The 144,179-nt window shown below is 44.3% G+C and overlaps 4 protein-coding genes across 6 annotated transcripts; 2 read left to right on the forward strand and 2 right to left on the reverse strand.

Annotated features, from left to right (window-relative positions):
* Nucleotides 1-8,940: 8,940 nt before the first annotated feature.
* On the forward strand, nt 8,941-66,346 carry NXF1 (nuclear RNA export factor 1). Of its 2 annotated transcripts, XM_040328980.1 has the most exons (22): nt 8,943-9,036; nt 30,121-30,159; nt 33,235-33,433; nt 34,714-34,843; nt 38,229-38,312; nt 38,428-38,532; nt 38,687-38,770; nt 41,738-41,807; nt 41,893-41,981; nt 42,738-42,845; nt 46,229-46,338; nt 49,375-49,411; nt 49,914-49,982; nt 50,076-50,131; nt 52,976-53,086; nt 53,181-53,248; nt 53,344-53,459; nt 57,053-57,092; nt 57,977-58,052; nt 61,261-61,443; nt 65,038-65,098; nt 65,176-66,346. In XM_040328980.1, exons 1-22 carry the CDS (start codon nt 9,009-9,011, stop codon nt 65,212-65,214), a joined length of 1,902 nt encoding a protein of 633 aa, XP_040184914.1. In that variant the 5' UTR covers nt 8,943-9,008; the 3' UTR covers nt 65,215-66,346. The 2 variants fall into 2 exon arrangements, with proteins under 2 accessions (XP_040184915.1, XP_040184914.1); XM_040328981.1 differs by lacking the exon at nt 30,121-30,159 and having other exon boundaries at nt 8,941-9,036.
* Nucleotides 66,347-78,600: 12,254 nt separating this feature from the next.
* Nucleotides 78,601-86,449, forward strand: TMEM223 (transmembrane protein 223). Its single transcript, XM_040328982.1, has 2 exons — nt 78,601-78,987; nt 86,084-86,449. The coding sequence occupies exons 1-2, from the start codon at nt 78,672-78,674 to the stop codon at nt 86,374-86,376; spliced, it is 609 nt and encodes a 202-aa protein (XP_040184916.1). The 5' UTR covers nt 78,601-78,671; the 3' UTR covers nt 86,377-86,449.
* A 6,198-nt stretch (nt 86,450-92,647) lies between these two features.
* TAF6L (TATA-box binding protein associated factor 6 like) lies at nt 92,648-126,951 on the reverse strand. Of its 2 annotated transcripts, none has more exons than XM_040328984.1 (11): nt 126,840-126,951; nt 123,991-124,144; nt 120,696-120,782; nt 115,939-116,089; nt 115,793-115,843; nt 115,624-115,718; nt 113,236-113,310; nt 111,047-111,264; nt 107,755-107,887; nt 107,537-107,665; nt 92,648-93,681 (listed from the first exon to the last, which is right to left on the reverse strand). In XM_040328984.1, the coding sequence occupies exons 2-11, from the start codon at nt 124,135-124,137 to the stop codon at nt 93,046-93,048; spliced, it is 1,722 nt and encodes a 573-aa protein (XP_040184918.1). In that variant the 5' UTR covers nt 124,138-124,144; nt 126,840-126,951; the 3' UTR covers nt 92,648-93,045. The 2 variants fall into 2 exon arrangements, with proteins under 2 accessions (XP_040184918.1, XP_040184917.1); XM_040328983.1 differs by lacking the exon at nt 126,840-126,951 and adding an exon at nt 126,615-126,778.
* Nucleotides 126,952-131,236: 4,285 nt separating this feature from the next.
* LOC120916933 (mRNA decay activator protein ZFP36L2-A-like) lies at nt 131,237-138,308 on the reverse strand. Its single transcript, XM_040327856.1, has 2 exons — nt 138,206-138,308; nt 131,237-132,211 (listed from the first exon to the last, which is right to left on the reverse strand). The coding sequence occupies exons 1-2, from the start codon at nt 138,227-138,229 to the stop codon at nt 131,435-131,437; spliced, it is 801 nt and encodes a 266-aa protein (XP_040183790.1). The 5' UTR covers nt 138,230-138,308; the 3' UTR covers nt 131,237-131,434.
* Nucleotides 138,309-144,179: the final 5,871 nt, after the last annotated feature.

Below are 144,179 nucleotides of genomic sequence, written 5' to 3' on the forward strand. Positions count from 1 at the left end.
AAAAGTAACAATGTGATAGTGTGGCGAGCAATCTGACACTACCTTAAGGGCAGTAGATGCGATCAGAGAATCGTACTAAAAAATACTGTCCACCAAATGCAGCCGTGTTCACCAAATGCAGCCCGTGTTCACCAAATGCAGCCCGTGTTCACCAAATGCAGCCCGTGTTCACCAAATGCAGCCCGTGTTCACCTAATGCAGACCGTGTTCACCTAATGCAGACCGTGTTCACCAAATGCAGACCGTGTTCACCAAATGCAGCCCGTGTTCACCAAATGCAGCCCGTGTTCACCTAATGCAGCCCGTGTTCACCTAATGCAGCCCGTGTTCACCTAATGCAGCCCGTGTTCACCTAATGCAGCCCATGTTCACCATGCAGCCTGTGGACAGATTTACAATGAGCATGTTGTGGAGATGGAGAGAGAGTAGGAAACTTTCCAGCTAGGTGATCAGAGCACAGCGCGGGGAACACAGGATAAGAGTTTTCATTTTACTTGCCGTGTTCCCACCGCACAACGTCATATTCAGCCCCGCCCCCTGGCCGGGGAACTTTGATTGACAGATCGGTGGGGAACACGGCAATTAAAATGAAAACTGTTATCCTGTGTTCCCTGCGCTGCGCTCTAAACATCCGGGCGGCTCTCTCTCTCTTCCCCCTCCGCGGTCACTGGGAGAAGGACTCCCATTACACATAGGCTGCCGGCGGTGCTCGCCCCCCGGCTCCCAGGCAGCCCTTCCTCGCCAGACCTCAAAATCCACTCGCAAAATGCGAGCAGGCGAGTGTATTTTTTGAGGGCTCTACTAGGGTACACTGGTGTGCAGTCATGTTGGAACAGGAAGGGGCCATCCCCAAACTGTTCCCACAAAGCTGGGGGCATGAAATTGTCCAAAATGTCTTGGTATGCTGACGCATTAAGAGTTACCTTTACTGAAACTTAGACCCCCTTCACATTGGGGCGCTTTTCAATCGTTTTAGTGCTAAACATAGCGCCTATAAATTGCCTCTCAAGCCACCCCAGTGTGAAAGCCTGAGTGCTTTCACACTGAGGCAGTACGCTTGCAGAACAGGAAAAAAAGTTCTGCAAGCAGCATCTTTGGGGTGGTGCGGGAGCGGTGTATACACCGCTCCTCCACTGCCTATGCCCATTGAAATGAATAAGACTGCGAATTGAGTGATCATATGTCTTCTGATTGCTCAGCTCTCAGTCTGCTGAGAGCTGACGGTCACTGCTCTCTGCTCGCTAGAGTTCCAGAGCCAGAGTACCTGTCCCTGTCTGCAGTGTAGCAGAGTGGCATATTTGCCACTATTACTTCCTCCCTGTCACTGGTTGGTTCACAGCCAACAGCCTCCTAACAACCAATGATGCTACAGCGGGCGGTATTTGATCACCTCTGCGGTTTTTATTTTTTGCGCTATAAACAAAAAAAGAGCGACAATTTTGAAAAAAAAAGCAATATTTTTTACTTTTTGCTATAATAAATATCCCCCAAAAATATATATATATAAAAAGTAAGTTCTTTCACAGTTTAGGCCGATATGTATTCTTCTACATATTTTTGGTAAAAAAAAAAAAAAAAAATCGCAATAAGTGTATATTGATTGGTTCGCGCAAAAGTTATAGCATCTACAAAATAAGGGATAGATTTATGGCATTTTTATTATTATTATTTTTTTTACTAGTAATGGCGGCAACTGCTACATTATGGCAGACACATTGAACACTTTGACACTATTTTGGGATCATTGTCATTTATTCAGCAATCAGAGCTACAAATAGCCACTGATTACTGTATAAATGACACTGGCAGGGAAGGGGTTAAACACTGGGGGGGCGATCAAAGGGTTAAGTGTGTCCCAGGGATGTGTTCTAACTGTAGGGGGGGATGGTCTCACTACAACATCCCGATGACAGGGAGCAGTAGATCCCTGTCATGTTGCTAGTCAGAACAGGGAAATGCCTTTACATAGGCATCTCCCTGTTCTGCCTCTCCATGTAACGATCGCGAACATCGAGTTTGCGGGACCCACGCACGCAATTTGTGTCAAGCGCCTTCTAGTTGGCAAATTCAAAGGGACGTACAGGTACACCCATTTGCCTGCCCGTGCCATTCTGCCAACGTACATCGGTGTGCGGCGGTGGGCAAGTGGTTAAAAGAAAATGACAGAAACAAGAGGGGTTTGCGAGAATGAGCATCTCACAGTTGTTAGAAATAGCCACAAAAGTGTTTGTTACCCGGGATTTAGAGACAAAACGGGAAGAGGATCAGAGAATAAAAAAAGAAAGTAGATTTACTGACATAAAAAATCCAGGGAAACTGAAATTGGGGAGCAATCAACGTGCATATTGCAAAGATAAGGGACACTGTAAGCAGGTTTGCCCCCATAGAAGACCTAGGAGACAGGGACCGAACCCTATGAGAAAGGAATCACGGGAGGGTAAGTCCAGAACGGGCGCTTTGAGAGAACATAATAAAGGGTAAAAAACTGCGCTTTTTGTAATTGAAAAATATATATAATTAATTAAAATATTAATTTGAACCCCTCTAAAGCAGCAATATTGTGGGTTAAACACAGTAGAAATAGAAAGAAAAAATTTGAGAGAACAGACAGGATGATGTAGACTTTGTGGGACTGGCAGGCTCTGTGTACCCAGATGAGGACCAGAACTGAGACCGACCAGGCTCCATCTCACTAGGTCCCTGGGAGCCTTTGGTCACCGCTACAATAGGGTGCCATAAGACTGAACTTATGGTGGACACGGGAGCTCAATATTCAGTGATGAGCCACAGGAAATAAAGTTAAAGTGGATGTAAACCCACTCTCATCCTTTCTAAACTACTGCCATAGTGCTGATCTATAAGGATATACTGTAGATGTCTCCTGCATGTATCCTTACCTTTCAAATGTCTCCCCTCTGTCTATTATAAGAACTGAAAAACTGCAGATTCTGTGAGTGGATCTGTTGTCTGGAGCTCGGTGGGTGGAGTCGTGATGTCAGTAGTCTCCCCACCCACCTCTACACTCCCCTTACACTAAATTCTGTGTGGCGCCTGTGTACTTTTCGTATTAAATTTAGTGGGGGAATGAGAGAGTTATGTTGCTCTCATTCTTTGATTTGTCAAATTTGGCTGTCGCCAAATCTGGATTGTCCTGTGGGTCAGTCTGTACTCCAGAGATGCAGTCTCATCTCTGGGCGGCAGGTGGCACCAGAGGTGTCCAGGCGGAGACGCTTCTTCCCAGCAGCCAATTGGAGGAGTTTTCCCTCGCGGGGCATGCTGGGGAGGGGTATTTCTGTAGCGGAGGCCGTTGTTTGGGGTTTTTCCGCTGGTTCCTGGTTCCAGGTGTGGCACCCACCTTTAGGGTGTGCGCATATCACGGGTCCCACCACTATGACCTACCAGGCCGGGGTCGCGTGCTACGCGGAGTTCCTGACTCTGGGCTCTCATAGTGATGCTGCCAGGGGACCCCAGTGACTGGGTTCCCACTTCTATTGAGAAGATCCCAAGCTGGGTGCTGTTCGGTGGGGGATCGCCGGATCGGTCTGAGGAGAACCCGGAGGCAGGTGATCCAACAGGGCTTGAACAAAACCATCGGGATCTGGGCACCGGACACTGACAGGTTGCATTCAGACTGTCAGTCGGTGACCCCAAAAGACATACTGGGAGGATTCGCTCTACCACTTAAACTTTCAAGCACTAGGCCTGTGGCAGAGATCTCATCTCAACATCCTAACTAAATTAGAGCCAAGTCTGTGGCAGAGACTTGTTCCTCCCAGGGGTTCTGAGAGGCGCTCTGGCTGCCAGGCCTGTGAGAGAGGTCTGTCCAGGGGCACGTTACCCACTCCGGCTGGAGTGGCGACGAGGCGAATACAAATTCACAGAAGGCAGGACTGCTTTCTCTATCCATAGCCTGATACTGCAAAGTTATTCTTCCTTCACCAAACTATCCTGTCTACCTCAAGTTGACATGTTGGTCGTGTTTGACCAGAGAAAATAAACCATTGAAAATGTCAACCAACGGTCTGGACATTCTATTACTGCTCTCATCACCACCATCATCACCATCACCACCAAAATAATGCCTGTCTGAAGCTAGTGGATGGAATATGTAAATAACCTGTCACTCACAGCAAGGGGGCAGAATGGACTAAGGTTTTTCTCTGTAAGTCCGTTTTAGTTCACTGAACAATAAAAGAGGATTGCTCAGAGCTGGATTAACTCTGTGTGGCAAGACTGGGCACAGATGGTAGGAAATCTTATACTGTACGTTGTGACATAAAAAAATAAATAAAAAAAATTGGGGTTTACATCCACTTTAAAAGACCTTTTCTGACAAAAAGACTTTGTAACATGCCAGACTGTCCTATTCCCATGCTGGGCAGAGACTTACTTGCTAAACTTAGGGCACATATAAACTTCCAATCTGACAGACAGGCTGTCCTACAACTGCCCCATCCCTATGAGACCCCTATTATGGTCCTCAACATGCCAAAGGGAGGAGGAATGGAGAGTGTCTACTCTGACAGAGGACCCACTCCCGCCCTCTGCAGGACTACAACATATTCGGGGAGTATGGGCGAAGGACAATCCGACAGGGCTAGCCAGGCACATCCCACCAATCCTTATTGAGTTAAAACCAGGAGTCACCCCAGTCAGCCTGAAGCAGTACCCAGTCCCCCACAAAGCTCTAGTGGGAATCCAAAAGTACTTGAACAAATTCCTGCACTATGGTATCCTGAAGCCCTGCTAGTCACCCTGGAATACTCCCCTGCACCCAGTGCAGAAACCTGAAAACTACCGTCCTGTTCAAGACCTAAGAGCTGTCAATCAGGCTGCGGTCACCATCCACCCAGTGGTCCCGAACTCGTACAACCTATTGGGACTAATACCTGGGGGAGCCATCCATTTCACAGTCCTAGATCTGAAAGATGCCTTTTTCTGCCTCAGGGTGGCAGAACAAGCCCAGCGCATTTTTGTCTTTCAATGGGAAGACCCAGACACCAGGGAAAAGGGACAACTGACATGGACACGCTTAGCCCAGGGGTTGTAAAACTCCCCCACCTTATTTGGAGCAGCCTTAACCCAAGACCTAAGGATCTTCAGGTCAGACCCTGAGGCCGTGTACACATGGTCGTTCCAAGCCGATGAGAATGGTCCGACGGGCCATTTCCATCGGTTCACTGCTGAAGTGGCCTGATGTGCGTACACACCATTGTTCCAAAAACCGATCGGGTCAGAACGCGGTGACGTCAAACACACAAAGTGCTGAATAAAACGAAGTTCAATGCTTCCAAGCATGCGTCGACTTGATTCTGAGCATGCGTGGGTTTTGAACCGATGCTTTCTGTACTAACCATCGGTTTGGACCGATCGGGCAGCGGGCCATCGGTTCGATTTTAAAGCATGTTTCAAAATTTTGGACCGAAGGACAACAGACCGATGGGCTATACACACGGTCGGTTTTGACAGATGAAACTGAACCTTGGTCCATTCTCATGGGTTTTGTCCGACCGTGTGTACGCGGCCTGAGAGTATGGTCCTTCTTCAGTACATGGATGACTATTTGATTGCAGCCAAAGACCAAGGAGAGTGCCTCCAAGCCACAAATGAATTGCTACAGTTACTGTGGGAGGCAGGCTATGTTCCTGGAGTCTGCGCCGCTCTCCCAGCCTTTTCGCGGCCGCACAGCAGGGCAGTTTGGGGAGCCTGTGGCCACCCAACTGTGTTGTTCCTGGAGCCCGCGGCCACCCACTCAGTTCACGGCATGGCCGGGGTGCGGAGACTAGAGGTCAGCTGACTGGTGAGGAACGTGAAGTGGGAGGGGCTGGAGGAGACTCTATATCCTGATTTTGGCATAGGTGTCACTGCTGCGAGACACCACAAAGTCGGAGACACAATGAGTAACACTACCTGTGATTATAGCCATTGCCATTAAAAGTCCCCACTGCAGTTCTCAGGTCAGCAGATGACCTTGATCAAGAGTACCTAAGTCGGCTGATCAGAACTCCCTCCCAGCACTGCCACTGATTACCACCCCCCCTCCTCCCCCCTTCTAAATCTAAAGTCTCTAACTCACAAGCATATACTACTAGGGCCAATTTAGAGAGTGTCTAGTGAAGCATGCTGGTTTATCCTTGCTGCTCCACTAGAGGCTCCTTTTTAGCGCTGGTGTTACTTGCTTCCTTATAGAAGTCTGCAATGAAGGAGCATATTTTCTGTACATCACGGGACACAGAGCACCAGTAATTACTACATGGGTTATGGGCCACCTTCAGGTGATGGACACTGGCATAATCAAAGACTGAAAGTCCCCCTCTATATAACCCCTACCACATGGGGAGTACCTCAGTTTTTTCGCCAGTGTCTAAGGTGTTGGTCACGGTTAAGATTATGCTCCATAATGGACTCTAGCCAGGGTCTGGGAGCTATAAAATTGGATCCATTCAAAAAGCCAAAACAAGGCAAAAGTGGATGGTACCCGAGCCTTGATACGGAAGAACGAGGTTATGTCTGTAACGCTTCTCTTAGGAGAGCTGGGTCCTGGGATCCAGCACCTTGGTCACATTACTATACCACAGGTTACTCTGGCAGGACGCTATACAGGTCCAAGGCAGTGGACCCTAAACATTTAAAGGGGACCCCGTCCTTGAAGGTCTGGCATGACTCCAACCCGCCGTGATGGGTGAAGATTGTGTTACTATGCTAAGTAGTACCCTGCGGCAGGAATGGTAGGGGTACAGGGGTCACCTGGCTGGAGGGTCACAAGACATCCCAGGTGACATTGCAGGAGATGCGGACACCCAAAGGCAGTATACGGCTCTTACCATCCAGAGCGGCGCCTTCAGCACCTCCAACAGCAGCGGCGGCTTTTTCCCGCTGGTCAAGAAGTGTGGTAGTACCGCCCACGCATCACACTGCATCTCTGATAACTGACTTCAGTTCCGATAGATGACGTCAGTTCCTTTATCCGCCATTTGCGTTCCACGCTGGTTACGTGGAACCGTCGGTGACAGAAGAATCTCGGGTCATCCCGCTGGGAGATCGAGGGCAGGAGAATCGAGATCGCGATTCTCTCCATGATTAATCATGCAGCTTTAATTACTTGTCCAGTTGACAATGTTCAAGTGTTTAGGGATCCAGCAGATAAAAGTCTGGAGTCATTGCTTAAAGCCTCGTTTGCTATGGCCGGTGCGGTAGCACTAGGGTGCCCACGTGTCAATTCATTGCGGGACAATACAGTGTCCTGGAATTAAATATTGGACACAGCCAGTGCAGCCACCCTATTGACTACATTTGCAGAATTGGTTTCTAGGACCAGCTTTGCCTGGCGTCTAGCAACCAGTGACGTCACAGACTGTCAGAAAGTGAAGCTGGGAGCGAGTTCTGGACTGCTGTCTCCACCCACCTCGGCACTTCTTTCTTTCTCATGTGTCCGGTGGCATGCAGCAGAAAGTCAGGACAGTGTCTCCCAAGTCTCTGACCAGCCAACCTACTGTGTGTCAGCCTGCCCAACTTCTTCTACTGCTTGGGTGGCAGGCGATGGGTCTGGTTACCAGCGATGGCAGTGCGAGGAAGCAGGACTGGCAGAGGCTGTCAGGCTGATCCCAGAGGAGCACAAAGTATCCATACTTCAGTCCTGGAAGTCCTCCTCCCTGCACTTCACTGCAAAGAGCACTGGGCCATATTCTCAAACAAGTTACGCCGGTGTATCTACTGATACACCGGCGTAAATCGAATTTCCCGCCGGCGTATCATTGTTTTGTATTCACAAAACAAGATACGCCGGATTTAGGCTAGGATCCGACTAGTGTAAGTCACTTACACTGTCGGATCCTAAATGCAATTCGCCGCCGGCCGCTAGATGGCATTTACGTTCAGGTCTCATTTGTTTATGCAAATGAGCCTGATACGCCGATTCCCGAACGAAATCGCGTCGCGTAACAGTCGCTTACGTAAGGTTACCCCTGCTATATGAGGGGTAACCTTACGCCAGTCCCACGTATGCCATGTTAAGTATGGCGTCGGGTCCGCGTTGTCTTTTCCCGTCGGGTACGTCGTTTGACCAAGTCGTTCTTGAATACGACTTTACGTCAATGACGCACACGTCGGCGTCATTGACGTTTTCCGTCGAGAACTGGAGCATGCGCACTGGGCTATTTTAAGCCCGGCGCATGCGCAGTTCGAACGGCACGGGGGCGCGCTTAATTTAAATACAAGCCGCCCCCTTGGAATTACGCGGGGATACGCCGGGCCAATTACACTACGCCGCCCCAAACTACGGAGCAAGTGTTTGGGGAATACAGCACTTGCTCCTTTAAGTTGGGGCGGCGGAGTGTAAATGGCTTACGCGACGCCGCCGCAGAAACTACAAGAATCTGGCCCACTATCTTAGTGCTTCTGGAGTGTCTCTTACATCCTTCAGGGTGTCCCATTAAAACCTCCAGGGTGGCTCCAGAGTGCCCCTTCCTTTTTTCCACAGTGCCCCCTTACATCCCTCAGCATGAATGAACAGTAGTACTAAGGGGGCACTGTGGAGGAGAATGTAAGGGGCACTCCAGAGGATGTAAGGAGGCTCTGGCTAAGTTAGTACCACCAGAGTGCCCCCTTACATCCATACAGTAGTACTAAGGGGCACCCCGGAGGCGCCAATGGTGCACTCTGGAAGGAGGATGTAAGGAGTGCCTGGAAACAATTTCACTCAATAAAAATCATGACAACAATGTGCCCGCATTTAGGAGACCACGCTAGACAGCTTATTGGAAAATCCCCAATAACAAGAAAAGGCCACAGAAATCCCCGTACTCTAAGCACCGGAAAGGACACACAAGCTCTCCATTGCGGACATGCAGTGAGCCGCCTCTTCCCCTCTAGTGTTCGGCCTCTTGTCCTTGGCCGTGCGTCACTGGTGGCGGGAAGCCGTATGGTTGCCTCGGTGATTTGTGTGGAAAGGTTTGGGCGGGCTCTCCCTTCAGGAAGTGACGTAGAGATCGTATTCCATCGAGGTAGAGATGGCGGAAGGTGGCCGGAGTTATATCGGTGAGTGATTTGTTTAGTACGAATTACCGGAGATGGAGCTCAGCGGTGATTGGAGTCGGTGACTTCAGCTCACCGGACGTCTTGTAATATATTATGTGTGTGTAGGGCGGGGCGGTATATAGGGCTGGAGGCCTTCTGGGATTTGTAGTGTGGTCACACCGCTATAGATGATAGAAAGCTCGCCCTTTCTTCCTGCTCTCCAGACAACCCGCCTCTGATGATTATATATAAAAATAAACTCCATATCCCAGCTTGCCTCCGTCTTTTACTACTTGTATAAAAAACTCAATGAATTTTTCGTTTCGTTTTCACCAAACCGGTCCATCCAGGACTCGCTGTGACAATGAGACCTGTTACTGGCCTTCTTATGTCAGCCATCAAATGGCCGGGGTCCTATCTGATCACATGGGCAGCCCTATGGCAACTGCAGATCCAATAGAAAGAAGCCAAGATGGCCGCTCTCTTGGCTGTAAGGATAAGAGGGGTTAGTTCTGTTTTAAAGCTGTAATAAACCCTAAAATGTATTTTATTTTGAAGAGGGACGCCGGTTGTTTCTGAAAGTTAAAAAAAAAAATCAGCAGCTACAAATACTTGTAGTTGCTGACTTTTAACCAATAAAGTATAACAAACTTTTTTTAGTTTTGGATAAAGTGCAGATGGATTAGAACCCCTGCCAGTTTTTTTTTGTGTGCAGTTTATGATGGCAGGACGATGAGGCTCTCGCTCTGAGCGGATGTCATATGACGTCTTTGCCTTCCCGAGCTCCTGGGGGGCATGCGCCCGCTGCGTCACTGGGGAACCGATGGGCGTGCCCGGCGGCCACGATGTCCGCAAGGCACCCGCGATTGCTCAGTAACAGAGCAGGACCGTGGATCTGTGTGTGTGAACACACAATCCACATCCTGTCAGGGAGAGGAAACCGATGGGGTGTCCCTTGTGCATAGGGACACCGATCGGTCACCTCCAACAGTCAGTCCCCTCCCCCCACAGTAAAAATCACTCCCTACGGAACACATTTAGGTTCAATAAGTTTTTATTGTCAGTTTTTGGACAGACATAACAGAATCAACCGGGTCAGGGACCCAACAGAGGGTGACCCTATCGATAAAGGTAGAAACACAAAAATAATAAACTACGGAACACATTTAACCCCTTGATCGCCCCCTAGTGTAACCCCTTCCCTGCCAGTCATATTTATACAGTAATCAATGCATTTTTATAGCAAGGATCGCTGTATAAATATGAATGGTCCCAAAAGTGTCCAATGTGTCCACCGCAAGATCGCAGTCACGATAAAAATCGCAGATCGCTGCCATTACAAGTAAAGCATTTTTTTTAGAAAAACGCTATAAATCTATCTCTTATTTTGTAGCCGCTATAACTTTTGTGCAAACCAATCAATATACGCTTATTGCGATTTTATTTATTTTTTATTTTATTTTTTACCAAAAATATGTAGAAGAATACATATCGGCCTAAACTGAGGGGAAAAAAATGGATATTTATTATAGCAAAAAGTAAAACATATTGTGTTTTTTCAAATTTGTCCCTCTTTATAGCGCAAGAAATAAAAATGTATTTGGTTACAGTGTTGCATAACCGCGCAATTGTCATTCAAAGTGTCACAGCGCTGAAAAATGGCTTGGGCAGGAAGTGCCCTGTATTGAGGTGGTTAAAGAGATCGAACCCCCCCCCCCAAAAAAATAAAATAAAAATTCTGTTCCTTTAACCACTTGCCGAGCAGCTCACGGCTTGGTGAGTATGTCGGAAAAGGTTTTGTAATAAATGGCTGTGTAGCCCTCCGGGCCAGGACTTTTGCCATTTTTCAGCAATTTAATCACCTAAGCGATTTCCACAGGGGTTATTGGCGTTTCAAGAAGTGTCGCGTCGATATCCGTCATGCTTGGAAGCCCACTTTTGGTCAGATAGTCTTGTATGATTTGCGTCCTACCCCCGAGCATACCCTTGGGTCTGTGTTGGGGTGGTAGGTCATATAGCTTAGTGTAATACTCATGAAAATGAGCAGCTATTGCTTCCGTGGTCACATCTATCGTTCCGTTAGCCCTTCTAATTCCTGCAATGTCGTTGGCATAAGTGTGTTCTTTTAAGGCTCTGGCTAAAAGCTTGCCTGACTTATTGCCTGACTCGTAATTCCTTCCTAGCTTCTAACAAGTCCCCCGCTGATTGAACTGAGAGCGAGTGTTTATGCAGAGACTCTAAGGAGTAAATTTGTGTTGTCAATTTTCTAATTTCTTTCTCTCTATCTTTTTTGCGTTTAGAGCCCGTTCTGATCAGTTCACCCCTAATTGTACACTTGTGCGCCTCCCAAATCATAAGGGGGTCTACGTCAGGAGTGGTGTTATGGCTAAAGAATTCCTGTAGGGAGGCGGTGATAGAGGGCAGAAGATCTGGGTCGGTCAGAAGAGACGCATTAAGTCTCCATGTCGGCTGTTTAGGGGGTGCGGTCAAAAGATTTAAGCCTAGCGAAATAGGCGCGTGGTCCGAGATCGATTGGATCCTGATGTGAGCTGCCTTCACTGAGGATAGGTTCCTCTGAGAAATAAAGATGTAATCCAGTCTGGCGTATCTGGCGTGGGGGACAGAATAATGAGTGAAGTCACGTCCCTCTGGGTTGAGGAAGTGTCAATAAGGTGTAAAGTTTGGAGGGCAGACTTTATTTTTTTGAGTATTCAATAGGTAATTCATGATCTGCCATTTTGAGGTGTCTGTCAGGGGGGTGAGCAGGAGGTTGAAATCCCCACCTAGTATGAGGCAGCCAGTGGAAAACCCCTGGAGTTCCGCGGTAAGTTGACTACAGAACGTGGCATGAGCTTTATTTGGGAAATATACTTTTGCTAGCGTCACTGGGGTAGTCCCATATTTCCCTTTCAGAAACAGGAATCTTCCACCAGGGTCGCTTTTTTGTTCTATGAGCTGAAAAGGTGCATCTTTACTCACCAAAATGAAAACCCCCTTTGACTTGGCGTCATTGTTGGTGGCATGAAAGGCCTTTGTTAAGTACGAGTCAGTCAGTTTAGGTGTGTGTGGAGTCCTAAAGTGTGTCTCCTGTAGGAACACAAAATGGGGCCTACCCTTTTTAAGTTTGCGTAATAGTGTAGAGCGTCGTTCTGGGATGTTCAGACCCCTGATGTTATGCGAAATCACCGACGGTGCATGTCCTAGCGAGGAGTAAGCCATCGGTGCGGTACAGGAGGAGATGTCTCAGAGGGTCATCTGCAACAGTGAAATCGGACAGATGCAAATTGGTACAAAAGAAATAAATAATGCCAAACGTCTTTCATCAATCCCCTACCCCCAGTTCAGGGATCTGTGACAGAAAAGGGAGAGGCCAAGGAAAAGGGGGGGAAAAAGAGTAGGGAGACAAGACACTAGATCAGAAAGTGAGATACAGGTGAAAGGAGGATCTATAACAATACAGAGGAGGATAATGTAAAGTAGAGGTACATCCCCTGAGCGGGGCCTGCCCACCCAAGAGTGAGCACCTCCTTCGTAAGTAGTATCCCCCATGTCCTAAATCAGGAGCACTGGGTCACTTTGTGCGGTTGTAGGGAGGCACCAGACTACACGGTGGCAGTCCACCTATGTTACAATCCAAATATGGATGGAAACTAAGAAAAATACGTCTAGGGAAATAAAGGGCTGTTGTACACACAGCCATACATAGAAAAGCGCTAAACTGTGAGTCTGAGGTCCACATAAAGAACAGAGTAAGCAGTACTACTAACGTGACTAACATGGACTCTCAGACTGGCAATAATGTACACCCGACCTGGGTAGTGAAAAATTGCAATAATAAATAAAAAAATAAATAAACAAAATAGAAAAAATAAAAACAAAACGGTACCAAAGAAAAATTGGTAAGACGGTAGAAGGAAAGAAGGTGCAAAAAAAAGACACCACTAGTATGAGGGTAAGTCTGCGTCCACTTCCAAATCTGAATGTTGGGCGGGCTGAGTATCCGATTGTGAAATTTACCAACTGAGGGCCATCTCTGCAAAGGTATTCAGTCAGTCAGGCCACAAACATGCAGTGAAAATAACAAAAAAGAAAAAACCTTGTGTGGGTGAAACCGCCATATCGCCCCAGGGTGGTGGAAGAAGAAAATTAGCTGTGCATGTCCTCAAATAGATTCGTAGATTGAACGCAGGTAATCATTGTCTAAGTGCATCTTGTGGTAAATAACGGAAAATAGGAGATCATGAGGGGGTTAGTCCTCATCTAGTTCTTCATCAGGCCCAACTTGGCGTCCCCATCTTGGAGCATCCCACGCGACTCTGCTTTCTTTGCTTGTTGTTCTCTGGTGTGGAATAAGGGGACCTGAGGAGGTTTTTGTCCAAAGCTGGTTGGAGAAACTCGGCATACCAGTCAGGGAGATCTGTCTGACCCAGGTCCAGTGCAGAGCAAAATTCTGGCAGTTCAGCAGGTGTGCGAAGGACATGTTGCTGGCCATTGAAAGAGACTGCCAACGCAAACGGGAAATGCCAGGAGTATCTTATATCTTTGTCCCTTAACTTCTCCAGCAGGGGACGTAGTGCGCGTCTATTTTTCAGTTATTTGGGAGAAATCCTGGAACAGCATTGTTTTTCCCGTTGAACACAATGTGGTAATTTCTCCTTGATTTACGCATAATTTCATCTTTCAGAGCAAAGCTCTGAAAGCAGCAGATTATGTCCCAGGGCGGTGCTGTGTCAGGGCCTTTTGGTCTCAGGGCTCTATGTGCCCTCGCAAAGTCTATGGCCATGTCCTCTTGTCTCTCTAGCAGGCTATTAAAGACTCTCTGCAGCGCCGATGCAATCTGATCATGGCCCACTGATTCTGGGATCCCTCTTACACGGACATTGCACCTTCTCCCTCTATTGTCCAAATCCTTTATGTGTCTGTTCATTTCTATGAGGTGTTGAGCCTGTGCAAATGAGTTATTTTCTAGTTTGTGGATGGCCTTGTCCCTCTGCTTCCCCGCCGCTTCTGCAGAAGCCATCTTCTCATTCATCACTAACAGGTTGGTCTTCAGGTCAGTGATCGCTGCCGAGAAGGTAGATTTGATGTCCACCGCGATCACTGACATGTCAGCGTAAGTCAGGGGGAGATCAGATCTCTTCTTACCCCTACCTGTGTCCTCCGGAGTCGACTGGGAGTCCTCACTGAACTCCTCCTCGTGGTGCGACGGCACCATCTTGGATTTTAGGCCGCCGTTCTGGGACACAGGCTTGCTTTTTAAAAAGCTCTGAGATGTTCCTCGCTGGGTGTAGAGCCGATCCGCGGCGTGTACGAGGGTGAGGGGTGCTATAACGTTTTTTCCGGGCATCTGAGTGCCGTAGGTCGGGTGGAAAGCTTTGTACGGCTGTGTGTGTCAGCGGAGCTCCCTCAGTGTGCTGCCGTCCTCATCGCATGCTGAGCCACACCCCAAATACACTTTTTTTTTTTTTTTTAATTAAAAAATAAAACAGTAAAGTTATCCCAATTTTTTTTTTATATTGTGAAAGATAATGTTATGCTAAGTAAATTGATACCCAACATGTCACGCTTCAAAATTGCGTCCGCTCGTGGAATGCCGACAAACTTTTACCCTTTAAAATCTCCATAGGCGACGTTTAAAAAATTCTTCAGGTTGCATGTTTTGAGTAACAGAGGAGGTCTAGAGCTAGAATTATTGCTCTCGCTCTAACCATCGCGGCGATACCTCACATGTGTGGTTTGAATACCGTTTACATATGCGTGCGCTACTCAGGTATGCGTTCGCTTCTGCGCACAAGCTCGTCGGGACGGGGCGCGTTTTCTGGCTCCTAACTTTAGCTGGCTCCTAGATTCCAAGCAAATTTGTCAAACCCTGGAGTAACCACTTGAAGACTAAACCTTTTTCTGAAACTTGTTGCTTACAAGTTAAAATCTGTATTTTTAACTAGAAAGTTACTTGGAACCCCAAACGTTTTATATAATTTTGTAGCAGAGACCCTAGAAATTTTATGTCACACTATATTTGCGCAACAGTCTTTCAAATGCATTTTTTGGGGGAAAAATACACTTCAATGGATTGAGAAGAGAAAAAAAACTAAACGGTACAGTTAGCCCATTTTTTTTTGTATAATGTGAAAGATGTCACTCCGCAAGAATTGTGATCTTTATTCTAAACAAAAAAAATCATGGTTCTCATTTTATCTAGAATAGTGAAGCTCTAATAGCATGTCCTGTTTTCATGCTCTTCGTAGATCGGGAAAGAAGAGCGGAGAGGGATCACGTGATTGCACGGTAGCGCTGCACGATTCTGGCTAAAATGAGAATCGCGATTTATTTTTTTCCGATATGGCGAAAAATAACCTGACAGTGGTTATAACCCTCCCTTGCTCTATACAAACGGGAAAGAAAAGGTTTTGCCCGTAGTTCTACTTCAACCACTTAAGGACCGGAAAGGATTTGCCCCCTTAATGACCAGTCTATTTTTTGTGATACGGCACTGCGTTGCTTTAACTGAAAATATTGTTTTGCTATATTAAATATCCCCCAAAAAATAAAGTATATCTTCATCAGATCAGTTTAGGCCAATATGTATTCTTCTACATATTTTTTGGTGAAAAAATCTCAATATGCGTATATTGAGTAGTTTGCGCAAATGTTATAGCATCTACAAAATATCTAGATGTATGGCTCTTTTCTTTATCGTACATCACGGGACACAGAGCGGCATTCATTACTATATGGGTTATATGGAGTACCTTCAGGTGTAGACACTGGCAATCTCAAACAGGAAATGCCCCTCCCTATATAACCCCCTCCCATAGGAGGAGTACCTCAGTTTTTCCGCCAGTGTCTTAGGTGTTAGTCATGGTTTAGCTTGCCTCCACATCCTTGGGATTAGGTGAGCTAACCGGTTCTGTCCAAAAAAGCCTCAGCGCTAAAGTGGTCAGTAACCGGACCCCAAACCCTTGGGGTATAGCCCATAATGCTTTTCTTTTTAGAGAGCTGGACCCTGGGCCCAGAACTTAGAAACCTTTGGGTGCCTAATGTTTCTGTTGCCAGAGTGCTATATGGGCCCAGGACAGTGGATCCTTCATAGGAACCCAGGGCCTGAAGGTCTAGACATCCCCACCGAGATGGGGGAAGATTGGGCCTCTTGCTTGGCAAAGTCCTGCGGCATGGAGCAGGTAAGTGAGGGGAAAACTTGCGGAACTTGGTTCTTAGCAGGTTTTTTCTGGGGGGTCACAGGGGACATGCCTAAAGTTATGCACTGCATCTGGCAAACTAGTCACATATCATAAAGATAGGATGGCTCTATATGTATTATTCCCCATAAGATGTGACCTCCCTTGTAGTGTTGGAAAAGCATTGAGTGGGGCCTGTGTGATATAAAAGTATATGTGTGTGTCAGAGAGCTGTGCTTACCTGCAAGCCTCCAGGCGATGCTCCATTCAGTCTTCCTCCTCACGGCCTGCAAAGCAGGCAAAACGCCGACCTCTGGAGCAGAGAGGTCCCTTCCTCCCAACCCCACCCCCCCCCCCCCCTGTCGGGAGGGGCATTTCCTGTTTGAGATTGCTGGGGGGGAAGGGCGGGTCAGTGGCTTAAGGAAGGGGCGGCCCTTCCTTGTTTGTTCCATATAGCTCATTCAATACTTTGGAACTGAGGAGGAAAGACCAGAACGGCAAGCACGGGGCGCCGAGGACACACAGTGGCCAGAAAGAATATTGCAGTCTTCAGAAAGACTGTTTTCAAGCCTAGAAATAGGCTGTTTCTTTTCCATCTCATAGTTTTTCTTGCAATACTACTCAGGGGGACAGAATGTTTTTTCTTTCCTAGATTTGAAAAAAAAAAAAAAAAAAAAAAAAAAGTGTCATCTAGGGGAGAGGAAGCATTTTTTATCCCCCAAACAGGTGTTTGGGCATTTAACTATTTATAAGTCCCAGGTACCAATAAGTAGCAGGTGTACCTCGGTATTGTACCATGGCATCAAAAAACAAGGGTACAAGAGGTGGGGATTCCCCCAGAGAGTCTGAGGTCTCGGACAATGCTATGCCGCTGCTTTCCCCACAGGGAGCCTTGGGGCCATCGGGATCTGGGGCTGGAGCTGACGCGGGTCAGTCCAACCCTAAGATGGTCACGGAGGAGGTATTACTCACCTCTTTAAAAGAGATGCAGAAAAGCATGGGTAAAATGATAGCCGCAGCTATGCGGGGCAGTAAGCGGAATAGATCTCCGTCGCCCGAGCGCGGACCCTCAGAAGAGGAGGTCCTTTCCTCAGGGGAATTGGACGACCTCTTGGACAAGGACCAAGTAGGTTCAGGGATCGAAGATCCGGATACAGAGGAGTCTGGGGCAGTCTCCCTGAGGGAGAGCTGGTGGATTCAAGGATTGTCGGACTTGGTCCATAGGGCATTCAACTTGCCAGTACCAGATCTCCAGGTATCGACGGTTTCAGCTTTGGGCTCACTGAGGGCGCCTCAAAGCAATGCTGTGTTTCCGATCCATCCTCTATTAGAGGGAGTTTTGTTCCAAGATTGGAACAAGCCAGATAAGATCTTCTTACCACCTAAGAAGTTCTCTGTCCTATATCCTATGGAAGAAAAATTTTCCAAAAGATGGGCTACTCCTGCAGTGGACGCAGCCATCTCATGTGTTAACAAATCGTTAACATGCCCTGTAGAAAACATACAGGTGTTCAAGGATCCAGTTGATAAGCGCTTGGAAGCACTACTTAAGAACTCCTTCACTACTGCAGGGGCAGTAGTACAGCCAGCTGTGGCTGCGATTGGGGTCGCTCAAGCATTATCGGATCAATTTAAGCAGATGCTTAAACTTATTCCTGCCCAGCAGGCAGAAGAATTTTCGGATGTCCCTAAGGCCATATGTTTTACGGTAGACGCAATCAAGGATTCTATCCAGCAAGCGTCACGTTTATCGTTATCCCTTATCCATATGAGAAGACTCTTATGGTTAAAAAGCTGGGAGGCTGAGCCCCCATGCAAGAAGCTCCTGGTAGGGTTCCCCTTCCATGGAGGACGACTCTTCGGAGAAGACCTAGATAAATACATTCAGACCATTTCAAACGGCAAGAGTACTCTCTTGCCAACTAAGAAGAAGGTTCAGGGGCCTGCGTTTAAACGACAGTATTCCCCTGGGCAGGGGCCCTCTAATGCCAAGCAGTATCGACGGCCTCCTGCAAAAGCAAACTTCGGCTTCAACAGCAAATCACAAGGACAGGCTGTTACAGGCAAAAGGCAGTGGTTTCGCAAACCAGCAAAACCAGCCCCCAAGCCAACCTTATGAAGGGGCGCCCCCACCCACGAAGGTGGGGGGAAGGCTGCGACTCTTTTCAGAGATTTGGGAAGCCAGCATTCCCGACGAGTGGGTACGGTCTTCCGTGGCCACAGGCTACAAATTAGATTTCCTAAGGTTTCCTCCTCCTCATTTCCAGGAGTCGAGGATTCCAAACGATCCGCCTCGGATTCCGGCCAGTCCTGGAACAGGGGCTGGGTTTCTACTCCAACCTATTCACCATCCCCAATGGAGATGTCAGGCCAATTTTGGACCTAAAGATGGTAAATGCATATCTAAAGATCCGCTCATTTCGGATGGAATCCGTGCGTTCAGCAGCTGCCACACTCCAGAAGGACGACTTCATGGCGTCCATAGACATAAAGGATGCCTACCTTCATGTTCCAATTTATCAGCCACATCAAAGATATCTACGCTTCATGGTGGCTTCGCGTCACTTCCAATTCGTGGCGCTTCCCTTCGGGTTGGCTACGGCCCCCCGGGTGTTCACGAAGGTCCTAGCTCCGATCCTAGCCAAGCTAAGGATCCAAGGGGTCACGATCCTAGCATACCTGGACGACCTCCTAGTCATAGACCACTCGTCTCCCGGCTTGGAGCGAGCAGTGGCCCTCACGGTCCAATACCTCGAGAGGTTCGGCTGGGTCCTAAATCGAGAAAAGTCAGCTTTCCTGCCCACAAGGCAGTTGGAATATCTCGGCATGAGATTAGACACAGAACAACAAGGAGTGTTCCTACCTCTGAGGAAGGTAAAAGCCATCAAGGAATTAATCCTACTGGTTCTAAGCAAGAAAGAACCGACTATTCGCCTATGTATGAGGTTACTAGGCAAGATGGTGGCCACGTTCGAGGCGGTACCATACGCCCAGAGCCACACTCGCATCCTACAGGCAGCCATCCTGTCAGCATGGAGCAGAAGGCCACAGGCCTTGGATATCCCGTTGCCGCTCTTATCAAGAGTCCGACAAAGTCTGTGTTGGTGGTTAGACCCTCAGAATCTACTGAAGGGGAAGTCTTTCAGCCCAGTGGCTTGGAAGATAGTGACCACAGACGCCAGCCTGACGGGCTGGGGAGCAATTTTGGATGGTTGCACTCGCCAAGGTACTTGGGCAAAGCCAGAGAAGCAGTTGCCCATCAACATCTTGGAGCTCAGAGCTGCTCGACTAGCCCTCAGGGCTTGGACGTCAAAATTGCAGGGGTTCCCGGTGAGAATTCAATCAGACAATGCCACGGCCGTGGCATACATAAATCACCAAGGGGGAACCAGGAGTCAAGCCGCTCAGAGAGAGGTGAGCTTGATTCTCCTATGGGCAGAGGCGCATGTGCCCTGCATATCGGCAATATTCATTCCAGGAGTGGACAACTTTCAGGCGGACTTCTTAAGCCGCCAGACTCTATGGCCGGGGGAATGGTCTCTGCATCCACAAGTCTTTCAAGCACTCTGCCAAAGATGGGGAGTGCCGGACGTGGATATCATGGCATCGAGACTCAACAAGAAACTAGACAGGTTCATATCCCGCTCAAGGGATCCGATGGCCTGCGGAACCGATGCGTTGGTTTGCCCTTGGCATCAGTTCAAACTTCTTTATGCGTTTCCCCCGCTCCAGTTACTACCCCGCCTGCTGCGCAGGATCCGGGTGGAACACATACCAGTCATCCTGGTAGCTCCAGCATGGCCCAGAAGGGCATGGTACTCACTCATCCTAAAGATGGTAGTGGGAGACCCTTGGACTCTTCCTCTACGGCCAGACCTGCTATCGCAAGGTCCGATCCTCCACCCTGCCTTACGGCATCTAAATTTGACGGCCTGGAAGCTGAATCCCTGATTCTCAGGGGTAGAGGTCTGTCTCAGAAAGTAGTCTCTACCCTAATCAGAGCCAGGAAACCGGTCTCTAGGGTGATTTATTACAGGGTCTGGAAGGCCTATGTAGGCTGGTGTGAGTCCAAGCGATGGCTTTTCTCGCAAATTTACCATCGATAGAGTATTAAGTTTTCTCCAGCTAGGAGTGGATAAAGGATTGGCATTAAGCACAATCAAAGGACAGATTTCTGCTCTGTCAGTGTGGTTTCAGCGGCCGCTGGCCACCCACTCGCTGGTTAAGACCTTCCTTCAAGGGGTCTTACGTATTAGACCTCCAGTTAAATCCCCGCTTTGTCCGTGGGATTTAAATCTTGTTCTGTCAAGTTTACAGAAACAACCGTTTGAGCCGTTGGCTGAAATTCCTTTGGTTCTACTGACAAGGAAGTTAGTATTTTTGGTTGCCATAGTTTCCGCAAGAAGAGTTTCGGAGCTAGCGGCCTTATCCTGTAAGGAACCATATCTTATTTTTCATAAGGACAGGGTCGTTCTCCGCCCTCATCCTTCCTTCCTACCGAAGGTCATATCCAGTTTTCATTTGAACCAGGATTTGGTATTACCATCCTTCTTCCCTAAACCTACTTCCAGAAAGGAAGGGTTGCTGCATACCTTGGATATTGTCAGGGCCATGAAGGCCTATCTTAAAGCTACAAAGAAGATCCGGAAAACAGATGTGCTGTTCATTCTACCGGATGGGCCCAAGAAGGGGCAGGCAGCTGCAAAGTCCACCATTTCTAGGTGGATTAAGCAATTAATCACTCAGGCCTACGGCTTGAAAGGGTTGCCTCCTCCAGTATCATTAAAGGCTCATTCTACTAGAGCCATGGGCGCCTCCTGGGCAGCACACCACCAGATCTCTATGGCTCAAGTTTGCAAGGCGGCAACCTGGTCTTCTGTCCACACGTTTACAAAATTCTACAAGTTGGACGTAAGAAGGAATACTGATACTGCCTTCGGGCAGGCAGTGCTGCAGGCTGCAGTTTGAGACCCTCGGATTCCGGGGGCTCCTCTTTTTTGAGTTAAATTTAAAATTTAAAATTATTTTTCTCAACTAAGTTGGATTTATTATGATTTGAGTATATCTCTAAATTAAATCCTTTTGTCTTGGAGATGTTCTCCCTCCCCTCATTGTAAGCATTGCTTTGGGACATCCCATATAGTAATGAATGCCGCTCTGTGTCCCGTGATGTACGATAAAGAAAAAGAGATTTTTAATACAGCTTACCTGTAAAATCTTTTTCTTGGAGTACATCACGGGACACAGAGCTCCCACCCCTCTTTTTTGAGGACCATTTTGGGAGGCATACTGCTTGCTACAAAACTGAGGTACTCCTCCTATGGGAGGGGGTTATATAGGGAGGGGCATTTCCTGTTTGAGATTGCCAGTGTCTACACCTGAAGGTACTCCATATAACCCATATAGTAATGAATGCCGCTCTGTGTCCCGTGATGTACTCCAAGAAAAAGATTTTACAGGTAAGCTGTATTAAAAATCTCTTTTTTTTTTCTTCTTCTTACTAGTAATGGCGGCGATGAAGTTTTTTTTATTTTAGCGAAACTGTGATAATGCGGCGGACAGATCGGATACTTTTGACACCAGTAACATTTATGCAGCGATCAGTGCTTAAAATAGCCATCGATTACTGTATAAATGTCACTGGCAGGCAAGGGGTTAATACTAGGGGGCGATCAAGGGGTTAAGTGTTCCCTAGGGAGGTGTTTCTAACTGTGGGGGGGGGGGTGTAGTGACTGGAGGAGACAGATCGCTGTTCCTAATGACTAGGAAAAGCACATCTGTTTCCTCCCCTGACAGAACGGGGATCTGTCTGTTTACATTGACAGATCCCCGTTCTCTCTCAAGCGATTGCGGGTGGCAGGCGGACATCGCGGCCACACGCATTGGCTCCGGTGGAATAATGGAAGTTCCCTAGTGGTTTTAAAGTGTCCGACGTTGATTCGCCCAGGAGAGCCAACCTGCTGCAGTAGAACTGTGTTACGCTTTAAAATTGTGCACGCCTGTGCAGCAGCGACAAACTTACTTTAATTTTACTATCCATAGGTGATGCTTTAAAAACTTGCTAGAATTACTGCCCATGATCTGATGTTCGCGGTGATGGCTCACATATGTGGGATGTTCGAAAGTGTGCGGGACCGACACACATGAATTTCGCAGAATTTTTTTGCACTGTTGCTTTAACTTGCATTTTTTGTTCACTTTTATTGATGTTGCAAGGAATATAAACATCCTTCTGACAGCAATAGACATGTGATAGGTACTCTTTATGAAGAGATCTGGGGTCTATAAGACCCCAAATCCCTCCTCTGGAAAGCATTCAAAACACCAAGATCTTTGTCTTTGAATGCGTTAGATTTTTATTTATTTTTTTTCTTTTATAAATGGTACCGTTGACAGCCGGGTAAACCGGAAGTGGTGTCATGTCAGGAAAAGGAACCTTCTAAAGGCTTTACACGCACTTCAACTCTTGCATTCTGCTGGGGGAGTGTTCCCAAGAGCCTAATATTGACAGGAGGGGAAATTATATTTTGTTTAATTTTTGGAGTGAAGGTTGAAAGCTGAACTATAATTTTATATTTTGCCTTCCCTGACAGTTCTAATCCTATTATAAATGTGTCAATTCAATTTTTAAATGAATCTTTTCGGTTTTTCATTTCATACCGAAAGATTGTGGGGCGGGGCACTGTAACTTTTTGACACTGTACCTTGAATTTTTTTTTTTTTATTGAACTTTATTGCTATCACAAGGGGTGACAGGTCCTCTTTATGGAAATATTGGTTAGACCTCAGATCTTTGATCAAACCGAGAACAAAATCCTTGTTCCTTCTGGTTTCTGATGTCTGAGTGGGAGGAATAATGGAAGTTCCTCTCTCTTGGTCTAGGAAATCGAATGCATCGTTACTGGGCTTCCCAGTGGTGCAGAAGAGCCTGGTAAAAGTGGTGGCGTGTGGGGAGGTGACCCCCCTTGGGCCACCTGTAAAAGCGATTGTGCTGCTGTATAGCCACTTGGATCACTTTTACTTTGTAGGAAATCATCGGCTCTAAAGAATATCTCAATCATTGCTGTAGTGATGACCGAGAATACCGATCCCATTTGAGGATGTATATATGCAGGCGGAAAGAGGTTAGCTATGAAGCAGCTGGGGGGGGGGGTGGTAAAACGAAGGTTTAGATATGCCTTAGAGCAGGGGTGTCAAACTCAATTTCATTGTGGGCCGCATCAGCCTTATGATTGCCCTCAAAAGGGCCAGTTGTATCTGTAAGATTAGGTGTCCAGCGCATCCCCTCCCCTTACATTAGATGTCAAGAGCCACCCCACCATCAGAAGTTGAGTCCCCCACTCTCCCTTACAACACAGTGCATCCCCCTTTCCTTATGCTGCTGCTGGGAAGAAGCTGGATGCATTGCTTGAAAGCAGAAAGTTAGGGACCAGAGTAGGACCAGAAGAGGGCTGGAGCTCTCCTGCAGCTGCAGGAAAGGTGCGAGGGGCACATGAAATGGTCTGGAGGGCCGAATTCGGCCCGCGGGCCTTGTGTTCGACACCTGTGCCTTAGAGCAATGTTCCAGATCAAATTCCTTTAAAAAAATTAAAGGAGAAGTACAGCCAAAGCTTTTTGGCTGTACTTCTCTTGTGTACCACAGGAGTGCAGTTAGGGCTCTTTCACTCCGTTCAGGTCCGCCTGCCAGTTTTTTAGGCGGACCTGAACGGGCGCTCCGTGCTCCTCTATGGAGCAACGGATGTCAGCGGTGACATGCCGCTGACATCCGACCCGCTCCGATCCGCCAAAGTGTGACGGAGGAAAAACCTACTTTTCCATCCGTCTGGTGGACCGGATCAGGTGAACACGGACAGACGGTCTGTGTTCATCCGATCCCCCCCCATAGGGGAGAGCGGAGAAAAGACAGGGCGGTCCCTGCACAGTGTGCGGGGACCGCCCTGTCATCCGCCGGCTCAGTGGGGATCAACGGAGCGATCCCGGGTGAGCAAGCGGAGGTTCACGGGGCGGATCATTACTGATCCGCCCCGTGTGAAAGGGGCCTTAGATCTGTACTCTTGTGACCCATTTTCAGCAGAGAGTGGGCTGAAATCTGCTCTCTGCTGATGTCGGTCTGTCCAGGCTCAGGGATCATCACGACTATAGAGTCGGGATCCACCCAGATCCCTGGACCGGCACCTGACTCAGCCTCTTAGCAAGCAGTGTTGGAGGCGCCAGGGACAGATGCAGCATCGGACCAATGCTGCATCTATCTAGGTAGGTATGATGCATAAAAAAATAAAACATACATCCCTAAGCGTTGCCTTTGAAGCGCCTCTGCAGCGTTGCAGGAACTCCACTGTTGCCAAGTGTGTAATGGTTCCAAAGAGGGGCAGCATTACGAATAGCAAGTGTCTAGGAAACCATTTTGGAAGTATACACATTGCCCTGTAGAATGCGATGGTTCACTGCTTCTGCTGTGGCTATGCTTGACTTTCTGTAAGTTTGAAATTGGTATAAGACTGCTCTGGGCTCCTGGAGTCAGGAGGCAGCTATGGTCTATGGATACTGGATGGAGCCAACATATTTATTCAAAGTGACACACACTTATTTATTGACTTGTTTTTTTATTTTAATATATTAAAGCAGGATTTGCATGTTAATGCGCATTGGGTTTTCAACACACCGGAATGAGCATAAAACTTGGACATACTTTGTTTTTAGCACCACCATGCAGCACATGCACAGTACAGTAATGGGTTACAGTGCACTGAAACATGGATGTGTTGATTAGATATGTTGGGGCACACCAACGCACACAACATATAGGGTTAATCTTGCACATCCAACACCACCTCTGCAAGTAAAACACTTGCTTTGAAATGGACATATTCCAATTTTATTGCACTACTGAATTTAGCCATTCAGGGAAAATGCAAAACATGAAATGTAGCAGATACGAATATATTTTTATTCTTCCATTTGTTGGCAAATTCAGGCGGTGTATTCAAATTATCATGAAAAGTCACCAGCAAAAAAAGCTTGGTGCTATCCGATCACAAAGTCAATGTTTGAAATAAACACCACCATAATTAAAGTCTGTTTAGATCCAAGTCTTCTGGTCTGAAGAAAGAAATGATTTATTTGGCTACAGCTATAATAGGAAGATGTGCATTCTAGTGTGTTTTACTGCATTTCTTACATTTTGTGTACTGTGATGCGGTGACATTCATGTGAATTTTGTCTTTTATGCTACATTGGCAGTCCATTGCCTTCTGTGAGAGTATGAGACCTCATGGGGCTGACTATTGTCAGCATGAAAAGCAAATGGAGTATAAGACCCCTTTCACACTGGGGCGTTTTTCAGGCGCTTTGGCATTAATAACAGCTCCCTCAATGGGAAGGGGGCTTTAGGAGTGGTGTATGCACTAAAGCGCTACAAAGAAGCTGCTTGCAGGACTTTTTTTGTCGCCCTGCCAGCACAGCGCCTAAGTGTGAAAGCACTCAGGCTCACATTGGAATTGCAGATGCAGCTTCTTTCAGGTGGTTTACAGGCGCTTTTTTTAACTCTAAAGACTCTTTCACACTGGGGCATTTTTCAGGCGCTTTAGTGGGAAAGCACTCAGGCTTTCACATTGGGATTACAGATGCAGCTTCTTTCCGGTGCTTTTTTTTAAACACTAAAGCGCCTGAAAACACCCCAGTGTGAAAGGGGTCTAAGTGTGTTTAGCTGTGAAAGAATTTCAATGTGATGTTCAGTTGTGTGTCAATGCTGCCCATACTACCATTGCCTTTGTGACAAGAAGGTGCCATTGGTTGGATCTTGTGATTAAACAATGGCAGCGTGCCGTTCCTCGTGTGTATAAGCCGATGTGTCTCTTATATTTCCATAAAGCCCTTTATATAACACAGCCTACTTATACAGATAAACCTTAGCTGCTGAGTCAGTCCAATGCACTCCAATCTGACTGGTTCTGCCTGATCCACACCTGTAACATTCATGCCACTATTTAAATAATACAAAATCCAAGTGATTCATAAAGCAGTTATGTATTTTCCCAGGTTCTTTCATTAGAAATAATTAGTACTTGTAGGGAAGTCTGTTAATGGCAATGTGCTAAAGCTGCTTAGAATTGGGAGAAAAAATCATGAGTTGAAGACCTAGGTTATTATGCTGCTTTCCGTGTTCACGTTAATATTATTCCTAGGCGATTTCCATAGGTTGCAGACAACCCATGGGTTCTCTCAGAAGAAACATATGACTTGTACTGTAGTTGTTTTAGCAACCGATTCGGTGTCTCGGGTCTCCTGTGTATTTCACCTGACTTCATCTCCAAAGCTTTCATCTATTTCAGCTGCTCAGTGTCATAGAAATATGAGAAAGTAACCAAAGACAAGCTGAGGCTTGTTTATATAATACAGGCATACCCCACTTTTAAGTACACTAAAGCTAGAAAGCACAAAATCAGTCTCACTTCTGCATAGAAACCAATGAGCTTCTAACCCCAGCTTGTTCAATTAAGCTTTAGTAATAAAACATGGCAGCTCATTGGTTTTTATGCAGAAGTGAGCCTGAGTTTGCACTTTCCAGCTTTAGTAAATAAACCCCCATTGAAGTGGGGTATGCCTGTATTGATCATGATACAGTAGTGAAGGCAGTCAAAAAGTGATTAGTTTATCTACCAACTCCAGAGAAAATGTTTTTTCGTTTTCTTGTTGCCCATAACAATTTAACCACTTCTGGCAAATGGACGTGCCTATATGTCCTTTGGTTTTAGTGGCTCTACCAACTGGTATCGTGGCACCAGCTGCAGCCATGGACTTGGTGTCCCCCCCCCCCCCCTTTTTTTTGCCAGACATTTTTTTTTTCTAAACAGAAAAAGCTTTTTATTAGACAATTCAGCATTACATCTCAATCAGTTTACAGAACACAATAATACAAAGTACATATTCAGAACGTCCCTAAGTGCGCAGGAAATCCCGCCCATATACCAGCAAGGAGTATATCTCGAACATCCACTATAGCATAAAAAGTCAATCACATCACCACCCCCAACAGTTCCCACAGCACATAAAGCCAGACATTTTAAAGGGGTTGTAAAGGTTAGTTTTTTATTTTCTAAATGGGTTCCTTAAAGCTAGTGCATTGTTGGTTCACTTACCTTTTCCTTTTTCATTTTTTTTTCTTTGTCTGAATTTCTCACTTCCTGTTCCTCCTCAGTAAGCTGTTCTAGCTGACTAACCCCCAGCCAGAAAGGCTCGGACGGTGGGGGCAAGCTTACTGAGGAGGAACAGGAAGTGAGAAATTCAAAGGGGAAAAAAAACATTTAAAGGGGGAATCGAAGGAAAAGGTAAGTGAACCAACAATGCACTAGCTTAAAGGTACCTATTTAAAAAATTATAAAACAAACCTTTTACAACCCCTTTAATTCATCAGATTACTTTTTACAGGGGCCTGCCGCCTTTCCTGTGCCTTCCGGAGAGCCCAGGACTGGTGTGAGCTGTCAGGTCAGCACACCATAGAGATGGAGAAAGTTGTGAGCAGTCAGGTCGGCCAGCCAAAGAGGTGGAGGAACTTCTGTTTCCTGATCATCTCCATGGTGTGTGAAACCAGGAGCGTCCAGGTTTTTGTCGCTTCTGGTTTTGGATGGTTGTTTACAAGCCGTTATCTGCTTGTAAAGCATCTGATCGAAGCAATCTATTTGATCAGATGCTTTTGAGGGCAGAGGAGAGATCTAATAGACCCCAGATCTCACAGTAAATAGTATCTGTAACTTCCCAAGCTATCACAAGGCTTGTTATGGTGATAAAATTGAAATTAAAGAGACCATTTTTTTTTTTTTTTTTTAATTAAAATGATAACATTAAAAATGCCCTCTGTGCTCACACACAAATGTGAATACATGTTTAAATTCTGCACACATATGTAAATGGTGATCACACCACATGTGTGAGGAATCGCCACAAATGTCAGAGCGAGAGCAATCATTTTAGAACTGGCACAAAAAAGAGGGAAAAAAAATTATCCCGAAGAAAGTAGGTATAAAGTCACCCTATACCAGTAGTTCTTAACCTTGGAGGTACTGAACCCCACCAGTTTCAAATGCGCAATCACGAACCCTTCTTAATTGGAAAAATAAAATATGATTTTTTCAAATTCAAAACATAGGTATATATTTATACATAGGTGCACAAAATGAACAAAACCATGATTAAAACATGATTTTCACACAAAAACAAAAACATAATAATAAATATTTACTGCAAATCAGTGTGACTTCTGCTGTTGTCTTTCAGAGACCAGTTCAGAAATGCGCAGCTTTACCTTGGCAAGTGCCACTCTCATGTCATGTACAGTATGCTGTTTCTTTTTTTTTTGCAGCACACTGGCGGCAATTGATGGGGCAAACTGGCAGCACACAGGCTGCGTGTGATGGGCACAGAGGCTGCGTGTGATGGGCACAGAGGCTGCGTGTGATGGGCACAGTGAGGCTGATGTGTGTGTATATATATATATATATATATATATATATATATATATATATATATATATATATATATATATATATATATATATATATATATATATATTTTTTTTTGCTAGTCGGAGAAGGCTCATTTAAAATAACACAATTTTTTTTTTCATCTGCCATTTTATATTAAAGTGCTGGTCACCTCACCTCAGTCAGCCTCCTCCCCTCCCCCCCAATCCAGCCATTTAATTATATGCTCTTAACAGGTTCTACTTACTTTTAAACAAGTTCAGTAGTCTTTTTTTAGCACACTGTCTGCTAGGTTAAAATTCCACTAGTCAGGCAGGCTCCTCGAGACTAGTCCTTGCCTCTTTAGCTCGTCACAGACAGCGCCGACACACAGCTCTCTGCGCAGCGCTCCGAGTCCCCCCCTTCCGGCCGTGAGTGGAGTGACGTCACGCCGCTGGAAGGGACCAAGAGACTCCTTCATAGGGGGAGTAAACAGGCTGCAGCAGACAGGACAGGAAAGGGAGCCAGGAGCGGACAGTCCCGGATGCAGGAGTGCACTCGGCACACAACTTGTACAGTGCCGCTGGCGGCTGCGACCGTGGCAGAGCTTCATCTGCGGCTGCGCCCCCCCCTCCTATACGAAATGGTATCGCCCAGGGCACCCGTCCGCCACGGCCCTGTGTGACCTCCGCCAAACCCTTGAGACTCACTCACCGAACCCCTGGAGTTCGATCGAACCCAGGTTAAGAACCACTGCCCTATACAGTTTGCTATTGTAAATTGTAACTTTTATTGGACTTATTTAAAAAATATCAACACAAATATGTGCCGCCATAATAACAACATTATTGTTATTTAAAATTGCAACAACCACACAGGGCCCAGTCTAACATTGCAAATATCAGAGTAAGACCTGGTTCACACTGGGGCGACACGACAGGCGGCTCAGCCGCCTGACGTGTCGTGTCCCATTCAATGCAATGGAACCGTTCTAATAGGAGCGACGCAAGTTGCTCCGACTCAGAAAATGGGTCCTGTACGACTTCGGGGGCGACTCGGGGCGACCTGCATTGACTTCTATACATAAGTCGTTTTGCAAATCGCCCCCGAAGTCGTGCCGCTGCTGTGTGAACCGACTCTGAGAGATCATTCTCGCTGCAGACGTCCTGTTTAACTCTGAACTGATTACCTGTAAAGACTTTTTAACGTGTCACCTTTTGGATATTTTTAGATGCCATTGTTTGTCACCATTCCACAGGCGTGTGCAATTTTAAAGTGAGACACGTTCAGTATCTATTTACTTGGCATATAGTCTTTTATATTTTACCAAAACACTGGGTATAATATTGTATTTGTCTGCACCAAAATTCATTAAAGTGTATTCTTTCCCTGAAAATCTGCCTTTGACAAACCGCTGTTCAAATATCGTGTGGCGCAATAAATTACAACAACCACCATTTATTTTCCAGCACCTCTGATGTCAGAAAATATATGTTTGAGGTTTTCAGGTAATTATCTAGTTAGAAAAAAAAAAAATGCAAAAGTTTACATGTGTATGTGAGAATTGTTAGAATTGGGTTTGGCAGCAATTTGGTTAACTGGATTCTCACGTCTGTGCCTTAGTACTATGATAGAATAGAAGCGTGAATTCTTATTTCCAAGATGGCTAAAGCTTATAAAACATGGAGCAAATTTCGAAAGATTTCTTGATGAACTGGCCACAAGTGCCAGAGGGAAGGCATACTGAATTGTCGGTGTTGGCAGCCAACTGGAGTAGTCTGGTCGTATGTTCTGATGTATGTGTGATAGAGCTGGACCGATAAAAGTGAAAATTGGTTCCAATGGATCTGCCGGAAAATGATTTTTCCTTTTGAGGAAGGAAGTCTAGTATGGGTGGACACTGTTCTAGTCCTAGGCAGCTACCTCTCTAAAAAGGGAAAAAATAAGTGCTCCCCAGACAGTAAATCTGTGGATGTATATGGAGACGCGCCTGTTATGTTTTATAACTTGATGATAACAAAATGTTCTTTAGCAAGGAATATACAGTGAGGGGAAAAAATTATTTGAGCCCTAAAAATTCCATAAATCTATCCCATAGTTTGTAGATTAACTTTTGCGCAAACCAATCAATATATACGCTTATTGTTTGTTTTAATTTTTTTTTTTTTTTTAAACAAAAATATGTAGCAAAATACATATTGGCCTAAACCAGTGTTTCTCAACTCCAGTCCTCAAGGCACTTCAACAGGTCATGTTTTCAGGATTCTCCTCAGATAAAACGGCTGTGGTAATTACTAAGGCAGTGAAACTGATCAAATCGAAGATTGAAAACATGACCTGTTGGGGCGACTTGAGGACTGGAGTTGAGAAACACTGGCCTAAACTGATGAAGAAATTTAATTTTTTTTATTTTTATCGGGAGTGGCCTTAATAAAATACTTTAAAATCCTGTGTACTGTGTTTTATTTTTGACACTTTTTATTTATTTTTTTAGGTGAATGGGTAGGGGTACCCCATACTCATTCACATGGGGTGGGAGGGCCCAAGATCTGGCGCCCCCCTTTTTAAAGGGGGCTTCCAGATTCCGATAAGCCCCCCCTCCGACAACCACCGACCAGGGTTGTCTGGAAGAGGTCCTTGCCCCATCAACATGGGGACAAGGTGCTTTGGGGTTGGGGGCGCATCCAGTGTGGGTTCCCGCATCGCACCTCAATCGCTGGTGGTTCACACTGCCCCTTGCAAACCGCTGGGAGTGTCAATACAAAGTTGAGAACACCCCCAGATCGGTTCACAGATCGCAGTGCGAACTGTGAATTCGGACAGGAATCGGGTCGCATGTGGTGCAGACAAAAATAAAGGGTCCTGCAAAAATTTGGTTTAAATGCGATGCAAATTCAGCCATACAATATGTATGGCTGAATTTGCATAGCATTTGATCTGCACAGCAATGTGGTGCGAATCGAATGCGATGTCTAACAGTGAATCGGCACTAAAAGTCTGTATGAAATAATAAAAGCGTCCTGGTTCAAAAATGATGTGCAAGTACAAAAATAAGCCCTCCTCTCAGCCTGACCGAAAGATCAGGACTGATGGCCAGTCTCATTTCTTGAGGCCCTAAAATGCTAGGACAGTATAAATACCCCCAAATGACCCCTTTTTGGAAAGTAGACAGTCCAGGGTATTTAGTAGGAAGAATAGCATTTATACATTTTTTTATTTTTGAAGTTGTAAGATTTTTTGGAAAATTCATATATATTTTTTTTTTATGTATTTCTTCTGTCACCAGTGCAGTAGGTGTACGTTAGGCTCGTACACAGCAATTTGGGGGGGGGGGGCTGCCCGTTGGCCAGCAGGGGAACCAATAAATGGGCCTGGCAGACTTGATGTCTGTCGGCCACTCGCGATCGTTCCCTGCAGTGACAGAGTTGGGATCTGCCTGTGTTAAACAAGGCTAATCTCAGTTCTGACAGGGGAGATCACACAGATCCTGCTATGCAGGAACACTGATCTGTGTGTTGTCCCAGTAAGCCCCTTCCCCATACAGTGAGGGAATACAGTTAACCCTTTGATTGCCCCTGATGTTAACCCCTTTCCTGCTAATACAATAACCGTGCATATTTTTTAGCACCGATTGCTGTAGTAATGTTACTGGTTCCCAAAAAGTGTAAAAAATGTGGGGTGGGTTAGTGAATAAATAGAAGAATGTAGAAGATAACGTTTACCTTCAACAGAATGAGTGTGCATAGTAGTGTCACAAGAAACGGGGTTTCTTAGGATACCTTTTAGTAAGTATATCCCCAAAGGAGAATCTTGAGGTGTAGGGAAGTGGGGGTACAGTGACTCCCTTCGTTGAGCACACCGCATTAAACAGATTGGTTAAAAAAACAAAAATGTGCTGATAGCACTTGGCCACGCTGGGTAATTACAGTAAGGAGTCCAGTTGGTGCTGACAGGTCTTGATTACGACTATGGCTGACTTGTGATATGAAATTTAGGTAAGTGAGATACACCTTGCCCAGTTGGCTGTTGGCAGTGACTTTAGACTTGTGCAGTCTTCCGGCCCAGTGTGGTCAGGTATTAATCACCAGAATGTCAAGAGATGAATTTGTTAGAACTTGTGGTAATATGCTATTCTAAGGAATCAACTATTTTTGAAGCTCCCAGTTGTCTTTGTTGTCAGTGGTGCTTTCAGCGTGTGCCTTGTTGGCATTGGATGGGTGGTTGTGTATCTGGTCCAGCAATAAGTACTGTGCAGTGCCCGGAAACTCAATGTTGATGCTTTAAAGTATAAGCGCCATTAAGATGATAATTAGTAAGATGTGATTAGAACAGCAACAGCTATTTGATACAGGAACAGTAGTCTGGAATAGATCTGGGTTGTGGATCAAGTGAGCAGTCAAACACGGACTTATCTAAATGTTGGTATAGGGTGCCGGTTCACACTTGTGCGGGAACCCTGCGAATCCACTGCGGGTTCCCACATCGCACCCGACTCGCGCAGCAGTTTACACTGTCATATTTATGGATGTTTGGTACTTCTTTTGTTTTCTTGCTCTTATTGATTTTTGATTTTAATCTTTTAGACCATGATGACCGGGTTGGTGGAAGCTTTTTCCAAAAGAAGCGGAAAGGGCGTGGCCCATTTCGGGGAAAAATGTATAGTGAAGCAGGCCCGAGAAACCGAAATCGTGGTGGTTACCCACCTAACCCTCGTTCCCGACTAGATGTGGAAGATGGAGATGTGCCAATGAGTGATATACCTGACCCAGTCCGTTCGCGGTTGTGAGTACCTCCTACTTTTTATAGCTAGGATTAGTCATTCAATAGTTCCGCTACTGGAATTCGTTACATGTTCTACTAGGGGTGCCACGGATCAAAAAACTCACGGATCGGATCGATCCTCGGATCAGGAGTCACGGATCGGATCATTTTCGGGTCAGCAAAAAAAAAAAAAAAAAGACAAATCGTGTTACACCCACCAGAGTTTTATATTTCATAGTTATTTTCAACACAAAATGGAGCTTATATGCTTAAATACAGTATATGTAAATCCGACGGACTGTTTACATGTTACATTTTAAAAGCCGCAGCAAACCTGCTGACCTTACATGCTTGCTAATGTGACAGAACACCTCTGATTTTCACATTTAACTAAATGTTAAATGTGAAAATCAGAGGTGTTCTGTCACATTAGCAAGCATGCAAAGTTTGCTGTTGCTTTTAAAACTAAACAGTCCGTTGGATTTCTAAATACTGTATTTAAGCACATAAGCTCAGTTTTGTATTGAAAATGACTATGAAATATATGATCTGACACACACAGCAGGGCTCTTCCTCCACCTGTCAGTGATTATTGTGGGGTATGATGGTGTCCCCATAGTGTGTGTGTGATGACAGGGAACACGGTGTGGAGGGGAGGGATGTGTCAGGCTCATACAATGTATTCACTATTCACTACCGTATGTGTTCTGCTCTCTGATGGTCTCCTCGTCCAGTGCTGGGGATGCCGAAGAACATCCTCCCCCGTCCAGGAATACAATCACAAACACTCGGCCTCCCCCCCGGGCTCCGCAGCACATCTCCTTTTCCCTTCACACACAGCTCCGGCCAAAACACACACACACGCTGCCTTGCTTGTAACGCGCCCGCTGATTGGTTTGGAGGCAGGGCAGCTCTGGGTCATCGCTTCTGTTAAGCATCCTGATTGGCCGAGTGCTAGTGTTTCGTTTCCCGCCTCCTTTCCTGTCAGTCAGTGTACTGCAGTGAGAGGAGGCTGAGGGAGCTCACAATCTACGGATCATACGGATCACATGTGTGCCGATCCGAAAAGGTTGATCCGTGCGGATCACGGATCAATGACGATCCGTTGCACCCCTATGTTCTACCCTAAATATGAGTGGTACATGTAATATGTTCTAAAGGTGACCTTATTTCTTTTTATTTCACAAAATAAGTGCTATATAAAGTGTAACATAAATGTTGGCACTGGGATTTCTACAGTATCTATACAGGGTTAGATTCTGTTCTGTTTTCCAATTTGTTTGTTCTTATCCCATCTCTAGTAATCCTTATAACCGTGGAGGCAGGAGAAGAGACAACAGGGGTGCTTTTCATGGAAATCCTGCTAGGGATAATTCGCATCATGCTAGAACTGATGTTAGAAATGACCGAGACAGCTGGTTCAAGATTACGGTAAGAGCAGCATAAGAGTGTTCTTTCGTCTGTCTGTGTGTCTCTCTCTAGAACCGGATTGGTGTGGGGGTGTTGTGTGTCCCCCCCCCCCCCACAATCTGTTTTTATTACGGTTACATTGTAAAGAAAAGGGAGTGTTGTACGGCCTCAAATTAACAACATGATTTATTAGTAATCTGTGATAAGCCCTGCATAATGTTAGTAAGTGTCAGCGACTTATCCATTCGCCTTTTGTTCTCGCTCTCAGCCACCATAGGGAGGTCCTCTAAATAATCCTGATGAAATAGAGGGGTAAAGGGTGTTGTAAAGTTTTTTTACAGTGGTCATTGGGAGCTGGGAAATCTTCTTCTTTTTTTATTTAAGGTATGCGGCTTACACAAAGTGTAAAAAAAAAAATCGCAATAAGCATTTGGTTTGCGCAAAATTTATAGCATCTACCAAATAGGGGATAGTTTTATTGCATTTTTATTAATAATCCTTTTTTCTAGTAATGGCGGCGATCAGCGTTTTTTTTTTTTTATATCGTGACTGCGACATTATGGCGGACACATCGGACACTTTTGACACTATTTTGTGATCATTGTCATTTTTACAGCGAACGGTGCTATAAAAATGCACTGGTTACTGTAAAAATGACAATGGCAGTGAAGGGGTTAACCAGGAGGGGGCGCTATAGGGTTAAGTGTGCCCTAAGGGAGTGATTATTACTGTGGGGGGCGTGGCTGTGTGTGTGATGTCACTGATCGCCGTTTCCTATGACAGGGAACAGACGATCAGTGACAGCCACACTAGGAAGCACCGGGAGAGGTTTGTTTACACTTACCTCTCCCCGTTCTTCCTCTCTGTGACCCGATCGTGGGACACCGGCGGCGATCGGGTCCGCCTATCCTGCGGGGAAGGTCACTGAGCTGAGGACTGGGTCGCAAGCATTAAAGGGGATTTACATGTACGCCCTTGTGCCCAGCCGTGCCATTCTGCAGACGTATATCTGCGTGCAGCGGTCCTCAAGCGGTTACGTTTTACTGGGTTAACCTCCCTGGCGGTATGATTCTTTCAGAAAAAACATGCTAAAAGCGGTACCATTATTTGCAAGGAAATTTGGCGTTTTATATTGTAGGTCTGTAATTTTTAGAAATAACTCACTTAAATCTGACCAAATAAGATTCTAATAGGCATCCCGTGTATTACATTTTTTTAAAAACAAAATTATAAATTATAATATAATAAATAATTATAAATAATTATAACAAATAATAATATAATTATAATAAAAATTATTCAATAATGTAATCAAATCAAAATCACTGAAATTTGCTCAGTTGCAGAATTGTCGCTGTCATTACTTTTATTTTTTTATGACGAATTTCCCCACAAATCGCTATCGCACAATTCTGCAAGTGATTATAATTTATTATCGCTGTTTTTTAGCTGATCTAAAACTATTTTTGACATAAAGGGACACTTTTGGTTGCTATGGACAATCTACAGTTTGCAGGGAGAAAAAAAGGTTTTTATTATATAAAATGACATGCAGGACACTGGGCAGACCACTAGGGACAGGGGGGGTGTGTTTTTTTTACATACAGTACTGTAATCTATAAGATTACAGTATACTGTGTGTATAGTGTTTGTTTACGTTTTTGAATTTGGCGCCGTTCTCCGTCCCCGTGCGTCGTAACGTCGCAGGGAACGGAGATCGGCGTCACACGGAGGCACTATGTGAATCGAGCGAGGTCCCGCTCGCTCACACAGCGCGGTGGCATCGCTGGATCCAGGGACAAGGTAAGTAAAAAGTGCCTGTGGATCTAGCGAGGCAAGCCCGTGACTGACACGGGGTTACCGATAGTAGCAAGAAAATCTAACCCCGTGTCAGTCTCGGGAAGACCGCCAGGGAGGTTAATCTGCAGGCCTCTGAAGTGAGCTTTAGGTGCTTCAAGTTGTTATCCGATTATCTTCAGGTCTGTTGACACTAGTTTTTCCGTTGGCCTGTTTGCTATGTTGATGCCTTCATTAAATGCTTTGGACGTTCCATGGTCTATATCTAGCGCTGTACTGTACAATTAAGATGATGATTTTGGCTGGCCTCTAAATTCCATATCTCAGGGTACAGGACACGGTTGTTTCTGTCCTCTGTAGCTCCTAATTGTTTGCTACTAAACTGGAGTCCTAAAAGGGTTGTGGGGTTATATTAGGGTGCACTGGGGGCATTTCCAGAAAAGCTTTTGTCAGTGTCCAATCACCTGACGGTAATGGCATATAACCCATGGTCTATGTCTGCAAGTCCTGAACTGTATTCCAAGATATAGAATTTACAGGTTGGTTATAATTCACTTTTGTTTCCTGTCTATTTAAGGACTCAAGTCCCACACATTTGTTTATGATCATGGTCTTGGTACTGCTTTGTTACAGAACTGAGGCATTCTGTTTAGTAGGAGTACACCCTGGGCTAATATACATTTTTATTTTGTTTGCCAGTGTAATATACTTCCATAGGTGGCAATATAACTTGAAGGTTTAAGACTTATTGTGCCCCTAATGGACTATGAAAAAGATTTTACACGGAGTACAAAATCGTGTTTTGGATATAGTGGGGAAAGGTAGTAACCCTTGTCGGATGTGTATTTCCATTTCTGCACTGGGGAGGTTCACCCTTCCTGTTTTTACCACTGCTACCAGGGCCTGGTGAAAAAAACTGTAACATTTTCAAGGGGTTGTAAAGGGGGGGGGGGGGGGGAAGGTTTCCCTAAATGGCTTCCTTTACCTTAGTGCAGTCCTCCTTTTACCTTACCTCATCCTTCCATTTTGCTTTTAAATGTCCTTATTTCTTCTGAGAAATGCTCACTTCCTGTTCTTCTGTCTGTAACTCACCACCGTAATGCAAGGCTTTCTTCCTGGTGTGGAGAAAGCCTCTTGAGGGGGAAGGGGGCGAGCAGGAGTGTCAGGACGCCCACTAACACACAGCTCCTTTCTCCATCTGCAAACTAGAGTGTCCTGACTTGCCTGCTCGCCCCCTCCCCCCTCAAGAGGCTTTCTCCACACCAGGGAGAAAGCCTTGCATTACGATGTGTAGTTGCAGACACAAGAACAGGAAGTGAGCATTTCTCAGAAGAAATAACAACATTTAAAAGCAAAATCGAAGAATGAGGTAAGTGAAGGAGGACTGCACTAAGGTAAAGGAAGCTATTTAGGAAAAAAAAATTGGGGGGAAATTCTAAAATAGGAACACTTTTTTTTTAAAAAATTTCTCTCCAAGACTTGGTCTTAAAGACTTTGGAGGGGGTGTGCCTTTGGAGTCCATTCAGTTTTAAGTGCTTTTAGTTATGGTTGGCCATAGATCACTTTACATCAATGTTTATTCTTCTGTTTCTTGTCTTTCTCTGAATAGATTCCATATGGTAAAAAATATGAGAAGGATTGGTTGATCGGCCTTTTGCAAAGTGGCTGTTCGCTTCCTTTTTCTCCTATAGGGGTGAGTTAAAATAAGGACACTACCTAAAGCATTTCTTTGTATGCTTATTCCACTTTTATGGTATTTTCTCTCTTAAAAATCGAATTGCCTATTTATCATGTGTTTTCATACATAGTACCATCTTGACCATTCTCGGGCCCACTTCTATGTGGAAGATGCAGCTGTTGCAAAAGCTCTGAGACAGATCTCAAGGACTTTCTCTGACAGAGAGAACTTCAAGGTATGCAACCCTTGGCTAAACAGATTTAATCCCTGCTGGTTATGACGACCCATATTATGTTTGGTACATACTTTGCACACATTTCTATATATTTTGGAAGAAACTAGGAATATCTGTAATATCTGTGTTTTGCATTTTACTCTCTGCTCTTCAGATTACTATAATTACACAACCATCTCCACCGCCTCCTCAATTAAAAGACATGCAAATGACTGAAGAGGAAATCGCACATTTTAAGGTATTTATAGTAGACTATAATAATTTTTGGTTAATGCTTTTATTATATTAAATGGTATAAATACAACGTTTTGTGCAAAAATGCTGAGTTTGATACCTATTACCTGGAATAATTATTAGCCTCATTTTAATCGGCCCCGGAAGGATTTACCCACCTTCTGACCAGGCCACTTTTTTGCTATACAGCACTACGTCGCTTTAACTGACAATTGCGACACTGTACCCAAACAAAATTGGATGTCCCCCACCCCACAAATATAGCTTTCTTTTGGTGGTATTTGATCACATCTGCCTTATGGCATTTTTTGTGTGTGTTGTTTTTTTTTACTAGTAATAGTGGCGATCAGTGATTTTTAGCGGGACTGCGGCAGACAGATCGGACACCTAACTGACCTTTTTTGACACTTTTGGGAACCAGTGATATTACGGTAATTGGTGCTAAAAATATGCACTCTTTTACTAATGACACTGTTAAGGAAGGGGTTAACATCAGGGGCAATCAAGGAGTTAACTGTTCCCTCACTGTATTCTAACTGTATGGGCGAAGGGCTCACTGGGACAACACACAGATCCGTCTTCCTGCATAGCAGAAAGACAGGATCTGTATAATCTCCCCTGTCAGAACAGAGATTTGCCTTGTTTACACAGACAGATCCCCGTTCTGTCACTGCGGGAAACAATCGCAGGTGGCCAGCGTACAGCCGAGCTACGGCGATTCGCAGGGTCGTGCCACCGTCCCGCTGTATAATGGCAGTGGCTGATCGGCAAGCGGTTGAAAGTGTTTTTACATATTTCATGAGGTTTTTGTGGGACAGAGGCAGTGTTGACATGGTTGCTGTGTAAGGCTCTGACTCACTATTGCTACCTGGAAGTCGCGCGATTTTGCCGCAATTTTGATGTGACTGGAAACCATGCCTGTGTATTCTTGAGGTCTATGGATGTGGGGCCAAAGTAGTGCAGGGACTACTTTGAAGTCGCACAGATATGAACGGTACTCATCGGAAATCATGGGGAGCGACTTTTCAGTCCCATGTCGCATAAGTCTCACTAGTGGAAACCGAGCCTAAAGGCTTATCACACATGTTGCTTATGAAGAAAGAAGCAATGCTTGTTTATGCATCTATATGCATAAACAAGCTTGATGTGTTTTTGAAGCGTTGAATGAGCATCAGGAATGGCTGTTGGATGCCCATGAAAAGTGTGGTTTTGTAGTAGGAAGTGCTTGACCACTTAAGGACAGAGCCTCGTTTTGAGATTTGGTGTTCACAAGTTTAAAATCGGTTTTGTTTTGTTTTTTTGTTTGTATTTTTGCTAGAAAATTTGCTAGTACCCCCAAACATTAAATATTTTTTTTTCAACACCATAGAGAATAAAATGGTGGTCGTTGCAATGCTTTCTGTCACACCGTGTTTGCGTAGCAGTCTTGCCAGTGCACTTTTTTTTGGAAAAAATACACTTTTTTGAATAAAAAAATAAGACCACAGTAAAGTTGGCCCAATTTTTTTTTTTTTTTTACATTGTGAAAGATAATGTTATGCTGAGTAAATTGATACCCAACATGTCATGCTTTAAAATTGCACCCGCTTGTGGAATGGTGACAAACTTTGATTCTTGAAAATCTCCATTCTCATTTAAAAATGTCTACAGTTTACCAGTTTTTAGTTAAAGGAGGTCTAGGGCTAGAATTATTGCTTCTGCTCTAATCGCTGCGATACCTCACGTGTGGTTCAAACAGCCTTTTTATATGGGGGTGCTTCTCGCGTATGTGTTTACTCCTGTGTGCGAGAATGGCGGGACGGTGCACTTTAAAAAAAAAAAAATGTTTTTCTTTTAAAAATTTGGGCCATTTTTGTTCCCATTATAAGGAAAGTAAACATCCCTTGTAATAGAAAAAAAGCATGACAGGACCTCCTATATGAGATCTGGGGTCAAAAAGACCTCAGACCTCATATTTACACTAAAATGCAATAAACAAACAACAAAAAAAAAGTAAGAGCATTAGGTGGAAGTTGACGTGTGACATCGCTTCCGCCAGTCAATGCTTTGGAGCCAAGTGGGGGCCATCTTCCCCCTCACTTGGCAGCCAGCCAAGCAGGAGAGGACCAAAACATCTCTGCCCTACAGACGGCTCCAGTAAGCGGCGGAGACCACCGGAGCACGGCGGGAGGGAGGTGGGCCTCTCCCGCCCCTAATTTAAAAGTGATCTCTCAGCAAATCCGCTACAGATACCCCTTTTATCTGAAAGCGGACCGCCGGCTGAAGAAGAGGATGCCAGGGTTATGGCAGCTAGCCATATGACAGGTGCACTTTTATATATAATATAAAAAAAAATCTTAATTTTTTTGGTTACTGTCTTTGTTTTGTTTAAATAGGCGCCATTGACAACTGAGTAAACTGGAAGTGCCGACCTCTCCATGTTTTACATAGGAGACACGATCAAAGCCGTTGTTGTCTACGTTTGGGACTCCAAACAGCCAGCGGACGTCTGGGATAGCGGCAGGAGCGCGGATGTCTCTTCCCGCTCTTTATATTGGCCAAGCGGCTCATTGGCCACATCGGTTATCTTGAGATAGCTGACCGCTAGCACTTAAATGGTACCAGGGTGATGCCTGCAACTGCGGGCATCACCCCGTTATAACCACTTCAAGCACATGTGATGTGATTTTGTGTGAAGTGGTTAAGTGTGTAAGAGTGGGGATGGATGCACTGTGACCTGGTTGAGGGGGTGGCCAGGGTTATACACTATGACAGGGAGCTGGTAAGGATCTTGAAAAGTGAATTGAAACGGTTTCTGCTGGAACCTCTGTACATGTGGCTGTTTTGTCGGTGTTTGTTTACTGGCAGATTCCTTTAACTACCATAGGACACGGATAAAACACTTTCTTTAATTTAGTTTACCTCTTCCTTTGATATCCCTGTTTAATTGACTTTGCCTCTAAGGAACAATGTTTCTGTTTTTTACCAACAGTGCTGTATGCAAAAGCGATATGATGGTGCCCAGCAAGCCCTAGACATGAGTTCAGTGCGTTCTGATCCAGGTACACATTCGGTATTTTACATGCATTGTTCTAATAAGCTGTACCCTGGTAAAATATTTCACTAATACTGCTTGTGTCTCTTTAGATCTGGTGGAAAACAAAGTAGACATCATTCTAAACAGGAAGTCCTGTGTGCAGAGTATGTTGCAGATTATTGAAGAGAATGTGCCCGAGGTGAGTTTTCTCACTTGTTTTATAAAAGATGATAAATTAGAAGAGGTTAGAATTGAGTCTTGCTGCCAAACCTTTGATACCTTAAGGCAGGTGTGGCCAACCAGTGGCCCGGGGGCCACATGTGGCCCGCGACCTTCTGCTCTGGAATGGCGGGTTGGCAAGCAAAGATCGCAGGTTGCCGACCCGCCATACCACAGCATCAGTGTTATGATAGGAAGCTGGTGGTAGAGTAAGAAAGCCTCATAAGCCGATGCTTCCTCTACAGCGCCGGCTTTTGCCACAGGCGGAGTCTATGGCAAAATTCTGCTAACCCGCAGGATACAGCTGCACTCGCGGTATGGGTAAACCGCAACACATCAGTGTGAATGCAGTCTTAGGCCCTTTTCACAAGATCAGCCCTGGCCAAATGGGACCATCAATTCACCTCTACAGCGCGACAGATGTCTGTTTACGCCCACCTACTTCCAATCCGAAAAACATTTGTCCCCTTCCATCTGGGCTGATAGGAGGCCCCGCGACTGGTTACCAAGTTGCTTAAGTGGCCCTCGCTCTTCAAAAGTTTGAGCACCCCTGCCTTAAGGTAATAAGTGGTGTTTATTTAGATAAAAAAAAATAATGGTTTTTGAATCCTACTGTTTGTGAAGCTTGTTTAGTGTTCTTTTTTTGCATAAAAGTGCACTTTAGCTTCAAAATCCATCTTCTGTTTGTGTGCTGCACCCATTTGCATTGTCACTTTTTTCCCCCCCATCCTTTTAGCTTTTGTCTTTGGATCTCAGTAACAACAAACTCTACAGACTGGAACACATGTCAGAAATTCACTTAAAAGCCCCGAATCTGAAGATCCTGAATCTTTCTCGTAATGTGGTGAGTCTTTTTATTGAGCTTCCATTACCCTACTCAATCTTCATACTTGTTTTTTCCTTACTCCTGACATTTTTATGTAAAACAGTGTTTTTGTTTTTTATTTTACACGCTGTACAATTACATTTTTTTGAGTTCATTAAGGGACACAGTTTTATTAATTAGGCAGCCTAGCTTTTCCTGCCCCCAACAGAAGAAATGAACACTAGGCACATCTAAAACCTGAGGCCTGCCCTCTACAGGCTTTAACCTTACTCGCCTCACACCTTGCCAATTTTAGCAAGCTGTCCAAAGCGCACAATGGAATATGAGGGATGAGAGCTGTGTCATCCCTCAATGGTCTTTGGGAAAAGGATTTTATGTTAAGTTTAAAAATCATATTTACTCTACTGGTCATTTAGATACACCGTTTGATGAAAATTAAGCAACCTAGGGACATCCAAAAGCAGTCCAAACAATCAACATAGATGAACCAGCCCAGCAAGAAAAAAAAGGCTAATAGACAGAACCTTTTGAATTCAACTAGCATCTGTTAACACCAGATACATGAATCTAGTAAAACTCAGAAAACGCATGAGTTAAAGACCAGGTTGCAGCATTACAAATTTGTAACATCAAATGGTGCTGTCTACAGGACAATGCTGATATCTCAAATGTTTCTGGCCAAAGGATGACCACAAAGAAAGCTACCGTACAGGATGGCAACGTAAAAAACATGTTGCAAATGGGTCTATATGGGTATCTTTACAACACTGACTGTACAAAATTTAAATCTCAAGGTTTGAGTAGATGCCTAACAGAGAAAGCAAGGACAACCCCATGAATAAAGTATGAATCGGTGAGATATCAAGTCGGAGAACACTGGGGGGAAAAAAAGATAGGGCAGACAAATTACCTTTTGAAGGTATTAAGGACAAGTGATGTTCTACCCCAAGCTAAAGGAGAAAAAGAATATGGCCCACGGAAAAGGCATATGGGGAAACGCTCACACCAGTGAAAATACATCTTTCATGTTTGGTGATGAATCCTAGGGGAAATGGGTTTATGATCTTTGTGCATGGTAAGGATACTGAATCTCTAATTTTCCAGTCTCTCAGAACCTGGATTTCAACAGCCAGTCTGTCAAACCAGCAAATGAGAAGCAAGGTGAAGCAAGATCGGTCCTCGACGCAGCAGATCTTGACTGATCTATTAACCTGGCAATACATTATGCAATTTCTTATTCAATTTCCTTTAGATCTACCTTCAACCATGTAGTGCAAGGGCTTGCCTAATTTGCTTACAAATCAAGTTTTTAGGTTTGCCCTCATATGGTTTTGGTAAATCTAAAGGAACATTGTACAATAAAACTGTATAATGTATGGCCAACTGTATAATGTGAGTCCATGGAACATAGTAAAACAGATTAATAAGGTCGGTGTGCTACACTTTCCTTAGCTAATCTGGAGTTGTGAGAATGGCTGGAATGTCCTTTTCCTCAATCCTTGTAATTAGACATAGTAGTAGCTTTAGAGGAGGAAAAGGGTAGACCAGGGTATGCTGAGCCCATCGTCCCACCAGTGCATCTGCTGGGTCTTGCTTTCTGGAGACAAATATGTTCAGCTTCTTGGTGAGCTAAGAAGCTAGCAAGTCCACATCCAGTGTTTTCCAGCACGGACTTATGTCCCTGAACACCTCCAGATGATGAGACTATTCCCTAGGTCCAGAAATTGTCTGCAAGGAAAATCCTCCTGACCGTTCTCTATTCTGGGAATGTGCACTGCAAATTGTTGGAACATGAAACTCCACCTAAGACCTGGCGGGAAAGACTATACCCACAGTGCTAGCATTTGCTTGAAGTTGCAGAGGTAGGTGGACGTTGCAATTAAAGTTGCTGAACCAGACCCTGCAACTTTTCCTGGAAGGTATTGGCCTAAAAGGTATCAAGGAGAAGTCGCAAGTAATTTAAGCGTTGTGACAAACAGATGACTTCAGTGTTCAGGAGCCACCCAAGGTTCTCTAAGGTCCTAATTCTGATTGACACATTAGGGTTCATGGCCAGGGAGCACCCAGTGACAGAAAAACTTCTGGAACTAGGAAGACCCAGAATTTGTGCAAAGACCTTTTAAAAAAAAAAAAAAAGCCACAGACACAAAGCCAAAGGGTAGAGATCACAAACTGATAGTGGTTGTCTCCAACAGCAAAGCTAAGAAATACTTGATGTCATGGAAAGAGAATTGTAAATGTGCATACCTGGTGCAAATAGAAGCCTCAGAAGTGAAGGAGGGCAATAAATTGAGTAGATTCCATTTGAAATGGAGTAGTTACTACGCATTGAGGGCCTTGAAGTCAAAGATGGCATGAATACTTTCTTTAGGTTTTGAAACTGTAAATGAGTTTGAATAACGTAACAAAACCTGCTGTATGGAAAAAATTAAGCTGGAGTTCTACTATAAGTATAAGTGGGGAAGCTGGAGTTTACATACCGCACAACAAAACCAATGTAATCAATGCATAATTACCCATACAAAGAAGTATACACAAGGTGCTTTTACAGAGAGACATATGACTTCTGGAAATCAGTCTTTGTTTTAACTTTTTAAAGGGTGGTTACGTGCATATACAAAAATATTTATATCTAAAAGCAATCCTATATGGATAAAATCTCAGTTCTGCTAGTTAAGCTAAATACAATCTGAACTGTTTTCAAGCCGCCGCAGTCTCTCATAAAGTGAGTAACTGCTTCCATGCAAGGATTATACGGTGGTATATGAATATTAGTCTGCTAGAATTTCTCTGTGCAGACAAAACTGATTCCTGGCCTCTAAAGATGGCCATAGATAGATTGAAATTCATCTGCTTAAGCAGGGAGACTGGTGATCGCATGTGATTTGCACTTCAGTGATCCAATTCCTGTGCGAACTGTCAGTTTGCACTGCGATATGCAAACTGAAATGGGGGTGTCATTAACATTGTATTGTCACTCAGCAGTGCGCATATGGCAGTGTACACTGCCTTGGGAGTCGGGGTGTATTGCAAGAACCCGCAGTGGATTCGCATTGTTCCCACATCACACCTATGTCAACCAGGACGGTGTAACCAGATGTTTTGTGATATTGTGTGTGGATATACCTTTTTTGACACAAGTTGTTTGACTTCTGTCGAACGGGAGTGTTGGCAATCTTTTGTCACTCAGCAGCTGCTAATCGGTGTATTCTGACAGCGGAGAGTCCCCGCTGTCAAAATGCTGACAGTCCCTACTCACTGAAGACCAAGAACTAAGCATTCCAATACAGGCGAGTATGTGTGTTTATTTTTTTTAATCCTACTTCTATTAAATGAGATTTTAGCATAGATGAATATAATGTAGTTGTAATAATTTATACCTACTGTTCATTTTTGTTTAGCTAAGAACGGATAAGGATCTGGATAGGATTAAAGGTCTGAAGCTCGAAATGCTGTGGTTAGATGGAAACCCACTTTGCGACAGTTTCCGAGAACAGAGTTTATATATCAGGTCAGTCTGTTAGTTTCTTACCTTTGACACAATATGTGTCGGAAAGAGGTTGTGCTGAAGCCTTGACCGTTATCCGAGCTGCCTGGCTTTTCCTTGATCAGGGTTGGTTTTCTTAATGCATTAAAGCAGCCTTTGAAACTGACTTCCAAATGTTTCTTCAATAAAAACTTGAATCTTGAGCTCCACAGAAGTGAATTGGGGGTTACAGCTGTGAGTTTTACACTCAACTGGCGAGCGTTATGGGATAAGAGCAAGTCATTTGTGTTTTTCAACTTGTCGGTGAGTTTGGAGTCCATGTATATAATGTTATCCAATGCTTTTTTTTTTTTTCTGATTTGGCTCTTCCCATTGAGTCATTTAAAAATTGTTTGGCAAAAAGATTTTAATTTAGTAGAGATTATTCACCATGCATAGAAAAATGTAAATGGTTAAAGTACATTTCTAATCCCTTTCTGAAAACCAGCTACTTTATTTTACCCCATCTCAGAAATGGGAATAGTGAGATTATGTCTCAAGAAGCAAAAAAAAATTATAAATAACAAATATTTGGGGCAGTTCTACATTTTTATGAATAGAAGGTTAACATCCTGTAAACTATAAAAAGTGTTGGGGTAATGTAAAAAAAGGTGACAGAAAATATATGGGGTAAAAGAACAAGAGATGGGCAGAAATTGGGTATTAGTCTCATTGTGTTGCGAGGGATAGCCGTAATTTTACTTCTGTACTGTGTAAAATATAATGGTATTTTACGTAAACTGTTGTCTTTTAATCCAGGTAGTATTGTCGCATTTTAGTATAATTTTATATACTCATTTGACTTTTGGTTTATTGCACCATACCAAATTACCTGACCCGTAAGTTAGTGTGTGTGTTTTTTTTTTTTTGTTTGGGTGGGACATTCTCATGTGACTTTCACTCTTAACACTAGTGTTGCATACACATGCATTAAATACATAACCTATAGAGGCCTGGCTCTGATATTGTCTGCAGTTATGTTGGGCATGCTGCAGTGTGAGATACCCTGCACTTCTCCTTTTGAAGCGGAGTGTTGTCTGGTGAGATCCATGCAGAGAACACTTATTGGAAAGTATAATTTAAGTGCTATTTTTGCACCACATCCTGTAGCCTGTTCTCGAGAACTGGTGTTTTTATTTTGATAGAATTCTCACCCTGCCTTGTTGTAGTTCCAGCTATAATTTTATAGCAATGTTTATAAAATTACGTGTGGCATGTACAGTTAAAACGGCTTCAGCTCCATCTTCTTCTTTGTTTTGCATTGTTTTTTTTGTTTTTTGCTTTCAGGCACACACGCAACATTAATGTCTACCAAATAAGCTGTTTCACTTGATTTTCTTTTCTTTTTTTTTTTCTTCCCTTTGCTGCACAACAGCACCATTTTATTTCCACATCCATCTTTGCTTTTTTTCCACCCTCTTCATGTGGTACAGTCCTTTCAAGTCCACAGGTTAACCACTACCCATTGTTCTATCTCAGATCTTCTCCTTGGGCTTCAGGTTTAATAACCTGCCTTTGTTATACCTCCTTTTATCTCAGCCAGGAAAAAAATTTGCATGTTCAAAACTCTTGTCTCTGTGAAAGCCTCTTCATTCAACCCTCATGAACTCACTAATGCCTCCTTACAATGTGGTTGTCTGGTCTATGACGGGTAAGATTCCCCATGCGGGAGCAACCTAAGGCAGACCTGATAACAGCCACGAGAAGATCACTGAAGGAGGTTGGTTGCTGCATTGCGCCCAAAGAATGCACCTTTACCCTTTGTCAGTCTCACAAATGACTTGTACCCTCCTTGCCAGGGAGGTGGGCTTGGCATTCCACAAACCATCAAGGATAAGGAAAAAAAAGAAACACCAGCAGTTGTGCCTTGTGCACAGTCGATGGGGCTCCCTCGGATAGGAGTTGCTGCAAAAAAGGGTTGATTCTGCACATAACCCCAACTGTGCTTGGAGGGGTGATCCTGCACATAACCCCAGCTGTGCTTTGAGATAGGAGGGCCTAACGTGGAGAAGATGGAGACTGGATTAACTGGAGGTTGTAAAAATCAGATTTTCCTGTGTTGACAGAGGCTGTGCTTATGCTTCTCACATTACACCATTCCTCTTTTTACTAAAGCCTTCACTCTCTGCCATTCATTTAAATCACTCATTACCCATCCATCCATACATCCATACCACAGATATCTTTCCATTGTCTCTCTAGTATCCTTTACTCATTACCATCTTTGCAACTTATTACATTTGTAAAGAAGTTCCCTGAATCATGTATATGTATTGCATTCAGTAAACATTTGCTGATTAGACCTGGTTTATATTAATCATTGGGAAATTTCTGTATTGGAGGTTTCTGCCTCTAGAGCTGAAAATGCCACTGTATTCTACATTTACTCCAATTTATGTATGCAGATATAATATGCCACACTAATTTGTTATCTCTAAACCATATCTGCAGTGGTACATAGGAGTATTCTCTTTAAAACAATTTTTGATCATTTGATTTTCTAATTTTGTACCAGCCCCTAGTAATGTTCCTGCATGGTTCTCATTACATGACCCAGCTTTGGAGAAATGTTGCATACATGTTCCTCTCGATAAAAGTATTGAAGGAAAATCTATATCCATTGACACTGGTTGATGTAACTGGTGTAAGCATTTACCTTTTATGACTGCTGTCTTTACGTTCCCCATGATGATGTCACAACCTTTTATTCAGATCTGTGGAGTTGGGGTATTTGCTGAAAGATGGGTAGTGACAGTATAGAGGCACAGATTTAATATGGTATAGGAAGTCTTTATTCACCAGTGTCCCTTATCAGCAAAGTCCTGTCAGACTGCGGGGCTGCACTACTCTCTTCTCACAACAGAGAGCAGTGTGTGTCTCCCCTCTACTAGGGTATGGTATGATAGAGGTTTGGTCATGGTGCTCAAAGTGCGGGTTGGGGGTCTTTGTGTGCTGCTACTAACCTTTTCTGTTTGTTTCTTTGGCTGTCAACGTCTGGATTTTACCTGCTGTGGATGACAGTGCTATGAGAGAACGCTTTCCAAAACTACTGCGACTGGTGAGACACTAATTATTTGGTGTTTTTTTATAATAGGTTTTCCATGACAGAATATCATCTTATCCTATTCATGTAGTACAGGGCACAGGGTTTATATTCATAGACCCGGGGTTAAAGGCTGGTACCTTCAGGTGATTGGACACTTCCAAAACTTTGAGGACACAATGTTCAGATTTTAACAATATGCAGCCCTTGGTTTAGTAATTGGAGAAGAGGGGGCTGCACAAGGTCTGGGTCTAGCTTGCTTGCTGTACTGAGGCAAACTATTAGCTGAGGAACACCAAGGGTATCTACAATTATTTTTCTGCAGAGGTTGAATATCGGTTTCGACGTTACACAGACCCCTTGTCCTCTTTAAATATGCTGAGGGATGCATTTAAAGCGGTGTACCCCTGTATAGTGCATAAAGGTTTATTCTTTCACAGAGAATATACATTTTAGTGAGTAAGGCTTCATTTTGAGCACATTTTAACCTTGTGTCTTTCTTTTCCCATCATCACAGGATGGACACGAACTTCCTCCACCAATAACATTTGATGTAGAAACCCCCACCACACTTCCTCCATGTAAGGTGAGATATTGGTTGACTTTACTAAGCATTGAACATTTCTTCTTTTTTTTTTTGTTGTTGTTGTTCACCATTCATGTTGTTCTTCTCATTTAGGGCAGCTACCTGTCTACAGATAACATTAAAGCAATAGTTTTGCGATTTCTTCAACAGTAAGTAAAACTTGGTGATAATGAACATACAGTTTAATTTACATTGTCCCTTCTATTTCTGTATATGGATGATGGCACTGTAATTATTGTAATAATAATTAAAAAAAAATCCAAGTACCTTTTCTTGATATACAGCTGCCACATGATCCCCTGCTGCTGGTCACATGTTCCAAATAACACACTACAGCCTTTGGAATACAGAGTAAAATAAATAATATAAAAAAAAAAAAAGCTCTTAAATTGTCATACGCATATATATTTGAAATCAAATCTTTATTTTTTTGGCAATAACATTGTGTGGGCAGATTTCTGCCAGTCCGTGTCACACCTCTTCCAGCCTGTGTCTCAGAATAAGAGGGAAGTGAAGCCTCCCATCAATCCATATGTAATAGCCCCCCCCTCCGATGTGTTTTAAGCTGGTTAGTTGGCATGAAAGAGGGAGTGGGCTTTCATTTTACCACTGGTTATACGCCCACATGTGACTGTTTAGTCATATGGGCTGCTCAGGTGGGATAGGGAGAAAATGCTCAGCAGAGAGACTCGCTACACCTGCAAAATCCCTAGCTGAGTTAGGGACACAACAGAAAGGTGTAGATAGAGCAGCAGGATCAACCATTTTTTTTTTCTTCAGAATATAGACAACAAATCTCATAGTGACCATTTTTTTATGTTTTTTTTTTTTTTTTTTTTTTTTTTTTTTCCCAATGTTTTTTGGTAAGGGGTTAAGTCTTTCTCCTGTCTTCCCCAGGAGAAGTAGGGCCAAAATATCTTTGCCCTATAACTATTACTTTGAAGCAATACTAAACGGAGAAGTGTTAATTGCCATAAATCATAGATGATATGCCACCATATTTTTATTTTATTTTTTAATCCTCTTAAATACACTATTCTTGCAGCATTGTTGTGTGTTGTGGGATTGGTAGCCTGCATGCAAGTTTTGGTTTTCCATTGTGATTCTTGGCACAGTGTGAGCGAGGTGATTTCAGGACATGATTCCACTACAGCCCTTATATTTACGCAATCCTGATCAATCTACCTCCTCTGGACCACTGTTCATTATTTCATGCTTTTTTTTTTTTTAGCTACCTCCTCGGATAACACTAAGGACTGGTGCTGAATTGATCCAATTGTGTGCCTATTGCAGGATTTCAGGTTTTTCAGTCCAGGACCCATTTCATACATCCCTTGCAGCAATTCAGCCAAGCACTGACTTTTTGTATATGTACAGTAAAACTTTGGATTGCAAGCATAATTTGTTTTTTCCGGAAACATGCTTGTAATCCAAAGCACTCTTTATTTTTTAATCAAAGCAAATTTCCCCATAAGAAATAATGGAACCTCATATGATTAGTTCCACAACCATTTATTCAGAAGTCCTTCAGTTTATAGTCCATATAAAAAGTGTATAGCAACGTGATTGGTTGTGTAACCATAAAATGTCCATCCACAAGGGGATTAGATGCACAATCTTGCAGGAGCTACACTGTTGGGAAGTAGAATATCATTTCACCATGAACTGGACACGACCAGGTGCTCCTCGCAAGATTTCTGGCAGAAGTCAAAATAATTATCAGAAGAGTTGCCCAAGAGCCAAGGACCACTTGAGGAGAGCTTTAGAAAGACCTGGAATTAGCAGGTACAATTGTTTCAAAGAAAACAATAAGTAATGCACTCAACCTCCATAAACTGTACACACGCTCACCACGCAAGACTCCATTGCTGAAGAAAAACCGCGTTGAAGATCATTTAAATTTTGCTGCACAACATTTAGACAAGCCTGTGGAATACTGGGAGAATATAGTCTGGTCAGATGAGACCAAAATTTAACTCTGGATATCATAATACACACCATGTTTGGAGGTCAAATGGCACTGCATATCACCCTAAAAACACCCCCATGATGTGATGTTTGGAGGTGGTAACATCGAGGTGTGGGGCTGTTTTTCAGCATATGGTACTGGCAAACTTCACGTCTTTGGAGGGATGAATGGAAATATGTACCAAGACAGTCTTGATAAAAATCTGCTGTCACCTACCAGGATAACATTTCAGCAAGACGATCCCAAACAGAAAGCCAAGAAAACTCTCAATTGGTTCCAAAGAAAGGAAAATAAAGCTGCTAGAATGGCCCAGCCAAACACCTGACTTGAATCCAATAGAACATTTCTGGAAAGAACGAAAGATCAGAGTTCATAGAAGAGGCCCATGGAACCTTCAAGATTTAAAGACTGTGTGGAAGAATGGGCCAAATCACACCTGAGTGCATGCGACTAATTTCTCCATACAGGAGGCTTCTTGAAGCTGTCATTACCAACAAAGCATTTTGTAGAAATAATTAAATACATTTCAGTTAGTCACAAAGTAGTGAAGTCCCTGGCCTCCTTTCACTATTCACAGGATTTAAATAACTTGGTTGTACAAATAAATAATATAGTGTTGCCACTAAAATTATCATGAAATTATATGCTGCATTTCAGTTAGTGTTTTAATACTTTTTCACACTGTCATTCCATGTTATTTCATTTCTGAACGTATTTGTTTTGGTTACCAACATGTGGCGAAAATTTAATGTCAGTAGCACCTTTAAGAAATCTATTTACCTAGGAAAATGGTGACCTATTCAATACTTATTTTACCCGCTGTATCTCCAAAAGTTTTTGTCCTATTAAAGATCTTTGTTGCCTACATTTGCTAATGTATAAAGCCATACCACCACATTAAAATGCCTTTCCAAAGTGTGGTCCTGCTCTTAAACACTTTACACTTGTGTCTGCTTTTTATTCTTTTTTTTTTTCCTCTTTGCCCGACTATGGTATGAATAGTGTTTTTTATTTACTTCTGCAGATATTATGCCATCTATGATGGTGAAGATCGACAAGGCCTGCTAAATGTTTATCATGATGAAGCTTGCTGCTCTCTTAGCATTGCAAATGTAACCGGACAGAACCCTGCCAGGTGTGTAGCACTCTTTCTAAACTCTAGGAAGAACTAATGGGCGCACACACACACCAAGTTTCATATCTTTAATATGATGTTTGTATTGCCACAGGAGCAGTCTGGGAGATTACTTTGCTAACAGCAGGAATTTAAAGAGACTACGAGAACCCCGAGATCTCGGTAAGTGTTTTCTCACTTGGAAGCAAACTTTTGATATTTTGCTTATGAGATTTTCTCTTTCTGATTTATTTATTCTGAGATGTTCTCTTTCTCAGCACTTCGTAATAAACTTCTCAAGCACAAACGTCTCAATGTTGTTAGCTTCTTGAATGAACTTCCACGGACGCAGCATGATCTGAACTCCTTTGTTGTGGACGTCACTACTGAGACTGTGAGTGTATAAACTTTACTAATCTAATGCTGAATCTGAGGTTTTCCACATTCACTAAAATCACATTTATTCTTTCTAAAGTGTTCTGTATATTTTGGCAAAGGGTGTTTTTTGAACTTTGCATGTATTGCATTTATTTATATAAAATGTATGTTACCTTTTAACATTTCACTTTCCTGATGTCTGTTACCATGTACTTGTATGAAAAATGTATCCTGTTCTCTTTGCATTGCTTCATTTGCGGGAAATACCTGGTAATCCTGTCAGTCCCCCTGCTTTCCTATTTCAAACAGGCACGGAAGCACAGCGTGGTCAGTTTGCTTCTTTGCATTTTTCTTGGGAGCACAACCCTACCTGTACTCCCTTGGTCAGACTTGTGCTGACTTGCCCCCAGCAAAGGAAGTATAATAAACCCCCTGATGTCTCATTAAAGAAAATCTAAAATTGGTGCCCTATCAATATCAAATGAGGTACTATTAAGTAAAATAAAAGTAATATCCCGCCCCCAATTACATGCATATACAGTATGTATGTAAACGCATGCACCTTCATACATAAACACTTAACCACCCTAGTACTGCACCATAGTCGGAAGACGGCTACAGCATGGCCCTTTTGTTCTGGGAGGGTGTCCATGGACATCCTCCCAAAACACATCTGCGCGCCCCATTGGACGCACTCTGTGACTGCTCATCTCTTTTGGACACAGCCAATCCTAGATTGAGGTAAAGGGCCAATAGCAGCAGCCCTTTACCTTTTGTGATCAGCTGTGTCCAATCACAGCTGATCACATATAAAAAAACTTGACGGCTATCGCCATTCCTCACGCTCTGTCACTGTGTGAGGAAAGGAGAGCGGATAGTCGGCATGGCACATTTCCATTGATAATCGAAACACTGATCATCAGTGCAGAAGAAAAGTTACCTTTTTGCTAAATTTTATACCAGACGGTAAGAAAACGTGTTTTTTTTTTTTTTTTTTTTTTTACACATTTTCGGTCTTTTTTAATTCGTTTAGCAATAAATAAAAAAACAGTGGTGATTGAATACTACCAAATGAAAGCACTGTTTTTTTTTAAATAATTATAAAAAATGTAAAAGTGCGACTGCGCTGAAAGATCAAAATTGTCCTGAGCAGGAAGGGGGTGAAAGTGCCCAGTGTTGAAGTGGATAAATACAGTTTGGTATAGCTGGGCGCACTGGAATAGGACCAATAATTCTTGGGCCATTATTCATAGTTAACTCTGAACTGATGACCTGTTAAAAGCCTTTGCGCCACAATCTGCAGAATTTTTTTGAGTATGTTGACGAAAAAAAAAAAAGATCTATCACTAATCATCAAACATATAAACAGAAGTAGAAATTTGCATATGAATCAATTGAGTGAAATGGTTTCAATCTACCCTTCAGTAAATCATACGGGAAAAGATGCCACGCAACCCACAAACCTTCACTATAAATTAATAATAGTCTTGGACTATTCCCCCAAATTATCAGTGTGTACCACCGAATTATCCATGTATCCCAATATCTCAGTGCACCAATATTTTCTACCACTGATCACCAGTGCTACTTATGCAAACGCATCGCATGAACCTTTTATGCTCACCTCCAGACTAGATCCTGATGGCTCGTCAAGGGTCAAATGCGCTTTTGCCCCCTTTCTGAGCTTCACAGGATAGCTCCAAATTCACTTCACCACAGATGACTCCCACTGTTCCACCGATCCTCCACACACATAAGCGTTATTTCATTCATGAAAAAAATAATAGGGACTGATGGTGCTCTTCGTACAGTAAAAACATTAATTCAGTATTTAAAATGACACTCAAGTGTAATGTACAGTGCATATCAAACACGGGCAGCTCTTTTACCCCCTCCATTGCTGACATCAAGATGGTCCCCGACTGACCCCACTTCTTGCCTAATATGCGTTACGCCCAATCAGCAGGCTTCCTCAGTAGGAATATTGCATTTGGATGAGTTGGAATTTTTTTTTTCAATCCCCATAAGTGCTATATGGAAACGGTTGGTCAATTCTGAAGCAAAAATTTTTTTTTTTTTTTTTTTTTTTTTTCAAATGTTGAAAATATTAAGCACTAAAAATCAAAGTGTGTATGGCTAGCATACAATTGCCTCCTTAAAGTGGAGGTTCACCCAAAAACCTTTTTTTTTTTTAACATTAGATTGAGGCTCGTTTTTGTCAAGGGGAATCGGGTGTTTTTTTTACAATCGAAGCAGTACTTACCGTTTTAGAGATGCATCTTCTCCGCCGCTTCCGGGTATGGGCTGCGGGACTGGGCGTTCCTACTTGATTGGCAGGCTTCCGACAGGCTTCCGACGGTCGCATACATCGCGTCCCAATTTTCCGAAAAGTAGCCGAACGCCGGTGCGCAGGCGCCGTATAGAGCCGCACCGACGTTCGGCTTCTTTCGGCTACTCGTGACGGATGTATGCGACCGTCGGAAACCTGTCAATCAAATAGGAACGCCCAGTCCCGAAGACCATACCCGGAAGCGACGGAGAAGATCGCTCTCTAAAACGGTAAGTACTGCTTCGATTTTAAAAAAAATCTACCAGATTCCCCTTGACAAAATGAGCATCAATCTAATGTTAAAAAAAAAAAAATTCGGGTGAACTCCCGCGTTAAGCATTCTGTTGAGTCACTATAAATGGAATGCCAAAAAATCTATTTTTAACATTAGATTGGGCCTAATTACGGGAAGCAGAATCGGGTGTTTTGTTTAAAATCAATGCAGTACTTACCGTTTTAGAGATAGATGTTCTCCGTGGCTTCCGGTTATGGGCTGCGGGACTGGGCGTTCCTATTTGATTGACAGCCTTCCGACCGCATACAGCGCGTCGCCAGTTTCCGAAAGTAGCCGAACGTCGGTGCGCAGGCGCTGTATAGATCCGCACCGACAATCGGCACCTCGTGACGCGCTGTATGTGACCGTCGGAAGGCTGTCAATCAAATAGGAACGCCCAGTCCCGAAGACCATACCCGGAAGCGGCGGAGAACATCAATCTCTAAAACGGCAAGTACTGCATTGATTTAAAAAAAAAAAAACGCCCGATTCTGCTTCCCGTAATTGGCCTCATTCAAATGTTAAAAAAATGTTTTCGGGTGAACCCCCGCTTTAAGAGAGCAGTGCACCACAACCCTCAATATATGCATTGTGGTGCGATGCATTGGGCTGTACTGTAAATAAATGATATTTACGAGTGGCAATGCACCGCACAAAGAGCAGGCGTGTTGCTTTTTTTGTGGTCACGCACAGTGTGTGTTGCCACAAAAAAAGCGTGTTAATGGGGCCCTCAGACTTTACATGACTTTTGCCCATCCAATAGCCTCAGCAATACCACAGTCTGTCTTGGTGATTTTCTTTAGCATCCAAGAGCATGTTATGTCTGGTAACATCTCCTTCTGGATTTACCTTAAAATATATAATGTGATTGGCTTATTTAAGTAGTACTTTGCACTATAGTCAATTAATTTTGCATACTTAAACCTCAAACCCCAGTCAAGTGTTAAATGTTCCTGTGATGCTGCCATTTTTATTCTCACAGAGATATATTTTTTTTATTTTGCAGAACACCTTACTTTGCTTTGTGGTTAATGGAGTGTTTAAAGGTGAGTGTTAATACTGTAAATGACTATTAACAGTATATTTAAACAATCTCCTTTTCTAAAGAATGCTGTCATTTTCGTTTCTGTGGCTCACTGTCTGTCATAATAGGTCATAGATTTATATGGGAAGAATTTGCAATCTATAATATAATGTGATGCAGAATCTATTGTATTCATGTGAAAAATACAGCCACAAGTGCTTTTGTGTCTGGTTTCTGTTCCCATCTGATAAAAGACAACCCTACCAGGCCACTTCACCTACTGCTGCTGCTTTTGCAGGTCCCTCATACATTTTCTCGCCCTGTGCCTTTCTGCAGCCCCCATAAACTGCCTCCAGCTTCACTAATGCCAGCCTAACCTCAGTCTACCTCCCACTATTCCAATGCCATCCTCTCAAAAGCTGCAAAGAGATGTCTTGAGGTATAGCCCAGTGATATCCCATCACTTGCTGCTATCCAGCTGAATTGGGCTGACACTGCCAGGTTGTTCGGAGGTTTGGCCAAGACTCCCCACCACACATTCATATCATATATACAATACATATTCATACTGACTGTGTCTGGATCACAACATTGTTGTTTTACACAGATTAGAACCCTGAATCTGGGCCCTGTACTGTAACCAGTCAATACAAATGTAGTAGTAACTAGTGAATGTTTCTTCACCCCCCATTCCCCCAAAACAATGGAGACATTGTTATATGGAGAGTTTAGTGCTTGCTTTCTGCCTATTACTTTTTCTTTTAACCTTGGGTTTCAGTTCTCCTTGGGTTTTGTGACATGACCTGAAGTTCATTTTTACATAGAGAGTAATAGCCATGTCTATATACAGATCACTACAATAATGATTGCTAATAGTGAGTTGATCGTCCCCCCTTTTTTTTCCAGTTGAGGGGCAATCCAATGATCCTGTGCGTGCTTTCTCTCGGGTATTCATAGCAGTGCCAGGAAATGAAACGGCAGGGTAAGAATGACTCAACGGCATATTATACACAAAGCGATTAGCCAGTCTTATTTTTACTGTATTTTATAATTTGTAAATTCCTTTTCAGTAGTTCATTGAAGAACACTGCTCTTGCTCCTCAAGTGGTTTTCTTTATGCATGGTCAACCTGTTGCCACTGTGAATGTTCTTTGTAAGGTTGCCTTTCATTTCTAGGGTCTTCTCAATGGTTGTTACTCGTGAGCTTGTACTGCATCTGCAGGGAAGGTAAAAGACAAATGAAGCTGTGCACTATTGCTTTGCATATTGTCCAACTTCTCCAAAGTGGCAGCAATATCTTTATATGAGTCCTGTGTCTCCCAATGAACTACTGGAGAAAAAGAATTTACACCGGACACAGAAAAATAGCAATTTATGTATTTCACTCAGATTTTTGAGGAAACAACTCTATTTGCTGCTGCTATCTGGCCCAGATGTCCTCCAGTTTGGTTAAAGTACTATGTTTGGGCTCTGCTAGACTGGATGTTGGTAGGGCTAGCCTGAAAATGACGTTTGAACACTGGGCTTGGCATAAGGCGCTTTTTAGACTCTTCTGGTAATGAGTTGGGGCCCTTTCATACTGAGTAGTATTTCAAGCACTTTTGCATTAAACGCAGCTGAAAAGCTCAAGAAAAGGCTTCCCTTTAAAATCCATTAATGTTTTCACACTGGGGCGGTGCGCTCCGGTTGCGGTGAAAAAAATCCAGCTTGGAGAATTTTTGGCGAGCTATTTAAACCACACGGAAAATGCTCCTCTCCATTGAAATGGAACCGCATCAAAAACGCCCCCTATAAGCAGTTTTGGTGCAGTTTTTTGAAAAAAGCACTAAAACCAGCGCTCATGGTTCTGACACATATAAACTCAATTCCATGAAATGTAAAATAAGTCCATTTATTGGTCACAATAGCATACACTGAATCCGACCATGAGTGGGTAATAGTCCAAATAGTGAATACAGTTGAAGATAAAAAATAAATATAAAAGCAGCAATGTACAGCAAGCAATGTCCAGGGAACACAATGGGTTTAGGTCTCAGGACTCAGAGAGCCGCTCCTATGATCAAGGAGATGCACAGTACCTTGGGGCTTTTAGCTGTCAGCCATCGATGGTGAAGGAGAGGGAGCTGGAACTCTCAAACGTAGGCAGCGCTGGCCGGGACTGTAGCGCAGCTATGGGCTTCTGTTCCCAAATGTAGGACAGTCTATGCCAGTCTAGCCAAGGCTGTAGCGCGGCTGAGATGGAGAGGGACACCCGCTGTCTCCGATCCTCTATGGCGGGTGACGTCACACGTCTGTGATGCTGGCTGCCGTTGGAGGATACAGGCAGCGCTATGGGCGGACAGTGCCGAGGTGCAAAGCCTACACTCGAAACATAGGTGCACTGCTGCGCTCTGGTGGAAAGGAATGGAAGTACCATCCAATTGTTAGTCCTTAAAACACAAGCTGGCAAAATTGCGGAATAAAATCCTCATGGACCGGATCAAAGTATGAAATCTAAAATAGATGAAGGGAAGGGGGGGGATCTCTCGACAACGCGTTTCGGGCAAAGTACAATCCATTGCAGTTTTTTGAGTCGCATGTCCTTTGAGCGTATTTGCAGCACATTTTCTTTTTTCAATCAACGCATAGGCGTTTTTACTGAGCGATTTGAAGCAAACCAGTGTGAAAGTGCCCCTAGAACGCTTTCTGGGTCCAGAGCCACTGCCTTTTGTTAAGACTTGCTCTGTGAGTAGGCTGATTGGGCTGATTATTAGGAGATACCTCATTTGTTTGGATTGCTGGACGCCTGTAAAATATAAATAAAAATAAATTCCTCAAAACTTGTCAGTTCAGACTACAGAATAGGTTAATGCTGTGGAACTTTCCACTATTTCCAGCTCTTCAGCATCAAAGGTATCTATTGCGGCTGCTCATGTAATTGCCAATAAATATGGAATTCTGATCTTTGCGGCTTGCAACCACCTGCAGCCATGTGACCCACACAGTGTATTTGGTTTCATGAGCTCCTGAAGACTTTCCTTGTATCCTAAACCGTATGCTTAATAGCCACACAGTCCCATTTGTCTGATTATAAACAAGAAGGTGTCAGTCCTGCTTTTCCAGGTTCCCCCAGCTCACACTCTACTAATAGCTCCAGTGCTGCTTACAACATGCCTATGTGCCCACTGATGGGACACATGTCTAGAATCATTTGGCCACCTGATCCTGGACTCTCTCCAATTTCCAGAGTCTTCCCTGGCTTTGTGTCTGAGGAGTCTTGGTCTAATGCTATGACAAGAGACCGTGTCCACTCTTATTGATATGGTGCACGCCACTCTTAAGCTAGGAGAAAGATCAGTCTGTTCCTTCTGCATTTTAAGCTTCCAGGTTTGGAGTTTTAAACCCCATAAGACTGCAAAGACTTTCCCATTGTTTTAAGTTTTTCCTCTACAGAAATTGGAAATACATTGCTCTTCGGCATGTGTAAGCTCTGATTTTACTTTGCCAAACTCTGACTGCTTGGTTGAGCTCCATTAAAAGAGATTTTGGGACTACTGCGATGATCCCCTGGTTAATAGAACCTTTAGAGCAAATAATTGTAACTTTAAAGGAGTTGTAAAGGAAAAAAATGTTTTGCCTAAAATTAATGTCTGCAAGGTAGACAGAATAGTGTAATAAGAGAGAGAAAAGCGGAGAAATGCTGGCAACAAAACCACTTTGACAGTTCCAAACCACTGACTGCACACTGTGCAGCTAAACGCGCACCTATAGGATGCTGAATAGTAGAGTGGGACAGAGAATCATGAGGTGTGGGATGGGACATATGGACAGGGAGAGACATGCTGCTGTTGACATTGCTTGCTTTAGGGATAGCAAGGTACTCCTGCTAGACAAAAGGCAGAGGTGACTGGCCTTTACCTTTTTGGTGCCAGAATGCTACAGGGGCAACATATGTATCCCAGACTTTCCAGATGCGGATATGCAAACTCGCAAAACAATAGGTTTGCGGTGCTCTTTGCTAAATCACAGGTTTTATCCTCAACCAAGGTCTTCAGTTGTTGACGTTCTTCTGTCTAATGCCTTCAGATCTAAGATTTGAGCAGTGAGCACCTGGAAAATGTTTTTGTTGTGAATATTATGCTTTGTGGCGTCTTTTCACTACCTACGTATGTAATGTTGATTTTTAACCCAAATGTACCCTTCTATTCTAGGCTTCTTTTGGTAAATGATCAACAATTCATAAGGAATGCAAGTACAGATGAGATACGCAAAGCCTTTGCCACACCAGCTCCAACTCCATCAAGTAGCCCTGTGCCTGTGGTAGCCCCTGTACCTCAGGACATGGTGCTGGCATTCAGTCAACATTCTGGCATGAATCTTGAGTGGTCTCAGAAGTAAGTAATTCAGGCGGATGTGGACGTTTTTGGTTTCTTTGCATGCTTATCTGAAACTATACACTCATGTTCCCTCTGCAGGGTAAAAAAAAAGTCACTTGTATGTTGTGTTCCGGTTTTTATTTTTCCTTTTTTTTTTTTTTTTTTTTTTTAAACCTTTGACTGGCCAGGTCCATACGCTGTACGGACCTGCATTTCAGTGTTCAGACCCTGCTGAACAAACTGATGGCTCTGACCAGTGGCTGATAATGGGGGGGGGGGGGTGTAGACTCCATTTAGAAGCCTGATTCACAAAGCCAAGAAATGTTATTTCTTTACTCTCAACTTTCAGCCTCTAAAAGGCCAAACCCAAGCCAGGGGCCCCCCGTCGGGCATAAGCCTTGGACCCCTAAGACCCCTTTCACACTGAGGCAGTTTTCAGGCGTTTTAGCGCTAGAAATGGCACTTGAAAACTGCCGCCTGAGTGCTTTCACACTGGGGCAGTGCACCTGCGAGATGCTAGAAAGTCCTGCACGCAGCATCTTTGGGGTGGTTTGGGAGTTCTGTATACAGCGCTGCCCATTGCAATAAATGGGCAGTGCTTCAGAAGCGCTGCAACAGTTTTTTTAACCCATTCTTTGGCGTTAAAAGCTCCCCACTAATGGCTGAAAGGCGCTGCTAAAACAAGCAGTGCTTTACCGCTAACACACAGGGGGGGCCCCATTGTGAAAGGGCTGTAAATCTTCTAGTCTTACAGTTGAGTCCATTCCAGCATAAAGCACATCCCAAGGGGGATGTCTGCTGGCCTTTGCAGATTTCAGGGCAAAGAGCATCTTGGATGCCTAGGCAAGAGAAACGGTTTCCAGGGCCCCAAGCTAAATTCTGCCGTCTGCCCCTTTCCTGTTGCATGTTATACATCCTGCCTGTTCTGCACAGACTATCAGACCTCCATGCTGCCCTGGCAGATCTTTGGACTCAAGGAGTTATCACCATCGTTTAATGACGGAAAGGTTCCAGGGCTTTTATTTATTTACCTTTTCACAGTTCTCAAACCAAAATAGGGGGAACATTAAAACCTGTGATTGCGAGTAACTTGGCCTGTGAGTGTTTTGCAAGACTAGCAATTTGTTTTGTTTTTTTATTATAAAAGATTAGAGGTGCCTCTAAGTGTAGCAATATGGTTACATTTAATGAAGGTACAACATTTAACAACTTGCAAGGTTGATGATTAAAAGAGACACATCCAAGTATGCAGGCATCCGGGGTAAAGCTGTCCACATAAACCGTCCTCTGTATCGCCACTGACCTCATCCCTTCCACGCTGCACTTCGAGACTCGCTTTCAGATCTCTACTGCAGGATAGTCTTTTCTGTCATGATTGCAGACTGACAGCGGTGAGAACTGTCAGTGCAGAGGATGGTGTATGTGGACAGCTGTACCCCAGATGCCTGCATACTTAGATGTGCCTGTTTTAATCATCAACCATGTGAGTTTCTAAATGTTGTACCTTTATTAAATGTAATCATATTGCTACACCTATTATCGTTTATAAAAAAAAAAAAAAAAGTGCCTTTCTTCCCTTTTATACTCTGTGGCTCCTGCTGGATTTTGCTTCTAATCCCCTTGTGGAGGCTGCCATTTGTGGATGGACATTTCATATACAACCTATCGCATTGCTATAAGCTTTGTATATGGACTATAAACTGAAGGACTTATGTATAAATGGTTGTGGAACATATCATCTGAGTTTTTCTTTTATTTCTTATGGGGAAATTCGCTTTGATATACGAGTGCTTTGGATTACAAGCATGTTTCCGTAACGAATTGGGCTTGTAATCTGAGGTTTTACTGTATTTTGTAAACTTTATTGTATCTAAAAACTTTAATGTCTTCATTTGGGTCCAATAAAATTTGCATAGAAATCCTCATGTTTGTCATAGGCTCCCTCCACCAAAAGACTTTCCAGCCCCTTTTCAGCACACTACATTTGTCCTTGGCACTACCAGTTTTTGTTGCTCTATTTTGTCTGTCTTCTGCACCCAGAGTGTTCACCAAGGAAGAGACCAAGTTTTCTTTCCTTGCTGCCATCACCTCTGTGGCATGTGTCTGAACTAGCAGCGTTGGCTTGTAAAGAAGGCTCTGAGCCAACCTCCTTCCATCCTTTCATCTCAATCAAGACATTGTCCCTCTGCCTCTCTATCTTGCTCCAATACATCAGAAGATTTCCCTTCACTGTATGGATGTAGCTTGTGCTGTGGGGGTTTATCTTGCAGTCACCACTTTAATTCGACAGATCAGCCTTTGCTGTTATTCCTGATGGTCCCTGTAAAGGGTAATTATTTATTGGTGACAGATCATTGTTCATGCATGTAGTCTTGTAGGATGTAGTTCCACAGTTTCCAGTTAAAGCTCAATCTATTGGATCTGTGCACCTCCTTTAGGCTTTTTCCCGCATCTGGCACCTGTTTTCCTTTGGAATGTTATGCCATGTGTGGATGTTCAGGCCTAATCTGGTGCTAGCTTTGGGCTCAAGGTCCTTCAGACAGCTCTTTGAGCTGAAAGTAGCCCCCAGTTAGCTTTTGTTATGTTTTCCTGTTAGCATGTTGTTACTGTTGCTCGCTCTTCAGTTGGACCGCTTTTGGGGGCATTCCAGTTGTCTCAGAATCCTGTGTCCCTTATCAAACAATAGAAAATGGTACATACTGTAAAATCAGTTTCTTGGCATTCCCAGTGGAATGCAGATGGCAAAAAAACGTTTTTGGTGTATATAAAATATATCTATTAGGGCTCATTTACACTTGCTTTGGCTTCAACACACATTAAAGCACCTACCGCTTCAACATGCTTTTATGATGTGCTTCAATAAATATTCAGTGGTGCTTCGATGAAGTGTTGGTGATGCTTCCGTGATACTCTTTTGAAGCTTTACAGATGTCCTGTGTGTCTGTGGAAATCTCATACCTACAATTTCTCCAAAGCAAAGCTAAAGCTGAATTAAAGCCTCTCAAAAGCCCCAGATGCTTTAAAGGAGTTGTAAAGGTTTATTTTCTAAATAGGTTCCGTTAAGCTAGTGCATTGTTGGTTCACTTACCTTTTTGCTTCGATTTCCCTTCTAAGTGGTTTTTTTTTCTTTGTCTGAATTTCTCACTTCCTGTTCCTCCTCAGTAAGCTTGCCCCCTATCACCCGAGCCGTTCTGGCTGGGGGTCAGTCAGAACAGCTTACTGAGAAGGAACAAGAAGTAAGAAATTCAGACAAAGAAAATAAACATTTAGAAGGGAAATGGAAGGAAAAGGTAAGTGAACCAACAATGCACTGGCTTAAAGAAAAGTATTTATAAAATAAAAAACTAACCTTTACAACCCCTTTAAGAAAGCTTTGTCATATACTTCTGTAGAGGCTTTGAGGCACAACTAAAGGCAACATGGGGTGTAATTTTCATGCAAAGCAAACGCAAGGTGTAAACGTGACTGAGTGAACCATTTTATTTAGTGACGGGGACTTTGGCATTCAGAGCTTTAACAAAGCCTTGTTTTTGAAACATGTGTAAATGTGTAAATTGGCCCTTACAATTTCCTTAAAGTAAAAGTCTACTTACCCATATTTTCTTTTTCTAGGTGTCTTGTGGACAATGGATGGGACTGGGAACAGTCTGTACAGATTTTTATGAGGCTAAAGGTAAAAACTTGTATAGTTGTTTGAATCCAGCCCTGACAGTCTTTTACACCGTTAACCTGCAATTCGATGTTTTACAGGCCGAGGGAAAGATTCCAGAAATCGCCTTTATCAAGTGATTTTGCCATCGTACACGTATCTAGTGGGCTGATAAGAGCATATTGGCTACAGACTGAAATTGGTGGACATAAGGACCTGATCACTTCCCTCTGCACTGAGCTAAAACCTATTCCATTTTTAATACAGAATGCTTCCCACTACTGAAGAGTCTGCTTGTGGTTTTATGTCGTGTGTGTGTGTTATATATAGGTATGTGTGTATAAATACATACTCTCATATATACTGTATACCTGGATGTTCTGTCATCATGCTATGCATTCTGTTATTTATTTACAGTGTGTCTAAATAAGGTTTACAATTCTAGATTTGGATTCTCACTTACACTAGTCTCTGACAAAGTCTCATTTTATTTTTACGTTATTTTGTCAGAATGATTATTTTTTTTTTCTCTTGTTTTTTTTATATTGATTGCAATTGGAAGTTGGCAAAATGTCATCTGCCATCTGGATTTTAGGACAGCTAGGCATAGGAAGATAGAAGGCATAAAATGACAGTAAAAGTTCCTGTTGTAGCCAAGCATTTCAGCTTGAACTTGTGTGTAAAAAAACTGTATATAATATATAGGATTCTTTTTCTGAATTTCAGTGTACATAAATGTATCTCTGTTGAAATATAAAAGTATTTTTATGGGTCCTGCCAAATAGCAAAGCATCAAGAAAACGGATTCCTGCAGCTTCCTGCTGTGTGTATTTTTTATTTTTTTTTGTCATAATGTGTATAAAGAGAAATAGGCTGTGGGAATCAACGTTGTGAAAGGGTTCCTACAAGCTTGACCATACATGGATCGTAATTCGGGCGGTTCAGCAGGGACTGACCGAATTTCAATCTATGTACAGGCAGAGCGGTTGTACAGAAGTAGATCTACCGCCCTGATTGTTTCTCCCCAATCGATCAGTGTCGCTGGTGGGGGAAGTCTCCCCGCTGTCAGAATACAAAGGCACATCGGGATTCCCCCATCCACTTTGAATGTGTGGAGGGGGAATCAAGTTTTTCGGGGGTCTTTTTTTTTATTGTGCAACTCGCTGGTTGAACTAAAAATAAACTGATGTATGGGCTGCTTTAAACTTGTACATTCCTTTGCAGAGCGTTACTGCACTCACTTTGATGTGCCAACGCGTGGCAACGGAAGACAACAACAACAAAAAAAAAGTCCCTGCAGCAGTTTGTAATGCAGCCTGTCATAATGCAAGGCTTATGTGTTCTGGTGCGTTGCAGGCTGCTGTACTTGTGCGTTGGGTTGCTCTTCTAAATGCATCGTATTGTTCATTGTGGTAAACATTTGCATTTTACCATCCGTTACTGCAATGCATAAGTGTAAAGCAAGCCGGAATACACTTTACTTTTTTGATTGATGTATCTAAATGTGTGTGTGTGTATGGCTGTCTTTTGTGAGATATAGTGTGTGTGTATGTGTGTGTGTGTGTGTGTGTGTGTATACACACACACACACACACACGTATCTACTTGGCCAGTGACACTAGGTACAGTGCAAGAATAAGCTGGCATTCTATCATCTACAAATACAGTGGAACCTTGGTTTACAAGTAACACTGTTAACGAGCATTTTGAAAGACGAGCAACTTTTTTTTTTTTTTTTAAACTCTGACTCGGTTTGCGGAGTGTTGTCTCGCAAAACAAAAATAATTCAAGCTAATGGGCTGTGCAGTACCGCATTTGGCCAGAGGTGCAGGGGCGCCTGAGCCGTTCGGTAAAATTATTCCGAGGTCAGCCTAGCTGTCCCCGATCATTTTCAAGGCTCTCCGGCACCCCCCAACCTCTGACCACATGCGGTATTGCATGCCATTGAAGTCCATGCGGAACAAATTATTTTCATTTCCATTGACTTCTATGGGGAAAATTGCCCCAGGAACGGATTATGCTTGTAATCCAAGGTTCCACTGTATAGATTTTTCATCTGGTCATTTGGGCTTATTTTAACTATTTGAATATAAATTAATCTTTGTGAGGAAGATTTGAAAGGATGGGTCTGATGTATATAAACTGGAGCAGTTGTCCATAGATCAATCAATGTCCTCCAGTCTGTATGAATTTACAGTTGCCATGTTATTGCACTAGACCTAGTCCTACTGGTAGTCTTTTCAATACAGTATTTGTATTCTGGTCTACTTTTTATTACATGCACGTGAGCTAGTTTTATTAGACCACCCCCAATTCTCTGGTTACATTTTTAGTTTCGTTTTTTTTTTTTTTGTTACTCCGTTCATAATGGGTGATTTTATTTCCAAAGTGTGTGTGTGTGTGTGTGTGTGTGTGTGTGTGAGAATATGGGGAGAACTTTTTGGTTGTGTAATGCCGGCCATAGACGGTTCAAATCTCGGTACATTTAGCCTGCCTATACATGGTTCAAATCTCAGCTGGTTTCTGCTGAACCGACAAAATTGATCAATCAACTTGGGTACAACCAGCCCACCAGATTTTATATGCGATCCTCGCTAGCAGCTGGTATAGCCGCTAGCATTAATCGCTGTCTTCTCACGGCGGGGGCGGCTTCTCCTGCCCCACCGCCGGGAGAAGACAATGGCTCTACCCTGTAGACACTGTGTGTGTTGATGGGGGAATGGAGAAATTTGCACCGTGTATGGCCTGCCTAAGAAAGAAAGCTTGGCAATTGTATTATATGGGTTTTTTTTTTGCGTGTGGATGTTGGCATAGATTGTGTGAGAAGTTGACTTGTGTTAACTTTTTGATCATGGTTAATGTTGAAAGGATGGTTGTGTGTGTTGGGTCTGGGGGTTTTGGGTGGTTATATTTTCATCAAACATGAGTTTTTCTAATTTAAGCCTTTTCCCTCATTCAATTTCATTTTTCATAAAAAAAAAAAAAAAAAAAAGGGACCCATCAAGTTATAGACACCTCCTCCTGAAAATACAATTCCTCTGGTAGTCCTTTTGGCCTCAATACTTTGAGCCACTACCCGAAATGGTGCAGATTAGGAATTGTGACTTTCTTATCTGAATACTTATGCTGGTTCAGTGACTCGGAAAGTTTGGAAATCAGAGACAAAAAGGCAACTTGTATTTTCAGGAGGAGGTTTCCTTTAGGATGGGTTAATTAATAATAATTCAAGAATACATGCAGGGGAACCACCACGGATTATGTGAGCTGGCAAGGTCGGAGGTTATTGCCTTAGGAATTGAGTGATTGGTTGTAGAACATAGAATGGGGCAGGTATTGGAGTTGATGTGAGTGTGTGTTGCATTGGTGTGCATTTGGGACACCTGTTTTTGGGGGGGGGGGGGGGGGGAGTGTTGCGTGTATGATGCCGATAGGAAATTGATCTTATGGGGGTAATACTGTGCTCCAAGAATGGGTAGAATGTAGATTTGGTTGATGTTGGTGTATTTAAAAAGCTAATGATTTTGTCTGTTATGTATTGCTAAGCAGTGAGAACATAAAATATTGCAGGGTAATTTCTTAGTAGCATGCATACAAGTAGACAAAAGATACAGAAAGGTATTTCATTCCACAGCGGTGTGCCTCATTTTATAAAGCCCGTGTCATGTCATGAGCTTACTACCCTGACTGATTTGTGTTAGGAGGGATGCATAGATGTTTGTGTACTTCTCCGATACAAAGGGGTTTTAGGTATGCCTTGACAAATTTACCACCTGCAGATTATCCTTTCAGCACTACAGCCTAATTGTTTATGTATAAAGTTAAAGAAAATGCTATTTTCTACAGCAGTGTGTGACTGTCAGTCCTGACTTCACCATATTTCTCTGACTTGCTTTGTAATTATTTTGATTGTATCTGGAAAGTTATACTGTATGAAGTAAATGAAACTAGTTCACTGTGAATTGATAAATAAAAAAATGTGCTTTTGTTTTTTTTATAAAACTTTGTATATTTTATTTCATACATTTTTATCCTTGATTATACTACAGTGCAGTAAAAGCTTTAAAGTTATATTAACAAATCGTGAATATACCATTCACTCTAAAGCAGTGTTTTCACATTAAGAGTTGATACTTTGTGGTAATTGCAGTCTATTATGTTGGTTTATAGAAAATAGCGAGTAGAGAATGTCTAGAGTCATGCGACTTCACACTAAGGGCCAGATCCACAGCCAGCCGCCGTAACTTATCTTTTCCCATTTAAGTTACACTGCCGGAAAATTTCTACTTTAGTGCCCGATCCACAAAACACTTACCTAGAAATTTTCGGGTGTGTAACTTAAATTCCGCCGGCGCAAGGCGTTCCTATTCAAATGGGGGCAAGTCCCATTTAAATTAGGCGCGCTCCCGCGCCGGACGTACTGCGCATGCTCGTGACATCATTTTCCCGACGGGCATAGCGAGGTTTTACGTTACGCCGAGTTTTGTGAATCGCGCTGGGTAAAAAAAGTTGCGTCGGGGAAAAAAAAAAGATACGGGGGGGGGGGGGGGAATAAATAAATAACAGCGTCGCGGGTAAGAAGGGTCTACTTTTACAAGGTGTAAACAGTTTACACTTTGTAAAAGCAGCCCTAAAGTTAAGCAGGCAAACTAATACTTACGGAGAAAAAACGAAGCAGAAAAGCTTTGTGGATCTCCGTAAGTGCTAATTTGCATACCCGAAGCGGCATTTCGACTCGAAATGCCCCCAGCGGCGGATGCGGTACTGCATCCTAAGATCCGGCAGTGTAAGTCTCTTACACATGCCGGATCTTCTGTCTATCTCTTGGAAACTGATTCTGTGGATCAGTTCCAAAGATAGAAACAGGGATACGACGGCGTATCAGTAGATACGCCGGCGTATCCCTTTTGAGCATGGGTGCTCAACCTGTGGCTCTCCAGCTGTTGCGGAACTACAATTCCCATGAGGCATTGCAAGCCGCTGACAGGTACAAGCATGTCTCCCAAAGGCTGAGGCATTATGGGAATTGTAGTTTTGCAACAGCTGGAGAGCCGCAGGTTGAGCACCCATGCTTTTGAGGATCTGGCCCTTTATTCCTGAGCAAAGTTATGCCTGTTAGACTGAAATGGGGGGTAACTAGATGCGCAAACCACACTATTGGATACTAAATAATGGATGGACTACAGCAGCAGCCACAACGATTGGGTGTTCACACACTTATAACAGTAATTAAAAGGTAATGTGTTGGGGCGCTCGCTAATTAAGAATAATAATTAGTAAATGAATAATCTAAAATCCCAAAATGAAAAATCCCATGCAATTTCCGTGCGCTAAGTGCATGACAAAATACAACATCAAAAATGTGCAGCAATAAGGTGCATGATAGGTAATAAGTGATAATCAGGTGCATCCATACATTGAAAATAAATTCAAGCAAACGGCACTGCATGTGCAAAATAAGTCTAATGTAAACAATAAAAATAAATATATTCATGCAATTGTGCAAAAACGCATGAAAAGTGCAAAATTCCAAAATTCATGATCAAAATCCAAACATGCAAAAAAAATGTAAAAAGTAAAGTCCACAACGTTTTCCAAGTGTGCAGTGCTCAGAACTAGCTCAGAAGGTGCTTCACTCCCCACGTGCCCAGTCTCACCAGCCTCTTACCTCTAAGAGGCTTAAAGTAAGCCTTATGTAAAATCCCAAATGGCAGCTCCTCTTTCCAGCAGCAGCGTTTCAGATCACCTTCACTCCACAAAAGGCAGCGCTTAGCCAGTGTACAAGCCCCTCTTCATTTGAATCAATGACTCCCCATAAGGCACATATGGAAGGAATAACGCTCCACAATAGTGTAAAAACGTCAGCATAATTTTAATATAAATATAGTAAACACTCACATTTCAGTTAGGGATCTTAAACATCAGACATCAAACACAGTCATTTCTCCACTCCCGGCCGAGAGCGAAGACAACGTCACCAACAGCTTGCATTCCTTATGCCTGTTAGACCCCTTTCACACTGGAGCGGTTTGTAGGCCCATTGAAATCAATGCGGGCGGTTTTAACCCTTTCACGGCCGGTAGCGGGGGGTAAAATCCCCCCCACTAGCGGCCGTGAAAGGGTTAAAATCCCCCCCCATAGCAGTGCGAAATTGCCGGTAAAGCACTGCTGACGTTGCTCCCGCCCCGGTGTGAATGAGGCCTTAGTGTTACTAAACCCAGGACTGTGGCTACATTCACTATATCTGGTCTCCCACAGAACATCAGCAGTTAGAGAAGTCTTGTGACCTCTATCCGTGTGTGGTTAAAGCTTGTAGGAGGAGTTTGCATTCTGCTCTGGCTGTCCTATAAGGCTTCAGGATCCCTGACCTTCTGGACAAGTGCTGATTGGCCCTGTACTGATCACATGCACCTCTCCCAAAGAAAAAACTAACAATACACACCAAACTGAACATGTGCAGCTTGTCCCCTAGCCTCTGTTCTATCAGGAGATGGCTTGGGGATAGTGGAAGAAGGGGAGGAACAGAGACGATGGGAGCAAACACAATGCAGAGGATTAACTCCTTGGGTATCACATTGAGTATAACAAGCATGCTTTACTGTAGGGATATGCAATTAGCGGACCTCCAGCTGTTACAAAACTACAAGTCCCATCATGCCTCTGCCTCTGGGTGTCATGCTTGTGGCTGTCAGAGTCTTGCTATACCTCATGGGACTTGTAGTTCTGCAACAGCTGGAGGTCCGCTAATTGCATATCCCTGCAGTACTGCATATACAGACTGATTTTAATGATGTGGGTTTAGTAACACTTTAAAGACTAAAGTTAATACATGGCTCTACTGCTCTCCCCAACCTGTGAGCTTCACTCCATTCTAAAGAAATGCTCTGCTGATGTGTCTTCCAAAACTGACGCTTTTATGATGTCCTGTTGTGCTTTTGGCCTGCAATATTGGCCAAAGATTACCTTGTATCGGAGCACATGGGATACCACGTTAGTAGGGTTTTCACATTTTCATGAGCAGCCTATGCTGCCTAAATTTGTTTGTGCTCAGTTTGCATATCTAAAGTTTTTTCAGAAAACATGATCTTGAGTGACGTCGGCAGCGCTAGTAAACACCCACATTTTCATGTATGTAAATTGATTGTGTATGGCTTCTTCGCAACAAATGTATGACAACAAGCACTGCTTTAACCACTTCAGGAAAAATACAAGTTTTTTTTAAAGAAACGGCATGCATATACAGTATTGGAGATTGTTTCCCTTATTTTTGCATTATTCCTACACCTGTCTTATTACAACAACTAGGCTCAAATATTTACTGGAAAATCGAACTTTAAAAGTGTGGATACTACAGGTGGTTCTCAAAAAAATTAGCATATTGTGATAAAGTTCATTATTTTCTGTAATGTACTGATAAACATTAGACTTTCATATATTTTAGATTCATTACACACAACTGAAGTAGTTCAAGCCTTTTATTGTTTTAATATTGATGATTTTGGCATACAGCTCATGAAAACCCAAAATTTCAAAAAATTAGCATATTTCATCCGACCAATAAAAGAAAAGTGTTTTTAATAAAAAATAAAGTCAACCTTCAAATAATTCTGTTCAGTTATGCACTCAATACTTGGTCGGAAATCCTTTTGCAGAAATGACTGCTTCAATGCGGCGTGGCATGGAGGCAATCAGCCTGTGGCACTGCTGAGGTGTTATGGAGGCCCAGGATGCTTCGGTAGCGGCCTTAAGCTCATCCAGAGTGTTGGGTCTTGCGTCTCTCAACTTTCTCTTCCCAATATCCCACAGATTCTCTATGGGGTTCAGGTCAGGAGAGTTGGCAGGCCAATTGAGCACAGTAATACCATGGTCAGTAAACCATTTACCAGTGGTTTTGGCACTGTGAGCAGGTGCCAGGTCGTGCTGAAAAATGAAATCTTCATCTCCATAAAGCTTTTCAGCAGATGGAAGCATGAAGTGCTCCAAAATCTCCTGATAGCTAGCTGCATTCACCCTGCCCTTGATAAAACACAGTGGACCAACACCAGCAGCTGACATGGCACCCCAGACCATCACTGACTGTGGGTACGTGACACTGGACTTCAGGCATTTTGGCATTTCCCTCTCCCCAGTCTCCCTCCAGACTCTGGCACCTTGATTACCGAATGACATGCAAAATTTGCTTTCATCCGAAAAAAGTACTTTGGACCACTGAGCAACAGTCCAGTGTTGCTTCTCTGTAGCCCAGGTCAGGCGCTTCTGCCGCTGTTTCTGGTTCAAAAGTGGCTTGACCTGGGGAATGCGGCACCTGTAGCCCATTTCCTACACACGCCTGTACGCGGTGGCTCTGAATGTTTCTACTCCAGACTCAGTCCACTGCTTCTGCAGGTCCCCCAAGGTCTGGAATCGGTCCTTCTCCACAATCTTCCTCAGGGTCCGGTCACCTCTTCTCGTTGTGCAGCGTTTTCTGCCACACTTTTTCCTTCCCACAGAGGTGCCTTGATACAGCACTCTGGGAACAGCCTATTTGTTCAGAAATTTATTTCTGTGTCTTACCCTCTTGCTTGAGGGTGTCAATGATGGCCTCTGGACAGCACTCAGGTCGGCAGTCTTACCCATGATTGCGGTTTGGAGTAATGAACCAGGCTGGGAGTTTTTAAAAGCCTCAGGAATCTTTTGCAGGTGTTTAGAGTTAATTAGTTGATGCAGATGATTAGGTTAAGAGCTCGTTTAGAGAACCTTTTCATGATATGCTAATTATTTGAGATAGGAATTTGGGGTTTTCATGAGCTGTATGCCAAAATCATCAATATTAAAACAATAAAAAGGCTTGAACTACTTCAGTTGTGTGTAATGAATCTAAAATATATGAAAGTCTAATGTTTATCAGTACATTACAGAAAATAATGAACTTTATCACAATATGCTAATTTTTTGAGAACCACCTGTATGTGGTTGGTTTACTAAAATTGCAGAGTGCAAAATTTGGTGCAACTCTGCATACAAACCAATCGGCTTACAAGTTTGTTTTTTGTCAAAACTTCTTCGAACAAGCTGAAGTTAGAAGCTAGTTGGCTACCATGCACAGCGGCACCAGATTTCGCACTTCACAGTTTTAGTAAATCAACCCCTAAGTAATGTGAATCTGTGGTAAACTGTCACATGATGGCAGGCCACTGACCCAATTGGCTGTGGCCATGGAATTTATCAACATAACAGAAGCAGGGATGCTGGTGAGGACATTGTCCTAATTGGCCATATTATGTCAATGTCATTGAAGGGCTGTGGCCATTTTTGGTCAACAATGTCACCAGCATCCCTGCCCCCTTTGTTACCTATGGCTGCAGGCTAAGGGGTTCCACAGTTGCAGCTGATTGGGCTGCAACTGTCATGGGACAGTTTCACCATGGGTTTGGGTCACGGTTTTAGATATGTCCTTTGCACCTCCTAAATGAAATTGCAGTTTACATTGATATTCCCCATTACATGTGTAATTATTTCACTCCATGTGTCACATTACCATGTTTTGGTACTTTTAAATTAAGGCCTTCTCAAATATGGCAAGTGCACTATGCTATAAATGCGTGAATGCCATATTTGATCTTATGTAATGTCATATACTGTAATAAAATAAACAGTGGTTGGATGTCTGTTATGAGAGGTAGTGGGATGAAATAACCGGGCAGGTGTCTGTGTATATATATTTCAATCTTTAAAGGAACACTAAAGGCAAAAAAAATTTTGGGGGTAAAATAACAAACATTTTATACTTGCCTCCACTGTGCAGCTCGTTTTGCACAGAGTGTCCCTGAACCCTGTCTTCTGGGGTCCATCGCGGCTGTCTCGGCTCCTCCTCACGCATGGTGGAAAGCTCTTGCGAGTGCGCTCCCGTGATACAGCGAGGCCATAGCCGCCAACTGTATCACTCGGCCCCGCGCGCTGCGTCATTGGATGTAATTGACAGTAGCGCCAGCCAATGGCTGCGCTGCTATCAATCTGTCCAACCTAGCCAATCAACGGCCAGGCTGGGAACAAACAGGATGACGGGGACGCGCGGGACTTTCGAGGGGTGAGGTAAGTAAAACGGGGGCGCCGGTGCTGTCGGATGTGTTTTCACCTTAATGCATAGGATGCATTAAGGTGAAAACACATTTACCTTTACAACCCCCTTTAACCATGTGCCAACCTGCCACAGTAATTATACTGCGGTGGGGAGGCATGTGAAGACACAATTACTTACATGCACGTCATTGTGCCTGCTTCGGGTTAGGAGCATGCAGATCACTCCTTCTGTGATTAGTTATCAGTAACCGGGTATCATGTGATCGCTATGATTGGTCATAGCGATCACATAACAATGTAAACAACCTGTCAAGGACATCTTTCCAGTCATGAACAGCTTGCTTATTGTTGTGATCTGTGATTTGGCCCACAGCAATCACATGCTACCTGTACCATGTGATTAGCTGTAGCCAATCACAGATCACAACTAAAAGCAAGCTGTTCATTAATGGTTAACACGATTGCTTATACAGTGAACTTCACTGTATAAGCAAACAAATAAATCCCTGATCATCCCACCAGAGTAGTAAAGTGCAGTATGGTGACACGGAGTTGCTCTGATAACAGGATGTAAAAAAAAAAAAGTTTAAGAATTTGAAATAATTATTAGTGGTGTGTTTTTTTGTTTTCCATATACGGTCACCAGTTGGTATACCTGAACACCACCACACCAATTATTGGCGGATGCTGTACTGCTCTAGTGACAGTATGTGTAAAATAAAAAAGGCATTTGGCGGAATATATACTGTCCTTTCAATTTAGGGCCTCAAGAAATGAGCTGGGTTATCGGTATATCAGCATTGATCAATTTTTTATAATATATATATATATAGTTCGTAGAAGCTATAACTTTCACACAAATGTAATATACACTTGTTGGTAATTTTGTATTTATTTTTGTTTCTCTTTACCAAAGACTTGTAGCAGAATATATGTTGGCCTAAATTTATGAAGAAACTTGATATTATTGGATGTGTTTTATAATAAAGTTGAAAATATTTAAATTTTATGTTTATATAGCAAAAAAGCAGTGATCAAATACCACCAAAAGAGCTCTTTGTGTGAAAAAGATCTAAATTTCATTTGCGTACCGTGTTGCATGACCATGCAATTGGCAGTTAGTAGCACAGTGCTGAATATATGCCCTCCCATAATGCTTCAGTTTTTTGCTAGGAGGAGGGGCATCTCATGCTGTAACGCGCTGGTGCCATATAAATCCTGTATAATAATAATCTCTTCTCTATTGAGATACATTTTGAGATCTGAGGCAGTCTATTTTAAATGGCTGCGATCACGTCCGCTGACTGTTTTTTTCCCCCCAGTGGAGGAAGTCGGCTGCAGCGGCCGCCGATTGGCTGTTCCTGGCCGCGCTGCATTCTGGGGATTGTAGTCAGGAGGCAGGCCACTGGTGAGGTGGCAGTAAATGACAGTTTGGCACTGGTGGGCACTGAGCTTGGCACTGGTGGGCACTAATGAGGTGGCACTGGTGAGCACTAATGAGGTTGCACTGGTGGGCACCAATGAGGTGACACTGACAGGCTGAACTGGTAGGCACTAATGAGGTGGCACTGATGGGTACTGATGAGGTTGCACTGACAGGCACAAATGGACACTGATAGGCTGCACTGGTGGGCACTAATGAGGTGGCACTGAATCTGATGAGGTTGCATTGACAGGCAGCACTGGTGGGCACTAATGGATATTGATAGGCTGCACTGATGTGGCACTGACAGGCTGAACTTGTGGCCACTAATGGGACACTGATAGGCTGCACCCCACCTCCCCACCCTACTGCAAAAATCGGCTGCCCTGATTTCTAAATAGTGGCATAGGCCAGACAAAAACCCATATCTCAAACTGGCGGCCCTCCAACTGTTGTGATACAACAAGTCAAATCATGCCACCCTCTGCCCATGGGAGTCATGCTTGTAAGGCTCCATTCACACCTGAGCGACAAAACGCCTGAAGCGTGACGCTCAGATACGCTGGAGGGGAGAAATAACATTAATCTCTATGGAGATGTTCACATCTCCACGCCGAAACGTCGATCGCGTGAAGCTCAAACAAGTCCTGGACCCTTTTTTGTCGCACGTATTCAGGCGGCTTCGGCGTTCGGCATAGCCGACAATGACCTGTAAAAAACATTGGGTTAAAAACGCTGCGTTTTGGCGCAGTACAAAATGCTGCAATTTGTCGCGGCAAATCGCGGTACAAAACGCCGCGCTAAGGTGTGAATGCAGCCTAACTGCCAACCTTGCAATGCCTCATGGGACTTGTAGTTTTGAAACAGCTGGAGGGCTGCCAGTTTGAGACCCCTGGACTAGAGGATCTCAGCTATGGGGAAAGACTACAAGCATTGAACTTATTCTCTCTGGAGAAGTGTCAGACTGACGCACCATAACAGCGATCGCAGGATCACTGAACCACTTCCTGGAAGTCATTTTGCTACAGGCCGGGGGGGAGGGGAGTGGTTGTAAACCCTGTTGCACCACTTGTACCTATAGGTAAGCCTATAATAAAGCTTACCTGTAGCTACTGTAAATATCTCCTAAACTTGCACAGTCTAGGAAAAATTCACTATATACGCGGCTGCTGATGTGTCATCGGTGCTTGCGCATTGAGGAAACAAGCCGATTGCGCCGTTTCTTCAGTACCTGTGCCATGACTGGCAGCACCGTTGCGCCGGAGCCCGCAAACACGGAAGTAACTCCAGTTAAAGTTGTGGGCGGCACTGCAGGGCATTGTTTTAAGGTAAGTATTTTGCATACTAGCTCACTATGCCTTTTTTGGTGTATTTTTCCAGGAGGTTTACAACCTCTTTAAGTGGTTAATATTAAAGCGGATCTCCACCCTAATTATAACATTTATTTAAAAACACTGCCGCTGTATGACATTATAAAAACGGATGTTTAAGTAAATCTGTACAGTACCTGTACAGTAGTGAGCCTTCCGGTCTGTCTCACTGCGGGAATTATCCGGGCATTGCGTCACTTCCTTGTCAATTCAGTGCACTCTGTACAGCTCCCCGTGTTCACTGCGCAGCCGTGTCATCAAATATAAGCAAGGAGGGCGGGCAACACAGACGCTCAAGCTGCTGCTACCCGTTGCTCGTGCACATGCGTGAGATCGAGCGGTGGATGCTGGGACATCAGCATCCACTGGAAGAAGGAAGTGCCGGGTTGTGGGATTATGCCCACAGTTAAAATGGAAACCGAAACGGAAGCTAGAATATAAGTTAATATTTAATACAGAATGGCAGCGGAGCGGCCGTGGGAGACAGAAAACGTGAGTTTTGCAAATTAGTGGCATTAACAGTTTAGCTAGCCCCTAAGAAACAAATGTGTTTTGCGTGGGAGATCCGCTTTAACTGAACCACAACAATACTGTATTCAGTGATTTCATGAATTACTCCTAGCAGTATATGCACGGGCGCCATCTTTCTCCTCCCGGAAGTAGGCAGACACGCCTCGTACACCACGTCATTACGTCACTAAAGCGCGACTCAGGCTCGCAGTCCCTGTGCAGGGTCATTAGGAGAGGCATGCTTCGGTTACTAGGAAACCTCCGGTCCTGTTACCGGTGGAGGCCGGACACGGCGCTTCTAACGCGTCACTATAAGATAGAGCCGGTGGGCCGAGATGTGGTGCTATTCGAGCACCGGAGACCGCGCTTCTTCCGCCTGCTGGGGGCGTTCTGTGTGGCTCAGACCGGCTTCTGGGCGTATTCGGCGCACTTCGGCTTCACGACACTGCGGGACACCAGACAGAGCAACAAGGGAGAGGACGGGGAGGTGAAGGGGAGGAACATGGGCTCCCCCTTGTGGAGGACGTTGTTCACTCTGGGCTGCCTGTCAGTGGGTAGGTCATTCTATCTGCTGCTGTGATTGGAGCTCATGACAGCCAGGCGACAAGTATGTCTACAAAGCGCTTATCGCCTCCGGGTTTCTTATGACTTTTAAAGTGATCCAATCATTCATATGAAACATTGGTACCCCAGTGTAAAATCATTTTTTGCTACAAATTTTTTTTATTTTTTAATCAGAGAACCTAGAGAATACAATGGTGATCGTTGCAATATTTTATGTCGCACATTATTTGCGCAGCGATCTTTCAAACTTTTTTCAAATTTTTTGGGGAAAAATACACTTTTTAATATATTTAAAAAAAAAAAAAAACAGACAATAGTTGCCCCAATTTGTTTGTATAATATGAAAGATGATTTTACGTTGAGTAAATAGATACCTGACATCATGCTTTAAGATTTCCTGTGGACCAAAACTTGTGACAAATCTCCATAGACGACACTTTAATTTTTTTTACAGGTTACCTGTTTAAAGTTACAGGATCATGGCGATGCCTCACGTGTGGTTTGAACACCGTTTATGTAAGCTTGCGTAATTTATGTATGCGTTTGATTCTGCGCACAAGCATGGAGGAATGGGGAGCTTGACATTTTTTTTTTCTTTCTTTACTTTTTTTTTATTTATTTTTTTACACTTTCCCTTTAATTTATTTTTTTGATCACTTTTAAACCTATTACAAAGAATGTAAGCATCCCTTGTAATAGAAATACGGATGACAGGTCCTCTTTATGGAGAGATCTGGGGTCAAAAAGACCCCAGATTCAGCAAAGAAAAAAATATATATTTTTTGAACTTTTACTTAAAGTGGAGGTTCCCCCTAAAAAAAAATTCTAACAATACATTCAGAAGACTGATTACACTGCGGGTATGCTGTTTTTTTTTTTTTTTTTTTTTTTCGTACATACCTCGTTATCGCCGTTTCATCCCTCGGCTTCCGGGTATGATTCTTGCTGGACCTAGTTGATTGAGGTTCCTCCGACCGGCGCATACTGCGCGTCACGACTTTCCGACAGAAGCCGAACGTCATTGCGCAGGTGCCGTATAGAGTCGGCTCTATACGGCGCCTGAGCAGCGACGTTCGGCTTCTTTCGGAAAGTCGTCAATCAACTAGGAACGCCCACCGCCACAAGACTCATACCCGGAAGCCGAGGGATGAAACGGCGATATCGAGGTATGTACGCAAAACAAAAAAAACCAGCATACCCGCAGTGTAATCAGTCTTCTTAATGTATTGTTAGAATTTTTTTTTAGGGGGAACCTCCACTTTAACTACTTCAGCCCGGAAGGGTTTACCCCCTTCCTGACCAAGCTGTTTTTTGCAAAACGGGACTGCGTCGCTTTAACTGTTTGCGCGGTCGTGTGACGTTGTACCTATAACAAAATGTATGTCTTTTTTTTTTTTTTTTTTTCCACAAATAGAGCTCTTTTTGTGGTATTTGATCACATGTGCGTTTTTTTTTTTTTTTTTTTGCACTATAAACAAAAGATGAGCGACAATTTAGAAGAGAGCACATTATTTTTACTTTTTGCTGTAATAAATATCCCCAATTAAAAAAAATTCTTCATCCGTTTAGGCCGATATATATACTTCTACATATTTTTGAAAAAAAAAAAATCGCAATAAGCGTATATTGATTGGTTTGCACAAAAGTTATAGGGCCAGATTCACGCAGGTGAGCGGCGGCGTAACGTATCGTAGATACGTTACACCGCCGCAAGTTTTCATCGCAAGTGCCTGATTCACCAAGCACCTGCGATGAAAACCTACGCCGGCGGCCTCCGGCGCAAGGCGGGCCAATTCAAATGGGCGTGTGCCATTTAAATTAGGCGCGCTCCCGCGCCGCACCTACTGCGCATGCTCAGTTTCGCAATTCCCGTCATGCTTTGCGCGCCGTGACGTCAATTTTTCGAACGGCGACGCGTATTCCCGGACGGCTTACGCAAACGACGTTAATTTTTAAATTTCGACGCGGGAACGACGGCCATACTTTATACAGCAATACGATTGCTGTGTAAAGTTAAGGCACCAAAAACGACGACTAACTTTGCAACGGGAAACTAGACTAGCGGCGACGTAGCGAATGCGAAAATCCGTCGTGAATCGCCGTAACTCCTAATTTGCATACCCGACGCTGGTTTACGACGCAAACTCCCCCCAGCGGCGGCCGCGGTACTGCATCCTAAGATCCGACAGTGTAAAACAATTACACCTGTCGGATCTTAGGGATATCTATGCGTAACTGATTCTATGAATCAGCCGCATAGATAGAAACAGAGATACGACGGCGTATCAGGAGAAACACCGTCGTATCCCTTTTGTGAATCTGGCCCATAGTGTCTACAAAATAGTGGATAGATTTATGGCATTTGTTTTTTTTTTTACTAGTAATGGTGGCGATCTGTGATTTTTTTTTTTTTTTTTTTTTTTTTTTTTTTTTTGAGATTGCGGCGGACATATTGGACACTTTTGACACATTTTTGGAACCATTGACATTTATACAGAGATCAGTGCTATAAAAATACACTGATTACTGTATAAATGTCACTGGCAGGGAAGGGGTTAAGACTAGGAGCGATCAAGGGGGTTAAACGTGTTCCCTCACTGTGTTCTGTGGGGGGAGGGGACTGACTTGGGGAGGAGACCAATCGGTGTTCTTATATACTAGGAACACACAATCTGTCTCCTCTCCCCTGACAGGACGGGGATTTGTTTGTTTACACACAAATTCCTGCCCCGGCTTTCTAGTGGAGATCACAGGCGCCGGGCACGAGCATCGGCTCTTTAGGGACGCGGCTTCACGTGCACGCGCCCCCTATACTCAAAGCACCCACTGTACGGCTACAGCGATTTTCGCAGGAGTGCCATTTTGCCTCCGTCAACCGACAGGCAGTCGGCAAGAGGTTAAAAAAAAAAAAAACATGTTGACCAATGCCCAGGAACCAGAAGAGACATCGGGCATCGCTCCAGTCCTCCAAGGGCATAGAGAGGAGTTGCAGCCATCTTTGCCTCACTTGCCTGGCAAATGGCCACATCGGATCGCTCCAGGGTTATACAGATGGGTCAGGTACCCCTCCTGCCGCTTCTAAAAGTGATCCGGTGGGATCACTTTTATCTGAAAGAGAACCGGCTATAGTAAAAAAAAAAAACAATACTGAGGTTATAGCAGCTATCTGCATAACACCGGTATTTAACGTCAAAGTAGTGATGTATTTTTACTATGGGCCAGTCACCAAGTGGTTAAACGGTCACATCGTACCCGTAGCACTATGAAGGAGCAGAGAATGAGATTTGCAGCGGACAAGTGAGTGTTAAAGCCTAACTCCAGGTTTCATTTAACTTTGAAAGGGTAAGTCCACTTTTTGGAACATATTTTTGGTGTAACCTGTTCAGCACATGTTCCCCTCACCCCTAGCCAGTGTCATGTTTTTAATGGGCGTGGCTGTGTGTGGACTCCGCCTGCACAGCTGCGTCCTTCATTCACAGAACTGGACCGGAAGTTGCTGGAACGCAGCGCTGTATACTGTATGTAGCGTAGGCAGCAGCCACATGTATTAGTGAAAGAAATAGTTTGTGTGAACCAGCTTGGTACAGATGAAACCCTGGAGTTTACTGCGCAATTAGAGCAAGGGGGACTATAAATCCTGACTGCTCCTGTATGACCCTTCCGTACAGCTGCATCATCCATTCACAGGATATTGAATGGAAAGTCAAGTCCTGTCTGCCACTGCAGCAGAAGTACTTTGAGATCTCAATGGAACATCATCACACTTGGTAGTTCATTGATGACCTCCTCCAGCATAATGATAGGTCCGTACAGAACTGGGGCTACAGGAAAGTTCTGCAGGTTTCTGTACTTGTGATCACGATGGCAGGTGGCGTTGTGGCGTTGTGCTCTCCACCTTGCTCAATTAGAGAACGCTTTGCATTCATTCAGAAATGTAAAGCATTCTCTGAGTGGTGCCAATGCCAGGTAGCCAACCTCCTGTGTTCATAATGCATCAGGCCGCTCAGCACGGGACCCAGAAGCAAGTGGAGATCACCAAAGATTCACTTTATTGACGATAAAACGCCATCCACTTGCATGTCAAGTATGAAGCGTCCCGCCTTCCTGTTCTGAGGCTGGCTGTGCAGATGTTGCCTCTGATGCATGCTTGACCCTGAACTCAAGCAACCATTATCACTTTATTCCACGTGTCCTCATCCCAGAGACGAGATCTCCATTATTATTATTATTATTATTGGACAATTTATGGTTTATCTCCTGTTTACTGGTATTCAGACTTTTTTTTTTTAACACTCCAACAGTACAGAATTATTGTGTCTATTTCAGTGATTTTCAGCTTCCAGGGGTATCAGCCAGGCATGGGACAGACGGTATATCAGGGATTGACAAATTTGCTTGGAATCTAGGAGCCAGCTAAAAAAAGTTAGGAGCCAGAAAACGCGCCCCGTCCCGCCGAGCTTGTGCACAGAAGCGAACACATACGTGAGCAGCGCCCGCATATGTAAACGGTGTTCAAACCACACATGTGAGGTATCGCCGCGATTGGTAGAGCGAGAGCAATAATTCTAGCCCTAGTCCTCCTCTGTAACTCAAAACATGCAACCTGTAGAGTTTTTTAAACGTCGCCTATGGAGATTTTAAAGGGTAAAAGTTTGACGCCATTCCACGAGCGGACGTAATTTTGAAGCGTGACATGTTGGGTATCAATTTACTCGGCGTAACATTATCTTTCATAATAATAAAAGAAATGGGGATAACTTTACTGTTGTCTTATTTTTTTAATTAAAAAAAGTAATTTTTTCCCCAAAAAAGTGCGCTTGCAAGACTGCTGCGCAAATATGGCGTGACAGAAAGTATTGCAACGATCGCCATTTTATCCTCTAGGGTGTTAGGATAAAAAATATATATAATGTTTGGGGGTTCTAATTAGAGGGAAGAAGATGGCAGTGAAAAATTACATTAGAATTGCTGTTTAACTTGTAATACCAACGGCCACCACCAGATGGCGCCAGTTTACACATCTGGTGGTAATAACTTGTAATACCAACGGCTCACCACCAGATGGTGCCAGCTCACAAAAAATAAAAAATATTTTTTTTTTGCCCCCCCCTTCCAAGCCAAGTCGCCAGGACCCTATTTCTAGTCGCCATGGCGACCTGGCGCCCAGGATTTGTCGAGCCCTGCGGTATATAGTTACAAGCTGTAAGTGATGTAGTAATGGCGGCGATCAGTGACACTAATACAGTGATCAGTGGTCAAAATATGCACTGTCACTGTACTGACACTGGCTGGTAAGGGGTTAAACATCTAGCGTTAACTGTGCCTAACCAGTGTTTGTGTTTATGATGCGTTGCTGCTTTTACTAGGGGAAGAGATGGATTTGAGTCCCTGCTGTTCAAGAACACCAAAGCCACCAGGGTCAGAATGAAACTTTGCCTTGTTTACATAGACAGAGCTCTGCCTGAGTCTCTCCCGACTTTCCGAAATCCTGGGAATTCAGCAGTGACATCGCAATCAGAGGCTGCATTTAAAGCGGAGTTCCACCCAAAAATGAAACTTCTGCTTTTCTGGTTCCTCCCCACTCTCCGGTGTCACATTTGGCACCTTTCAGGGGGGAGCAGATACCTGTTTAATACAGGTATTTTGCTCCCACTTCCGGGCATAGATAGCCGAGCCATCCGGTGCCTCCTATGTGCTCCCCCCACCACTTTCTTCTGGGAGAGACAGTTTCCAGAAAACAGCAGGGACCAGCATGATTGTGCAGCGCGAGTTACACATGCGCAGTAGGGAACCAGGCTGTGAAGCCGCAAGGCTTCACTTCCTGATTCCCTTAGTGAACATGGCAGCGGCAGTACCCGAGAGCCGAGGGACAGATCGGCATCGCTGGCGCCCGACAGGTAAGGCTTGATTCACTCTAATGTGTTTTTTGGTGCATTTTGCAGAAAAGCAGGGACATTTTTTAACATGGGTTCCTAAGGAACATGTTCACAGCAATGCTTTTTTTGTGCCTCTGCGTTTTTGGAAAGGGTCGGGGACTTTTTTTCCCGCAAAAATCAGCGTTTTGCATGTAATAGAATTCAATGGACCCGCATCCAAAATGCAAGTACTGCGTTTTTCTGGCGTTTTTACCATGATTTTGCAGCGATTTGCATTTTTTTAAACCTGTTTATAGCTGGTTGTTAAATGAAATGTAAAAAAAATTTAATTGATGGAAAACAAAATTAAAACGCAAATCGCGGTAAAAACACAAGTCAAAAAACGCTCAAAAGCAACATGCATAGGTGTAAATCGAGCCTTAATGTCCTTCTTTTCTTTTAAGTCAGCAGCTGCAGTATTGGTAGCTGACGACTTTAAAAAAAAAAAATAATAATTTGGCGGAACTCTGCTTTAAAAAAAAAAAATTCCCCAAAAGAAGCAGTAGCCAATAGTAGGGCACACATCAGTGGAGGTACCTAGCTACTGCCACAATAAAGTTTCTACCCACACCTAGGCTTTAATAAATTCCATATTACTCTAACTAGGGGTGCAACATTGATCCGAACGGGTCAACGTCCGCAGATCGGCACACCAAGCAATCCACGGATTGAGCCCATAGGAAAGGCTGTGACTTCGGCTGCGGAGTGGCAGCTATCTTGGTACAGCTTGCAGGTGCGGCCTAGGTGAGCTCCCCAGAGCGGCGCGCTGACGGGGGAGATTACAGTGGGGGAGAGGTCTGTGGACATTACAGTGGGGACTATATATGGTGGTGATCCCAAAAATGATCCAACTCATGATCCATGACTCTGATCCGAGGAACGATCCGAACCGTGAGTTTTTTGATCCGTTGCACCCCTAACTCTAACCCACTAAGTATTTTTGGCGCTTGACAGGGAAAGGAAGATTTCTGTCAATGTAAGCTTAGATGCTGACTGCATATTTTGTCCAAAAGAATTCACATGGCTGTCACTGTTGGCAGATTTTATATATTTATTTGTCATATAATTAAGAAAAAAAAATAATCAAAACTACAAATACTGATTTTAAACTGGATTAGTTTGTGATTGTATTTTTTTTCTAGTATTGTAAATTGTCTACCTATCTTCCTAGGTACCCTCGTAATGGCAGCTGGTTTGTTATTCTCACGTCGCTCTGTCAGCTCTGTGATCCTTCACGCCGGAGGAGAAAAAGTAACCATCGCCACGGCAGGTGTTTTTGGGATCAGTTCATCATTTACTCTTCCTTTAAGACACATTTGTTGTATGTCTCATCGCTCTGAGGTTCCTGCCATGATACCCCTGAAGATCAAAGGTCGCCCTTTGTATTACCTATTGGACAAGCAAGGACGTGTTTCCAATGCCAAGTTGTTTGATCGCACAGTGGGAGCGTATCGGAAACTGTGACATCTGTTTTGTACAATGGGCTTGTATTTATGTAAAAAACTAAAATATTAAATTTGTTGAATTTTTCAATCAAGTATTAACACGGGTGAGTGTATATCAGCAACAAAGGTTAGTTACCTGTGGTAAGAATGCAGCAGAGGAAAGGAAATCTGCAACTAAGGGCACCAGGTCTGTCTATGTACAGTGAGGCAAACAAGTATTTAGTCAGCCACCAATTGTGCAAGTTCTTCCACTTAAAAAGATGAGAGAGGCCTGTAATTGTCATCATAGGTATACCTCAACTATGAGAGACAAAATGTGGAAACAAATCCAGACAGACAATCACATTGTCTGATTTGGAAAGAATTTATTTTCAAATTATGGTGGAAAATAAGTATTTGGTCTCCTCTACAAACAAGCAAGATTTCTCACAGACCTTCTTCTTTAATGCTGCGTACAGACGGTCGTTTTATGCAATGTAAAAAAACGACGTTTTTAAAAACGTCAATTTCATTGACCGTGTGTGGGGGAAAACGTCGCTTTATGTCTTGTAAAAAACGACAAAAAAAAATTGAAGCATGCTTCAATTTTATGTGTTGTTTTTCAAAATGTCGTTTTTTGTGTCACAGAAATGGACCGTGTGTAGCAAAAAATGAAGTTTTTGAACCCGCGCATGCCCAGAAGCTAGTTATGAAGCGAGCTTCAATGGAAAAAACGTGCTGAACGTAACCTCGCTTTGCTAGAGCATTGTGAAAAAAAGATGGTGTGTAGGTAACGTCGTTTTTGAAAATTGAAGTTTCAAAAACGTAGTTTTTTACTTCACAGAAAACATCGTTTTTTTACATCGCATAAAACTACCGTCTGTATGCGGCATTAGAGGCTCCTCTGTCCTCCAATCATTACCTGTATTAATGGCACCTGTTTGAATTTGTTATCAGTATAAAAGACACCTGTCCACAACCTCAAACAGTCACACTTCAAACTCCACTATGGTGAAGACCAAAGAGCTGTCGAAGGACCAGAAACAGAATTGTAGACCTGCACCAGGCTGGGAAGACTGAATCTGCAATAGGCAAGCAGCTTGGTGTGAAGAAATCTACTGTGGGAGTAATAATTGGAAAATGGAAGACTGATAATCTCCCTCAATCTGGGGCTCCATGCAAGATCTCACCGTGTGGGGTCAAAATGATCACAAGAACGGTGAGAAAAAAATCCCAGAACCACACGGGGGGACCTAGTGAATGACCTGCAGAGAGCTGGGACCAATGTAACAAAGGCTACCATCAGTAACACACTACGCCGCCAGGGACTCAGATCTTGCAGTGCCAGGCGTGTCCCCCTGCTTATTAAGCCAGTACATGTATGGGCCCGTCTGAGGTTTGCTAGAGAGCATTTGGATGATCCAGAAGAGGATTGGAAAAATGTCATATGGTTAGATGAAACCAAAGTAGAACTGTTTGGTAGAAACACAACTCGTCATGTTTGGAGGAGAGAGAATGCTGAGTTGCAACCAAAGGACACCGTACCTACTGTGAAGCATGGGGGTGGCAACATCATGTTTTGACGCGGTTTCTCTGCAAAGGGAACAGGACGACTCACCTGTGTACATGAAAGAATGAATGGGGTCATTTATCGTGAGATTTTGAGTGAAAACCTCCCATCAGCAAGGGCATTGAAGAAAAAAACGTGGCTGGGTTTTTCAGCATGACAATGAACCCAAACACACCACCCGGGCAACAAAGGAGTGGCTTCGTAAGAAGCATTTCAAGGTCCTTGAGTGGCCTAGCCAGTCTCCAGATCTCAACCCCATAAAAAAAACTTTGGAGGGAGTTGAAAGTCTGTGTTGCCCAGCGACAGCCCCAAAACATCACTGCTCTAGAGGAGATCTGCATGGAGGAATGGGCCAACATACCAGCAACAGTGTGTGACAACCTTGTGAAAACTTACAGAAAACGTTTGACCTCTCTCATTGCCAACAAAGGATATATAACAAAGTATTGAGATGAACTTTGGATATTGACCAAATACTTATTTTCCACCATAATTTGCTAATAAATGTGATTGTCTGGATTTGTTTCCACATTTTGTCTCTCATAGTTGAGGTATACCTATGATGACAATTACAGGCCTCTCTCATCTTTTTAAGTGGAAGAACTTGCACAATTGGTGGCTGACTAAATACTTTTTCCCCCACTGTATCTCCTGTGCAAGAGACTGCAGTACAAAAGAGAACTGGAATTGGATTGTAAAAAGTACAAATAATTTACAAAATAGAAACTATGCATAGGCCCCATCTTACGTAGCAGATGCCTTATGGCCATAAGAAAACTTACTCTTGAGGAATGAGTTTTTTTGGGGTACTTAACTCTCAATTTTATAAACACCCTGGTTACAATGATGGAGTAAGAAAATGTGTCCAGGCACTAATCCTCCAACGGCTCTGGTAAGCGTCGAAGGGTGTGGGAGAACGGCGGGAGGCCCCCTCTCCCGCCACCGATAACAGTGATCTTGCGCCAAATCCGCCACATAGACCATCATCATCGTTTACAGGACCGGTGCCTGAAGAGATGGATATCTCGGTTGTGGCAGCAGCTGCTGCCGTTACCGAGATATCCCTCTTCAAAAAGAGGACGTATATAGTCGTGCGCAGGTCCTGAAGTGGTTAAATATTTACATTCTTTTTTCCATCCCATTAACAATTTTTATTCACTTTCTACATGCCTTGCTAGAAAATGGCACTATTTACCTCCCTAGAACAGCCCCTCCCTCATTGCCATCTTCTCTTCTGGGAGTGTCTAATTACTGTGTGCTGACCCAGCTCCTATACCCCTCCCCCACTACAGCAGCTGCAGGGGGAGGATTGAAGGATAATGCTATAGACTTTAAGGGGGGGGGGGGGGGGGGTCGGACAGTGCCCAGTGGGAGGAATAGTGCCCTATTTTTGTTAATGAAAATAATTATGCCCCATCATTGGCGTCAGTGGAAGGAATAGTGCCCCATTGTTGGTGTCAGAAATTATGACCCATTGTTGGTGTCACTAATACTGCCTCAAGGGCCGGATAAAGGCAAGCAAAGGGCCACACGTTGGAGGCCACTGGCTTAAAGCGGGGATTCACCCAAAAAAATATTTTTAACATTACATTAAGGCGAGTTGTTAGAATGACAATCGGGTGTTTTTTTTTTAATCGTTGCCGTACATACCGTTTTATAGATATATGTTCACCGCGGCTTCCGCGGGACTGGGCGTTCCTAATTGATTAACATGCTTCCGACCGGCGCATACAGCGCGTCACGAGTTGCCAAAAGAAGCCGGACTGTGAGTAGGCTCTATAAGGCGCCTGCGCACCGACGTTCGGCAACTTGTGACGCGCTGTATGCGCCGGTCGGAAGCCTGTCAATCAATTAGGAACGCCCAGTCCCGCGGAAGCAGCGGTGAACATATATCTATAAAACGGTATGTACGGCAACGATTTAAAAAAAAAACACCCGATTGTCATTCTAACAACTCGCCTGAATGTAATGTTAATTATTTTTTTTTTGGGTGAACCCCCGCTTTAAAGCGGATGTGCCACGGGAAAAATATATTAAAAGCCAGCAGATATTAAAAGCCAGCAGATACAAATACTGCAGCTGCTGACTTTTAATATAAGGACACTTACCTGTCCTGGAGTCCAGCGCCGATCGCAGCAGATGACGAGCCGATCGCTCGTCACCCTGCTGCTCCCCCCTCCATCCTCGGTGAGGGAACCAGGAAGTGAAGCGCTCCGGCTTCACTGCCCGGTTCCCTACGGCGCATGCGCGAGTCGCGCTGCGCCCGCCGATTGGCTCCCGCTGTGTGCTGGGAGCCGAGTGTTCCCAGCATACAACGGGGGACGGACGGGAAGGAAGGAAAAAACCCGTCCTTTGCCCGTATCGTAGGGCCGGAAGTGGGTGCAGATACCTGTCTGTAGACAGGTATCTGCACCCCCCTCCCCCCTGAAAGGTGTCAAATGTGACACCGGAGGGGGGGAGGGTTCCGATCAGCGGGACTCCACTTTAGAGTGGAGATCCGCTTTAAGTTCAGCTTTGGGGACATGTTCCCAATGCTGCAGACACTGCCCTCTCTCTCCCTGTGACAGCAGTATTCTGTACTAGCTCTCACTTTTTGAAATTGGCTCCAACAAAAATGTGCATTATTTTTTTTCAAAAAGTGAACTTATCCTTTAAAGCCCAACTTCAGGCACCATCCTTTCTATACACGTTCACTTCATATTAGCCAATAAACTGCCTCTGTTGTGAAGTCTTTTTTTTTTTTTTCTTAAACTTTAAAAGCTGGCTCCACCTGACACCACAGACTATGATTTATATAAAGCAGAGCTAGTGGGTGGAGACTCATCTCCAGAACAGTTTTTCTTTTGCACCAACCTCACGGATGTTGGCGATTGCCTGTAGTGGGCGCTAGATTGATCCAGGTAGGTCATGAGATGCGTTTGAAACTGAGACAACAAAGGCAATTTCTAGTTAAAAGTCTAAAAAGAAGTAAAACTTTACAGACAAGATGGTGCCTGGAGTTGGGTTTTAATGCTTGAACAAATAAAAATCAACAAATGTACTCAATATAGACTCTAACCACTTGCTTACTGGGTACATATACCCCCTTCCTGCCCAGGCAAAATTTCAGCTTTTAGCACTGTCACGATTTGAATGACAATTGCGCAGTCGTGCGACGTGGCTCCCAAACAAAATTGACGTATTCCCCCCCCCCACAAATAGAGCTTTCTTTTGGTGGCATTTGATCATCTCTGCAATTTTTATTTTTTGCGCTATAAACAAAAATAGAGCGACAATTTTGAAAACACAATACTTTTTGCTATAATAAATATCCAATTAAAAAAAAAAAAGGCTGATATGTATTCTACATATTTTTGGTTAAAAAAAATAATAAATCGCAATAACCTTTATTGATTGGTTTGCGCAAACTTTATATCGCCTACAAAATAGGGGATAGAATTATGACTTATTTTTAAATTTTTACCAGTAATGGCGGCGATCTGCGATTTTTGTCAGTACTGCGATATTACGGCGGACACTTTTGGGACCATTCACATTTATACAGCGAACAGTGCTAAAAATATGCACTGATTACTGTATAAATGCGACTGGCAGGGAAGGGGGTTAACACTAGGGGGCGAGCAAGGGGGTTAAATGTGTGCCCTGCTAGGTGATTCTTACTGTGGGGGGAGGGGACTGACCGATGGTTGTCCCTATGTACAAGGGACACACCATCGGTCTCCTCTCCCTGACAGGACGTGAATCTCTGTGTTTACACACACACACACACACACAGATCCACGTCCCTGGCTCTGACTGCCAATCGCGGGTGGCTGGCGGTAATCAAGGCCTCCAGGCACTCGCATCGGCACCTGTGTGACGCAGCGGCGGGCACACACCCCTAGTGGCGGGAGGCCAGAGGCTGTATATAGACGGCCCCCCGTCATTTTAGAGCCACCTTGTGGCTTTAAAAATCAATCTGCGGATGGGAAGTGGTTAAGTGATAGCCAACCTATTTACTGCTTTTAGGGTGTATGGGACATAATTCTCAGGAGTAGATTTAATTTCTTATAAGTAATAAACCTCTCACTTTTTTTCTGTCTGCATTATGTTGTTAATGTTTAGATTAACCAATATTTTCAACAAGCAGGCCGTTAGAAAACCCATTCATTTGTATTGCTCACGCCCATGCATGCAGCACAGGCAGTATGTCCATGGAGGCTCTGAAGCCAGTATCCCTCTGGTGATTGGCTGTTCACACACCAAGAGCTGCATTGGAGAGAGGCAGGGGGAAGCTCGTCTGATGATGGATTAGGGAAGTCAAGTATAAGAAAAAAAACGTTCTCCTTTAAAAAGTGAACCTGTTACCCTCTCAGTAGAAGTATATATTTACTTTAAAATTGCAACTGAGAAGATGATCAGTTTTACAAGCGGTTTTGTTTCTTAAGCCTCGTACACACGATCGGATTTTCCCAACAACAAATGTGTAATGGCAGTGTTTTGTCTGAAAATCCAACAGTTTGTACGTTCCATTGGACAATTGTTGTTGGAATTCCATTGGAAAAAAAAATCCAAAGTACAACATGCATGCCCCTAACCATAGCACATTAGCAGAAGTTGCCCAAAGGGTGGCGCTAAAGAGCTGAAAAACCACATAGTTTTGTGTATGTTGTCTGAAAAAGTTCTGCCGTCTGTATGCAGAACAAGTTCACGGCCAACGCCCTTCGCACAAAATTCCACGGATTTGTCCGATGGAATTCTGATCGTGTGTACGATCATGGTGGTTTATAGTGGTGGTGCAAACAGAGAGGGAAAGACTGGACTACGCTGTAGAACAGCCTAGATGTTAAATTGGAACATTTACAGATACCTTCTTATTCATAGCAAACAAAACCATTTATGGCATTATATTTAAATGCCCATTAAAACATACGTAGCTAAAAAAAAAAAAAAAAAAAAAAAATGCTTTTACAAGAGTTCACACCTTGGAAGTATTCAGCACTCTTGACTTAAATATTTGCAGTGATGAATGCAGCAATGTCCAAGTTCAATGCAATACCGCATTACAAACTATGCCATTTTGTCCAAAAAAAAAGGCAGAGATACAGTACATTCCTCATAACGCGCTTTTAGACAAGCCTTCCAGTCTCACAATCGGAATCACAGAGGCAAATAAAGAGACAAATCTGTTGGAATCCCTCTACGTCCAGTTTTTGCCACTCGTCCAATCATAGGCAGCTTTTGAGCATAGCGGCTGGCTGTGGCCGCAGGTCCAGTATGGAGTTGGAAGACACTCTGAAACCTGCGTCCTCCTCCCCCTCGCCCTGCCTGTCTCCCTCCTATGAGAAAGTTAAAGCGGGGGGAGCCCCGTGGAGTAAGTCTACTTCTTTGGAATGCTTCTCTCACACCCAGCACCCTTTGTCCTTGCCTTGTACCTCCACGAGGGCGGGATGCAGATGCAAGAGACATCTGAGGAGGGCGCTGAGTTGACCTGTTTGTACTTGTGACTTCTTCCTCACCGTGAGCCGTTAGCTGTGGCATTTTCCGTGTCCCTTCTACAGACACTTCTTTTTTTGGCTCCTGTGTACCTTTAGGAATAATCTCTGGTTGCAAGGTTGTTCCTCCAGTGCCAAAACGCACAGCCAAGCTATCTCCAAAGAAGCAATACAACTCATTGTACATCTCCAACAAGGACACACTGGGTGCAGATGGTAAGGATGGATAGGACTGTGGTGGAGTGGCTTTATCCGATTCACTACAGCGAGCTTTCATTTTAAGAAGACGTTCCACAGCCACCTGGAAAAAAAAAAAGACACGGTACACCACTGGTTATGAAGAATTAATTACATTGGTCTTAAAGTAATGAAAACCTGATAATTTAACAATATAGGAGGTACAAACATTTTTTTCTAAAAAAACATTTCTTTGGGGGGAGGGGAATAAAGTATTAGGTATTAGCCCTTCCATCTGTATTATTGGCTAACAGCTGGAGGGCCGTATGTTGAGGATCCTTGGGCTATACTATCTTAACTGTCTTCTGGCAGAAACGAGAGAAAACATCTTAAGAGTAATATTTCTGTTGCAAAAAGCTAAAAAGAACAAAGAACCAGTAGTATTCCTGTCTCTAGACGCCGAAAAGGCGTTTGACAGGCTAGAATGGGAATTTATGCTTGCAAACTTATCCCATATAGGATTTGGTCCAAGTATGCTGAGGTGGATAGGGGCTCTGTATTCGGATCCCTCGGCTAGGGTGAGGGTGAATGGCACCCTTTCTGATAGCTTTTCACTTTGTAATGGAACCCGGCAAGGTTGCCCGCTTTCGCCTATCCTATTCGTCCTGTCATTGGAGCCTTTATTGGAAACAATACGGAAGAATCAGGACATAGAAGGGATAAAACTAGAGAGAAGAGAGCACAAGATATCCGCCTTCGCGGATGACATGATGCTATTTGTATCTAACCCTAGGGAGACACTGCCTAAAATAATGGCGGAATATGAACAGTATGGGGAGATCTCGAATCTCAAAATTAATAAAGACAAAACGGAGATACTAAGTATATCATTAAGTCCAAAGGATCGTAGGGAATTGGAGGGGCTCTATCCATTTAAATGGAAGCAAAGGAGGGTGAAATATTTAGGTATATACTTGTCCTGCAAGGAAAAGTGTTTCTATGAAGACAATTATATACTACTACTGAATAAGGTAAAATCAGACTTAAAAGGATATAGTATAGATAGAGTATCATGGTGGGGAAGGGTGAATACTATAAAAATGATGATTTTGCCTAAAATTCTTTATATTTTTCAAACACTCCCGATAAAAATCCCAGAAATATATTTTAAAATCCTGGATAGGATAATAGGAGGTTTCATATGGAGGGGGGAAAAGCCGCGTATAGCAGTGGAGACTCTGATTAGATCTAAAGAGGAAGGAGGAATACAGCTGCCAGACTTCAGAAGGTACTATGAGGCGGCAGTACTGAGGAGGATTACAGATTGGGCGCAGGGGGAGGGGGGGAAGTAAAAAAAAGTGGGTAGAAGTCGAAGAAAGTTTAAGTAAGAAAGAGCTGGGAAATATAATATGGGTACCGAGGCAATATAGAGGACTACCCCTGGACACTCCAGTAATAACAAAAGAAACTTTTAGAATATGGGATAAGGTCTATAAGAAAAATAAATTGCCCTATAATAGTCCACTGTTGCCGCTTACAGGTACGGATTTCTTTCCTCCTGGCAAGGAGGGGGGATTATTCCGGAAGTGGGCAACTTCAGACACTCCAAGATTAAAGGATATAATAAAAGGAAATGAAGTGCGCCCGGTGGGAGAACTTCAAGAGAAATACGGACAGTACCCAGGAGATAGGTGGAGACACAGACAAGTCCAACATTTTGTCGGCACTTTGTCGAAGCCCCTGCGAACTACGAATGAACTAAATCAATGGGAAAAACTTATGACCCAAGAGGAACCTGGGAAAAGGGGAATATCAAGTATCTACAAGATGTTGACAACCAAGATAGAGGTAGGAAAATTGAAAATGATAGAAAGCTGGGAAATAGAACTTAATCAAACTATATCCAATAAGAAGAAGAGGCAGGTGCTAGAATATGTGCAGGCCACAACGATGGATGCAAAAGTAAAAGAAACCAACTATAAGTTACTTACTAAATGGTACTATGTACCAACTAAACTGCACAGAATTAACAGTGAGGCGTCCCCCTTATGCTGGAGGGAGTGTGGGAGGGAGGGAACTCATGCCCACATATGGTGGCAATGCCCCCTCATCCAGGTATATTGGCGGGAGATACTAGGTCTGATTAAAAAAATCAGTGGATATGAGATAAGATATGACCCATGGGAATGTCTGTTCCACACTACAAGTATATCCAGGAAAAAATACAGAGGCTCCTTGGTCCCGTTCCTACTGAACGGAGCCAAGGCACTAATACCTAGGAACTGGAGGGAAAAAAGAGTACCCTCGATAGGGGAATGGCTCCAAGAAATTGATAAAATGCAAGTGATGGAGGAGTTATGGTCCTTTCAGGTAGAGTCTGGGCCAAGATATGAAAGGACCTGGAAGGGATGGAGGGATTTTAGGGCTAGGGGGAGGGAGGGGGGTGGTGGGGAGGGAGAGAGTGGAGGGGAATAGAGAGACCGTGGGGGGGAACCATTATGGGGCCCCCTCCTTCCCTCGCGTCTCTTTTTTTTTTTTTTTTTTCCCTCTGCCCTCCTACCTTTGACACTTAATGTAAATACACAATAAGGGAATCAACCCCTACACCCTTCACTATATTCTAGACGGACTAAGAGTCCTTCTTCTCTTTTTTGCGTTTTTTCTTCTGTTTTTTTTTTCCTTCCTTCTTCTTTTTACAACTCTTTCTAGTTTTTTGTATACTTAAGTAAATACACAATAAGGGGAATTAGCCCCTAGATTTGTCACGATATTTTAGAGGGACGTAGTGTCTCTCTTCTTTTTATATATTTTTTTTTTTTTTCCTTTCTCTTTTTTTCAACCTCTTTGTGGTTTTGTACACTTATGTAAATACACAATAAGGGGAATTACCCCGATACCTTTCACTATATTCTAGTAGGACTTAGTGTCCCTCTTTTTTTTTCTTTTTTTTTTTTTTATTACAACTCCTGTCTGGTGTTGTACACTTATGTAAACACACAATACTCACTACATTCTAGTAGGATGTAGTGTCTTTCTTTTTTGTTATTATACTTAAGTAAATACACAATTAGAGGAATTAACCCCTATATTTTTCACTGTATTTTAGAGAGACTTAGAGTTATTCTTCTTCTCTCTTTTTTTTTTTTTTATACACTCATGTAAATATACAATAAGGGGGTTAACCCCTATACCTTTCACTATATCCTAGTTGGATTCAGTGTGTTTTATTTTATTTTTTTTTTCTTTTATTCAACTTCTTTGTGGTTTTGTACACTTATGTAAATACACAATAAGGGGAATTACCCCGATACTTTTCACTATATTCTAGTAGGACGTGGTGTCTTTTTTTTTTTTTTTTTTTTCTCTCTTCTCTCTTTTTTTCCCTCTCTCCCTTTCTCTCTCCATATCTCCCTCCTACCCTCTCTTTCTCTCGCTCTCATATCTCTCTTTTTTATTTTTTTTATATACACGTCCTCCCCCCCTCAACTTACTGTAGGTATAGGTAGTGGGGTCCTATCCCTGGGTATCTCCCTTGAAGAGTGGAAATGGAGGGATAGGCACTGGGGCGGAAGGATGGAGAAATCCAGGAGTAGTACATAATATTGGTAGAAGAAGATAGAGCCTTTAATATATTTTCAATTTTCATTGGAAAGGGTACATTTGGAGACCATATATGTTAGTCTGTATATTGATTTTATGTTGTATTAATTGTACTGTTTTGTATAAAAAAAATGAATAAAAGATTTGGGGAAAAAAAAAAAACTGTCTTCTGGCTCACAAGGAATCCAGCTATTATGGAAACAAGGGGAAGCCTCTGAGGTCCGTAGAATGGAAGAGTCCCACGATTTTATCTTACAGTTGAAATTACAGCATAGGGGGAGGAAAGTTAATATTTTCACTAAAAGTGGTCTAGTTTTGCAAGCACATTGTTGTAGCGTTACAGTATGCATTTGTTTAGGAGAAGGCTGGATTTGGTTAGGTTGGGGGGGCAAAAAGGATAAGTGTACTTCGACTTTAAAGATCACTTATCCTTCAACACCCGCCAAAAAGATTTGCATAAATCTGATCTTTCACAAAACAAATCTACAAAAACATCACGATCTTCTTTCCCTTTCAGGGCCCATTCCCACCTGAATACAGTGTACCCGAGTGCATGCACCTTTGTGTATTTAGATGTGTTGCATTAGACGGACCACTCAAAAAAAAATGGCTCGTACACAAGATGAGAACAGTCTGAAGGACCGTTGTCATCGGTTAACCGATGAAGCTGACTGATGGTCCGTCGCGCCTACACACCATCGGTTAAAAAAACAATTGTGTCAGAACGCGTTGACGTAAAACACAACAATGTGCTGAAAAAAAAACGAAGTTGGATGCTTTCAAGCATGCGTCGACTTGATTCTGAGAATGCAAGTTGTTGTTTTTTTTTTAACCGATGGTTAAATAACCTATGGGGCCCACACACGATCGGTTTTGACCGATGAAAACGGTCCATCAGATCGTTGTCCTCTGGTTAACCTATCGTGTGTACGAGGCCCAATACATCTCGACACAGGAAATTGTAGGGTCTTGCTGCATTTTTCTACAGCAAACTTTTATGTTAAGCAGGAGTGTTCTGAACATGTGTCGGGGTGCAATACAAAAATGAATGGCACCCCAAGAAACTACTGCAAAAGTAGTGTGAACAAGCCCAAATAAATTAAAGGGACTCTGTCTCATCCCAAATACTAAAACCTGCTGACAGGTATGATGTGCAGGCTCCCAACTTTTAGTATTCTTTAATTTGATCAAATGCCAGGCTCTTCTATTTAGGCAAAGCTTTCATGCTTCTAGGTAGTGTTGCCGCTAAGCCCAAACCCTGCACATGCCTATTGGCCCATACAATGATGAGCTGCCTCGCTAGCTGAAGTGAAACTGTGCCTGTCACAACACCCAACACTAAATAGAAGCACAGGATACTGAAAAATAATGTAGGATGTACACTTCTGGGTGTCTGCATTTCATACCGCCAGCAGGTTTTGGTATTCTTAAAGCAAAAGAGTTTCCTTAAAGCGGGAGTTCACCTGAAAACATTTTTTAACAGTAGATTGGGCCTAATTACGGGAAGCAGAATCGGGTGTTTTGATTAAAATCAATGCAGTACTTACCTTTTTTGAGATAGATTGTTCTCCTGCCGCTTCCGGGTATGGTCTTCGGGACTGGGCGTTCCTATTTGATTGACAGCCTTCCGACGGTCGCATACAGCGCGTCACCGAACGTCGGTGCGGCGCTATACGGCACCTGCGCACTGACGTTCGGCTACTTTCGGAAACTGGTGACGCGCTGTATGCGACGGTCGGAAGGCTGTCAATCAAATAGGAACGCCCAGTCCCAAAGACCATACCCGGAAGCGGCGGGGAACATCTATCTCAAAAAAGGTAAGTACTGCATTGATTTTAATCAAAATGACCAGTTACACTTACCGGTAGCTGGATTTCTACGATGTCTTACAGGACGGCACGCTGAGAGTAGACTGGCCACCTGACAGGAAACACAATCAAAAAAGAGGTTAAAAGGCCCCACCCTTCCCATGTGCCTCAGTTTGTAGATAAGTAACCGCTATTAGAACACGGTCCTAGGATCTAATAAAAAAATAACTCCGAATACCAGTAGATAACAGGGAGGGAAGTAGGCCTGCCGTCCTGTAAGACATCGTAGAAATCCAGCTACCGGTAAGTGTAACTGGTCATTTCTCCCTCGTCTTCCAGGACGGCACGCTGAGAGAAAAGCAAGCAATCTTTGGGCCTACCTTAGGGCGGGACCACCGTCTGTAGGACCTTCCTACCAAACATCAGATCTTGCGGTGACAGCAGTTCGACTCTGTAATGTCTGACGAACGTATTCTGGCTTGACCAGGTCGCCGCTTTACATATTTGTTCTATGGAAGCTCCTGCTCTTTCTGCCCAGGAGGCTGCCAGTGATCGGGTGGAATGGGCCTTGATAACAGGAACTGGTCTACCCGCTAAGGTGTAGGATAAAGAAATAGCCTGCCTGATCCATCTGGATATAGAAGCCTTTGTTGCCTGCTGACCCTTTTTCTGACCAGAAAAATTAACCAAAAGATGAGGGGAATTCCTAAACTCACTTACCCTCTCTAAATAAATCAAAAGACAACGTCTTACGTCCAAGCAATGAAAAGTAGCCTCCTTCTCATTCTTGGGATCTGCGCAAAACGAAGGGAGGACTACCTCCTGGGATCTGTGGAACTTAGTTGCCACTTTGGGCAGGTACAGAGGATCCTGACTCAGTACCACCCTGTCTTCAAAAACCCGAAGAAAGGGTTCCTTAATGGAAAAAGCATGCATGTCTCCAACTCTTTTGGCAGACGTGATAGCCAACAAAAAAGTAAATTTAAAGGAAAGTAATTTAATTGGAATACTATCTATAGGTTCGAATGGTGCCTTAGATAGCTGATTCAAGACTAGGAAGAGGTCCCAAGGGGGAACTCTAGAGACTTTTATAGGGGAAAGTCTGTCCCTGGCTGTCAGAAGCCTCCTAATAAGAGGATCCCCAGAAAGGCTCCTGTCCAAAAAATAGGACAAGGCCGTAACTTGGACTCTCAAGGTCTTAGTGGCTAAGCCTAGTTCCACCCCATCCTGGAGGAAATCCAGGATGACGGGGATGTCAGGGTAGGAGATCTGTTTCGCGGAGCACCAGCGCGAAAAGACCCCCCAGATTCTTGCATAGATGAGTCTGGTGACTTTCTTGCGACTAGCCAACAGGGTTCCTATCACCTTTTCCGAACAGCCTCTCTGCTGCAGGTTCCACCTCTCAAGAGCCATGCCGTCAGGCTGAAGAATTCTGGGTTCGGATGAGAGACCGGCCCCTGCCGCAGAAGACCCGCCCGGGGAGGGAGAGGAAGCGGGGGAGCTAGAGCCCAATGTTTCAGGGTGGGGAACCAGGACCTCTTGGGCCACCAAGGAGCGATTAAAATCAGGTTGGTGTCTGAGGCGTTCAATTTTTGCAGAACCCTTGGGATGAGATTCAAGGGAGGAAAGGCGTAGGCCAGCCGGAATCTCCAGGGTTGAGCCAACGCATCCACCCCCAGTGAACCCTGCTCTCGGGAGAGGGAAAAGAACCTGCTCACCTTTTTGTTCCCCTTGCACGCAAAGAGGTCTACTTCTGGGCGACCGAGCTGTTGGCAAATCCAGCTGAAGGTCTCCGGGCATAATTCCCATTCCCCCTGAAGGATGGGCTGGCGGCTCAGAAAATCGGCCTCCAGATTGAGGGTCCCTCTTATATGGACCGCTAGAAGAGAGGGCACCCTCTGTTCTACCCAAGTTAGGATCCTCAGGGAGAGGGCTAGGAGAGAGTGTGACCTGGTGCCCCCCTGCCGGTTGAGAAAGGCGATCGTAGTCGCGTTGTCGGAGAGGACTAGGACCTCTCGGCCCTGAATTCTCTCCTCGAAGGCTTCCAGAGCCTCCCCAACCGCCAACAACTCCCGGTAGTTGGAAGAAGCCCGCCTTTGCTGGGGATTCCAAGAACCCTGGGCTCGAAGTTCCTCTGTATGGGCTCCCCACCCCCAGCTGCTGGCATCTGTGGTGACTTTGATCGGGTTGACCTGACTCCACAGACGACCCTTTAAAAGGTTCTGGGGCAATAGCCACCATTGTAAGGTGTCTTTTACTGGAACCGGGATACTGACCCTGGTATCCAACGTCTCTTCCGTTCCCCCCCAAGATGAGAGAAGGAAGGCCTGCAGGGGCCTTGAGTGGAGTTGTGCCCAGGGAACTGCCGGGATGCACGAAGTCATCCGTCCCAACAACCTCATGATTTCTCTGAAAGAGGAATCTACAGCCGCCACTAGGGACCTGACCGCTGTCATAAGACCCTGTGCTTTGTCTTGGGATAAGACAAGCTTCCTTTCTAGGGAGTCTATAAGAAAACCTAGGTACATCTTCCTTTGTTCTGGAAGGAGAGAAGACTTCTCCCTGTTCACGATCCAACCAAGGGATTCCAGGGTGGTTATGACAGTGGCCAGGTCCAGAAGGAGCTGATCCCGACTCAGGTTGAAGAGCAAAAGGTCGTCCAAGTAAGGGACGAGGGAGATCCCCTTTAAATGTAGAAAAGCCATCACCTCTGCCAGGACCTTCGTAAACACCCTCGGGCTGGAAGCCAGTCCGAAGGGGAGGGCCGAGAACTGCCAGTGCTGAACTCCTTGGGCAGAGGTGAGGGCGAATCTGAGGAATCTCTGGTGATCCGGACAAATAGGAACGTGAAGGTAAGCATCCCTCAAGTCTATTGTCACCATGAACACGCCTTCTAACAAGAGGCCCCTGAGACTGTACACATTCTCCATACGAAATTTCTTGTATTGAAGATGAACATTTAGGGGTCTGAGATTGATGATCAATCTGAATTTCCCGAGTGATTTGGAAACGACAAAAATATGGGAGTATACTCCCTGGCCCTCTTGATTTGGAGGGACTGGGACTATGACTCCCTGTTCGGCCAGGCTGGCAACGTTCTGGGAAAGTCCAGCGGCTTTGCGAGGATCGCTTGGTAGGTGTGTGAGGAGAAAAATGGGGGGAGGAAACTGGCGGAATTCTAGCCTGTAACCTTCCCTGATGATCTGAAGGACGTGAGGACTCCTGGTTATCTCCTCCCAAGCGGGAAGGAACCTGGAGAGCCTGCCCCCTACCCTCTCGTCACTTGGGATCCTTCTCACCAGGCTTGGGGCTGGAAAAAAGGATCCCACTCTTTGGCTTATCCTTTCCAAACCCCCAGCGCCTGCCGGGTGCCGATTTCTTCCCTGGGGGGGGGTTTTTCCTCTGGTTGGGACGAAAAAACTTCCCCCTATTTGCTCTAGGTTTTGAGGGAAATCTATTTCCTTTTTCAGAGGATCTCGCTAGGGCCTGATCTAATGCGGTGCCGAACAGGAGGGAACCCTCAAACGGAATCGCACACAAGCGGTTTTTTGACGCAAGGTCGCCCCTCCAAGTCTTCAGCCAGACAGCTCTCCTAGAAGCATTAATAGGTGCTCCAGTCTTGGCTGAAGCGCGAACCGTCTCAATAGCTGCGTCTGCCAAATAGGCTACCGCACTGCCGATCACCTGGAGGGACTCTTGAGTTTCTCTAGACTTGGAAGAACTTGCTAGATGATCTAACAGCCTGGAAGTCCAAGCGGCAGTGTTCCTTGCGACGCATGCTGAAGCTAACGCAGGACCCAAAGCGGCTGCATTGGCTTCCCAGGCTCTACGGAGGGAGGTATCAGCCCGCCTATCCATGGCATCCCTTAAACTCCCTGCATCCTCAAAAGAGAGATCGGATTGTCTAGAGACCTGAGCTAAAGATGCGTCAAGACGAGGAACTTTAAAAAAGGTATCCTCCACCTCATCTTTAAAGGGGCAGCGGCGTTTCCAGGTCTTAAACTTGGGAAGTTTCTTTTCTGGCTCAGCCCATTCCCTCCGGATAATATCCTTGAGGGATTGATGCACTGGGATAGTCTTAGACTGAGGCTTAATTAAACCCAAATACATCCTGTCCTGGGCTGAAACCTGCTCCGCTGGATGTTGGATCTGCTCAGAGGCGTAAATGGCTGCGAGAAGACCCTCCATATCATCTGCGGAAAATATATATTTCCCAGACCTGGCATCCTCGTCCTCTTCCTCCGCCTGGCTTTCCACCAGGCCCTCTTCTTGAAGAGTGACCTCAGAATCCTCGGAGTCAGAGGAAGGAGCCTTCCTAGTTCGCTGGCGGGAACCCAGCCGCGCAGAAGTGGATCCCTCCTGAGACGAAGGACCAGGTACAGGGGGATCAGACTCCCTACTTTTCAAGGAAGATTTAAAATCCTTGAGAGTGGCGAGCATTTCTGACTGCACAGAGAGAAAATCCTTCATGATTTGCGAGGTCTCTTTCCCAGCTAGTTTAAAGATACACTTGGAGCAAAAGGACTTGCTATAGTCTGTCGGGAGCTTATCATTACAATTCCCACATTTCTTAATTTTTTTAAGGGGTTTAGTGGATCTACTGGCTTCCCCCTGGGCAGAAGGGTCCTCTCCTAAAACATAATGTAAAATAGAAAGGCCCATTAGCAACATACTCTCACAGCTGAGGTTCTACAACAAGAGGGGGGGGGGGGGGGCCCCCCACCCCCGAACACAAGGAGGACTCACCCCGGGTGGACTCCTCAGCAGCCATGTCTGTCAGACGGTCCTCCATGATGAGGGCGCCCGGCCCTTCTCTCTCCCCGGCTGCGCGTTGCTCTGCCTCTGCTGTGCTCTGCAGCGAAATGTGGCATCCGTCGGTGGAGGCCGCCATCTTGTAGGGGCGGAGTGACGTCACGCCGTCGGACGGCGTGCGCGTCATCAATACGCGCCCAGCAAGTGACGGCGCCGCTCGGAGCGGCGCCCAGCCCAGCCGACACCACGCTGCAGAGGGGAAGTCTCCCTGTAAGGTAGGAGGGAAGACGGGGGGGGGAGAGAGGTACGGCCGCCTCAGAGCACTAGGGAAGCCCTGCTAGCTAGGAGGCTCTGGCGTCCAGGGAGGCACTCTTCTTAGTTAGCACCTTCAGCCTCCCTAGACCAAAAAGAAGGGATACCCCCCCGGGAAAGTGCAAGCACCTTGACCGGACCCAAAAGCACCCAGTACCTGAGGTCTAGACTCCGGGGGGGGGACCACCAGCCCCAGGCCTTAGGTCAGCTTGAAAATAAAAAACTGTTTCGCTGTAGGGGAAACACAATCAGAAAACTGAGGCACATGGGAAGGGTGGGGCCTTTTAACCTCTTTTTTGATTGTGTTTCCTGTCAGGTGGCCAGTCTACTCTCAGCGTGCCGTCCTGGAAGACGAGGGAGAAACACCCGATTCTGCTTCCCGTAATTAGGCCCAATCTACTGTTAAAAAAAATTTTTTTTGGGTGAACCTCCACTTTAAGCAATATACCTGTCCAGCCTTGTTCTTTCTACGTTTATCAAAAATAACCATTAGGTACAGATGTGCTCAAAAGCTTGCATACCCTGGCAGAAATTGTGATATTAAATGGCTTCATATGATCACCATCCTTATCATATTTTCAATAACAGTTGTTTGGCTCCTTTTTAAATCCTAATAACAGAAGTCACCAAAATGGCCCTGATCAAAAGTTTCCATCCCCCTGGAATGTTTGGCCTTGGTACAGAAACACAAAAGGTGCCACATCTGTGGCTTTGTAAATTGTAATTTGTGTCTGTGTATAAATAGTCAATGGGGGTTATTTACTAAAGGCAAATCCACTTTGCACTACAAGTGCAAAGTGCACTTGGAAGTGCAGTCGCTGTAGATCCGAGGGGGACATGCAAGGAAGAAAAAAAAAAAACACACACACACACACACACACACACAGCATTTTAGCTTGCATATAATTGGATAATAAAATCAGCAGAGCTTCCCCTCATTTCAGATCTACCCCCTCAGATTTCCCGCGACTGCACTTTCAGTGCAATATCAAGTGCACTTTGAACTTGTAGTGCAAAGTGGATTTGCCTTTCATAAATAACCCCCTATGCGTTTGTTCGCTCTCACATGGTTGCACTGAGCAAGCAAGATCCTAAGCCATGGGGAGCAGAAAAGAACTGTCAAGAACTGCATAACAAAGTAAAGAAACTTTATAATGATGGGAGAGGATATATAAAAAAGGTATTGAAAATCCTTGGATATGCCAGTCAGTACTGTTCAATCACTTATTACGAAGTGGAAAATTCTGGGATCTCTTGATACCGAGCCAAAGTCGGGTAGACCAAGAAAGAGATCAGCTACAACTACCAGAAGAATTGTTCGGGATACAAAGAAAAACCCAGAAGTAACCTCAGGAGAAATGCAGGCTGCCTTGAAAAAAAGATAATGTTGTTGCTTCAAGGAGCACAATATGACAATACGTGAACAAAAATTGGCTGCATGGTTGAAAAAAAATAATAAAAAAAGAGCCTTTACTGCGCCAATACCACTAAAAAGCCCAGTTGTAATATGTCTGACAAAAGCTTCTGGCACACTGCAATCTGCAGTGACGAGACCAAAAAAAGAGAGCTTTATGGTCACAACCATAGGTGTGATGTTTGGAGAGGGGTCAAGGCCTATAGCGACAAGATTACCACCCCAATTGTGAAGCATGGTGGGAGCTCACTGATGTTTTGGGGGTGCATGAGCTCTAAAGGCACAAGGGAATATTGTGAAAATGAATGGCAAGATGAATGCAGCATGTTATCAGAAAATACTGGCAGACTATTTGCATTCTTCTGCATGAAAGCTGCACATGGAACGCTTATGGACTTTCTAGCATGACAATGACCCTAAGCACAAGGCCAAGTTGACACTCTAGTGCAGGGGTCTTCAAACTATGGCCCTCCAGTTGTTCAGGAACTACAATTCCCATCATGTCTAGTCATGTCTGTGAATGTCAGATTTTTACAATGCCTCATGGGAAGTGTAGTTCTACAACAACTGGAGGGCCGTAGTTTGAAGATCCCTGCTCTAGTGGTTACAGCAGAAAAAGGAGAAGGTTCTGGAGTGGCCATTGCAGTCTCCTGACCTTAATATCATCGAGCCACTCTGGGGAGATCTCAAATTTGCAGTTCATGCAAGACAACCAAAGACTGCATGACCTGAGGCAAGAGAAATAGGCAGCTATACCACCTGTAAGAATTCAGGGCCTCATAAGAAAACAATTCCAAAATACTGCACGCTGTCATTGATGCCAAAGGGGGCAATACACAGTATTAGGGACTCAGGGTATGCAGACTTCTGAACATGGATCATTCCATTTGCTTACTTGTTGCCATGTTTTATTTTATGATTGTGCCATTCTGTTCACTCATGGCTTCTTTAACTTCTTCAGACCCAGGCCAATGGGGGGGCACGCGTACCCAGCGCATTACTAAGATGCTAATGCGCTTGCCTGGCGGTTGGGATGTCCGCCAGGTACCCGCGATTAGCCAGGACGTGGATCTCTGGGTGTAGACACAGAGCTCCACGTCCTGTCAGGGAGAGGAGACTGATACTGTGTCCTTTGTACATAGGGGCACAGATCGGTCACCTCCCCCAGTTAGTCCCCTCCCCCCACAGTAAGAATCACTCCCAGGGTACACATTTAACTCCTTCCTCGCCCCCTAGTGTTAATTCCCTTCCCTGCCAGTCACATTTGTACCGTAATCAGTGCATATTTATAGCACTGTTCGCTGTATAAATGTGAATGGTCCCAAAAATGTGTCAAAAGTGTCCGATGTGTCCGCCGCAATATCACAGTCCTGACAAAAATCGCAGATAACCGCCATTACTAGTAAAAAATAATAATAATAATAAAAAAAAAAAAGAGTCAGAATTCTATCCCCTATTTTGTAGCCACAATAACTTTTGCGCAAACCAATCACTATACGCTTATTGTGATTTTCTTTAAATAAAAATATGTAGAAGAATATGTATCGGCCTAAACCGAGGAAAAAAAAATTGGGATATTTATTATAGCAAAAAGTGAAAGATAGTGTTTTTTTTAAATTGTTGCTCTTGTTTATAGCGCAAAAAATAAAAACCACAGAGTTGATCAAATACCACCAAAAGAAAGCTCTAAAAAAAAAAACAAAAAAAAAAACAAAACACGTCAATTTTGTTTGGGAGCCACGTCGCACGACTGTGCGATTTACATTTAAAGCGTGACAGTGCCGAAAGCTAAAATTTCACCTGGGCAGGAAGGGGGTATATGTGCCCAGTAAGCAAGTGGTTAAACATGGTGCACATTGTATATAACCAATTCTCCAAAGGGAATGCAAATTTTTGAGTACAACCGTACCCAACAGCAACACAAAAATGTGTGTATATAGTTAATCCAGTGTTGTTTCAATGCACAAAATGTTATATTGACTGGAAGGGTGAATAGATACGGATCCTTGCGGCAGAAGCATGGCTGCCTTTTACTATTTCTCATTTACAAATTCACTTATTTTTTCCCCGCTTCGTATTGCAGTTTTACTTACCAAGATAGCTCCATACACCTTGTGGCCATCAGCCTTGACTTGTGCATTGGACATGGAGTGATCATCTAATACAGTCTGAAGCCCAGACCAATAGGTTGGAAGCAGCGGATACAATACTTGCTCTACTGCCTAAATGAGATATAAAGGGAGAACCAAAGTTACACCAAAAAAACTCCATCACAGTATTCTCTGTTCCTTTGCTCTTTTCAACAAATTACCTTCCAGCCCAGGGCATGAAGACCGACAACAGCCCCATAATGGGAACAGAGAGGGCGTACAGGATCTCCCAGGACTTTCTGCAACGACTGCAAAACCTGAGTATACAGCGAGCCCGCTAAATCTCGGTGTGTCCTACACAGAAGAAAGGAGCCAGATATGAGCAATTCCAACTGCAAGCATACATTTCCAGTGTTCACCTAGCTTTGTATTTTTATATGGACTACACGATAAGAACATTTACTAATGCAAAAAACTGCACATCACACCCAGTTAACCCATATGTACACAGATCAGCCATGATATTATACCCACCCATCATAAACTGTCAAGGCACTAGACCTAGACCACAGACTTGTTTTTTTTTTTTCAAAACATCCCACCGATTGCTCGAATGGAGATCTGGAGAATTTGGAGGCCAAGTTAACAACTAGAACTCCTTGTTGTGTTCCTCAAACATTCCTAAATTCATCAGACAAAACCACCTTTTCCCATCGCGCTGTGGTCCAGTTCTGATGCTCACGTGTCTATTGTAGGCATTTTTGGCTGTGGACAACATGGGCACCCTGACCGATCTTCAGCTACTCAGCCTCATACACCACAAACTGCGATGTACTATGTTCTGACACCTTTCTATCATAACCAGCATCAAACATTTTCAGCAATCTGAGCCCCAGTAGCTCTTCTATTGGATAGGAGTACATGGGCCAGCCTTCGCTCCCCACGTGCATTAATGAGCCTTGGCTGCTCTTGACCCTGTTTCTGGTTTTGCTTCCTAAGAGCACTCTTCATAGGTCCTGACTAGGGATGAAGCTCCGGCGTGTTCGCACAGTACACATGCAGAGCCCGCCAGGAAGTCTGCATTGCTCTGCGCTAATCACAGGCAGGGAGACATTGCCCGATCTCTGCAGCCGAGCATCAGGAATGTCTCCCTGCCTGTGATTAGCGCAGCGCAGACTTCCTGGCGGGCTCTGCAAACACGACAGAGCTCATCCCTAGTCCTGACCGCTGCAGACTGCCACAAAAGCTGCAGTTTTGAAGTTGCTCTGAAGTCTAGCCATTACAATTTGGCCCTTGTCAAAGTCATTTAAATCCTCACACATGCCCATTTTTTCTGCTTTCCAAACATCAACTTCAGAGATAACATGTTCACTTGCTGTCCAATAAACCCACCCACTTTCTGGTGCCATTTTAAAAGAGATAATCTATGTTATTAATTGTACCTATCAGTGCTCATAATGTTCTGGCTGATCAGTATATAATGTAATGTGCAAAATGCAAAAAGTTACTACTCACATGCAAAGTTCATTTCTATATTCATTGTGAATATTAGTAGCTGATCAAGCCAACAACAGTGTTTTGTTACCGCAGCCAGTTTTCACAAGGTCTCGGTAGCACCGGGATCCCAGCACCATTCTCTATGTACTGGAAGCTCCTCATGTCCAAGCTGCAGCTAAATCCTACTCAGCCATTCAACAATCCAATGAGACAGCCATGATTGGTCATTGGGGCTCCCACATCAGATGGATGAATGGTTGACGTGGGCCTTGTTAGATGGGTGGGGTTTATTTCCCAATTAGGCAGAAATCAGGTCTATTACAACACTAATGCTAGTTTGCTCTTATAACTTTAAATCATCAATTGAACATTTCTTTAACCACGTGCTTGCTGGGCACTTATACCAGGGCTCGACAAATCCCGGGCGCCAGGTCACCATGGCGACTAGAAATAGGGTCCTGGCGACTTGGCTTGGAAGGGGGGCAAAAAAAAAAAAAAATTTTTTTTTTTGTGAGCTGGGGCCATCTGGTGGTGAGCCGTTGGTATTACAAGTTATTACCACCAGATGTGAGCTGGCGCCATCTGGTGGTGGCCGTTGGTATTACAAGTTACGCATTACAAGTTAAACAGCAATTCTAATGTTGTTTTTCACTGCCATCTTCTTCCCTCTAATTAGAACCCCCAAACATTATATATATTTTTTATCCTAACACCCTAGAGAATAAAATGGCGATCGTTGCAATACTTTCTGTCACGCCGTATTTGCGCAGCGGTCTTACAAAAGCACTTTTGTGAAAAAATTACACTTTTTTTAATTAAAAAATAAGAGAACAGTAAAGTTATCCCCGTTTTTTTTTTTTATATTATGAAAGATAATGTTACGCCGAGTAAATGTATACCCAACATGTCACGCTTCAAAATTGCGTCCGCTCGTGGAATGCCGACAAACTTTTACCATTTAAAATCTTCATAGGCGACGTTTAAAAAAAATCTACAGGTTGCATGTTTTGAGTTACAGAGGAGGTCTAGGGCTAGAATTATTGCTCTCGCTCTACCAATCGCGGCGATACCTCACATGTGTGGTTTGAACACCGTTTACATATGCGGGCGCTGCTCACGTATGTGTTCGCTTATGCGCGCAAGCTCGTCGGGACGGGGCGCGTTTTCTGGCTCCTAACTTTTTTACCTGGCTCCTAGATTCCAAGCAAATTTGTCAACCCCTGCTTAAGTCCCCTTCCTGCCCAGGCCAATTTTCAGCACTGTCGCACTTTGAATAACAATTGCAAAGTTATGCAACATTGTATCCTAAAAGAAAATTATATTTTTTTTTTCACACAAATTTTGTCTTTTTTTTGTTTCCTTAGAAAAAAAAAACAGTTGTGAATAATAATAATACCACCAAAAGTTTTTTTGTGGTATTTATTCATAACTGTGTTTTTTATTTTTTGCTAAGAAAAAAAAAACTGAAATTTTGAAAAACAAAACATTCTTCATAGTTTGTTATAAAATTTTGCAAACCGCAATTTTTTTCCCCCCTTTACTGATGTTCGCTGATGAGGTGCCACTGATGAGGAGGCACTGATTAGCAGCACTGGTGGGCACAGATTGGGACCGATGTCCCTGTAACAGAAGCCGGTTACCAGCTTTCTTCTTTTCTCCTCACCCTGATCGTGGGAGAAAACCCCCCCCCCCCCAGATAATTGGATTCTGTTTAACTTACGTGATCAGTTATCATTGGCTGACAGCTGACCACAAGGTAAAGACCCGCTGCGATTGGCCCTTTACCCTGTTTCGTTACCAGCCAAGTCCAGAGGACTCAATCACAGAGCGCACCGCAAAGGGTGCGCAATCACGGGAGGTCGTCTATTGACGCCCTCCTGGCACTGGAAGCCCGCGTTGTAGCCGTCTTTTGGCTATAGCGTGGGGGCAAAGTGGTTAAATGTTTTCAGCAACACATGGCATAAATAACTGTAAATAAAAGGATAGCTATGTATATATAGGTATTAGCAGGCTTACCAAATACAACTCAGCAATCCTGCACCATAGTCCCGCAAAGTCCAGTGGTCATTAAGTGGGTTTATGGAGGCCGCTAGGGGCTCAGTCACACAATACAAAACACTCTGCATGAGACTGTATCCATAGCTACCCAAATAAAGATAAGGGTTCCATAGGAGAGCTCTCACCAACTGCAACAGGCGACTCAGCTGCTCAAGATCATGACTGACAGACTTAACCTAAAAAAAAAAAAAAATTATGTATATGAAGTACAAGGTTGGATATCAATAAAAACAATAAGGAGGTATTTTTAGGGAATTACAAATATATATTTTTCTGTGCTACCTTGTATTCGTCACAATCTCCTTACCTTGAAAGCAAGAACTTGGGGCCAGATCCACAAAAGGGATACGCCGTCGTATCCCTGTTTCTATCTTTGGAACTGATCCACAGAATCAGTTTCCAATAGATAGGGAAGATCCGACATGTGTAAGGGACTTACACTGTCGGATCTTAGGATGCAGTACCGCGGCTGCCGCTGGGGGCATTTCTCGTCGAAATGCCGCTTCGGATATGCAAATTAGCACTTACGGAGATCCACAAAGCTTTTACGCTTCGTTTTTTTCTCCGTAAGTATTAGTTTGCAAACGCAAAATTAAGGCTGCTTTTACAAGGCCTAAACTGTTTACACCTTGTAAAAGTAGACCCTTCTATCCCGCGTCGCCGTCTTTTTTTTTTTCATATTTTTTTTTTCCCGCCGCAACTCGTATTTTTTTTTTTTTACGCCCGTTGCGATTCTCAAAACCCAGCGCAACGTAAAACCGCGCAAAGCACGTCGGGAAAATGACGTCGTGAGCATGCGCAGTACGTCCGGCGCGGGAACGCGCCCAATTTAAATGCGACTCGCCCAATTTGAATAGGAACGCCTTGCGCCGGCCGGATTTAAGTTACACAGCCGAAAATTTCTAGGTAAGTGCTTTGTGGATCGGGCACTTAGGTAGAAATTTTGCGGCAGTGTAACTTAAATGGGAATATTTAAGTTACGGCGGCTGGCTGTGGATCTGGCCCTTGGTTACTAGGTTTAATGCCTGGGTCACACTTATGCATTTTTTAGAGCGTTTTCAGTTTTGCAGAGGACCACTACAGTCCATTTAACATGGTTTCCGATGGGTCAGGTTCACATCTGTGCATTTTATGGAAAGAGCCAGGGACTTTGCTCTGGTTTTTGGTTCCATAGACTTCAATGAATCAAAAATGTGTATTGAAAAAACACAAAATGCACCTGGAACATGCAAACTGCAACCTGCATAGGTGTGAACCAGGCCTAACGCTGGTTCACACTGGAGCATTTTGACATGCGATTGCGCTTCAATGGCACCGTCCTAATTGGTACGACGCCGCATCTGCGGCGCTGCACTGATTTCAAAAAGTTTCTGTACTACTTTATGCGATTTCAGGCTGCGATTTACATTGACATATGTGCAGAAACCGATGTCTCTGAAATCACAGCTGAAATCAGGACTGACATGCGGGAGTGAAATCGTGCGAGTTCAGGGGCTTCATTTCCCGCAGCTCAGTGTGAACCTGGGCTAAAAGTATTTTCCTATGAGGCTTCACCCCTGCTTACTTAGCTCTACATTAACAGCTGTGTCTGCATTTGTTTTCTTTTTTAGGCTTCCACTTATTTTCACCTGGTGATCTGGCCAATAAGTCTGTTTTTCAAAAGAACGAGTTCTCTTGCAGATGTAGCAGTTAGAGGGACGATACAAGCCATTTATCACTGGCAGGGATACTTACAATGATCCCCTTTATTTATGTAAAATCTTTATACCAAAAGCAAAAAAATAAAATAAAAAATTGAAGTAATTTGAAAAATTGGAATTTGAAGTAACAATCATATTTCCAAATGCCACTGCAAATGTGAGTCACACCTCTCCAATCATCAGATCTAAATTTTGAATGATCGTTATAGGAGTTTCCACAAAAGCAAAATGTAAAATATTAATCGACCCTCATCTTTCAAGGAACTGAAGATGTACCTTCTGTGATGCAGTACACAGTTCAGGACCTCTATGACGGCATCTAAATTGATGCTTTTTAGAGGGAAACAAGGTGTTTATACATCTTATATAGGTCCTGGATATTAATATATATTATTTTGCCCAGCCCTCCATTTACTGACACACAAATGTGAATTGCAATACACTTACCCCACTCACAACATATACAAAATAGGGCAACAGGGCTGCAATCTTTGGGTTAGTCTGTAAATCCTGAAGAGCCACCTGGATAGTAATGAAGCACAAAAATAGAATACATTAGGAGTAGCAAAAATACACAACAGAAATGCCTGCATATTTGTTAACAGTCTGGTTTAGGGCAAATTCCAATGCAATCAAAATGCATAAAAAAAAAGGAGCACAGGACAGACAAATCCATCTAGCTCTACCAACAAAAAAAGGAAATAAATAAATAGACCACCTCCTAGGGCGCTAGCGGTAAAATTAACGCAACACTGCAGGCGTTTTAACAGCCTTTTTCCAGCATGGACAATTTCAGTCCTGCTGTTGTAGATGCTCTTTTTTTTGCTTGCATGTTTACATTTTTGGGGGATCATGTAACTTTTGTACAGCTCAGAGTGGATTATAGGTGCTATTCAGGCGGTTTTACAGCTCTTTCAATTTATTTCAATGAAGAGGGGCGTTTGAGCGTTTTTTTTCAGCGCCCAAAAGCTGCTCCAAAGATGCTGCTTGCAGGACTTTTCTCAACGCCCCGCCAGCGCAACGCCTCAGTGTGAAAGGGTTCATTGAGAGCGTTTTATGAGCGGTTTAAGAACGCTATTTTTAAACGCTAAAATGCTGTAAAAATGCTCCAGTGTCAAAGGGGTCTAAAGGTTTAATAATGTTTTTAAGTAACAAACATGTCATAGTTGCCTGCTCTGTGCAGTGGTTTTGCACAGAGAAACCCTGATCCTCCTCTTGTCAGGTCGTCCGCCAGTGCTCCTGGCTTCTCCTCTTCTCTGAGGGCCCGCATAGCAAGCTGCTTTCTATGGGGGCACCCATGCATGCTCCCTCCCGAGCCCCACTCCGTGTGGCCATAAGACACACAGAACAGGGCACGGCCCTGCCCCCTCGTCCCGCTGCTGTCCCTAAACCAATGAGGAGGCAGAGAGTTGGGACAGCAGCTGCTCTCGTGCACATCACTAGATTGAGCTCAGGTGAGTATTAGGGGGGGTTGCAAAAAGAGATGCAGACTGAAGATTTAATTTATCAATTGAATCCATTTCCCTAATGTGGGGGTGGTGCACTAAATTTCAATTAACTTTCTAGCATAAAAATGTACAGGAAGCAGAATAGTGTTTTAGAATAAATATATTCTGGGTGATCTATCATCTATCAGTATACCTAAGAGGCTTACAAAATGTTATATATATTCGAGATTATCCAACACTTGATAAAGTAATGCCTAGTACACACGTTTTTTCCGACGGATAAAAAACTGACAATTTTCCCTACAGAATTCCACTCAGCCTGCCTTGCATACACATGCTCAGACAAAAGTCTGCCTGTCCAAAGTGCGGTGACGTACAACGGCACTATAAAAGGGGAAGTTCTATTCCAACGGCGCCACCCTTTGGGCTGCTTTTGCTGATCCTCGTGTTAGTAAAAGTTTGGTGAGAGACGATTCGCGCTTTTCATGCGCTGCATTAAACAATGCAATAATGCAATGCAATAATTTGCAGCGTGACGAATGTGATATCTCCATTATGAACGCTAGTTTTACCAGAAAGAGCACTCCCGTCTCATACTCGATTCTGAGCATGTGCTTTTTTTGCCCGTTGGAAAACCATACAGACGGTTCCCCCGGCAGGATGAAAAAAAAAAAAAAAAGAGATCCTGCTCTCTTTTTGTCCGGTGGTTTTCCAGTCAGAAAAACTGCGATGGAGCATACACACGGCTGGAATACCCCCGTAGAAAAGCTCTCATAGCAGTTTTCCCGTCTGAAAAAACAGTCGTGTGCATGAGGCAAAAGTCTGTGAACCTGGACTGGAAGGATCCAAGTCATGTAGAGAAGAGTATGGATGTTTAATATGCATGCTGAAAATACTGCTGTCTGTTCTTGACTCCTGACACTTGATGGTTACTATTTGAGAAAATTATAGACGCATTATATTTATCCACACACCAACATGGGTTATGCTTTGTATTTTGTAATTTTTTTTTATGAAAACGTATTGAAAGTAAAAATACTGCTGTGTAAATAAATTGACAATGCTTCTTTCCATTCTGGATCTGTAGTATATTTGTACTTGGTTATGAGTTTCTCTAACTTGGTGTCGGATTTTCCCACAACAGCCTGTGTCATCACACAATTCCCCTCAGAAAATCTGATCGTGTGTATGAGGCTTTACAGAGAAACTATAATGGCTTTGGACTGTTTCTTTCTACATACAGAAGCCATCCAAAAAGTGCAGGGAGTAAGTGGGATAAGTCACTGCTTGGATTCAATCAGTTCTGTGTAAATTTTAGAGTGAGCTTCTGAGGATTGTAAACAGTTCCTTCAGTAAAAGCAGCCAATGATAGATTTGTTTTTCTCACCTTCATGAGATGTAAATCATCCCCCAGCACTGCTCTTGTCACACGCTGGTAATATTTTAGTAGGTCATCTGTCAGTAAAGAGACTGCAGCTGGAACTGGAGGGAGGAAATATAAATTAGCATCCAGAAATATAGAAAGCATGTGCAGGGCAATACATAAAAAGACTTACCTGTACCCTGAGGCTCCAGGTTTCCTTTACCATCCAGGTAAGAGACATGGACTGAAAAAAAAAGGGGGGGGGGAGATTAGCCCAATAAATAATAAGTAACATAAATAATTCACCTCTTAGTAACTCAATAAATAAAAATGTCATACCCCTCACCGCAGTCTCAGCCGTCCCTTTGGGAATGTTTGTGGCCAAGGCCAGTTCCACTAGATTGATATCTCGGTCCTCTGCACAATGACAATCACCATCTCTGACACTTCGAAATGAAACTGGATCAGGTGATCCATGGCCATACACAGGCTGAAAGAAATATTAAAGTTTAACTCAGGCCGGGTTCACACTGGTACAACAAATGCTCCGACATTAGGAGCTCATGTCGCATGAAAATCAATGTTTCCCTATGAGCCGTCTTAACCACTTAACGACCGCCGCATGTACATATACGTCCACAGAATGGCACGTACAGGCAGATGGGCGTACCCGTACGTCCCTGCCTTTCCGCGGGTCGGGGGTCCGATCGGGACCCCCCCCCCCCCGGTATACATGCGGCGGTCGGAAATCGTCTGGGAGCAATCCGGGATGAGGGGGCGGCTATTCGTTTCTAGCCACCCCCTCGGGATCAGTCCCCGGAGCTGAAGAACGGGGAGAGCCCTATGTAAACACGGCTTCCCCGTGCTTCACTGTGGCGGCTGCATCGAATGTGTCATCCCTTTTATAGGGAGACACAATCGATGACGTCATTCCTACAGCCACACCCCCCCCCCCCCCACAGTTGTAAACACACACTAGGTGAAACATAACTCCTTCAGCGCCCCCTGTGGTTAACTCCCAAACTGCAACTGTCAGTTTCACAATAAAGAATGCAATTTAAATGCATTTTTTGCTGTGAAAATGACAATGGTCCCAAAAATGTGTCAAAATTGTCCGAAGTGTCCGCCATAATGTCGCAGTCACGAAAAAAATCGCTGATTGCCGACAGTAGTAAAAAAAAAAAATATATATATGCAATAAAACTATCCCCTATTTTGTAAACGCTATACATTTTGCGCAAACCAACCGATAAACGCTTATTGCGATTTTTTTTTACCAAAAATATGTAGAAAAATACGTATCGGCCTAAACTGAGGAAAAAAAATGTTTTTTTTATATATTTTTGGGGGATATTTATTATAGAAAAAAGTAAAAAATATTGAATTTTTTTCAAAACTGTCGCTCTATTTTTGTTTATAGCGCAAAAAATAAAAACCGCAGAGGTGATCAAATACCACCTAAAGAAAGCTCTATTTGTGGGAAAAAAAAAGGACGGCAATTTTGTATGGGAGCCACGTCGCACAATTGTCTGTTAAAGCGACACAGTGCCGAATCGCAAAACCTGGCCTGGGCCTTTAGCTGCATTTTGGTCCCGGGCTTAAGTGGTTAATTGGTCCGACACAAGTCGATCCGACTTTGAAAAAAGTTCCTGCACTACTTTGGTCCGATATTGATCCTACTTCAGCCCATTGAATATCATTGAAATCGGATCTAAGTAGGATCCTTGTCCTTACCATCCGACTTGTGGCATCCGACATGTGATTACAGCAGCAGGAAAAGGAATTTATCTCACCCTGGGATTGTTTTGATTGGTCAATAAACAAGTCAGACTATCACAAAGTCGGAGCAAAGTAGTATCCCGTTCATGAAAGTCGGATGGATGTAGGACCAATGTAAGACTGATGTCGCAGAGCAAAGTAGGATGAAAGTTGTATGACTGTCGCGTCCTTCCAGTGTGAACCCAGCCTAAAAGTATTCAGCTTTTTTCTTCTAAGTTATTATCAAGTTTGGCCGTTCTCAATACAATGCTTCCTAACTGACACTGAACCAATTATGGTGACCTGGCTGTAAAATGTCTAGCAAGATTGACAGTACATGCAACAAATTTACGTAACTCAGAGGGGACTGAAATATTTTCTGCATCCTTCCATGTCATATGTTTTGTCTAATGTAATGTAGATCTCATCCGTCTATTACCCCTTTTTCGATAAATAAATACCCTTCCTTCTACTTTGATACTCATTTACTACCAGAGTAACTTCCCTTTAAAGTCCCACAAGAGGAAAAAACTCCCCTTTCTATCTGAAACATTTTCAGGTCTTTATGATTGCAAAATAACTTTTGTTTATTCCCTGCACTATTTATATGAACTATGATTTATATGTGGCGTTGAAGTCATCGGATTTATTGTATTCACATTTTTTCCTCAATATATCTTTTTTGGGGCTGTACAGCACAGGTTGGCCCACCCACTGCAGCAATAACAGCTTCAACTCTTCTGGGAAGGCTGTCCACAAAGTTTAGGAGTGTGTCTATGGGTAGTGGAGACTGCGAGCCAGGCCTTCTCATTCCAACATCAGTGCCTGACCTCACAAATGCGCTTCCGGAAAAATGGTCAAACATTCCCATAGACACACTCACTAAAACTTGTGGACAGTCTTCCCAGAAAAGTTGAAACTGTTAATAGCAACAAAGGGTGGGCCAACTCGATATTGAACCCTACAGACTAACACTGGGATACCATTAAAGTTCATGTGATGGAAAGGCAGGCGTCCCAATACATTTGGTAATATAGTGTATGTTTTAAGGTTGAATGTTTTGTACACATACAGGCCCGGATTCAGATACAATTGCGTATCTATCGGCGGGCGTAACGTATCTCAGATACATTACGTCGCCGTAACTTAGGGCGCAAGTTCTGTATTCAGAAAGAACTTGCGCCCTAAGTTACGGCGGCGTAGTGTAAATGTGTCGGCGTAAGCCCGCCTAATTCAAATGTGGATGATGTGGGCGTGTTATACTTAAATTACTTGTGACCCCACGTATTTGACGTTTTTTTACGAAGGGCGCATGCGCCGGCCGTGAACGTTTCCAAGTGTGCATGCTCCAAATTACGCCGCAAACTGTCAATGCTTTCGACGTGAACGTAACTTACGTACAGCCCTATTCGCAAACAACTTGCATAAACGGCGTAAAAAACAAACGCTGTTCGTGTGTTTCCGACGTCCATACCCAACATGACTTACCCCTGCTTTATGAGGGGTAACTTTACGCCGGAAAAAGCCTTACGAAAACGACGTAAAAAAATACGCCGGACGTACGTTTCTGAATCGGCGGATCTACCCAATTTGCATATTCCTCGCGTAAATCTACGGAAGCGCCACATAGCGGCCAGCGTAAATATGCAGCCTAAGATACGACGGTGTAAGAGACTTACGCCGGTCGGATCTTAGGGAAATCTATGCGTAACTGATTTCAGGCGCATAGATACGACCCTGCACACTCAGAGTTACGACGGCTTATCCGGAGATACGCCGTCGTAACTCGTCTCTGAATCCGGGCCACAGTGTTTTAAGTGCATCTTAGGCAAACTAGCTGTAAGCAGCGAACTGCAAGTAGTAGTGTTTGAACTACACTTTCCAAAGTAAGGTAATCAAAAACTGTAGTCTGTGGGAAGCAAGGATACTTTCCCCATGTCTTGGGGATAGGGGACAGAGCTCCTGGACATGGTGTGTGTCTGAGGGGGCCTGGGCAGGGCAATACTGTTGCAGCCTAGGCATGGTGTGGTACTACTGCCAGTGCTGCCACTGTAGGAGCCCAGCTCAGACTGAAATACAAGGTGATGAAGCATCCAATGGTGGATATGTTAGGGTAACAGTTAAATGATGTGTAAATCCGATAATTAAAAATGCATTAAAGGTTTAAAATAGTGATGTCTTTAATAATGGTATTTTCAATATTTTAAACCTTCAGCTTTCATGAAAATTACACTTGGTGATCCTGCCATGAAGGCCCCTTTTCAGGTACTTCCTGTGTGGGTGACCAAAGCTCTCTCCCCGTCTCCCAACTGAGTTTCTGTGCTGTCACACTGGCCAAAGATAGAGACTACAATTGGCTGTTACATTACACAAGCATTGCCCACTGTTGTCGCCACCATGAAACCCACCCTGTGAAATGCAGCCATTGCTGACGTACATGGACGCAAACATGAAGTGGCTGCAAAGAGGCTGCTAGAGATCAGCAACTCTGAGATTCAACAGATAATGTTAAAAGGGAAAATTAGCATTTTATCTAAAAAACAGAAATTGCTCATAACAAGCTAAATGACATTCATTTAGGGTTTCCATCCATTTAAATAGGGTAAAGTTGTTTTTAAATCTTACCAAGCGAGCGTTTCGGAATTCAAGCAATTATATTTTAAAAATTCTGACTCGCTTCGGGAGTGTTGTCTTGCAAAACCAGCAGGATTCAAGCATTAGCGGTGTGCAGCTTCGCATTTGGCCGAAGGTGCGGGGGTGGCAGTGACACTGAGCCGTTCGTAAATACTTGGAAACGCTCCGTTTCCGAGTGCATCTAAATATTTCTGAGTCTATCCTGCGCCCCCCCCCACACCTCTGGCCACATGTGGCATTGTATGCAATAGAAGTCAATGTGGAACGAATTATCTTCGTTTCCATTGACTTCTATGGGGAAACTCGCTTTGATATACGAGCACTTTGTATTACAAGCATTCTCCTGGAACGGATTATGCTCGTAATCCAAGGTTCCACTGTATGTGTTAATTTGAGGTGTTTAGGTAATAAGTTTAAGTGGTAGTGATAGATAAGAATTCAAGGACATTTGGGGAAAACACTTTATTTTGAGCTTGTTGTCAGAGGTAAATACTCTACAATAAGCTACTGGCACCACCGTACAGCAACCTGAAGCTCATCAAAAACTTGTTCAGGGGCACATAATTGGCAGGAACACGTCTTATAATAAAGGACTGCAGGCGGGCAGGAATTGAGATATGAGGCACAGTTAAGCTCACTGGCAGACCTGTATCAAGAGTATGAAGGAGTCTTTACTAAGAAAGTCATAGTTAACAATAACATACCTCAACATTGCTCCAGCGAAGAGCCCGGTTAAAGTCCTCTACAGTCAGTCTTCTACGCCTAGAGTGCCTGAGCGACTGAGCACTAAACTGAGAGACAAAAAGTGAGAACATTATGTACAAAAGTGCAATAAAGACATTTCTACAACTGGGGGACTGATTATTGGGGCCTCATGCACATTGGATGTTTTTACAGCTGTGGAATTTGGCTTCAGGCGTTTTTTTCTGCAGCCAGTAAACTCCCCGGCATGTTATCCTACGTGTTCTTGCACACATACGCTGTTATCAGTGGTTTTTGGCTGGGGCATTTGCTGGCTGCAATTTTTTTTTAGAACTAGTGGGATTGAAAGCGGGGTTCCACCCGCAATTTTTTATTTCTTATTTTAAAAGTCAGCAGCTACAAACACTGTAGCTGCTGACTTTTAATAAGGCACCCGAGATGTCACCCCCCCCCGAGGCCAATACCTCAATCCTGGCAGGTCCCGGCACCGCCATCCTCACTAATGTAAACAGGCAGTGGAGCCCGGCAGCTTTACTGCCTGTTTCCTACTGCGCATGCGCGAGTCTGGCGGCGATTTGTGAATGGGCGGCTGCTTTCTGGGATACACACAATTCCCAGAAGGCAGTGCGCCCCATTCACCAGAAGACACCGGGAGGAGGACAAGGAAGAAGACCTGCCGCAGACTAGGAAGAGGCAGATTAGGAACATCCGCATAGCAACCGGCATTTCTGGTAAGTAACAAAAAAATGTTTTTTATTATTTTCATTTTTTTTTGCAGGATTTTTATGTATTTTTAATTGTTAGGGTGGAACTCTACTTTAAGGCCTCATGCACACTGGACATAATAAAAATGGCAGTAGCGTTAGCTGTAGAAAGCTGTACACTGAGTTTTGCAGTGTTTTTTTTTTTTTTACCAAATCTAAAAAACGCAGAATAGCCGCGGTTTTAAGCTTTCTTTCAGAGTTGGAGCGTTTTTACAGCTAAAAACCTCCTCTTAAAACCTTTTTTTTTCCCCCAGGCAGAAAACACCCCTGCCAAAAAAATGATGATGACAGCCTATGTGTGTCAAAGATGTCAAAGATGAATGACTTGTATAGCGCTACTCATGCGAACTGAATCGCCTCTGGGCGCTTTTTTCCAGCCAGTGTCTGCTTGGCTGGTGCGGTCATTTTACCCCGTAGGATCGTGACAGGCTTGGGACACACAGTCATACACACAGATATACATATATATACTGGGCCAATTTGGACAAGATCCAATTTACCTACCAGCATGTCTTTGGAGTGTGGGAGGAAACCGGAGTTCCCGGAGGAAACCCACGCAGGCACAGGGAGAACATGCAAACTCCAGGCAGATGGTGTCGTGGACACATAGGATAACATGCTGGGGAGTTTACTGGCTCCAGCAAAAAAAAAAGCCCACTAACTCTGATAGAAGCTTAAAGCGGAGCTCCACCCTATAGTGGAACTTCCGCTCATCGGAAATCTCCCCCCCCCCCCGTCCGGTGTCACATTTGACACCTTCCAGGTATTTTCACCCACTTCCGGGAGTCCTCTCTGCGGATAGTACGTCACTTCCCGCCCCCGCCCGTTGTGTTCTGGGAAACACTCGGCTCCCAGAATACAACGGGAACCAGTGAGGGTGGCGCTGCGCGAGTCCCCTAACATTAAAAGTCAGCAGCTACAGTATTTGTAGCTGCTGGCTTTTAAAAAAAAAAATTCCGGCGGAGATACGCTTTAACCACTTTTTGACGTCCGTACGACTTTATACGGCCGCAGTCTGGATTTTAATTTCTGGGAGGCCATCTATATACGGCCTCCAGCCACTGGGGGGTGCGCGAGCGCCGCCGCATCACTGAGGTGCAGATTCGCGTGCCTGGCGGCCGCGATGTCCGCCAGGCTCCCGCGATCTGCGGTTACAGAGACAAGGTCGTGCATCTGTGTGTGTAAACACACAGATCCATGTCCTGTCAGGGAGAGAGGAGACCGATCTGTGTCCCTTGTACATAGTCCCTCCCCCAGTCAGTTAGAAACACTATACAGGGTACACAGTCGCTTATTGTGATTTTTTTATTTTTTTTCACCAACAATATGTAGAAGAATACGTATCGGCCTAAACTGAGAAAAAAAAAAAAAAAATGTAAAAAAAAATTGGGATATTTATTATAGCAACAAGTAAAAAATATTGAATTTTTTTTCAAAATTGTCGCTCTTTTTTTGTTTATAGCGCAAAAAATAAAAACCGCAGAGGTGATCAAATACCACCAAAAGAAAGCTCTACTTGTGGGGGGAAAAAAAGGATGTCAATTTTGTTTGGGAGCCACGTCGCACGACCGCGCAATTGTCAGTTAAAGTGATGCAGTGCCGGAAGCGGAAATTTCACCTGGGCAGGAGGGGGGTATATGTGCCCAGTAAGCAAGTGGTTAAAGGGGTTGTAAAGGTACATTTTTTTCCCAAATAGCTTCCTTTACCATAGTGCAGTCCTCCTTCACTTACCTCATCCTTCCATTTTGATTTTAAATGACCTTATTTCTTCTGAAAAAAAACTCACTTCCTGTTCTTCTGTCTGTAACTCCACACAGTAATGCAAGGCTTTCTCCCTGGTGTGGAGTGTCATGCTCGCCCCCTCCCTTGGACTACAGGAGAGTCAGGACGCCCACTAACACACAGCTCCTTTCTCTATCTGCAACATAGAGAGCGTCCTGACTCTCTTGTAGTCCAAGGGAGGGGGTGAGCACGACACTCCACACCAGGGAGAAAGCCTTGCATTACTGTGTGTAGTTACAGACAGAAGAGTCTGAAGTGAGGTTTTCTCAGAAGAAATAAAAACATTTAAAAGCAAAAATGAAAGGATGAGGTAAGTTAAGGAGGACTGCACTAAGGTAAAGGAAGCTATTTAGGAAAAAAATACCTTTAAAAACCCCTTTAAAAAAAAAATATATATATATGAAAACTTGGCTATTCAGCGTTTGAGCCATAAGCTTATGTAAGTCTTACACAACAGCTTAAAAAATGCTGCGAAACTCATTCTACAGCTTTGTACAGGTAATGCTACTGGCGTTTTTATAACATCCAGCATGCATGAGGCCTAAAGCACAACTAGTAAATGTATTGGGAATAGCAACAATTAACATAAAAATACATGCACATCAGTGTTACACATAATACAATATTCCAATGTGCACAGGTACTCTCAATAAGAAATAAGACTCTCTCTTATATTTCTCAAGCAAGGACTTGCCATTGCTGTGTAGCGGATTATTCATAAGATGCCATGTCTGACAAGCTCTAAATGTACCTGAGTGATTTCCCGCAGCCTGTAACACACATCCTCTGCCAGTAATGCAGCAACCTCATCGGTGATCTCTAGACCCACACTTTCTGCAGTCAGACGAACCGAGTCCTGACACAGCTCCACATAGCGCCGATCCTCCGTGTGAGACATCCCGGGACTAAAACAATAGGGACATTGTTTATTTACACTTAGACAGTATGAGGAGTAGACAGGAGCACACAGAATCTGGGGCAGCTGTGTATAGCAACCAATCAGCTTTTATTGTCAAAGCTTAAAGCGGGGTCCCGGTCATAAAAAAATGTGGTCAGTTAACTTGAAATACACTTAACATAACATTAAATATACTAATATATCGCCTTGTCTTGTTTGCTGCTCGTTATTCTGTGGCCGTTGCCATTCAATGTGTGGGCATCCAAAGCCCAGAACATTTTACTTCCCTTCGTGGCGTGCGCAGTAGAGCGCCGGTTGTTTAGGCCATCGTCATGACAACGGGGGGCGTCGGAGGAACGTCCCGCCCCGTTGTTATGACAACGTAGATAACAGAGGAGCGCACAGTCTCCTGGGAAATTATGACACTCATTTCCCAGGAGTCTGTGCGGCTTAGGTGGAAGAGGAGAAAGACCGCGGTCCAGGAAGAGGGCAGATTAGGAATTCTGCATAGCAACAGGGATTTCCAGGCATGTAAAAAAAAAAAAAAAAAAAAAAATCAGAACTTGTTTAATCATATTTAAAGTAAGCTAGTGAAGTATATTTTTATTTTAGGGTGGAGCTCCGCTTTAAAGCAGAACTACACTGCATGTGAGCAACACAAACCAAAAATGCTATTTAACCCTTTCATGCCTAAGCCTATTTTTTGTTGCTTACAAAAGTTAAAAATACGTATTTTTTGCTATAAAAGTCACTTAAAACCCCCAAACATTTAAATATATATTTTAGCAGAGACCCTAGAGAATAAAATGGTGATCACTATAATATTTTGTCACACCGTATTTATGCAGCGGTCTTTCAGATGCACTTTTTACAGGGGTTGATTTACTAAAGCCAAGTAGAGCAATCTGTAAAAACAGTTGCTCCAGGAATAAGTAAATGAGCAGAAGCTCTGCTGACTTCAATAATCCAATCGCGTGCAAGCAAAAATGCATTTTTTTTATTTTTTTACTTTCCTTGGATATTCTTTGTAAAGTGAAGCTTTACCTCATTTACTAAGCTCTGGAGCAACTGCTCTTGCAGAGAAACTGTAACTTTACAAAGTGGGCAGTCTATTTGCCTTTAGTAAATCAACCCCATGCAGGGATATGCAATTAGCGGACCTCCAGCTGTTGCAAAACTACAAGTCCCATCATGCTTCTGACTCTGGTGTCATGCTTGTGGCTGTCAGAGTCTTGCTATGCCTCATGGGAATTGTAGTTCTGCAACAGCTGGAGGTCCGCTAATTGCATATCCCCACGGCATAGAGTCACTTTGTGTACACCAAACAGTTTGGCTCACCCAGATATTACCTAGTAAAAACAGCAATGACATCACCGTGCTGTACATAGCCCATGGGTGCTCAACCTGTGGCTAAGGATCAAGGATGAGCTCCGGCGTGTTCGCACAGCCCACGCGCAGAGCCCGCCAGGAAGTGTGCACGGCGCTGTGCTAATCACAGCCAGGGAGACATTGTCCCGATGCTCGGCTGCAGGTATCGTGAAATGTCTCCCTGGCTGTTATTAGCGCAGAGCCGGGCTCACTTCCTGGCGCTCCATGCGAACACGCCGGAGCTCATCCTTACTAAGGATGAGCTCCGGCGTGTTCGCACAGCCCACGTGCAGAGCCCGCCAGGAAGTCGGCACTGCGCTAATCACAGGCAGCGAGACATTTCCTGATCTCTGAAGCCGAGCATCGGGACAATGGGGTTTATTTACTAAAGGCAAATCCACTTTGCACCACAAGTGCACTGCAAGTGCAGTCGTTGTAGATCTGAGGGGACATGCAAGGAAAATAAAAAAACAGCATTTTTGCTTCTACATGATTGGATAAGAAAATTAGCAGAGCCTCCCCTCATTTCAGATCTTCCCCCAAAGCGACTGCACTTCCAAGTGCACTTGTAGTGCAAAGTGGATTGCCTTTAGTAAATCAACCCCAATGTCTCACTAGCTGTGATTATCGCAGCGCAAGTGCTGACTTCCTGTCGGGCTCTGCACGTGGGCAGTGCGAACCCGCCAGAGCTCATCCTTACCTGTGGCCCTCAAGCTGTTTCAGAACTACAAGTCCCATCATGCCTCTGCCTTTTGGAGTCTCGCTTGTAACTGTCAGTGGCTTGCAATGCCTCATGGGATTTGTAGTTCTGCAGGTTGAGCACCCACGATGTAGCCTGTGCAGAGAGCTGTGGGCGTGGCTGAGCAGGCTCCACCCACTACAGGCTACCTGCAGAAACTACAGGAGGGGGGGGTGGAGCCAAGACCAGTCACCCTGCACAAGTACAGAGCGTCTGTATAGCCAATCTTCACATTACTGCACAGATCTGGAAGCAATTTACAAAGCACACCAAGACTCCAGTAAGAAAACACGTGATCAATGGATTTAGACAGCAGTAGCTGATTACAGAGTGGAATGACTGTGTCCTTTCTACGGATAGGAGGAGGTACCTATACACAGCCTGTCCCGGGGTAATAGCAGTCCGCTCTCCCATTGTACACACTGTACTAGACTACGGACCATTCCCATTTGCCTCTCTCTGACGTCACGACGTACTCCTCTCCCAACAAGCACTGCGCTCACGTACGTCGCTCCGAAGCCTCTGCCGTAAAGCAGTGCGCAGGCTTCTATCTAATGACCGCAGATAACTTAACGAAAATGAAGGAGAAACTCACCGAGCGACCCCCTCTCCTCACCGACTACGGAGCTCGTATTCCCCGCCGCCTCACAGCTCAGCCGTCCAATCAGCGGGGCGTACACATCGCTGATTGGCCAACGTCTCGTCACTCAGCTCGCTCCATATAGTCATGTGATCAGAGGGCGGGGTTCAGGCTGTGTGCCTGGCTCGGATTGGTGGAGATACACGTGCGGCGTGTGTAGCGCATATCTAACTCCTGATTGGACGTGGCTCTAGTTGTGGAAGTTGCCCCAGTCTGTGTTTGGTGGGATCGATGTCCTTTTCAACAAAACAATCAAGTTGGAAATCAACTGAGCAAGACGTAAATGGCATGGCCGAGCAATCAGTGACAGTGGTGGTCACAGGCAACCCTAGTTGATCGATTGTGACATAAAACATATATAAAAAAAAAAAATAGTGCCCTGTGGGACATGTTTATTAACCACTGCCATACCGGGCACTTATACACCTTACCGCCCAGACCGATTTTTAGCTTTCAGCGCTGTTGCACTTTGAATGACAATTGCACGGTCATGTAACACTGTACCAAAACTAAATTTGTATCATTTTGTACCCACAAATAGAGCTTTCTCTTGGTGGTATTTGATCACCTCTGGGATTTTTATTTTCTGCAAAAAAAAAAATTAAATGACCGAAAATTTAGAAAAAAGTTTTTGTTTCTGTTATAAAACATTGTAAATAAGTACATTTTCTCCTTCACTGATTGGCACTGATGGGGTGGCATTGATGGGCACCAATAAGCAGCACAGATGGGCACCAATAAGCAGCACAGATGGGCGGCACTATCGTATGTGTTGTACTAATGGATGCCAATCAGTGCCAAACAATGCCTGCCAATAAGTGATGCCCATTGTGGGCACTGATTGTAATCCATTGTCATCCCTGGTGGTCTAGGGTGGCATACCCATGTTTCTCGTTTTGCATCCCTGGTGGTCTAGTGGGCATCCTCAGGGGGGCTGTGCTGATAATCGATCAGCACAAACCCCCCCTGTCAGAGGAGCAGCCGATCGGCTCTACTCGCATCTGACAGATGCAAGTGAGGAAAAGCCGATTACCGGCTTTTCCTGTTTACATCGTGATCAGCCATGATTGGACACGGCTGATCACGTGGTAAAGAGACTCTTTACCTAGATCGGTGTTGCGGGGTGTAAGACTGACACCCTGCAACAACGATCGCCGCGATGCTGCGCGCCCCTGGGGGCGTGCAGCAGCTCAATATCCTGAGGACATCATATGACGTCCACTCAGGATATTGAAACCACTTTGCCGCCGTCAATCTGTCATTGGAGGGCGGCAAGTGGTTAACCACTTCAGCCCCAGACCATTTAGGTGGCCAAAGACCAGAGCACTTTTTGCAATTCGGCACTGCGTCGCTTTAATTGACAATTATGCGGTCGTGCAACGTGGCTTCCAAACAAAATTGACTTTTTTTCCCCCGCAAATAGCTTATTTTGGTTGGTATTTGATCATCTCTGCGGTTTTTATGCTAAACAAAAAAAAGAGCAACAATTTTGAAAAAAAAAAAAAAAAAGCAATATTTTTTACTATAATACCCCCCCCCCCCCCCCCCCAAAAATTTTTTTTATATATATATATATATATATATATATATATATATATATAGTTTTTCTTCAGTTTAGGCCGATACGTATACTACTTATTTTTGGTAAAAAAAAAAATTGTTCTGCCACTAAATAGAGATTTCTGGTGACCAGATGTCACCAGTCATCTCTATGACCGGAGGCCCGGGGGCGTTGACGTTATGACATCACGCCCGGGTACCCAGAAGTAAACGGAGCCACAATCGCGGCTGTCAGCATGCGATCGGCAAATTTTTTCTCACCATCTCATGCTTTCCGGCCTGGAGGAGAGATGTGGGGTCTCCATAAACAGGACCTGTCACAATATATTCCTATTACAAAGGATGTTAACATTCCTTGCAATAGGAATAAAAGTAAAAAAAAAAAAGTTTAAAATGCCCCTGTCCCCGGTAGCTCGCATTTAAAAGCGAAAACACACCAAGTCCCGCCCACATATGTAAATGCCATTCAAACCACACGTGAGGTATCGCTATGTGCATTAGAGCAGTGTTTCTCAACTCCAGTCCTCAAGGCGCCCCAACAGGTCATATTTTCAGGCTTTCCATTATTTTGCACAGGTGATTTGATCAGTTTCACTGCCTTAGTAATTACCACGGCTGTTTCATCTGAGGGAAATCCTGAAAACATGACCTGTTGGGGCGCCTTGAGGACTGGAGTTGAGAAACACTGCATTAGAGCACCAGCAACAATGCCAACACTAGACCTCCTCTGCAACTCTAAACTGGTAACCTGTAAAAAAAATTAAAATTAAGCATCAAGTACGGCACCATTCCATGAGCGTGACATGTTAGGTAACCATTTACTTGGCGTAATATAATTTTTCACACTGTTTTTTTTTTTTAATTCATTAAATTTTTTTTTTTTTTTTTTAAACTAGCCGCTGACTTATTAGGGCACTTCAATTAGCCAATCGGGTGCTGCAGAAACATTGGAAAAAAACAAACAAAAAAAATGCAAAGCTACTGTTATTTTCTAGTATGCATGAGGCCTTTATCTCACCCCGTCTCCCCAGCTGCACACATTAACTTTATCACTCCATTGGAGGCCCATGTGACAAGGGTTGTCCGATTACCTTTAATTGAAGTGCAGCTACACAACTACCTGCTCTGTGCAGTGATTTTGCACAGAGCAGCCCCAATCCTCCTCTTCCCCACCAACACTCCTATTAAGTGCCCCCAGAGTAAGCAGCTTGCTCTGGGGGCTCCTGCTGTGAGTCTATTCATAGATTGACTGTTGGCCCCACCCACTGAAGGCGATAGACAGCAGACGCTGTCTCACCCATGAGGAAAGAGTCCCTGGAGAGCCAAGGTTTTTCATGCACATCGCTGGATTGAGGGGCTTTAGAGCCACTTTAACCAGGGGCTTCCTGGCCTAGGCCAAAAGGGGTCATATACTATCAGTCTCTTTACAGGCATGCTTGTCATCTGGAGGGCCTCAGCTAAGCAAAAAATCTCCTGCCCAAGCCAAGAAAATTAGATTTCAGGAAGTGAAATGCTAGGAGTAATTTTCAAACCGATTTCTCAAAATAAAAGCATGGAGACATGGACAGGCAGGCGACTTGGCTTTGATTAAAAACAAATTAGAGCTTTAGTTTGTGGTGCCCAGATACAGTTTAATTCCACTTTAACAATGTAGAATTGAAGCTAGCCACCATCCTTTTACAATGTCTTCTTGGAGTGACAATGCAGATAGTGTAGTGCAAGACATGAGGGGGGTGACAAAAACCAAACACCCCACCTTACACCAAAGTCTATTACTCCCTTTATGACCAGGCCATTTTTGCAATACAGCACTGTCGCTTTAAACCAACAATTGCATGGTTGTGGGATGCTGTACCCAAACAAAATTGGTGCCATTTGATCTGTGGTAAAATACACATAATATATATTTTTTTTACACCACACACACAGTTTAGGCTGATATTTTTTTCATTTTTTTTTTAATCACAATAAGCATATTGGTTTGCACAAAAGTTAAGTCTACAAACCAGGGGATAGATTTATGGCACTTTAATTTTTACTAGCAATGGTTGTGATCTGCGATTTTTAGCAGTACTGCAACAGACAGATTTGACACTTTTGAGACCATTGACATTTATACAGGGATCAGAGCTAAAAATAGCCAGATTACTGTATAAATTTAAGTTGCAGGAAAGGGGTTAACACTAGGGGGTGATCAAGGGGTAAATAAGTGTCCTAGGCAGTGCTTTTAACCAATGGGACTGCGCTGATTTCAATCCGTCCAGGCTAGCCAATCAACGGCCAGGCTGGGAACCGAAGACTATCACATGACACGCGTGGGACTTTCGGGGGGGGGGTGATAAATTACTGCAATTTATACAGTAATCTGGCTATTTTTAGCTCTGATCCCTGTATAAATGTCAATCTGTCTGTTGCAGTCCTGCTAAAAATTGCAGATCACAACCATTGCTAGTAAAAAAAAATTTAAGTGCCATAAATCTATCCCCTGGTTTGTAGACCTAACTTTTGTGCAAACCAATGGCGCTGCTGTCAATCACAGCTAAGCCTGCAGCTGTATCACGGGAGCGCGCTTGCAAAAGCTTTTCACCATGCTCGCTCGCATTAAGGTAGAAAGCTTTTGCGGGGAGGAGACGAGACAGCCGCCGAGGGACCCCAGAAGACAGGGTTAGGGGACACTCTGTGCAAAACGAGCTGCACAGTGGAGGCAAGTATAACATTTTTTTTTTTTAAACAAAGGCAGAAGACTTAAATAGATCGAAAGTTGAAAAACAAAAAAAATGACTGAAGGTCCGTTTTAAGAAAAATCATAGTTTTAATTAGTGATAAAGCACATCTTGTCAAATATAAAAACGGAGAATCTAGGTCCATTAGCAATATTAATATCGTTGATAAAGGAATAACTTAAACATTTATGTACATAAGAGCAAAATAAAGTTAAAAAGCAAACCATCATAGAAAGTTTGACATCTTAAAGTGCTAAAATAAAAGATTTAGCAGTCAAGTAGAGTATGCAGATCCTGCGTTTTCTCATCTGCGACAATCTGCTGCATTACAGATTTGTTGTCCTCTTCTCCCAGGATCTGCAGACGTAGTGCAAGCGGTAAAAGGAGGGTGGAAAACTTAAAAGCATTATTAGCAGTGGAGTCCCTGAAAAGGTCGTTGCAGGTGTCACTGTCCGATTCGGAGGGTGAAAGGGATCCACTTCCTGCATCGGTTCCCGTTCCCCAGCGGTCTAGAGGTGGCGAGTGCTTAAAGAGACAGTGAACACCATAAGGACAAACGCCCAGTGCAGCGTAGTGCCGACAAGCATCCTGCATCTGCCGAGGGTGCTGAAAGAGGCACCTAGACCCATAAGGGCAGCCTGTGAGCGAATGCCAAAGGCGACATACTTTCTTGCTGTGGAAGGGAGACAGGCGCCGTTGGCGAAGGCGAATGGTTTCGGGCACTTCCCTCCGCTCACTGTGGCTATGGATAAACAGGCAGCGTGGGCCATAGCTGCAGACTCCAAGGAGGTGGAATGAACGGCACAGTTCAGTCTTGTATTTTGGATGCTGGAATGGTGGGCGGAGGTCACTTAGGCCATGGGCAAATTGGCAACGGTTTTGGTAGGCACAGAATCCATTTTCTGAATAACTATTGCACAGTTCAGTTTTATAACGTAGCAAGGAGAATCCTGTTTTGTGTGCGCCACTGGAGAAAGCCAGGAATTCTTCATCCAAAGGAGAGCTTGAAGAAGAGAAGTTATCCAGACTGTTGATTTCAAACATCTGTCAAAGGATAGGAAGGAAGTAGTTAAACCACATGGAAAGCAGTATGCATTATTAAAGCAAAAATAACCTGTACTGACATCTGTTACCAACATAGGCATGCGCACAGGGTGGGCCAAGTGTGCCCAGGCACACCCAAATCACCCTGTGCAGCACAGATTCTTCCACTGCCCTGGCTGCCATATTTCCCCCCGCAGTGCTGCCAGCTTCCCCTCTCCTAACTATTGCTGCTGGGATGTTTTAGGAGTGGGGAAGGGGCCAGTAAATATGCAATTTACCAGCCCCTTCCTGAATGAACACTGAGCGATCGGTAGAGTGTTTGGGCTTTGAGGTGCACACTCAAATGCAATAGGCCACACAGTTACCTATAAGAGCACCAATTAAAGATTATACCAGGGTTTGACAAATTTGCTTGGAATCTAGGAGCCAGCTAAAAAAAAAAAAAAAAAAAAAATGAAGGAGCCAGAAAATGCACCCCGTCCAGACAAGCTTGCGCGCAGAAGCGAACACATACATGAGCAGCGCCCGCATATGTAAACGGTGTTCAAACCACGCAAGTGAGGAATCCACGCGATTGGTAGAGCGAGAGCAATTCTAGCCCTAGACCTCCTCTGTAACTCAAAACATGCAACCTGTAGATTTTTTTAAACATCGCCTATGAAGATTGTAAAGGGTAAAAGTTTGTCGGCATTCCATGAGCGGACGCAATTTTGAAGCGCGACATGTTGGGTATGAATTTACTCGGCGTAACATTATCTTTCATAATAAAAAAAAAAAAAAAAAAAAAGGGGGATAACTTTACGGTTGTCTAGTTTAATGAAAAAAAAAAAGTGTAATTTTTCCCCAAAAAAGTGCTCTTGTAAGACCGCTGCGCAAATACGGCGTGACAGAAAGTATTGCAACGATCGCCATTTTATTCTCTAGGGTGTTAGGATAAAAAAATATATATAATGTTTGGGTGGTTCTAATTAGAGGGAAGAAGATGGCAGTGAAAATAGTGAAAAATTACATTAGAATTGCTGTTTAACGTGTAATGCTTAACTTGTAATACCAACGGCTCACCACCAGATGGCGCCAGCTCACGACTTGCCCACCTTCCAAGCCAAGTCGCCAGGATGCCATTTCTAGTCGCCATGGCGACCTGGCACCCGGGATTTGTCAAGTCCTGGATTATACAATAAATTAATTATAGAAGTGGCACATGAAGGACAATCTGGCATGTTCCCAAAACCCCAGGATCACATTGGGAGCGATTTGAGAGATCAAATTGCATGACAAGTCACAGACTATTGGAGGCAATGTTTCAATTGGTGCGACACCAATTTTGCAGCGCCGCACCGATTTGCATAAGTAGTTCTGCACTACTTTTGCCGATTTCAGGTGCAGCTTCAATAGACATTTGTGCATGAAGCCACACAGATGTCTTATCAAGTAGCAGCTGAAGTCACGCTGACCTTGCTACTTTGTAATCTCGCTGCTTCAAGTGAAGTAGCGCGATTTCAAAGTAGCATCAATGTAAACTAGGGCTAAAGGCAATTTCTAAAAAGAGGTTAGGAAAAAAAAAAAAAAAAAAAAAAAAAAAAAAAAGTTAAAATTCTTTGTAAAGCATTTTCCTGGTGGCAAGGAAGCCTACAACCTCACGTACACTGCCATTGACTTGCACCAGAAAGACAAATTATGGGGTTTGTCAACACATTTATACAAGACTATGCCAGCCTCTCTATTAGAGGCCAGCATAGCACAGTATGCAAGCATTTAAAAACGAGTGTTCTAAATACTGCATTTGAGTGTTCTTCAGGCCGGTCACATGACTCACGGCCGCTTCCCAACTCATGGATGTCTTCTGCCAGAGGAGCTGCGATCTCCCACCGACGTCAGCCAGGGAGATCACATTGCCACTCATCTCCTCCGCAGAAGCAATGTCTGAGCTGTAAAGCGGCCGCGAGTCATGTGACCGGCCTGAAGACCGCTCTAAAGGAGGTATTTAGAATGCTTGTTTAAGGATTTACAGTGTGGTATGCCAGCCTCTAAGAGGGGCTGGCAGTGACCATCGTAGGGTTTTGTTTTTTGTTAGCGGCGGAGACAGAGCCGACAGGCAGGAAGGAGGGGTGAGGAGGGAAACAGGAGAGCTGAGCAGGGCAATGTTTGATGCAGGGACACTGACCACAGTGATCAAGGGCTGAGCAGCACTGGTTATTGTGGTCTGTACAGAGAGGGCATACAGGAGGTGGCAGGTTTTTTAGTTTAGAGGGCGGCAGATTACACAGCACAAGCACTATGCAGTGTAATCTGCTTTAAGGGGCCAATGGCTGCGCTGCTATCAATCCATCCACTCTAGCCAATCAACAGCCAGACTGAGTGGAGAAGAGGATATCGGGGGAAAGTGCAGCAGGTGAACAGGCTCAGGCAAGTAAAACGAGGGGGGGGCTGTAACTCTCAGATGTTTTTTCACCTTGTCGCATTAAAGGTGAAACATGAAGCTTTAGGGCCCTTTCACACGGGGCGGATCAGTAATGATCCGCCCCATGAACCTCCGCTTGCTCAGCGGGGATCGCTTCCGCTGAGCTGGGGGATGACAGGGCAGTGCCCGCTGACACCCACAATCTCATAGGGACCAATGCATGTCCCTTTTCATCCGCACACAGATGGATGAAAAAGCGGACATACGGTCCGCAGGTGTAAGAGGGACCCCTTTAAGCCCTCGTTAACATCAGGCCGTTTTGACATGCCAGAACCATCTGAATCCAGGCTACACCGACTTTGTGGCACCGATTCCCAAAAGCAGTTCCTGCGCTACTTTTGGCAACTTTGGGGGGCAATTTTAGACATCTGTGCATGAACCCTCGGAGGTTTCTGAAATTGCTCCCGTAGTCGGACTGAAATGCAACGTCTGTAATCATGAGAGTTCAAAGACGCCACATTCAGTGTGAAATTCATGCCCGTTGTCAGCCCATTACAGAGGGGGAAACACACAGTGAACAGGAATGCGTGCGATACCCGTCCAAATCACATCCCAGCACTGTTATAGTGTGACCCCCCCCCCTGTCCAAATCCCATCCCTGCACTGTTATAGCGTGAACCCCCCCCCCCCCCAAATCCCATCCCTGCACTGTTATAGCGTGAACCCCCCCCCCCTGTCCAAATCCCATCCCTGCACTGTTATAGCGTGAACCCCCCCCCCCCCTGTCCAAATCCCATCCCTGCACTGTTATAGCGTGAACCCCCCCCCCCCTGTCCAAATCCCATCCCTGCACTGTTATAGCGTGAACCCCCCCCCCCCTGTCCAAATCCCATCCCTGCACTGTTATAGCGTGAACCCCCCCCCCCCCCTGTCCAAATCCCATCCCTGCACTGTTATAGTGTGACCCGCCCCCCTGTCCAAATCCCATCCCTGCACTGTTATAGCGTGAACCCCCCCCCTGTCCAAATCCCATCCCTGCACTGTTATAGCGTGAACCCCCCCCCCCCCCCCTGTCCAAATCCCATCCCTGCACTGTTATAGCGTGACCCCCCCCCCCCCCCTGTCCAAATCCCATCCCTGCACTGTTATAGCGTGAACCCCCCCCCCCTGTCCAAATCCCATCCCTGCACTGTTATAGCGTGAACCCCCCCCCCCCTGTCCAAATCCCATCCCTGCACTGTTATAGCGTGAACCCCCCCCCCCCCCTGTCCAAATCCCATCCCTGCACTGTTATAGCGTGAACCCCCCCCCCCCTGTCCAAATCCCATCCCTGCACTGTTATAGCGTGAACCCCCCCCCCCCTGTCCAAATCCCATCCCTGCACTGTTATAGCGTGAACCCCCCCCCCCCCCTGTCCAAATCCCATCCCTGCACTGTTATAGTGTGACCCGCCCCCCTGTCCAAATCCCATCCCTGCACGGTTATAGTGTGACGGGCCCCCTGTCCAAATCCCTGCACTGTTATAGTGTGACCCGCCCCCTGTCCAAATCACATCCCTGCACTGTTATAGTGTGAACCCCCCCCCCCCCGTCCAAATCCCATCCCTGCACTGTTATAGCGTGAACCCCCCCCCCCTGTCCAAATCCCATCCCTGCACTGTTATAGCGTGAACCCCCCCCCCCCTGTCCAAATCCCATCCCTGCACTGTTATAGCGTGAACCCCCCCCCCCCCCTGTCCAAATCCCATCCCTGCACTGTTATAGTGTGACCCGCCCCCCTGTCCAAATCCCATCCCTGCACTGTTATAGCGTGAACCCCCCCCCTGTCCAAATCCCATCCCTGCACTGTTATAGCGTGAACCCCCCCCCCCCTGTCCAAATCCCATCCCTGCACTGTTATAGCGTGACCCCCCCCCCCCTGTCCAAATCCCATCCCTGCACTGTTATAGCGTGAACCCCCCCCCCCCCTGTCCAAATCCCATCCCTGCACTGTTATAGCGTGAACCCCCCCCCCCCCCCCTGTCCAAATCCCATCCCTGCACTGTTATAGCGTGAACCCCCCCCCCCCTGTCCAAATCCCATCCCTGCACTGTTATAGCGTGAACCCCCCCCCCCCCCTGTCCAAATCCCATCCCTGCACTGTTATAGTGTGACCCGCCCCCCCTGTCCAAATCCCATCCCTGCACGGTTATAGTGTGACGGGCCCCCTGTCCAAATCCCTGCACTGTTATAGTGTGACCCGCCCCCTGTCCAAATCACATCCCTGCACTGTTATAGTGTGAACTGCCACCAAGTGTCGATTTGTATTTAAAGGGGTGTTCCAGTCATGTTTAAGGTTTATTAAAAGTCAGCAGCTACAAAAAGTGTATCTGCTGGCTTTTAATAAACATACACTCACCTGCTCCACGTTCCACTCCCCCCCCCCCCCCCCAAAAAAAATGACATGCCAAATGTGGCATGTAAGGGGGTAAGGAGTGGATTAAGCGGAAAAACCACTTTTGGGTGGAACTCCGCTTTAATGACTTTCCTGCTACTTTCAGCTAACATTACAACAATCAATACAAACTCCTTTATCTCTACCAACTATGTACTGCAAGGGTCTCCAAACTGCAGCCCGAGGGCTGGATGTGGCCCTTTGCTAGCCTTCACCTGGCCCTTAGGGCAGTATTGCTCCCAATGATATGAGGCACTATTTCTTCCCAATGGCACCAACAATGGGGCACTATTTCTTAGACTAATAGCAATGATGGAGCACTATTCCTCCTCCTACTGCCCACCAACACTGGGGCCATGTTTATTCTCACTGTTGCTTGGCCCTGGGGCATTTTCTACCCCAACCGGTCAGAATACGGCCCCCCCTGAAGTCTGAGAGACCGTAAACTGGCCCTTTGGTTTAAAAGTATGGAGACCCCTGATGTACTGCTTACAAGTGACTATAGATTATGCAGTTCCTCAGATTACATGGGACACATTACACAGGTCGAGGCCGATTTATTGCAGATAAGGCACCAAGCGATTTTAATACCTTAATTAGCCACAGAGCCTGTGTAATTAATGTGTCCTGGATTAAAGAAATGTGGTAACTGACAGCAATGCTTATGATGGATCCAATTTTGGCTGGTTCAGCAGGGACCAGGTGAACTTCAATCAATGGGCAGGCTGGTTGTACAAGAGGGTCTATTGACTTCCATACACCAGCTTGTTAACACTTGATCACAGCTGCCGGCTATAGCCAGCGGTGCTGATGGGTGGATTCTGATTGGGGGGGGGGGGGGGGGGCAGGAGCCATCGGCTGTCTGGATACAACCAATCCATGGAAGGGAAAAACCAATTCAGGCAATTTCATTTTTTGCTGCCTGAACAAAATAAAAAATTAAGCACAGATCACTTTTCAGAGGAGCACTTATGAATGCAATGCACCAGTGGTCACATCACACACAGGCCTCTAGCTTTGTAAAAACACATGACTTGCTCCATCGATCACCCCGAGAGATCCAGCCAACCTGACCCGGGGATCCCCCGCACACCGTGCTGGAACAATCCCGCAGCTCCTCTCTATGAAGAGATCAGACTGGATCTCAGCCCGAGCCTCACCTTTGTCTCCCCCTGCAGGTCCATCTCTGTCGGTCTGGATTGGTTTGCGCTCTGCCTGCTACCAGATGATCACCTGCCGCCACACTTTTCATATAGAGCAGCAGCCAATCAGCTCTTAGAAAAGGAGGGAAGGTTGTGATTGGCTGAGGGCAGGCGGCATGGCGTTCGATTCGTTCGCCATCATGATGGGCAGCTGGGGAGTCACAGACTTATCACAATGGAAGGATTCCTATTATCCGGGGTGTAGAGGGATAAAACTGCTCTGCTTCCAGACAAAACAATATGATATTTATACAGATTGCATTCCAGTGTGCTTCATCATTACTTCATCGCTGCTTCAGGAATAATTCTTTTGTTCTATTTATTTATATTGCTGTCTGTGTCCCCTTTGATGAGATTTACTCTCACTTCCGGTCCTGGTGACAGGGTGTGGACAGGAAGTGATGGGATATCTCCCTGATGGGGATATTTAGAAGAGTGGGGAGGGGTGAAGGCATCCATCATGCATAGCTCCCAACTGTCCCTGATTTGGAGCAATGTCCCTCATTCCTCCTCATTCGGGTCTGATCTATATAGTTGTATAGAAAAGCATTTTTTATCTATCAAAAAGTGTTTTCCAGCGCTAAACCTTTTAACTGATTTGGAGGGACTGTCCCTAATTTAGAACAATGTCCCTCTGTCCCTCATTCGGGTCTGATCTATATAGTTGTAAATAAAATGCATTTTTTTATCAACAAAAAGTGTTTTCCAACCTTTCATCTGATTTCTAAATTGCTACATTTGTAAATTCCAAAAGTCAATCTAAAAGAATAGTAATGGTAAAAAAAAAAAACACTTTTTAACCAATCAGTTTTTTTGTACAGTTCTCCTTTAACCACTTGTCCACCGGAGGACGTCATAGGACGTCCTCGACTTTGTGCTGTGATATCTGCAGCTACAGGCATCATTCAGATATCGCCGTCTTCAGCTGCCAATTCTGTGCACAATAAGAACGATCAAAGCGGCGCTTCCACCGCTTGATCGTTCTTATAGGCAGCGGGAGGGGACGTCTCCCGCCGCCATCCAGTGCTGCTCCGGGCTCTCCCGTGCCATCGGGGGCCCGGAGAGCGAATCGGTGGGCACTGCCTGGAAAGCATAGAGATGACTGGTGACCAGATGGTCACCAGTCATCTCTATGACCGTCGGAGGCCCGTGCGCAACGTTATGACGTCACGCCCGGTACCCGGAAGTAAAGAAAGCCGCAATCGGCATGTGATCGGTGATTTTTTTTTTTCACCAATTTCATGCTTGTAAGCCTGAAGGAGAGATGTGAGGCCCCGTACACACGGCCGAGGAACTCGACGTGCCAAACACATCGAGTTCCTCGGCCAGTTCAGCCCTGAAGCCGCCGAGGACCTCGACGGGCCGAGAGCTCCCATAGAACAACGAGGAAATAGAGAACATGTTCTCTATTTCCTCGCCGAGGTCCTCGTCGGCTTCCTCGGCCGAAAGTGTACACACGACCAGTTTCCTCGGCAGAATTCAGCCAGAAACTCGGTCGGAAGCTGAATTCTGCCGAGGAAACTGGTCGTGTGTACGGGGCCTCAGGGTCTTACTGACCCCGCATCTCTCCATAAAGAGGACCTGTCACACTGATTCCTATTACAAGGGATGTGTACATTCCTTGTAATAGGAATAAAAGTGATCAAAAAAAAAAATGTAAAAAAAAATAAGTAAAATAAAAATAAAATAAAACATTTTTTTTTTTCAAAACGCCCCTGCCCCCGTTATCTCACGTGCAGAAGCGAACACGCATTCAAGTCCCGCCCACATATGTAAACGCCGCTCAAACCCCACATGTGAGGTTTGTTGGCGTGCGTTAGAGCGTGTGCAACAATTCTAGCACTAGACCTCCTCTGTAACTCAAAAATACTAACCTGTAAAAAATGTTAAAGCGTCTCCTATGGAGATTTTTAAGTACCAAAGTTTGACGCCATTCCATGAGTGTGCGCAATTTTAAAGCGTGACATGTTAGGTATCAATTTACTCGGCGTAACATCATCTTTCACATTATACAAAATAATTGGGCTAACTTTACTGTTTTGTTATTTTTTAATTCATGAAACCATTTTTTTTCCCCAAAAAAAGGCGTTTGGAAAATTATTGCGCAAATATCGTGCAAGAAAAAAAGTTGCAATGACCGCCATTTTATTCCCTAGGGTGTCTGCTAAAAAATATATATATATATAATGTTTGAGGGTTCTGATTAATTTTCGAGCAAAAAAATTGTGATTTTTACATGAAGGAGAGAAGTGCCAAAGTAGGCCCGGTGGACATATGGTTAAGGGGGCGTGTCCTATACCTGCATACATTTGCTGATAGGTGTTCCTCATTCCCATCTCAAAAAGTTGGGAGATATGATCATGTATTGATTGCTGTCGCACTCTTTCTATTCTGGTGACAGGTGTACACCCCCTACATTATTTGTCATTGGGACAAGAATTAAAGGGGAGATCATGGAATTGAAATGGTCAGCTTAAAGCAGCGTGCCCTACAGCATAAATATGAGCGCATTGCAGCAGGCTGGGGTGTGACTCCTGAAATCAGTCTTCAATACGATTGGTTGGGGAATTTAAAGCTGAATTCTGTAGACAAAGGGGCAGATTCACGTAGAGCCGAGTAAGATTGTGCGAGCGTAATGTATCTGATTTACGTTACGCCTCCGCAACTTAGTATTCTCAAAGCATTTGCTCCGTAAGTTGCGGCGGCGTAGCGTAAATCGGCCGGCGTAAGCCCGCCTAATTCAAATTTGGATCAGTTTTATGCAAAACTACTGTGACCCGACGTGATTGAAGTTTTTTCGGAAAGGCGCATGCGCCGTCCGTGGAATTTCCCCGTGTGCATTGCTCCAAAGTACGCCGCAAGGACGTCATTGGTTTCGACGTGAACGTAAATGACGTCCAGCCCCATTCACGGACGACTTACGCGAACGACGTAACTTTTTCAAATTTCGACGCGGGAACGACGGCCATACTTAACGCTGGCTGCGCCTCATATAGCAGGGGCAACTTCACGCCGGGAAAAGCCTAACGTAAATGTCGTAACTTTACTGCGTCAGCCGCGTGTACATTCGGGAATTTGTGTATCTAGCTAATTTGCATACTCGACGCGGAATTCGACGGAAGCGCCACCTAGCAGTCAAAAAAAATGCAGTTAAGATCCGACGGCGTAAGAGACTTACGCCTGTCGGATCTAATGGATATCTATGCATAACTGATTCTAAGAATCAGGCGCAAAGATACGACGGCGCAACTCAGAGATACGACGGCGTATCTGGAGATACGCCGTCGTATCTCGGTTGTGAATCTGGGCCAATATCTCCCTTTGCAGTTCCCCCGCCCCCCACTGGAAGCGTTAAGCCTCGTACACACGATCAGATTATCCAATGGGAATTGTGTGATGACAGGCTGTTGTAAAATCCAACGGTTTGTATGCTCCATCAGACAATTGTCGGATTTTCCGCCAACAAATGTGGGATAGCATGCTTTAAAATTATCCAACAAATACAAGAGAAATTTTTTATGTTTATGTAATCAGAAGACACCAGATTTCTACAAATATTATAATGTGGAATGGATGGGTAATGGGTTGTGTTAGTATCTGTATTGTTTTGTGTAAAATAAAAAATGTATAAATAAAGATTGTAATAACATTTTCCGACAACAATTGTGTGATGTCGGATTATCCGATCGCGTGTACGCAAGTCCTTCGGACAAAACTCCAAAGTACAAATACGCATGCTCAGAAGCAATGTTGTTCCATAACACAACATTAGCAGAAGTTGCCCAAAGGGTGGCGCTAAAGAGCTGAAAAAACATTTAGTTTCGTGTTTGTTGGTTGACAATTCTTTTCCGTTTGTATGCAAGACAAGTTCATGGCCAATGCCCTTCGGACAAAAGTCCTACGCTTTGTTCCGCAAAAAATCCAATCGTGTGTACGAGGCTTTAAATATGAGATTTGGGGTCACAAAGACCTCAGATCTCATATTTACACTAAAATGCAATAAAAAAAAATGTAATTTGAAAAAAAAAAAAAATATCTCTTTTAAGAACATTGGGCAGAAGTGACGTCTGACGTCGCTTCCGCCCTCCAATGCTATGAAGCTGAACGGGGGCCATCTTCCCCTCACTCGGCATCCAGGCAGTGAGGGGAATGAACGCGATCGTCTCCGCCGCGTGAAATGGTTAGAGAGGAGGGAGATAAAGTAAAAAGGTATTTATATATTTTTTTTTTATATCTATATTTTTTGTATCTATACACAAATATTTTGCCTTTCAATTTTATTTTAAACTGAAAGGGTTGTTTTACAAGGTGGTGCATTCTAGGTGCATAAAGGTAAAAAACCTTCTCTGTGTAGCAGCCCCCCAATACTTACCTGAGCCCCCTCTCGATCCAGTGATGTCCCTGAGAGCCTCGCCTCTCCAGGGGCTCCCACTCCTGATTGGCTTTTGGCAGCTATGGGAGCCATTGGCTCCCGCTGCTGTCAGCCACAGCCAGTGACACTATATGGATTGAGGGGCGCTATGTAGGTTGGCTGCTGGTGTGTGGCACAAGGGATAAGGAGTGGAATCAGCACTCAGCTGTCTATAGTACATATAGGCCCAGATTCTCAAAGGGCTTACGACGGCGCAGCGCCATGTACGCCGTCGTAAGTCCTAATCTGGGCCATCGTATCTATGCGACTGATTCTTAGAATCAGTTACGCATAGATATCCATTCGATCCGACAGGCGTAAGGCTCTTACATCGTCGGATCGTAACTGCAATTTTTTTCCCCCCGCTAGGTGGCGCTTCCGTCGTTTTCCGCGTCGAGTATGCAAATTAGCTAGATACGCAAATTCCCGAACGTACGCGCGGCCGACGCAGTAAAGTTACGACGTTTACGTTAGGCTTTTCCCGGCGTATAGTTGTCCCTGCTATTGAGGCGCAGCCAATGTTAACCACTTAAGGACCGCCGCCTGTAGATATACGTCCACAGAATGGCGCGGCTGGGCAGGTGCCGGCACGTCCTGTACATCTACCCAGCCGTGGGCCGCGGGCGCGCGCCCAAGGCGCGCGCCTGCGACCCGGTCCGAAGCTCCGGGACCAAGACCCGCGGACCCGATCGCTGCTGGAGTCCCGCGATCGCTCCCCGGAGCTGAAGAACGGGGAGAGCCGCATGTAAACACGGCTTCCCCGTGCTTCACTGTGGCGGCTGCATCGATCGTGTCATCCCCTTTATATGGAGACACAATCGATGACGTCACTCCTACAGCCACACCCCCCTACAGTTGTAAACACACACTAGGTGAAACATAACCCCTTCAGCGCCCCCTGTGGTTAACTCCCAAACTGCAACTGTCATTTCCACAATAAAGAATGCATTTTAATAGCATTTTTTGCTGTGAAAATGACAATGGTCCCAAAAATGTGTCAAAATTATCCGAAGTGTCCGCCAAAATGTCGCAGTCACGAAAAAAATCGCTGATCGCCGCCATTAGTAGTAAAAAAAAAAAAAATTAATAAGAAAGCAATAAAAATATCCCCTATTTTGTAAACGCTATACATTTTGCGCAAACCAATCAATAAACGCTTATTGCGATTTTTTTTACCAAAAATATGTAGAAGAATACTTATCAGCCTAAACCGAGGGATATTTATTACAGCAAAAAGTAAAAAATATTGCATTTTTTTTTAAATTGTCTCTCTATTTTTGTTTATAGTGCAAAAAATAAAAACCGCAGAGATGATCAAATACCACCAAAAGAAAGCTCTATTTGTGGGGAAAAAAGGACGCCAATTTTGTTTGGTAGCCACGTCGCATGACCGCGCAATTGTCTGTTAAAGCGACGCAGTACCGAATCGCAAAACCTGGCTTGGGCATTTAGCTGCCTAAAGGTTCGGGTTAAGTAACCGGTTAAGTATGGCCGTCGTTCCCGCGGCGAAAATTTATAAAA

Source organism: Rana temporaria, chromosome 11 (genome assembly GCF_905171775.1).
Source record: "Rana temporaria chromosome 11, aRanTem1.1, whole genome shotgun sequence".
Classification (NCBI taxonomy): Eukaryota; Metazoa; Chordata; class Amphibia; order Anura; family Ranidae; genus Rana; species Rana temporaria.

Coding starts and splice junctions, on each gene's coding strand:
- LOC120916933 (XM_040327856.1), bottom strand. CDS start 138,229: ATGGACCTGCAGGGGGAGACAAAG. Junction 132,212..138,205: donor ACCTGCAGGGGGAGACAAAG/GTGAGGCTCGGG, acceptor ATCCTTTGACAG/ATGTTTGAAATCAACAGTCT.
- TMEM223 (XM_040328982.1), top strand. CDS start 78,672: ATGCTTCGGTTACTAGGAAACCTCCGGTCCTGTTACCGGTGGAGGCCG. Junction 78,988..86,083: donor TCTGGGCTGCCTGTCAGTGG/GTAGGTCATTCT, acceptor CTATCTTCCTAG/GTACCCTCGTAATGGCAGCT.
- NXF1 (XM_040328980.1), top strand. CDS start 9,009: ATGGCGGAAGGTGGCCGGAGTTATATCG. Junction 38,313..38,427: donor TTCCTTTTTCTCCTATAGGG/GTGAGTTAAAAT, acceptor TTTCATACATAG/TACCATCTTGACCATTCTCG. Junction 65,099..65,175: donor AGATTTTTATGAGGCTAAAG/GTAAAAACTTGT, acceptor GATGTTTTACAG/GCCGAGGGAAAGATTCCAGA.
- TAF6L (XM_040328983.1), bottom strand. CDS start 126,658: ATGGGAGAGCGGACTGCTATTACCCCGGGACAGGCTGTGTATAG. Junction 113,311..115,623: donor ATGATTTACATCTCATGAAG/GTGAGAAAAACA, acceptor ATTACTATCCAG/GTGGCTCTTCAGGATTTACA. Junction 107,666..107,754: donor TTCATGCCCTGGGCTGGAAG/GTAATTTGTTGA, acceptor TATCTCATTTAG/GCAGTAGAGCAAGTATTGTA.